Source organism: Ostrea edulis, chromosome 8 (genome assembly GCF_947568905.1).
Source record: "Ostrea edulis chromosome 8, xbOstEdul1.1, whole genome shotgun sequence".
In the NCBI taxonomy this organism is placed as follows: Eukaryota; Metazoa; Mollusca; class Bivalvia; order Ostreida; family Ostreidae; genus Ostrea; species Ostrea edulis.
In genome coordinates this window covers 464,632-608,810 of record NC_079171.1, presented here as the reverse complement: position 1 = coordinate 608,810, position 144,179 = coordinate 464,632, and the positions used below count along the sequence as shown (strand labels likewise).

Genomic DNA, 144,179 nt, shown 5'->3' with positions numbered 1-144,179 from the left:
GTGATATGTGTACTGTGATATGTGTACTGTGACATGTGTACTGTGACATGTGTACTGTGATATGTGTACTGTGATATGTGTACTGTGATATGTGTACTGTGATATGTGATGTGTACTGTGATATGTGTACTGTGATATGTGATATGTGTACTGTGATATGTGTACTGTGTACTGTGATATGTGTACTGTGATATGTGATGTGTACTGTGATATGTGTACTGTGATATGTGATATGTGTACTGTGATATGTGTACTGTGATATGTGTACTGTGATATGTGTACTGTGTACTGTGATATGTGTACTGTGATATGTGTACTGTGTACTGTGATATGTGTACTGTGATATGTATACTGTGATAAGTGTACTGTGTACTGTGATATGTGTACTGTGACATGTGTACTGTGTACTGTGATATGTGTACTGTGATATGTGTACTGTGTACTGTGATATGTGTACTGTGATATGTGTACTGTGTACTGTGATATGTGTACCGTGATAAGTGTATTGTGATATGTGTACTGTGTACTGTGATATGTGTACTGTGATATGTGTACTGTGATAAGTGTACTGTGATATGTGTACTGTGATATGTGTACTGTGTACTGTGATATGTGTACTGTGATATGTGTACTGTGTACTGTGACATGTGTACTGTGTACTGTGATATGTGTACTGTGATATGTGTACTGTGATAAGTGTACTGTGATATGTGTACTGATATGTGTACTGTGATAAGTGTACTGTGATATGTGTACCGATATGTGTACTGTGATATGTGATGTGTACTGTGACATGTGTACTATGTACTGTGATATGTGTACTGATATGTGTACTGTGATATGTGATATGTGTACTGTGATATGTGTACTGTGACATGTGTACTATGTACTGTGATATGTGTACTGTGTACTGTGACATGTGTACTATGTACTGTGATATGTGTACTGTGATATGTGATGTGTACTGTGACATGTGTACTATGTACTGTGATATGTGTACTGTGATATGTGTACTGTGATATGTGTACTGTGATATGTGTACTGTGATGTGTGTACTGTGACATGTGTACTGTGATATGTGTACTGTGATGTGTGTACTGTGACATGTGTACTGTGATATGTGTACTGTGATATGTGATGTGTACTGTGACATGTGTACTATGTACTGTGATATGTGTACTGTGATATGTGTAATATGACATGTGTACTGTGTACTGTGATATGTGTACTGTGATATGTGTATTGTGTACTGTGATATGTGTACTGTGTACTGTGATATGTGTACTGTGATATGTGTACTGTGTACTGTGATATGTGTACTGTGATATGTGTACTGTGTACTGTGATATGTGTACTGTGTACTGTGATATGTGTACTGTGATATGTGTACTGTGTACTGTGATATGTGTACTGTGATATGTGTACTGTGATATGTGATATGTGTACTGTGACAAGTGTACTGTGTACTGTGATCTGTGTACTGTGATATGTGTACTGTGTACTGTGATATGTGTACTGTGACATGTGTACTGTGTACTGTGATATGTGTACTGTGATATGTGTACTGTGTACTGTGATATGTGTACTGTGATATGTGTACTGTGTACTGTGATAAGTGTACTGTGATATGTGTACTGTGTACTGTGATATGTGTACTGTGATATGTGTACTGTGTACTGTGACATGTGTACTGTGTACTGTGATATGTGTACTGTGATATGTGTACTGTGATAAGTGTACTGTGATATGTGTACTGATATGTGTACTGTGATAAGTGTACTGTGATATGTGTACCGATATGTGTACTGTGATATGTGATGTGTACTGTGACATGTGTACTATGTACTGTGATATGTGTACTGATATGTGTACTGTGATATGTGATATGTGTACTGTGATATGTGTACTGTGACATGTGTACTATGTACTGTGATATGTGTACTGTGTACTGTGACATGTGTACTATGTACTGTGATATGTGTACTGTGATATGTGATGTGTACTGTGACATGTGTACTATGTACTGTGATATGTGTACTGTGATATGTGTACTGTGATATGTGTACTGTGATATGTGTACTGTGTACTGTGATGTGTACTGTGATATGTGTACTGTGATATGTGTACTGTGTACTGTGATGTGTGTACTGTGACATGTGTACTGTGATATGTGTACTGTGTACTGTGACATGTGTACTGTGTACTGTGATGTGTGTACTGTGACATGTGTACTGTGATATGTGTACTGTGTACTGTGATGTGTGTACTGTGACATGTGTACTGTGATATGTGTACTGTGATATGTGATGTGTACTGTGACATGTGTACTATGTACTGTGATATGTGTACTGTGATATGTGTACTGTGATATGTGTACTGTGATATGTGTACTGTGTACTGTGATGTGTACTGTGATATGTGTACTGTGATATGTGTACTGTGATATGTGTACTGTGATATGTGTACTGTGATATGTGTACTGTGTACTGTGATATGTGTACTGTGATATGTGTACTGTGATATGTGTACTGTGATATGTGTACTGTGATATGTGTACTGTGTACTGTGATATGTGTACTGTGATATGTGTACTGTGTACTGTGATATGTGTACTGTGATATGTGTACTGTGATATGTGTACTGTGACATGTGTACTGTGTACTGTGATATGTGTACTGTGATATGTGTACTGTGTACTGTGATATGTGTACTGTGATATGTGTACTGTGTACTGTGATATGTGTACTGTGATATGTGTACTGTGACATGTGTACTGTGTACTGTGATATGTGTACTGTGATATGTGTATTGTGATATGTGTACTGTGTACTGTGATATGTGTACTGTGATATGTGTACTGTGATATGTGTACTGTGATATGTGTACTGTGATATGTGTACTGTGTACTGTGATATGTGTACTGATATGTGTACTGATATGTGTACTGTGTACTGTGATATGTGTACTGATATGTGTACTGATATGTGTACTGTGTACTGTGATATGTGTACTGTGACATGTGATATGTGTACTGTGTACTGTGATATGTGTTCTGTGATATGTGTACTGTGATATGTGATATGTGTACTGTGATATGTGTACTGTGTACTGTGATATGTGTACTGTGATATGTGTACTGTGATATGTGTACTGTGTACTGTGATATGTGTACTGATATGTGTACTGTGATATGTGATATGTGTACTGTGATATGTGTACTGTGTACTGTGATGTGTACTGTGATATGTGTACTGTGTACTGTGATGTGTACTGTGTACTGTGACATGTGTACTGTGTACTGTGATATGTGTACTGATATGTGTACTGTGTACTGTGATATGTGTACTGTGACATGTGTACTGTGTACTGTGATATGTGTTCTGTGATATGTGTACTGTGATATGTGATATGTGTACTGTGTACTGTGATATGTGTACTGTGATATGTGTACTGATATGTGTACTGTGATGTGTGATATGTGTACTGTGATATGTGTACTGTGATATGTGTACTGTGATATGTGTACTGTGATATGTGTACTGTGATATGTGTACTGTGTACTGTGATATGTGTACTGTGATATGTGTACTGTGATATGTGTACTGTGACATGTGTACTATGTACTGTGATATGTGTATTGTGTACTGTGATATGTGTGCTGTGACATGTGTACTGTGATATGTGTACTGTGATATGTGTACTGTGTACTGTGATATGTGTAATGTGACATGTGTATTGTGTACTGTGATATGTGCACTGTGATATGGAGTAGTACAAAACATTTCCTGGGCGGTACATATTTGACAGCAATATTAAATTACACCTCCAAAGGCCATAATAGGGCACACTTCAGCAAAAGACCTGGACAAAGCATTGTATCAAGTGCGATAACTCTAACGGCTGAATAAAAACAAAATCAGCATCAAGTGAGATAACTCTAACAGCTGAATAACAACAAAATCAGCATCAAGTGTGATAACTCTAACAGCTGAATAACAACAAAATCAGCATCAAGTGTGATAACTCTAACAGCTGAATAACAACAAAATCAGCATCAAGTGTGATAACTCTAACAGCTGAATAAAAACAAAATCAGCATCAAGTGCGATAACTCTAACAGCTGAATAACAACAAAATCAGCATCTTCTGTTTATTCATACATTGAGGTATATTTTACATTTGATGACGATCGAAGTTGACGGCTGACACTTACCCTAAATGGTAATGAAATAAACTATCATGTAATGGTTATTATTTTGTATTGATATTTTGGTGAAATAACACGCAGTTGGTAGTCTGTACCAAAACACTGTTTCCATTAAGTTTTGCAAACCAAAAATCTATCACACTGGTGTATCAATGTGTACAATCGCATGTCACACCATCACACTTTGGCATGTCACACCATCACACTTTGGCATGTCACACCATCACACTTTGGCATGTCACACCATCACACTTTGGCATGTCACACCATCACACCTTGGCATGTCACACCATCACACCTTGGCATGTCACACCATCACACTTTGGCATGTCACACCATCGGAGTTTGGTGCAGATCATTGCACTTTGGTGTGGCCATCACACTTCAGAGTCCTACATATGTACACATCATTTCTGTTTCCCTCAGTAACAAATCTGACCCAGTTAAGCCTACATGCCAGCCAGCAAAATCTAACCAAGATAAGCATACCTGTCAGCCAGCAATATCTAACCGAGATTAATAGAATCCTTCATTAGTACGAGTGTGGGATAGGGAAATTCCACCGAGGGGACAAGATTCGCAGTCTAGGACGAGGCTTTGCCGAGTCCAAGACAGCGAATCTTGTTCCAGAGGTGGAATTTCCCTATCCCACACGAGTAAATAATGAAGGATTATTTTTCTCACATTTTACCTACAGTTTAGTGCATAAATTTAGGAGCTTTGAGAAAATTCTAAATTATCAAAATCCTCATTTGAACTTCGATGCAAAAACTAATTAGATAGGCAAAAAGAGCATACCCGAAAATGGTTTACACTAAGTGTAAACTAAAAAATCCAAGGTTGTCCAACGGAAAGCTATATACATTAAAATTTAAAGATAACAATACAAAATATTTTTGCTTCACCGTGTAACGTAAATCTTCACCGTGTAACGTAAATCATAGAAAATATATGACGTCACAATCAAATGACGTCGCAGCAGTGTGAGACAGAAAAATCTCACATGGCTGTCTCACATGGGTAAAGTCTATCTCACACTGGTGATAATGTGAGAAAAGCGTACCTGTTCCGCCAGCTCCGTTGATACAACTACTACTTTCTTCATTAACTGGTTCTCATTAATGTCCAACGGAATGTCTAGGGAGTCCTACAAATAGAGAAAACTTCACTTTAACATCAAACGCTGTCACCAGCGAGAGCACGGGTACTATACAAATATAATATCTCTCTCTCTTTTCTCTCTCCTCCCCCTCAACCCTCCCTCTATCTCTCTCTCTCTCTCTCTCTCTCTCTCTCTCTCTCCTTTCTCTCTCTCTTACAGAGAATATCTCAATATTTTCCTCTTCCTGCAGGTCCTCTCCCTCAGGAAGTGGAATACTCTGGGCCAGCTGTAGAATTTCCTGTAACCTCCGGTCAGACAGACTGAGGCTCAGCAAGGGGAGATCCCCCGATATCTTCAACCTGCATAAAAATAGCATAATTATCATCAAGAGGGAATCCCCCCCCCCACCCCAATTTAAATTTGGGCCAACAGTACACCCACACATTGGTTAATAATCTGGGTGCAGCTACAGGTTTTTCCGTTCAGACTTACTTCGCCAGTCGCCTATCATTGTCAAACATGCTCTTCTGTACAAGGAGGTTGATAGAGATTGGGTGAAGAACGTGTTGGAGAGAATTTCCCACAGACCTCGCTGAATTCCAGTCTTCTCCTGAAAATATTCAACAATGGATTCTGAAAAAAACCTACATGGATATAATCCCTAGAATAATACCTAGAAAGAGATGAGATAAACGAAAGAATCAGTGCGATATTTAGCTGATGAACTGAGCAGATTTAGTGTTTAGGGATGAGATGTACAGATTGAGAATTAGTGTGATATTTAGCTGGTGAACTGAGCAGATTTAGTGTTTAGGACCACATGATGAGATGTACAGATTGAGAATTAGTGTGATATTTAGCTCATGAACTAAGCAGATTTAGTGTTTAGGGATGAGATGTACAGATTGAGAATTAGTGTGATATTTAGGTGATGAACTGAGCAGATTTAGTGTTTAGGACCACATGATGAGATGTACAGATTGAGAATTAGTGTGATATTTAGCTGATGAACTGAGCAGATTTAGTGTTTAGGGATGAGATGTACAGATTGAGAATTAGTGTGATATTTAGCTGATGAACTGAGCAGATTTAGTGTTTAGGGATGAGATGTACAGATTGAGAATTAGTGTGATATTTAGCTGATGAACTGAGCAGATTTAGTGTTTAGGGATGAGATGTATAGATTGAGAATTAGCGTGATATTTAGCTGATGAACTGAGCAGATTTAGTGTTTAGGGATGAGATGTACAGATTGAGAATTAGTGTGATATTTAGCTGATGAACTGAGCAGATTAGTGTTTAGGGATGAGATGTACAGATTGAGAATTAGTGTGATATTTAGCTGATGAACTGAGCAGATTTAGTGTTTAGGGATGAGATGTACAGATTGAGAATTAGTGTGATATTTAGCTGATGAACTGAGCAGATTTAGTGTTTAGGACCACATGTGATGTACAGATTGAGAATTAGTGTGATATTCAGCTGATGAACTGAGCAGATTTAGTGTTTAGGACCACATGTGATGTACAGATTGAGAATTAGTGTGATATTCAGCTGGTTCTCTCTATTTACCTGGTTTAGCTGGTTCTCTCTATTTACCTGGTTTAGCTGGTTCTCTCTATTTACCTGGTTTAACTGGTTCTCTCTATTTACCTGGTTTTGCATAGAGAAGCTGTACTCTGTCTAGTTTGATTTTAAAGTTGTCATACGCTCTGGACATCATATCTTCCACTGCTATTGCCTAAAATATAAAGCCCATAATGCCTAAAACACAAAACCTATATAAATACAGAATTAGAACTGTGTATTGTCTAAAATATACACCCTAAAACCTATATAAATACAGATTCAGAATAGAATTGTTTCTAACACACAGAGCCCAAAATATACACCCTAAAACCTGTATAAACACAGATTCAGAATTGTATTCTTTCTAACACACAGAGCCCAAAATATACACCCTAAAACCTGTATAAATACAGATTCAGAATTGTATTGTTTCTAACACACAGAGAGCCTAAAATATACACCCTAAAACCTGTATAAATACAGATTCAGAATTGTATTGTTTCTAACACAGAGAGAGCCTAAAATATATAGCCTAAAACCTATATAAATACAGATTCAGAATTGTATTGTTTCTAACACACAGAGTCTAAAATATACACCCTAAAACCTGTATAAATAGAGATTCAGAATTGTATTGTTTCTAACACACAGAGAGCCTAAAATATACACCCTAAAACCTGTATAAATAGAGATTCAGAATTGTTTTGTTTCTAACACACAGAGCCTAAAATATACACCCTAAAACCTATATAAATACAGATTCAGAATTGTATTGTTTCTAACACAGAGAGAGCCTAAAATATATAGCCTAAAACCTATATAAACACAGATTCAGAATTGTATTGTTTCTAACACACAGAGCCTAAAATATATAGCCTAAAACACAAAACCTATAGAAGTGTTACGGCATTGTTTCTAAATCAGAGAGCCTTAAATAGAGTGCCTAAAAATATTAAACATTCATCCCTTGCATCTAATGTTAGACCAACGCAGCAGTTATTCCCAATATAAGGACAGTGTTATACTACCATGGCAGTTATTCCCAATATAAGCACGGTGTTATACCATCGTGGCAGTTATTCCCAATATAAGGATGGTGTTAGACCACCGCGGCAGTTATTCCCAATATAAGGACGGTGTTATACTACCGTGGCAGTTATTCCCAATATAAGGACGGTGTTATACTACAGTGGCAGTTATTCCCAGCATAAGGATGGTGTTATACTATCGTGGCAGTTATTCCCAGTATAAGGACGGTGTTAGACCACCGCGGCAGTTATTCCCAATATAAGGACATAAATACAGTTCTTGCAATATATCTAAAATCAGCATTAATAATTTATGTATAAATCATAAACTTTTAAATACCTACCACCAAAAGAAAAAAATTTAATAAAAGAACACCACCTCTTTGTAAAAGTACAGAAACATGAAGTTAAGAATCCTTGAAAAAACAAAAATACCTCTTAAAAAAGACAGTCATGTATTAAAACCACCTACCAAAGAGAGAGAGAGAGAGAGAGAGAGAGAGAGAGAGAGAGAGAGAGAGAGAGAGAGAGAGAGAATGAGAGAGGGGGGACTATTTGATGTTATAAGAGTGTGATGAGAACACCTATACCCATACCATGTACATTGAAGACACCCAAAGGAGTGAATGAGAGAAAAAATAATTAAACAGGTTAACACTGGGCTCCATATGTACCTCCATCTGTATCACAACAAGATTACAATCTATAACTCAGTGTACCTACATCTGTATCATAACAAGATTACAATCTATAACTGATCAGTATACCTACATCTGTATCATAACAAGATTACAATCTATAACTCAGTGTACCTACATCTGTATCATAACAAGATTACAATCTATAACTCAGTATACCTACATCTGTATCATAACAAGATTACAATCTATAACTCAGTATACCTACATCTGTATCATAACAAGATTACAATCTATAACTCAGACAGTATACCTACATCTGTATCATAACAAGATTACAATCTATAACTCAGTATACCTACATCTGTATCATAACAAGATTACAATCTATAACTCAGTATACCTACATCTGTATCATAACAAGATTACAATCTATAACTCAGTGTATCTACATCTGTATCATAACAAGATTACAATCTATAACTCAGTATACCTACATCTGTATCATAACAAGATTACAATCTATAACTCAGTGTATCTACATCTGTATCATAACAAGATTACAATCTATAACTCAGTGTACCTACATCTGTATCACAACAAGATTACAATCTATAACTCAGACAGTATACCGACATCTGTATCATAACAAGATTACAATCTATAACTCAGTGTATCTACATCTGTATCATAACAAGATTACAATCTATAACTCAGTATACCTACATCTGTATCATAACAAGATTACAATCTATAACTCAGTATATCTACATCTCTATCATAACAAGATTACAATCTATAACTCAGACAGTATACCTACATCTGTATCACAACAAGATTACAATCTATAACTCAGTATACCTACATCTGTATCATAACAAGATTACAATCTATAACTCAGTATACCTACATCTGTATCATAACAAGATTACAATCTATAACTCAGTATACCTACATCTGTATCATAACAAGATTACAATCTATAACTCAGACAGTATACCTACATCTGTATCACAACAAGATTACAATCTATAACTCAGTATACCTACATCTGTATCATAACAAGATTACAATCTATAACTCAGACAGTATACCTACATCTGTATCATAACAAGATTACAATCTATAACTCAGTATACCTACATCTGTATCATAACAAGATTACAATCTATAACTCAGTATACCTACATCTGTATCATAACAAGATTACAATCTATAACTCAGTATACCTACATCTGTATCATAACAAGATTACAATCTATAACTCAGACAGTATACCTACATCTGTATCACAACAAGATTACAATCTATAACTCAGTATACCTACATCTGTATCATAACAAGATTACAATCTATAACTCAGTATATCTACATCTGTATCATAACAAGATTACAATCTATAACTCAGTATATCTACATCTGTATCATAACAAGATTACAATCTATAACTCAGACAGTGTACCTACATCTGTATCACAACAAGATTACAATCTATAACTCAGTGTACCTACATCTGTATCATAACAAGATTACAATCTATAACTCAGACAGTGTATCTACATCTGTATCATAACAAGATTACAATCTATAACTCAGACAGTGTACCTACATCTGTATCATAACAAGATTACAATCTATAACTCAGTGTACCTACATCTGTATCACAACAAGATTACAATCTATAACTCAGTATACCTCCATCTGTATCACAACAAGATTACAATCTATAACTCAGACAGTGTATCTACATCTGTATCATAACAAGATTACAATCTATAACTCAGTGTATCTACATCTGTATCATAACAAGATTACAATCTATAACTCAGTATACCTACATCTGTATCACAACAAGATTACAATCTATAACTCAGTGTACCTACATCTGTATCATAACAAGATTACAATCTATAACTCAGTATACCTACATCTGTATCACAACAAGATTACAATCTATAACTCAGACAGTGTATCTACATCTGTATCATAACAAGATTACAATCTATAACTCAGTGTATCTACATCTGTATCATAACAAGATTACAATCTATAACTCAGACAGTGTATCTACATCTGTATCATAACAAGATTACAATCTATAACTCAGTGTATCTACATCTGTATCACAACAAGATTACAATCTATAACTCAGTGTACCTACATCTGTATCATAACAAGATTACAATCTATAACTCAGTGTACCTACATCTGTATCATAACAAGATTACAATCTATAACTCAGACAGTATACCTACATCTGTATCACAACAAGATTACAATCTATAACTCAGTATACCTACATCTGTATCACAACAAGATTACAATCTATAACTCAGTATACCTACATCTGTATCATAACAAGATTACAATCTATAACTCAGACAGTATACCTACATCTGTATCACAACAAGATTACAATCTATAACTCAGTATACCTACATCTGTATCATAACAAGATTACAATCTATAACTCAGACAGTATACCTACATCTGTATCACAACAAGATTACAATCTATAACTCAGTATACCTACATCTGTATCATAACAAGATTACAATCTATAACTCAGTGTACCTACATCTGTATCATAACAAGATTACAATCTATAACTCAGACAGTGTACCTACATCTGTATCACAACAAGATTACAATCTATAACTCAGTGTACCTACATCTGTATCATAACAAGATTACAATCTATAACTCAGTATACCTACATCTGTATCATAACAAGATTACAATCTATAACTCAGACAGTATACCTACATCTGTATCACAACAAGATTACAATCTATAACTCAGTGTACCTACATCTGTATCATAACAAGATTACAATCTATAACTCAGACAGTGTATCTACATCTGTATCATAACAAGATTACAATCTATAACTCAGTGTACCTACATCTGTATCATAACAAGATTACAATCTATAACTCAGACAGTATACCTACATCTGTATCACAACAAGATTACAATCTATAACTCAGTGTACCTACATCTGTATCATAACAAGATTACAATCTATAACTCAGACAGTGTACCTACATCTGTATCATAACAAGATTACAATCTATAACTCAGTGTACCTACATCTGTATCATAACAAGATTACAATCTATAACTCAGACAGTGTATCTACATCTGTATCATAACAAGATTACAATCTATAACTCAGTGTACCTACATCTGTATCATAACAAGATTACAATCTATAACTCAGACAGTGTACCTACATCTGTATCACAACAAGATTACAATCTATAACTCAGTATACCTACATCTGTATCATAACAAGATTACAATCTATAACTCAGACAGTGTATCTACATCTGTATCATAACAAGATTACAATCTATAACTCAGTGTACCTACATCTGTATCATAACAAGATTACAATCTATAACTCAGTATACCTACATCTGTATCACAACAAGATTACAATCTATAACTCAGTGTACCTACATCTGTATCATAACAAGATTACAATCTATAACTCAGACAGTATACCTACATCTGTATCACAACAAGATTACAATCTATAACTCAGTGTACCTACATCTGTATCATAACAAGATTACAATCTATAACTCAGACAGTGTACCTACATCTGTATCATAACAAGATTACAATCTATAACTCAGTGTATCTACATCTGTATCATAACAAGATTACAATCTATAACTCAGTATATCTACATCTGTATCATAACAAGATTACAATCTATAACTCAGTGTACCTACATCTGTATCATAACAAGATTACAATCTATAACTCAGACAGTGTACCTACATCTGTATCACAACAAGATTACTATCTATAACTCAGTATACCTACATCTGTATCATAACAAGATTACAATCTATAACTCAGTATACCTACATCTGTATCATAACAAGATTACAATCTATAACTCAGACAGTGTATCTACATTTGTATCATAACAAGATTACAATCTATAACTCAGTATACCTACATCTGTATCATAACAAGATTACAATCTATAACTCAGACAGTATACCTACATCTGTATCATAACAAGATTACAATCTATAACTCAGACATTATACCTACATCTGTATCACAACAAGATTACAATCTATAACTCAGTATACCTACATCTGTATCATAACAAGATTACAATCTATAACTCAGTATACCTACATCTGTATCATAACAAGATTACAATCTATAACTCAGTATACCTACATCTGTATCATAACAAGATTACAATCTATAACTCAGTATACCTACATCTGTATCATAACAAGATTACAATCTATAACTCAGTGTATCTACATCTGTATCATAACAAGATTACAATCTATAACTCAGTATACCTACATCTGTATCATAACAAGATTACAATCTATAACTCAGTATACCTACATCTGTATCATAACAAGATTACAATCTATAACTCAGTATACCTACATCTGTATCATAACAAGATTACAATCTATAACTCAGTGTATCTACATCTGTATCATAACAAGATTACAATCTATAACTCAGTATACCTACATCTGTATCATAACAAGATTACAATCTATAACTCAGACAGTATACCTACATCTGTATCACAACAAGATTACAATATATAACTCAGTGTACCTACATCTGTATCATAACAAGATTACAATCTATAACTCAGACAGTGTATCTACATCTGTATCATAACAAGATTACAATCTATAACTCAGACAGTGTATCTACATCTGTATCACAACAAGATTACAATCTATAACTCAGTATACCTACATCTGTATCATAACAAGATTACAATCTATAACTCAGTATACCTACATCTGTATCACAACAAGATTACAATCTATAACTCAGACAGTGTACCTACATCTGTATCATAACAAGATTACAATCTATAATTCAGTATACCTACATCTGTATCATAACAAGATTACAATCTATAACTCAGACAGTATACCTACATCTGTATCACAACAAGATTACAATCTATAACTCAGTATACCTACATCTGTATCATAACAAGATTACAATCTATAACTCAGTGTACCTACATCTGTATCATAACAAGATTACAATCTATAACTCAGTATACCTACATCTGTATCATAACAAGATTACAATCTATAACTCAGACAGTATACCTACATCTGTATCATAACAAGATTACAATCTATAACTCAGTGTACCTACATCTGTATCATAACAAGATTACAATCTATAACTCAGTATACCTACATCTGTATCATACCAAGATTACAATCTATAACTCAGACAGTGTACCTACATCTGTATCACAACAAGATTACAATCTATAACTCAGTATACCTACATCTGTATCATAACAAGATTACAATCTATAACTCAGACAGTATACCTACATCTGTATCACAACAAGATTACAATCTATAACTCAGTGTACCTACATCTGTATCATAACAAGATTACAATCTATAACTCAGACAGTGTACCTACATCTGACAGTGTCTTAATAGAGATCTACCTGCTGAATAGAGATCTACCTGATGAATACAAAATCTATCTGCTGGATAAAGATCACCTGCTGGATATAGATCTACATGTACCTGCTTTGGATAAAGATCTAAATTGTCAATGTGGTGTTAAGACATTTCAACTTTTCTGTCCAAATACCCTGGAACTTTGGCTAATTAATTGGATAAACAATATAATAAAATATCATTTGATACAGGTCATCAGTCAATATAAGAATTTGATACAGATGATCAGTCAATATAAGAATTTGATACAGATTAACAGTCAATATAAGAATTGATACAGATGATCAGTCAATATAAGAATTTGATACAGATGATCAGTCAATATAAGAATTGATATAAGAATTTGATACAGATGATCAGTCAATATAAGAATTTGATACAGATGATCAGTCGATATAAGAATTTGATACAGATGATCAGTCTACATGGAAGCCCAATGTTTCAACCTCTGACAGTAACTACCAGCTTCTGACTGAGGACTTTATGTGCCACACTCCTAAGTTTCTGCTTGGTGGATATTGAAATACAGTTTATTAAAAGAGAAGATAACTAATGTCCATAGCTAATGTAGCTCACATATTCATTCTATATAATGGTTGATGGAAATCGAAATACAGTTGATTAACAGAAGATAACTAATATCCACATGTATTACACCTCAGATATTCATTCTATATAATGGTTGTATTACACCTCAGATATTCATTCTATATAATGGTTGTATTACACCTCAGATATTCAATCTGTCTAATGGTTGGTTGGTTGTGTGTTATTCAACGTCCCGCTCAAGAATTTTTCACTTGTATGGACACGTCACCATCGCCAGTGAAGGGCTGCAAAATTTAGGCCTATGCTTGGTGCTTACAGCCTTAAAGCAGGGAGGGATCTTTATCATGCCACACCTGCTTTGACACAGAGCCTCTGTTTTTCTGATCTCATCTGAAGGATCACCCCATTTAGTTGCCCTCTTACAACAAGCAAGGGGTACTGAGGACCTATTCCAACTCGCATCCCCGCGGAAGTATATACCGTACATTAAGCAAACTTTCTGGTGAGGTTTCAATTTTGGTATTATCAACGAAAGTTATGAGATTGCTAAAAATGAATATCACTGACAATTTATTCATATTAAAGGTAACAGTTACCTTTCCTGGAAGTATAAAGTCACTAAAATTAGCTCTCACTAAACCCATCATTATAAATAGATTAAAATTGCTATAAATAGATTAACATTGCTATAAATAGATTAAAATTGCTATAAATAGATTAACATTGCTATAAATAGATTAACATTGCTATAAATACATTACCTTATTATCCCCAGCTGTGTTTTTTTCACTATTGACCTTCAGATTTCCAAGGTCTAGGACAAGCATATTAACTGCCCCCCTGAAACAAAAAAAGAATATTTTTTTTAGTGTCTTCTGTAATTGCAGGCCTGAAAAACATCAAAATTTTTAGTTTATCAATCAGTTTCAACTACAAATCGTGAATTTCAATCATTTAAACAATATTAATTGTCTCAGCATTAAATTCTGTGAGAATCTATCTACTGAACACTCGATTTCTATCATGTAAACAACATTAATTGTCCCCGCATTAAAGGGGCATAGACATGATTTGAGCTGAAGATTTTCAAATTTTATTTTTTCATTTTTAATTTTTATAATGTTTAACTAAGGTGTGTCTAATGGTCAGCAAAAATTTGAATGTCAGTTGTCCCACTGATACAGGTATTTCAGACCTTTAATCCCGCTGATATTTCAGACTTCAGACGTATTTAATCCCGCTGATATTTCAGACATATTCAATCCCGCTGATATTTCAGGCGTATTTAATCCCACTGATATTTCAGACATATTTAATTCCGATGATATTTCAGACGTATTCAATCCCGCTGATATTTCAGACGTATTTAATTCCGCTGATATTTCAGACATATTTAATTCCGCTGATATTTCAGACGTATTTAATTCCACTGATATTTCAGACGTATTTAATTCCACTCATATTTCAGACGTATTTAATTCCACTGATATTTCAGATGTATTTAATTCCGCTGATATTTCAGACATATTTAATTCCGCTGATATTTTAGACGTATTTAATTCTGCTGATATTTCAAATGTATTTAATCCCGCTGATATTTCAGACGTATTTAGTTCCGCTGATATTTCAGACGCATTTAATCCCGCTGATATTTCAGATGTATCTAATTCTGCTGATATTTCAGACGTATTTAATTCTGCTGATATTTCAGACATATTTAATTCTGCCGATATTTCAGACGTACTTAATCCCGCTGATATTTCTGACGTATTCAATTCCGCTGATATTTCAGACGTATTAAATCCTGCTGATATTTCATACATATTTAATCCCGCTGATATTTTAGACTTTTATAATCCCGCTGATATTTCAGACATATTTAATCCTGCTGATATTTCAGACATATTTAATCCTGCTGATATTTCAGACATATTTAATCCCGCTGATATTTCAGACGTATTTAATTCTGCTGATATTTCAAACATATTTAATTCCGCTGATATTTCAGACGTATTTAAATCCACTGACATTTAATTACATTGGTATTTCAGACGTATTTAATTCAACTGATATTTCAGATGTATTTAATACCGCTGATATCTAATTCAACGGATTTTAATTCCACTGATATTTCAGACATATTTAATTCCACTGATATTTAATTTCACTGACATTTAAGACGTAATTAATTCCGCCGATTTTTCGGACATATTTCAGACATATCTAATTCTGCTGATATTCATAGTTGGTTTGGTCCGGGGTACGAAATTCCCCCGAATTTCACTAAGCTTACATGAAAATAGCTTACATACTTTCGGTCCTCTGGTAGGAAATTACGCTGTTTATTTGATCGCAGACGTGAAATAAGTACCACGCGTAAAAATGCACATTTACAATACGTCATCGTGAAAAATAAAATCAGGTTCAGTCCTGGTTCTATTCAAATTCATCACCCATTCGGTAAGCCCTGTGATTTTATAAAGAATTCAACCCAAAAGATAAAAGTCTTTTGTCACGACGATGACCATCAATGTGCTCTTTCTCCTTAAAATGTCCATCAATGTGCTATTTCTCCTTAAGATGTCCATCAATGTGCTCTTTCTCCTTAAGATGTCTATCGATGTGCTATTCCTACTTAAGATGTCCATCAATGTGCTATTCCTACTTAAGATGTCCATCAGTGTGCTATTTCTCCTTAAGATGACAGACTTACTTTTTGTAGTATCCCCCGTGTGGAATGATGACGTACGACGGCTTCAGGTCGACGCGGATGTCGGTGTACTTGTGTTGCTCTATTGCGTGTTTCAGCCCCGTCGCCGACTGTTCTTTAATGTCTTCGAACTTCGCCATGGCAGCTCGCGACAACCTGTGAAAATAATCCAAGGAAATATAAAATGTCCTCTGTGGTTTAATCTTACACTTGTGCAATCAAATTAAAATTTGAAAATGTCGATTATTCAAACACTTGCACAATCAGATTAAAGTTTGAAAATGTCGATTATTCAAACACTTATACAATCAGATTAAAGTTTGAAAATGTCGATTATTCAAACACTTGTACAATCAGATTAAAGTTTGAGATGTTTATTTGTCCAATGAAATTACAACTCACTGCTTTAGATACACTTCTTTCGGTGGTTTGAAGAAATCGGCCAAGTTGTTCACAGATATCTACAAGAAAAATGACATCTAACTTAGTTTTCAATTCTTCAATGTATTCATTTTTGTATTATCTCTCCTTCAAAGTGACCCTTAAATTGAATAAAAATGGGGTGTAACTGTTAGATTGAATAAATAGGGGTGTGACTTATAAGTTGAATGGAAAAAGGATGTGACCTTTAAATTGAATGAAAAGGGCTGCAACCCATAAGTTGAATGAAAAGGGGGTGAGACCCTTTAATCAATACCAAACTCTGTACAAACAAATATCTCAGAAACAGACAGACAGCATAGGCAGAACATCGCATGCGTTTTGATGTCATAACTGAGTGAATGGTGTTATCTTTGACTACTTATAACAAACACATTTATAACAAATTCACACTTATTCAAAATCGATACTTATTCTCCTATTTAGAGGAAAATAACAAAAAATGTAGGGATAGAACGAATTTTGGTTATGTAACCCAAATCCTGTAAATTCACAAGAAAGCAAAAGTGAGCAAGCTCACATACCCCACGGTCCAACATTGCTTCGCAATGCCTCACATAATGACTGCTAATGTTATGCATTACTGCAAGAACAGGACTGATGGGCTTGAAATTCTACATTCAAAAGGGGCATAACTCCCAGAAAAATTGTTGAATCGGAATTTCCTCAGAAAATGCACATCTTCACAGCATGTCCTTATTGACAACAGTTTCATGAAATTCTGTTGAGCAGTCTCAGAGGAGTTGCGCTGACAAGAACAGGACAAGTGGGCTCAAAATTCCAAGTTCAAACAGAAAAATTATTGAATCAGAATTTCCTGGGAATATGCACATCTACACAGTGTGTACTTGTCAACTACAAAGTTTCACGAAATTCTGTTGAGTGGTCTCAGAAGAGTTGCACTGACAAGATCAGGACAGGCGGGCTCGAAATTTAAATTCAAAGGGGGAATAACTCCCAGAAAAATTAATGAATCAGAATTTCCTGGGAATATGCACATCTACATAGCGTGTCCTTATTAACTACAAAGTTTCACAAAATTTTGCTGTGCGGTCTCAGAGGAGTTACACTGACAAGAAAGGGACTGACGGACGGATCAAAAACATTACACCCTCCGCCACTTCATTATGTGGAGTATAATAACCATGTTTTACTGCACATCTCTGTACATAAGATGAAAGAACCACTTAAAAGATTGTCATATCAATAATCATTCTTTAAATGTTAACTGATTTATAATTTCCTATTTCTAAATTCCACATTGTAAGCTCACTAGTGTGTATATTAAAACAATACAAGACCCAGTCTGATAAAAACATCACTAAGATTTCCAAATAAAATCCTTTCAAATGTGTGAAAAATGCAAACAGGCAGAAGCATAGTAGAAGTCATACCATTTCTAAAAACCCTTTCTGCCTTAACCTTTGACCTTCAATGCCTTACCGCATCATACACAATCTGTAGAGGCCGCGCCTCCAGGACGACTCCAGTGTCACGTTTACTTACCGCATCATACACAATCTGCAGAGGCCGCGCCTCCAGGACGACTCCAGTGTCACGTTTACTTACCGCATCATACACAATCTGTAGAAGCCGCGCCTCCAGGACGACTCCAGTGTCACGTTTACTTACCGCATCATACACAATCTGTAGAGGCCGCGCCTCCAGGACGACTCCAGTGTCACGTTTACTTACCGCATCATACACAATCTGTAGAGGCCGCGCCTCCAGGACGACTCCAGTGTCACGTTTACTTACCGCATCATACACAATCTGTAGAGGCCGCGCCTCCAGGACGACTCCAGTGTCACGTTTACTTACCGCATCATACACAATCTGTAGAGGCCGCGCCTCCAGGACGACTCCAGTGTCACGTTTACTTACCGCATCATACACAATCTGTAGAGGCCGCGCCTCCAGGACGACTCCAGTGTCACGTTTACTTACCGCATCATACACAATCTGTAGAGGCCGCGCCTCCAGGACGACTCGAGTGTCACATTTCCGGTCCAGTGGATTCGTCTCTAGGAGGAAGTTCAGCAAGGAATACACGACCTTCTGTTCCTCGTTCTGCGACACCACCATTCTGGGCAGGGTGCCACCTTGTGGTGACCCCACCACGGTGAACTTGTCAATCTTGCCATCCACTCTGAAAGGTCAGGGCAAATATTTTAAATCATTACAATTTCTCTATTAATAACATGCTTCTCAGACTTCTGGATTTTTTATTTTCACTGAACTGATCTGAAAATTCCCTGGCCTCGGTCTTCTGACCAACCGTACTCTACCAGCAATCATAGCTACTAACTTTTAGTGCTTACTGTACATGACCAGCATACATTGGTAATAACTTTTGAGACTTACTGTACATGACCAGCATACAAGGGTATTCACTTTCGAGACTAACTGTACATGAGCAGCATACAAGGGTATTCACTTTCGAGACTTACTGTACATGACCAGCATACATCGGTAATAACTTTCGAGACTTACTGTACATGAGCAGCATACAAGGGTATTAACTTTTGAGACTTACTGTACATGAGCAGCATACAAGGGTATTAACTTTTGAGACTTACTGTACATGAGCAGCATACATTGGTAATAACTTTTGAGACTTACTGTACATGACCAGCTTACATTGGTAATAACTTTTGAGACTTACTGTACATGAGCAGCATACAAGGGTAATAACTTTTGAGACTTACTGTACATGAGCAGCATACAAGGGTATTAACTTTCGAGACTTACTGTACATGAGCAGCATACAAGGGTATTAACTTTCGAGACTTACTGTACATGAGCAGCATACAAGGGTATTAACTTTCGAGACTTACTGTACATGAGCAGCATACAAGGGTATTAACTTTTGGATACTCACTGTACGGCACTGTCCGCTGGTCTTTGACCAACATTTGCATATACATCTCTCAGCTGCAACTTCACAATCTGAGGTTCCCTGAAATTTTTAGTTCATTAGAAATGAGGTAGAGCATCAAAGGCCTGAATGACACACACAGTGATCTAATACATGAATGTTGAGACAGAATAATCACATTCTTAAAATATCAGGTAACCACAAGTAGTTTTAAGAGACCATTTTTAACGTAAATTAATCAGATGGTGTTGGAACCAATGAAACAGAAAAGCTAGACAAATAAGAGGCCTGTGATCCACATTGCTAACCTGAGGGAAACATTGCTCATCCAATAGCACTTCTTTCACATAAGAACCACATTGCTAGGCTAAGCAATGCATTCAATCACCTCATTTATAGCATACAAATAGTATATCTACATCAAATCCTTAGCTCTTCAGTAGAATTCATTCTAATGGTCAGTTAATGTCAAGCTTTTAACTTTAGGGTGTCTCCTAATTCAGTTAATTCAGTTAGAAGTTTCCCACTAATCATCCCAAAGGATGTCACTGTTTTTCTCCAGATATCAGGTAACGGTTGCAGTAACTCAGTGGTAGGTGATTTTTTCTAGACATTGGGTTTGAACAAAAGCATACCCTGACTTTAATTTATGAATTCACACATGAAATTTATTTAATCTATTCTTAATGCTCTAAAAACCTCTTAGTGATCTAGAAACCTCTTAATGCTCTAGAAACTTCTTGATCACCTAGAAACCTTTTGATGCTCTAGAAACTTCTTGATGCTCTAGAAACTTCCTGATGCTCTAGAAACCTCTTAACTACTTTACATTGACTTTTGACATATTGTGTGAGATGTATTTCTTACTTTTTGGTTTCGTCGTTTAGAGTCAGTGACAAACTACTCAGCTTGGTGACCAGTCTTACTGCGACAAACTGAAAATAATCAAAAGTAAAACTAGACCCACATATACAAAAGTATTTAACAGTTCATACTGTAAACTAGATCCACATATACAAAAGTATTTAACAGTTCATACTGTAAACTAGATCCACATATACAAAAGTATTTAACAGTTCATACTGTAAACTAGACCCACATACACAAAAGTATTTAACACTTCATACTGTAAACTAGACCCACATATACAAAAGTATTTAACAGTTCATACTGTAAACTAGACCCACACATACAAAAGTATTTAACACTTCATACTGTAAACTAGACCCACATATACAAAAGTATTTAACAGTTCATACTGTAAACTAGACCCACACATACAAAAGTATTTAACAGTTCATACTGTAAACTAGACCCACATATACAAAAGTATTTAACAGTTCATACTGTAAACTAGACCCACATATACAAAAGTATTTAACAGTTCATACTGTAAACTAGACCCACATATACAAAAGTATTTAACAGTTCATACTGTAAACTAGACCCACATATACAAAAGTATTTAACAGTTCATACTGTAAACTAGATCCACATATACAAAAGTATTTAACAGTTCATACTGTAAACTAGTTCCACATATACAAAAGTATTTACAGTTCATACTGTAAACTAGATCCACATGTACAAAAGTACTTAACAGTTCATACTGTAAACTAGATCCACATATACAAAAATATTTAACAGTTCATACTGTAAACTAGTTCCACATATACAAAAGTATTTACAGTTCATACTGTAAACTAGTTCCACATATACAAAAGTATTTACAGTTCATACTGTAAACTATATCCACATATACAAAAGTATTTAACAGTTCATACTGTAAACTAGACCCACATATACAAAAGTATTTGCAGTTCATACTGTAAACTAGACCCACATATACAAAAGTACTTAACAGTTCATACTGTAAACTAGATTCACATATACAAAAGTATTTAACAGTTCATACTGTAAACTAGATTCACATATACAAAAGTACTTAACAGTTCATACTGTAAACTAGATCCACATATACAAAAGTATTTAACAGTTCATACTGTAAACTAGACCCACATATACAAAAGTATTTAACAGTTCATACTGTAAACTAGATCCACATATACAAAAGTATTTACAGTTCATACTGTAAACTAGACCCACATATACAAAAGTATTTAACACTTCATACTGTAAACTAGACCCACATATACAAAAGTACTTAACAGTTCATACTGTAAACTAGATTCACATATACAAAAGTACTTAACAGTTCATACTGTAAACTAGATCCACATATACAAAAGTACTTAACAGTTCATACTGTAAACTAGATTCACACATACAAAAGTATTTAACAGTTCATACTGTAAACTAGACCCACATATACAAAAGTACTTAACACTTCATACTGTAAACTAGACCCACATATACAAAAGTATTTAACAGTTCATACTGTAAACTAGACCCACATATACAAAAGTATTTAACAGTTCATACTGTAAACTAGACCCACATATACAAAAGTATTTAACAGTTCATACTGTAAACTAGACCCACATATACAAAAGTATTTAACAGTTCATACTGTAAACTAGACCCACATATACAAAAGTATTTAACAGTTCATACTGTAAACTAGATCCACATGTACAAAAGTACTTAACAGTTCATACTGTAAACTAGATCCACATATACAAAAGTACTTAACAGTTCATACTGTAAACTAGACCCACATATACAAAAGTACTTAACACTTCATACTGTAAACTAGATTCACATATACAAAAGTATTTAACAGTTCATACTGTAAACTAGACCCACATATACAAAAGTATTTAACAGTTCATACTGTAAACTAGACCCACATATACAAAAGTATTTGCAGTTCATACTGTAAACTAGATTCACATATACAAAAGTATTTAACAGTTCATACTGTAAACTAGACCCACATATACAAAAGTATTTAACAGTTCATACTGTAAACTAGTTCCACATATACAAAAGTATTTACAGTTCATACTGTAAACTAATTCCACATATACAAAAGTATTTACAGTTCATACTGTAAACTAGATCCACATATACAAAAGTATTTAACAGTTCATACTGTAAACTAGTTCCACATATACAAAAGTATTTACAGTTCATACTGTAAACTAGTTCCACATATACAAAAGTATTTACAGTTCATACTGTAAACTAGTTCCACATATACAAAAGTATTTACAGTTCATACTGTAAACTAGATCCACATATACAAAAGTATTTAACAGTTCATACTGTAAACTAGTTCCACATATACAAAAGTATTTACAGTTCATACTGTAAACTAGATCCACATATACAAAAGTATTTAACAGTTCATACTGTAAACTAGATTCACATATACAAAAGTATTTAACAGTTCATACTGTAAACTAGATCCACATATACAAAAGTATTTAACAGTTCATACTGTAAACTAGTTCCACATATACAAAAGTATTTACAGTTCATACTGTAAACTAGATCCACATATACAAAAGTATTTAACAGTTCATACTGTAAACTAGATTCACATATACAAAAGTATTTAACAGTTCATACTGTAAACTAGATTCACATATACAAAAGTATTTAACAGTTCATACTGTAAACTAGACCCACATATACAAAAGTATTTAACAGTTCATACTGTTAACTAGACCCACATATACAAAAGTATTTAACAGTTCATACTGTAAACTAGATCCACATATACAAAAGTATTTAACAGTTCATACTGTAAACTAGTTCCACATCTACAAAAGTATTTAAAGATTCCTAAATATATGCGAGGAATTCATTATCCTGTAATTTAGCGGGAAGCACCACACACAAAATAAAAAATTTCACTTTTATTTCTATATTGCTGAAATACATGTAAAAATTCTCAATTTAGGCCAATTCAACTTAATTGATAGATTATCATCCCCACCCACCCTTAAAAAATCGGCCCGCCCGGAATTTTTTTATTTTGCGAAACTTGCGATTTCCAGAAAAGTTTCCCGTTTCGGTATTTACATTTCTTGTGTACATTTCCAGTATTTCCATTTCGGTATTTACATTTCTTGTGTACATTTCCAGTATGGCAACGTGAAAACCTACGTGAAGAAAATAGATATGTGCATATGGTTTTCTTAATTTCTTACGGGTGTAAATGAAAGGAAGGGATAAATGTTCTTCATATCTTGATGAAGTTTGGTATCTTTCTGTGTTTGAAATTAAAGCTTAACCTGGAATCCGTCGGTGAAATAAGCATAGATTGATATCCATCTGGTTTTAAATGATGCACTTATGTTGACAAAAACTCATTTGTCATAATTATGTATCTCAGAAAATAAAAATTAAAAAATAAAACCCTCCCACCCGCCCTATACTTTTTGGTGACCCTGGATGATAATCTACTAATTAAGTTGAATTGGCCTAACAGTCCTCGCATGAATACATGGTCTCCCAGTTCACGAGTCATTTCACAATATCAAATACTCGCGTAAAATAGAAAATCTACGGTACTATGTATTTCACTTGTTAATTCTGTCATTGTCTGGTACTATGTATTTCACTTGTTAATTCTGTCATTGTCTGGTACTATGTATTTCACTTGTTAATTCTGTCAGGGTTAGGGTTAGGGCCAGGGTCAGGGTCAGGGTCAGGGTTAATTCTGTCATTGTCTGGTACTATGTATTTCACTTGTTAATTCTGTCAGGGTTAGGGTCAGGGTCAGGCTCAGGGTTAGGGTCAGGGTTAGTTAATTCTGTCATTGTCTGGTGTGGTTAATTTAACACTCACTAGGCAGTCTTGGATGTGCCTTGTTTCCATGGTTACAGCCTTACCTCTTTCGGAAGTGTAGGATCAGTCTCATTTTCTTGGTAACCGATAGCTTCATACAGCTTAGCTTTCTCTTTCTCACTGAATTCATCTTCAAATTGTTCCTCTAAGAATAGAATTATTTCTATGTTACCAGAATTATATAATCATAGTTGAAATTTTTAACAACGTATCAATTACGTACTTGTTCTATCCACAATAATTGATAACGGCAATTGATCATTAATTTTCTGTCTCCATAATGTATCATATCACTTTTCTACTACAAATTCTACAACACACACAATAACACTGAACTATTTATAGTAACATTGAATTATTTATAGTGACACTGAACTATTTATAGTAACACTATCTATAGTAATACTGAACTATTTATAGTACAATGAACTATTTATAGTAACACTGACCTATTTATAGTAACACTGAACTATCTATAGTAACACTTACTTATGTCCTTTTCCTCTTTGCCTTCCTGTTTTTTCTTCTTGCCCCCAAACAAGCCTCCAAACCAACCCCCAGATTTTTCCTCTGCCTTCTTTGCTCCAAGTTTGGCAGCCTGCCAACAGAAAATCACAATTTTTCACTGCAAATATCACTTTCTGAACATTTCAAAAAAATTATTTTCTTGTTGATCGTTCTCCGATAAAACTCCCTTTACCTCCACCTCAGCCTGCGACCTCATCAGAGTGATACAGAAAACGTCCAGAATCTTTTCATAGTCCTGAAATACACAACACTTTAGTACCATAGTCCTGACATACACAACATATTAGTACCATAGTCCTGAAATACACAACACTTTAGTACCATAGTCCTGACATACACCACACATTAGTACCATAGTCCTGACATATACTACACATTAGTACCATAGTCCTGACATACACAACATATTAGTACCATAGTCCTGAAATACACAACACTTTAGTACCATAGTCCTGACATACACTACATATTAGTACCATAGTTCTGACATACACAACACATTAGTATCATAGTCCTGACATACACTACACATTAGTATCATAGTCCTGACATACACCACACATTAGTATCATAGTCCTGACATACACAACAAATTAGTATCATACACAACACATAGTCTTTAAATATACTGCACATTAGTAACAACATGATATTGTATTCACTTGTTTAAAGTCCTAAATAATTAATATGATGATTATACAGATTTAATTACTTCATAAAGTTTTTCCTATAGATTTTATAAAAAGTATGCAGGCCCTTATTGAACCATGAGAGCCCATCTGGTAAATACCCGGGCACCACATTAACTCAATGTACCCAGGCCCTTATTGATCCATGAGAGCCCGTCTAGTAAATGCCCGGGCACCACGTTAACTCAATTGTGACCTCATATCATTCTGCTTATATATCTCAATGATTCTTTACAAATAATGAACAATGGTTGTGATATTACTTTCAATCTGTACATAAGTGGACTTGCTCTCTCTCTCTCTCTCTCTCTCTCTCTCTCTCTCTCTCCTCTCTCTCTGTATACCTCAATTTCTTTCTGTACATCCTTTGGCACTTTCTTCGGGTTGGATAATTTTTTCACGTAGGCATCTCGATACTTCTTCATGGTGACGCGGTGCTCAATTATGTGGCTCCATGAAAACATCCGTCGTCTCCTCCGCACTGTTTCTTCCAATACACTGTCTCGTGCGAAATGCCACCTATAAATAGAAACATCACCAATACACTGTCCCGTGCGAAATGCCACCTATAAATAGAAATGTCATCAATACACTGTCCCGTGCGAAATGCCACCTATAAATAGAAACGTCACCAATACACTGTCTCGTGCGAAATGCCACCTATAAATAAATGATTGTTTAATCCACGAATGTCAAAGTCGTGAAATGCCATCTATCAATAGATAATTGTTTAATCCACACATGTCAAGTCGTGAAATGTCATCTATCACTAGATAATTGTTTAATCCACACATGTCAAGTCAAGTTGTACCTGTAACTCCACATAATAAAGACACCTCTTGGCAATTGTGAAAAGATTTAATTAAGACTTGCAGAGATCAATCGCGGTGGTTCCAAGGATTGCCTCTAACAAACAGAACCACGCTTGTTATACATCCTGGGTATCAGACCCGCGATGACTACTACGTTTTTTTGAGACCCGCGATGACTACTACGTTTTTCTGAGACCCGCGATGACTACTACGTTTTTCTGAGACCCACGATGACTACTACGTTTTTCTGAGACCCGCGATGACTACTACGTTTTTCTGAGACCCACGATGACAACTACATTTTTCTGAGACCCGCGATGACTACTACGTTTTTCTGGCTGAAAGTGGCTACAAGGTTGTTATAGCTCCGATCTGCATCAGACTAAGATGTCTTTATCACTAATTCCTACGTTCCAAAACCAAGATGTCACATACATACACACATACCCGATATCTACCACTTCTTACATCGCAAGACAAATACATATGTTTTTGAGGAACAAATACATACCATGTTTTGACGTTTTTGTGGAATGGAACAAATACATATGTTTTGGCGTTTTTGTGGAATGGAACAAATACATACCATGTTTTGGCGTTTTTGTGGAGAGGAACGTCAGGACGGTATTTCCTGTAGACACTCATTAGATACATCCTCTCAAATGATTCCAACATCTCTAGAACGTCATTATACTGAAATTACAACAAACAGAATAACACTGTCAATATCATACAGAATAACACTGTCAATATCATACAACACAGAATAACACTGTCAATATCATACAACACAGAATAACACTGTCAATATCATACAGAACAACACTGTCAATATCATACAGAACAACACTGTCAATATCATACAACACAGAATAACACTGTCAATATCATACAACACAGAATAACACTGTCAATATCATACAACACAGAATAACACTTTTAATATCATACAACACAGAATAACACTGTCAATATCATACAGAATAACACTGTCAATATCATACAACACAGAATAACACTGTCAATATCATACAACACAGAATAACACTGTCAATATCATACAGAATAACACTGTCAATATCATACAACACAGAATAACACTGTCAATATCATACAACACAGAATAACACTGTCAATATCATACAGAATAACACTGTCAATATCATACAATACAGAATAACACTGTCAATATCATACAACACAGAATAACACTGTCAATATCATACAGAATAACACTGTCAATATCATACAATACAGAATAACACTGTCAATATCATACAACACAGAATAACACTGTCAATATCATACAACACAGAATAACACTGTCAATATCATACAGAATAACACTGTCAATATCATACAAAATAACACTGTCAATATCATACAACACAGAATAACACTGTCAATATCATACAACACAGAATAACACTGTCAATATCATACAACACAGAATAACACTGTCAATATCATACAGAATAACACTGTCAATATCATACAACACAGAATAACACTGTCAATATCATACAGAATAACACTGTCAATATCATACAGAATAACACTGTCAATATCATACAATACAGAATAACACTGTCAATATCATACAGAATAACACTGTCAATATCATACAACACAGAATAACACTGTCAATATCATACAGAATAACACTGTCAATATCATACAACACAGAATAACACTGTCAATATCATACAACACAGAATAACACTGTCAATATCATACAGAATAACACTGTCAATATCATACAAAATAACACTGTCAATATCATACAACACAGAATAACACTGTCAATATCATACAACACAGAATAACACTGTCAATATCATACAACACAGAATAACACTGTCAATATCATACAAAATAACACTGTCAATATCATACAACACAGAATAACACTGTCAATATCATAATGAATAACACTGTCAATATCATACAACACAGAATAACACTGTCAATATCATAATGAATAACACTGTCAATATCATACAACACAGAATAACACTGTCAATATCATACAGAACAACACTGTCAATATCATACAACAAAGAATAACACTGTCAATATCATACAGAACAACACTGTCAATATCATACAACACAGAATAACACTGTCAATATCATACAGAACAACACTGTCAATATCATACAACACAGAATAACACTGTCAATATCATACAACACAGAATAACACTGTCAATATCATACAGAATAACACTGTCAATATCATACAGCAGGGGTTTCATTAATTTTAAAGGCTGAGGGTACCTCCTGATTCTCAGGAGGTACCCCCAGCCTGAGGGCGAGGGGTCTGGGGGCCGCCTAAGGCCTAAGGCCCCCAGTGGGTCCAGGGCAATGCCCTGGTGGGGGGTCTAGGGGGGCAAAGGCCCCCAGAAGCTCCTGGGTTTTCAGCATTTGATACTGCTATTTTTTTAACTGAATTTTGTGTTAAAAGGGCTTTTTTATCTGTAAAATTGAGGGTTAATATTGATTGAAACATGATGTTAAACTGTTGTGACATGTTTATTACTTAATAAAAATGCAAATATTTTAAATAAATGATGTTGTAAATATGAAAGTTTTTGTTTTCTTTATTCAAAGTTGAATGGAGTGCAGTCTCTTTGATTGATTCATTTTCATATTGTTTTGGTTTTCTGTGGCTACAAGTATTTGCACATGACATCATTTTGCTTAGTATTATGATTTTTGTTCTAGCAACTGAACATGAAATAATTTTCATTTGGTTAATTCAGATCTTTGATTGATTAAAATTTTGCAAATGATTATGATACAAAGTACTGTTTCTTAAGATTCATCATTTTTCAGAAAAGAATTTCATTATTAAATTTTACAATGGACAGTCTATACAAAAAACACTTTCTGTTTTCATACATGTAACTATTTGTAAATTTTGAAATGTGTGCTGATTCAAAAATTTTAGTGCAAGTATGTTTGTTCCTAAAACATATTTAATAAACTATGTATTCAGTGCTATTGAATCATTTAATCTTAATTTTCTATTTAGAATTCTCAGTTTCCATTTTTTCAAAGTCAACAAGTCAAAATTCAAAGTCACTGTTGGCATCACTTTCATCACTTTCATAGCCATCCTCATCATACTCATCCTCTTGCAACATTTGTTTACATGCAGCCTTGACTTCCTCTCTTAACATTTGTCTGATGTTGTCCCCCGTGATGTCTGTCTGGCATTCTGAATCAACTGTTTCGACAGTTTCATTTTGTGCACCTTCTGTTATCAAATTTGTTGTATCGAAACGCTGTATTACGTTAGTGCAACCTCCATTTTTATGGAACTATTTTGTCTTGTCAAATGTATGATTTCACTTTCACTTCGTAACTATGGATTCTACATTAAAAAAAACTAGCGAGATTATAATGATGAAAATCTGACATTGCACAAAGAACAGAAACGTGCCTTTCTGTTGGAGTCAAAGACGTCATTTTGTCCGAGCGATATCATGTGTTTAGCCGAACTATTTATCAGACGATAACAGAGGTGAAAGTGAAGCTTGCGTAGCGCGCCCTCTGGTGAGAGAATGCGGAAAAAGCTGTCGAAATGACGCTGACCTCGAAGAGAGCACCAAAACAAACTCGATCAACCGAACGCAACGAATAGAAAGTTTTCAAGCCAATTTTAAGGCTTTTATGAAGAAACTTACGATTAAAAATATTTTACAATTTTTTTTTTTTTTGCAAAAGATTTTTTCTGCCGGTACTTAATGCAATTGTAGGCGGGTAAAAGTACTGGGTACCGGCTCTTAATGAAAGCACTGATACAGAATAACACTGTCAATATCATACAACACAGAATAACACTGTCAATATCATACAATACAGAATAACACTGTCAATATCATACAGAATAACACTGTCAATATCATACAACACAGAATAACACTGTCAATATCATACAACACAGAATAACACTGTCAATATCATACAATACAGAATAACACTGTCAATATCATACAACACAGAATAACACTGTCAATATCATACAGAATAACACTGTCAATATCATACAGAATAACACTGTCACTATCATACAACACAGAATAACACTGTCAACATACAACACAGAATAACACTGTCAATATCATACAACACAGAATAACACTGTCAATATCATACAACATACAGAATAACACTGTCAATATCATACAGAACAACACTGTCAATATCATACAGAACAACACTGTCAATATCATACAACACAGAATAACACTGTCAATATCATACAACACAGAATAACACTTTCAATATCATACAACATACAGAATAATACTGTCAATATCATACAACACAGAATAACACTGTCAATATCATACAGAATAACACTGTCACTATCATACAACACAGAATAACACTGTCAATATCATACAACACAGAATAACACTGTCAATATCATACAACACAGAATAATACTGTCAATATCATACAACCCGAGTCATTTCCACAAGTTTGCAAGTATTTATAAGATGTCCGGGCCAAACTGAATTGATAAGTTTATGTTTGAAATCGGAAAATAATCATTAATTTTCACAATGGAATAGAGCTGAATTATGAGTATAAATCAATTAGAAAGAATCTTTATTCAAAACAACTTGCTAACGCTAACCCTTGATAATCAAAAGCCTGGGATCCACCACTCAGAAAGGAAAACCCTTGGATCCAATATAAAATATGATAAAATTAGGACTGCAGACTAACTCACCTGGAGTTTCGACAATCCAACAGCGATCTCATCGAACACTACCGTGAGGAAGGCCTTAGGAAGACTGAAGTTGTTCAACTCCGGCTTCATGTTCAGTTTGAGGTGGGCCACCGAGGAGATTGGCTTGATTACTGAAAAATAATCAAAGTACTGAAAGGATCAATCAAAAAACTTAAAGGATTAATCAAAGTACTGAAAGGTTGATTGATTGTTATATTTTCCGTCACACTCAACAATTTTTCAGTTATCTGGTGGCGCCCAGTTTTTATTGGTGGAAGAGAGAACCCAGATACAATGTACCTGGGAAGAGACCACCGACCTTCTGAAAGTAAACTGGAAAACTTTCTCACTTACCGACGCGAGCAGGATTCAAACCCGCGCCGACAGAGGTGAGAGGCCATGTGATTTTGAGCACGATGCTCTAACCACTCGGCCACGGAGGCCCAGGACATAAAGGGTTGATAAAAGTACTGAAAGGATTAATCATAGTACTGAAAGGACTAGATGGCAAGGCAAAATAATTAAAACACTCAAGAGGATGAAATTATTACAAAATATCAAAAATGAACTTCATCAGCCCAATCAAATTTAGTCTGGAAAGCTAGACAGTAAATTCTAAATACTTATCTAAAGTTTAGAATGAATAAAACATCAAAGGTCCACAATGTACAAAATCAATTTCATCTGTTTGACTACACAAGTATCCATTAGTCAAAGAACCAAAACTCTCTTTACTGGATAAAGATTTCATAACAATTACAATTTTGTCATTCATATGTTCACACTAGCTCTCTCATTTCGAAGTCATGTGACTTGCATATTCAATAAGTGAAAATACTTTCTTTACATGTTAAGACCAGTCAAAGCCAGATTTCTAGACCTAGAATGATGGCAGTCTTTATGATGTGTTTCATCAGTAGATATTTAGATTTCCAATGTTTTTGCCATTGATATCTTTACAAATTGTAATGATAGCCATTTTCTCATGAACGTGTATGATTCTTTATAAATATAGTACGGCTGGGAATTCCGACAGAAAGATTGATTGATTGTATCTGGCAACTGTTTAACAATCCTTTCGAAAATTTTCCACTCATGTCATGATATGGAGATGTCACCAAATGTCGAACAGAAAAGAAAGCAGAATGTAAATATAAAAAAAATAATTTCATTTTGAAAATACACAGGGAAATGAACTGCTTCACTCACTTTTGATGAAGAATTAACATTTCATGACAGATGTAGTTAGTATCCGCCTGCATTTTCAAACATAAAATTCATTTCATAGAAGTCTTACAGAACTGGTGTGTCGTTGAGTGGTCTTTTCCTGCTATTTCTTTTCCTAATTTCTCCTGTAAAAACACAAGAAATTAAAATTCAACAAATTGCCCTCTACAAGAAAATTTAATTAACCCAATATTTATTCTGATACTCGCTAGTCTAATAATGATTTATCAGTAGTCTACTAATAATATTTGTAGTATTTTATCAACAGGAGTCTAATACTGATTTATCAGTAGTCTACTAATAATATTTGTAGTATTTTATCAACAGGAGGCAGGAGTCTAATGATGACTAAGGCGTAAAAATAATAATTGTGTTGTCCCTGTTTAAAGACCTACCCTAACCTAATCTCTTCAAGCTTGACATCAGGATTTAATTATCGTTATTAAAATATCTCTCCTTGATGTTGATGACATTAGGAAATTTAAGATGATCTTATCATCGTAATTAATTATCTGTAAATAAATACATTAAGAAATTTTAAGACGATCTTATCATCGTAATTATCTGTAAATAAATACATTAGGAAATTTAAGACGATCTTATCATCGTGATTAATTATCTGTAAATAAATACATTAGGAAATTTAAGACGATCTTATCATCGTAATTAATTATCTGTAAATAAATACATTAGGAAATTTAAGACGATCTTATCATCATAATTATCTGTCCATGATGACACTAGGAAATTTAAGACGATCTAATCATCGTAATTAATTATCTGTCCATAATGACACTAGGAATATTAAGACGATCTTATCATCATAATTAATTATCTGTCCATGATGACACTTGGAAATTTAAGATGATCTTATCATCGTAATTAATTATCTGTCCATGATGACACTAAGAAATTTAAGACGTCAAAAAATTCAGATGGTATCTTGATTTGAAGTGACACAACGCTTCAGAATCATATTAGTATCAGTATCATATTAGTATCATATTAGTATCAGTATCATATTAGTATCAGTATCATATTAGTATCAGAATCATATTAGTATCAGTATCATATTAGTATCAGTATCATATTAGTATCATATTAGTATCAGTATCATATTAGTATCAGTATCATATTAGTATTAGTATCATATTAGTATCAGTATCATATTAGTATCAGTATCATATTAGTATCAGTATCATAGTGTCAAAATCATATTAGTATCAGTATCATATAAGTATCATATTAGTATCAGTATCATATTAGTATCAGTATCATATTAGTATTAGTATCATATTAGTATCAGTATCATATTACAATCAGTATCATAGTATCAGTATCATATTAGTATCAGTATCATATTAGAATCAGTATCATAGTATCAGAATCATATTAGTATCAGTATCACATTAGAATCAGTATCATATTAGTATCAGTATCATATTAGAATCATATTAGTATCAGTATCATATTAGTATCAGTATCAGAATCATATTAGTATCAGCATCATATTAGTATCAGTATCATATTAGTATCAGTATCAGAATCATATTAGTATCAGTATCATATTAGTATCAGTATCATATTAGTATCAGAATCATATTAGTATTAGTATCATATTAGTATCAGTATCATAGTGTCAGAATCATATTAGTATCAGTATCATATTAATATCAGTATCATATATATTAGTATCAGTATCATATTAGTATCAGCATCATATTAGAATCAGTATCATATTAGTATTAGTATCATATTAGTATCAGTATCATAGTGTCAGAATCATATTAGTATCAGTATCATATTAGTATCAGAATCATAGTATCATGCATATTTTTCATTTCTCAGAAGGAGATTGATTGATTGTATTTTGTTTAATGTCCCTCTCGAGAATTTTTCACTGATATGGAGACATCACCATTGCTGCTGAAGGGCTGAGACCTATGCTCGGTGCTTACAGTCTTTTGTGCAAGGAGGGTTTTTATCGTGCTACACCTGCCATGACACGGGGCCTCCGTTTTTGCAGTTTTATCTGAAGGACCACCCCTTTTAGTCACCTCTTACATGTACAACAAGCATGGGGTACTGAGGAACTATTGTAACCCGGATCCCCACAGGACTTATAGCTTGGAACAGAAGTACTAGAGTTCAGGTAAGTTAATACCAGATTACCAGGACTAATCATAGGTCTGAATTTGTGGTAAGCTGGTGATGTCTCAATAATTGATTATATATCAAGAAATCTACGGTATTCAATAGATTGATTGATTTTTTTATGCCGTTTTGGCAATATTTCAGCCATTTTACTGTTATTCAATAGACTATAGACTAACTTTATTTACTTATTCAGAAATCTACGTTATTCAATAGACTAACTTTAATCTACAGAATTAAATAGATTAACTTTATTTACTTACAAGGAGTCGAACATTCTCTAGTGAGGAATACAACTCGGCACTACTGTCCCAGTACACCGCTAGAGAATCCAACTTCACTAACTGTAAAACGAAAACAGCGTAAACATCGTAAATTCAAATCTAATACAAAACGAGAACAGTGTAAACATCGTAAATTCACATCTAATACAAAACGAGAACAGCGTAAACATCGTAAATTCACATCTAATACAAAACGAGAACAGCGTAAACATCATAAATTCACATCTAATACAAAACGAGAACAGCGTAAACATCGTAAATTCACATCTAATACAAAACGAGAACAGCGTAAACATCGTAAACTCGTATCTAATACAAAACGAGAACAGCGTAAACATCGTAAATTCACATCTAATACAAAACGAGAACAGCGTAAACATCGTAAACTCGTATCTAATACAAAACGAGAACAGCGTAATCATTGTAAATTCACATCTAATACAAAACGAGAACAGCGTAAACATCGTAAACTCGTATCTAATACAAAACAAGAACAGCGTAAACATCGTAAATTCATATCTAATACAAAACGAGAACAGCGTAAACATCATAAATTCACATCGTATACAAAACAAGAACAGCGTAAACATCGTAAATTCACATCTAATACAAAACAAGAACAGCGTAAACATCGTAAATTCACCAACTGTAAAACGAGAACAGCGTAAACATCGTAAATTCACATCGAATACAAAACAAGAACAGCGTAAACATCGTAAATTCACATCTAATACAAAACAAGAACAGCGTAAACATCATAAATTCACCAACTGTAAAACGAGAACAGCATAAACATCGTAAATTCACATCTAATACAAAACGAGAACAGCGTAAACATCGTAAATTCACATCTAAAACAAAACAAGAACAGCGTAAACATTGTAAATTCGTATCTAATACAAAACAAGAACAGCGTAAACATCGTAAATTCACATCTAATACAAAACAAGAACAGCGTAAACATCGTAAATTCACCAACTGTAAAACGAAAACAGCGTAAACATCGTAAATTCACATCTAATACAAAACAAGAACAGTGTAAACATCGTAAACTCGTATCTAATACAAAACAAGAACAGCGTAAACATCGTCAATTCACCAACTGTAAATCGAAAACAGCGTAAACATCGTAAATTCACATCTAATACAAAACGAAAACAGCGTAAACATCGTCAATTCACATCTAATACAAAACGAAAACAGCGTAAACATCGTCAATTCACCAAGTTGAACTCATACATGCCAACTTTCCCGATTTGTGCGGGATTTTCCCAATTTGAAGCAGTTGAAAAGGCAAATCCCGATATCCCGATCGGGATTGCAACAAGAGGCCCAAGGGCCTAGAATCGCTCTTCTGATAAATTGTACAACCCCACCATTTCTATTCTTAGCCTCTTAGTATTCTAAATCTTTAGTTAAATCCTAAGAATTCAAAAAAGTAGGTCAATGTGACCTACTTTTTGGTTTACACATTTTGAGAACCCAAGAAATATCAACTGACAAAGTTTGATGATTTTAAGCCAATTAGTATCTGAATATTGAAATATAGCTGTCAAATTCCAATCGTAGGTCATGGTGACCTACTTTCTGGTCAGCGAACTCCGAACATGCAAGACCCCTCAACTGACAAAGTTTGATGACTGTAGGTCAAATAGTATCTGAAATATATAAATATAGCCGTCCAATTCCAAAAGTAGGTCACAGTGACCTACTTTTTGGTTGATACACTCCGAAGACTCAAGATGCATCAACTGACAAAGTTTGATGACTGTAGGTCAAATAGTATCTGAAATGTATAAATATAGGTGTCCAATTCCAAAAGTAGGTCAAGTTGACCTACTTTTTGGTCGAAACCCTTCGAACATGCAAGACCCATCAACTGACAAAGTTTGATGACTGTAGGTCAAATAGTATTTGAAATATATAAATATAGCCGTCAAATTCCAAAAGTAGGTCAAGGTGACCTACTTTTTGGTCGACACACTCCATTGACTCAAGATGCATCAACTGTCAAAGTTTGATGATTGTAGGTCAATTAGTGACTGAAATATATAAATATAACTGTCAAATGCCAAAAGTAGGTCACAGTGACCTACTTTTTGGTTGATACACTCCGAAGACTCAAGATGCATCAACTGACAAAGTTTGATGATTGTAGGTCAAATAGTGTCTGAAATATAGTAATTTAGCTGTCAAATACCAAAAGTAGGTCACGGTGACCTACTTTTTGGTCGACACGAACCGAAGACTGAAGACGCATCAACTGACAAAGTTTGATGATCCTAGGTTTTACAGTGCCCAAAATATGCATCTAAAATTGAAAATGTGAAATTTGAATATCTGCAAAATTCAAAAAGTAGGTCACTGTGACCTACTTTTTTTATAAATATGTTTCAAGGCCTCAAGATGCATCAACTTACAAGATTTGATGATTCTAAACCTCTCGGTATTTGAAATAACAACTTAAAATATATCTATAAATGATAAGCCATCAAATTCAGAAAGTAGGTCACGGTGATCTATTTTTTAGTTGACGCATTTCAAGGTCCCATGATCCACCAACTGACAAGTTTTGATGATCATAGGCTTCAAAGTGTCCAAGATATGCATCAAAATTAATTTTAAAATAAATATCTGCAAAATTCAAAAAGTAGGTCACCGTGACCTACTTTTGAGACATCTTGACACAAGGTCCTAAGATGCATCAACTGTCAAAATTTGATGATCCTAGTCCTTATAATGACTAAAATATCTAAGATTTAAGGAATTTAAAAAAAATTTAAATTTAGGTCAACTTTGAAGTGACCTTGAGACCATGCCCTTTGCCCCAGGGTAATGCCTAGAACAACTTTTAATCTACAACATATCCTCATCCTTATGTGTAAGTTTGGTGATAATCTGCCCTGTGGTTCTTGAGAAGAAGATTTTTTAGCAATCACTACTTTTGTTTGTATTTTCCTGATTATCTCCCCTTGTTAAAGGGTCACATCCCTTTATTTATTATGTATGAAAGCCCTTGGGCCAATGATACCCTGTAACAAATTTGAAAGAAATTGGCCAAGGGGTTCTTGAGTTATAGCCCTTTTTCTAAAAAGTTTACGCACACCGCACACCACACAAATGGCCATAGCATTAGCTCTTTGAGCCTTTGGCTCAGAAGAGCTAAAAATACCCTGAAATCCTGATTTCTAAAAATATCTCCCATTTTACGACAACAAACCCCCATTTCCAACCAGAATTTGAAATCCTGCGTCATTTCTGAACTGGCCAATCAGAAATCGGGACAATAGTCAGCCATTGCTTTTTACCTCTGTCGCATGGTATCGGGGTGGTGTAATTTACCTGGTCTGCCAGTGTCAGGGTGCTTATTGGACAGTGCGAAGCATGTTTTGATAGTAATTAATCAGGAAGACTTCAAATTGACATATCCTTTACACAAACGTGAATGACAACGATGATAGTGTCACCACCAAACAATCGGACATTCCTGATTTTTGCCTCTCGCTGACAGCATCCAAAATATGCAATAAGGTACGTCAAATGTATTTTTTTCCAACTATAATAATATAGGCTATCCGAATATATCTCTCTATAGCGATATATTGTATAGTCTATATAGTGTAGTATTCAATAGACTTTGTGATGCGTAATTCGCACAAATCTGTACTGAATTTTATATTAGCAAGTAGCCTTAATTTACAAGTAAATCGTATATTTTGATGTGTTTTTTCCTGGTAATTATTTCAGATGTCATGGGTGCAAAGGTTTTGTTTGCAAACTTCATAACAGGGCAAATCACTTCTTTCCTGGTTGCAATGCAGATTGTTCCACCAGACTCTGCAGGCCCATGTTTACAGACAAGCAAGATCGCCTTTGTAGTCGTACCTAAATGCATGTGCTTTAATTCAAATTTTGATATATATATATAGACCAGCCATTGTTTATATGGTGTAAAAGGATGCAACTTTAAGTATTATTTGATAATATGTATGTGACTTGTTGGAGAGGATTTTTTGCTGAATGGATGATTTTAATAAAGTATTTATGTATACCTTTCAAAGTGTTGTTTTTTTTTATAGTTTTGTTAAAGTTAATGGTCAAACACACTTGATGTTGTGTTAATGTATGATACATGTGCAATGATTAGATTGATATTTTATTTGAAAAGACAAATATTTATTTTCATGATACAATGTCGTGAATTTTGAGCTATGAAAAAAGGTCGTCGCACGCAAAATCCCCCATGGGGATTTTTAAAAGTTGGCATGTATGCCAACTGTAAAATGCAAACAGCGTAAACATCGTAAATTCACCAACTGAAAAACGAGAACAGCGTAAACATCGTAAATTCACATCTAATACAAAACAAGAACAGCGTAAACATCGTAAATTCACATCAAATACAAAATGGGAACAGCGTAAACATTGTAAATTCACATCTAATACATATATACTATTACTACAGTAACTCGATCAGATCAAGTCGAGTTGACAGGTGCGGATCATCACACGAGACGAGAAGCATCTGATGATCGGCACCTGTCAACAAGACATGATCAAACTCTTCAGATCAAGTTATTGTAGTAATGATAAATCTATTATATACCCTTATGTATATCTAAATTCACATTTATAAGATAATAAATGTAATCCAAATTATCAAAAACACAGACATACAGTGAAATTGTATTTTATGTACGCAGTTTTGTTTGTGACGAAGTCAATATTTTCCACAAAAAACTTTGCGCTGATGCATTGTGACATCATCAGTTTCAGAGGATACTGATATGGAATCAGAAAACACCTGTGTAGTGATCCGGAAATTCGGATCACACTCTGTGAAATCCACTATATCAAATAACAAAACATTGATGGGTATATAATAACAAGAGGCCCAAGGGCCAAATCGCTCACCTGATTTACCTTGGCCGATATTTAAAGATTTTCCTTATATATTCGCATGTGAAACTTTGATCCCTGTTGTGGCACCAACCTACTTCCTAGGGCCATGATTTTTACAAACTTGAATCTGCATTATGTCAGGAAGCTTTCATGTAAATGTAAAATTCTTTGGCAGCTATCTAAGTTGATATCCATGATCCACCCCTTCATTACTAGTCAGGTGCTCTAACCACTGATCTAAGCTGATATCCACGATCCATCCCTTCATTACTAGACAGGTGCTCTAACCACTGATCTAAGCTGATATCCACGATCCACCCCTTCATTACTAGACAGGTGCTCTAACCACTGATCTAAGCTGATATCCACGATCCACCCCTTCATTACTAGTCAGGTGCTCTAACCACTGATCTAAGCTGATATCCACGATCCACCCCTTCATTACTAGACAGGTGCTCTAACCACTGATCTAAGCCGATATCTACGATCCACCCCTTCATTACTAGACAGGTGCTCTAACCACTGATCTAAGCTGATATCCACGATCCACCCCTTCATTACTAGTCAGGTGCTCTAACCACTGATCTAAGCTGATATCCACGATCCACCCCTTCATTACTAGACAGGTGCTCTAACCACTGATCAAAGCTGATATTTACTTATTAAGATATCTACGTTATTCATGATCCACCCCTTCATTACTAGACAGGTGCTCAGCATGTAAGATACTAATAAGAAGCCCAAAGGCTTAATTGGTCACCTGGGTATTAGTTATAACAATGGAGATACCATATTTTCTATGTTTGTCAGCTGATAATTTGGGATATTTTCAATCAAAATTTGGGAAAACGCAGTCAATTTTCAACTTTGAATGGGTCCTCATACCAGACCCGCATGCATGGACATCATGGCCCTGGAACCAAACCCTTACCCCCTGGGATCATGAAATTTACAATTTTGGTAAAGATCTACCTTCTCCTTCTAAATATCTATTTCATTTCAATTTAGTATCAGACTGGGGTTTTTACAGATATACACTATATATATTAAGGTTGGCCCCACCCTGGAGTCAGAACCTCTTCCACGGGAATCGTGAAATTTACAATTTTGGTAGAGGTCTTCCTGTTTGACACAATTACGCATTTAGTTTTTCTTAAAGATATCTGGTTGCAAAGAAGATTTTTTAAAAATTAGTAAATTTTTGCCTGTTTTTACCCTACCCCTAGGGCCCCTGGGGTGCAGGAATCCTGAAATTTACAATTTTTGTCCACTTTGTCCCACAGATGCTTCATACCAAATTTGAAAAGAATTGGAACAGTGGTTAAAAATTTAAATGATCAATTGCTAATGCACGATGGACGACTCACGACAATGGACGCAGACTAAATGCAATTGGTCACCTAAAAAGAAACTGTTACCTTGAAAACTTGGTTCACGACTTCTTTTAGAACGCATGGTTTCCAGTTTTCATCTGTAGTCTACAGCGAAAGACAAAGCATGAGAAAAATTTCATGAAAATGAAAGTAAAAAGTGATGAAAGTAAAAAGTGATGAAAGTGAAAAGTGATGAAAATCAATGTAAAAAGTGAAGAAATTGAAATTTAAAAAAGTGATAAAAACAAAAAATAAAAAGTGATGGAAACAGAGCCATTACAGCACTTCTTAATCTCCTTCACTTGGGTTAGGGTTAGGGTTGGGGTTAGGGTTAGGGTTTAGGGTTTAGGGTTAGGGTTAGGGTTGGGGTTTAGGGTTTAGGGTTAGGGTTAGGGATGGGGTTAGGGTTAGGGTTAGGCTTGGGAAAATCATCATTGTTCTTTGATAAATTGAGGAAATTGAGTTTACAGTCTTTTCCGTCCAAGTAAAGCTTACAATACATGAATAACAAAACAACCATTTTAACATTTCTCAACTCTATCGATTTTCACTCGCAAGTTCACATTATACAACATATTTTCGATTTCTGAAGACATTTTGGAAATTTTGCTCATAAAATTGGGTAAATGGGTGACTTTTTGTTGTTGAGAATGGGTGACTTTATTGTTGAGAATGGGTGAGTTTTTGTTGTTGAGAATGGGTGAGTTTTTGCTATTGTTGAGAATGGGTGGCTTTTTGTTGTTGAGAATGGGTGACTTTTTGTTGTTGAGAGTGGGTGACTTTTTGTTGTTGAGAGTGGGTGACTTTTTGTTGTTGAGAATGGATGACTTTATTGTTGAGAATGGGTGAATTTTTTGTTGTTGTTGAGAATGGGTGACTGTTGTTGAGAATGGGTGAATTTTTGATGTTGAGAATGGGTGACTTTTTGTTGTTGAGAATGGGTGACTTTTTGTTGTTGAGAATGGGTGACTTTGTTGTTGAAAATGGGTGACTTTTTGTAAATAAACAAGAGATGTTTGTAAAACACATATGCCCCCCAAGGTGCAAAATTGAAAAGGGTTATACACACACATCATTTAATTGATAGTAGTATCATCAATTCAAAATAATGAGCAGACAATATCTTCCTATGTCAAGAGTGAATTGACCATGTGACCTAAAAATCAATAGGGGTCATCTACTCCTTATGCTGTACCAGTGTACCAAGTTTGGTGTCAATCAAGCAAATAATTCTTAAAATATAGGAGACAATATATTACTATGTCCAGTTCAACAATTGACCTTTGACCTCAAAATCAATATGGGTCATCTTCTCCTGAAGATGTACCAGTGTACCAAGTTTGATGTCTGTCAAGCAAAGGGTTCTCAAGATATTGAATGGACAGTATATTCCTACGTCCAGTTTGACCCTTGACCTTTGACCATGTGACCTCAAAATCAATAGGGGTCATCTTCTCCTAAAGTTGTACCAGTGTACCAAGTTTGATGTCTGTCAAGCAAAGGGTTCTCAAGATACTGAACGGACAGTATATTCCTATGTCCAGTTTGACCCTTGACCTTTGACCATGTGACCTCAAAATCAATAGGGGTCATTTTCTTCTGAAGATGTACTGGTGTACCAAGTTTGATGTCTGTCAAGCAAAGGATTCTCTATACATTGAATGGTCACTATATTCCTATGCCCAGTTTGACCCTTGACCTTTGACCTCAAAATCAATAGGGGTCATCTACTCCTTAGGATGTACCAGTGTGCTAAGGTTGATGTTTTTCAAGCAAAGGATTCTCAAGATATTGAGCGGACATTATATTCCTATGTCCAGGGTAGATTGACCCTTGACCTTTGACCTTTTGACCTGAATATCAATAGGGGTCCTCTTCTACTCATAACCAACCCACATATGAAATATCATTACGATCAAGTGAATGGTTCTCAAGATATTGAGCGGACAACACATGGTCTACAGACCGACCGACCGACAGACAGTTGCAAAACAATATGCCCCCTCTTTTTCAAAGGGGGGCATAAAAATAATAACCCTTCATCCCAACTGAGCTACTCAGCTAAGCAATCAAATTAAAAAGGACTCAACAAATATTGCTAATATTTATATTTTTTGTTCATGTTTTAAAAGGAAGTCAGGCATTATGACGATGTAGTGTACCGCCTTAAAACATTCCACTGACTCAGAGTCTAATATCATCTTTATATTACCTGGAAGAGAAGTTCTGCCAGGCTGACTCCAATAGCGAAGGGGTGGGCGGGATTGGTGTACGCGTCTTCGTATCGGATGTGGATATTCTGAACCTGCACCTGAAGGTTCTTGATGATCTGGGCAGCCATTTTCTCTGCAAACGAATCTCTCTTCTGCTCCGTTTCTTTACCTGCGGCGGAGGAAATGGTTGATATGCAACACACTGATCTTCATGGATGTAGTGAATTATTTTTTATTCACAAAAATGCATGAAAACAAGAGCAATGCTCATGCTGCAAAATATATTAGGACACACAGACAGATGGACACGCACACACAGACAGACCGATGTACAGAGAGATGACACACAGACAGATTGACAGACACACAGATGGACAGACACACAGACAGATGGACAGATGGACATGCACACACACAGATGGACAGACACACAGACAGATGGACACATACACACACAGATGGACAGACACACAGACAGATGGACAGACACACAGACAGATGGACGGACACACAGACAGATGGACAGACATACACACAGATGGACAGACAGACAGACAAATGGAAGACACACAGACAGATGGAAAGACACACAGACAGATGGACAGACACACAGACAGACAGACACAGGCAGATGGACAGACACACAGACAGACGGACAGACAGCTCACCTTTCTCAGCAGCAGCTTTCTTAGCCTCCTCCATCTGTTGTAATTTTTTCTGCTTCGATTCTTGTTTTGCCTTTTCTTCCTTCTCAGCATTATATTTGATAGCTAAAAAAAATCATCAAAGTACTGTAAGGATAAAAGTAACATTACATATGTATAAAATGCTCCACTGACAATCACTATCAAACACACTGACAATCACTATCAAACACACTGACAATCACTATCACACACACTGACAATCACTATCAAACACACTGACAATCACTAACAAACACACTGACAATCACTATCAAACACACTGACAAACACACTGACAATCACTATCAAACACACTGACAATCACTATCAAACACAAACATTCAAGTAAGTGTGACACTTGTAGTTATAAATATCACCTATCGTCATGGAGAATATAAGCATTCAAGATATTCGAGGGTTCAAGACATTGAGGCTAATACACATGAAGAAAATGTATTTAGAACTTCTAACTAGTGATGGGCAATCGGACCTAAAACCACAATCGATTATCTGCAATAATCGGACACATGTACTCGATTAATAATCGATTATAATCGGAATTGGCATTTAAGTGTTTTCCCCTCAAATTAGATGTAACAGAATCATTAAATGTATGGAAACAACATTTGAATTCTTTGTTTAATTTATTCACTGATATATAAATCAGAATTCCAATATATCAAGTAATGGAATTTATCTATAATCTCAATGTATCAAAGATATCAGAGATAGACTCCTTTATTTTGACCGTTGAATGTCATTGTTGTTACCGTCCTTCATATCTCCCGCCATTTTCTTTGCTTATATTTGATCGGGTTTGACATACAGAAAATAAAATTTGAACAAAGTTGAAGTGATTTGCGGATTGTATTTGGTCAACGATGTCGGCGACTTTTATTTTGTAATCGATTAGTAGCATCGTGGGTCTCTGAACGACCGACAATCGATCATCGGCGACAATCGTTTCATCACTACTTCTAACTCACTTCAACATATCCATGGTATTTGAAATATTTGATGCTTGAGATAGGGAAGTTCATCTGTATTTACAATTTGATGCTTGAGATAGGGAAGTTCATCTGTATTTACAATTTGATGTTTGAGATAGGGAAGTTCATCTGTATTTACAATTTGATGCTTGAGATAGGGAAGTTCATCTGTATTTACAATTTGATGCTTGAGATAGGGAAGTTCATCTGTATTTACAATTTGATGCTTGAGATAGCGAAGTTCATCTGTATTTACAATTTGATGTTTGAGATAGGGAAGTTCATCTGTATTTATAATTTGATGCTTGAGATAGGGAAGTTCATCTGTATTTACAATTTGATGTTTGAGATAGGAAAGTTCAGGGTTAGAGGAAGTTCATCTGTATTTACAATTTTTCTGTTGCTAGGGGGGTACATTCCTGTCTTTGATTCATAAAAAAACTCAAGCAAACAAAGACTAATGAACTTACAACATTGTCTGTCACTGTACGAGTTTAACACTAATCAGTCATGATTAAAACAGACTGTTTTACAGTACTGCTATTACCATACCTGCATTCGGAACAGCGAGGGCATACAGTCCATCAATGGACGCAATCACCGCCTCTTTGTACAAGTTCTTCCATGGAATCTTTAATGTCAACTTTCCTGTAACCATAGCAACACACATTTTTCATTCATTTAAATACAGACTTTCTTATTTCATTTCTAAGCACAGTAATTATTTCCTCATATAAGTGGTATCAATAAACGGTACTATTCTTAATGCCAAATATTATCGATTTTCCCAATTTTGAAGCTAAAAAAATGCCCAGAAACAAACAGCTAAGTCTTCATAATTCGAGGCTCGTAATTCCCTTTGTAGGAAATGTTGTACTAGTTAACTGTCTTTAAAATAGAAAGCAGATGTCAATAAAATGGCACTAATGTCTTGTAAAATTGCAAACAATGAATACTTCTTTATTCTTTAATATAATTCTTTATTCTGCATTAACTCTAAAACATGACATTTTTAGACGTGCAAGAAAACTCCTAATTTGTTTGTTGTTTTATCGTTACCATTCCTAATCAGTAGGGAAAACACTGAAACAATATACAGTCTACCTAATCAGTAGGAAAAACACTGAAACAATATATGGTCTACCTAATCAGTAGGAAAAACACTGAAACAATATACAGTCTACCTAATCAGTAGGAAAAACACTGAAACAATATACAGTCTACCTAATCAGTAGGAAAAACACTGAAACAATATAGTCTTCTTTAATTCCATCATAAATTCATGGTCAGAACTTTCGGGGGTGGGTGGGTGTCAGTTGTATATTGTTTAACCATCCACTCAAGAATCTTTTGTTTATATGGAGACGTCACAATTGCTGGTGAAGGGCTGAAAATTTTAGGCCTATGCTTGGCGCATACGGCCTTTGAGCAGGATGGGATCTTTATCATGTCACACCTGCTGTGACACGGTGCCACGGTTTTTGTGGTCTCATCCAAAGGATTGCCCCATTTAGTCTCCTTTAATGACAACAAAAAGTCACCCATTGTCAACTGAGGACTTACATGCATTCTAACCCGGATCCCCATAGGAAAAGTTCGGGGGGGGGGGGGGGGGGGGATGTGGTCTCATCCGAAGGGAGGGGAGGGAGGGAATGTGGTCTCATCCAAAGGGAGGGAGAGGGAAGGGATGTGGTCTCATCCAAAGGGAGGGGGAGGGAATGTAGTCTCATTCAAAGGGAGGGGATGTGGTCGTATCAGAAGGGAGGGGGGAGTGAATGTAATCTCATCCTAAGTGAGGGGTAGGGGATGTGGTCTCATCCGAAGGGAGGGGGGTGTGGTCTCATCAGAAGGGAGGGAGAGGGAGGGGATGTGGTCTCATCCGAAGGGAGGGGGAGGGAGGGAGGGGATGTGGTCTCATCCAAAAGGAGGGGGGTGTGGTCTCATCAGAAGGGAGGGGAGGGAGGGGATGTGGTATCATACGAAGGGAGGGGGAGGGGAGGTGGTCTCATCCGAAGGAAGGGGGGAGAGTGAATGTAGTCTCATCTGAAGGAAGGGTGGAGAATGAAAACATAAAATTATCAGCCCTCTACAAGGAAGGGGTAATGGAGGATAGATAACACAATTTTGTTTTGCTTTGGACTAGAGTGACACTCTGTCATTGGATAAAAGTGACTGTAGTGTAAATTTCTGTATATGACAAGTAACAACATTTATACAGCATTATCATGGTGTCCAGAATGTCTTTTAGACTGAATTCCTTTCTTGTACATAATTACAAATGAGATAAATTGGTCCTCAACAAAACAAAACACTTATCAGGTTTGTAACCGTCTACAGAAATGTTTTGAAATATTAACGTCCGTAAATGGCTCTGCCTCGCCTTCAACCCAAAACATTGCTGTTGACAGTCAGTAACAAAGCTAATATTAAGTAATAGTGAACAGACAATAGAATGGGTGTAATAAATAATACAGACCCTGACAAGTTATTACTGGAACTTTGTTGACCCTTGTTAACCCTAACCCTTGACAAGTGAACATAGATGTCACTAATATCAGAACAAACACACACACCCCAAAAAAAAAACTCAAAGAAGTAATCGATTTTCTTTACATCCTAAAGTAATGATAACTTTGTTGTTTGTAATTTTTATACAATTTGAGTATTGATTATTGACAAGTGTGTTATATTAAAATTTACCAGAACCTTTTCTAAAGAAAACGCTGGACACAACTGCTGGACATTACTTAATCTATAGAAAATGCTGGACACAACTGCTGGACATTACTTAATCTATAGAAAACGCTGGACACAACTGCTGGACTTTACTTAATCTATAGAAAACGCTGGACACAACTGCTGGACATTACTTAATCTATAGAAAACGCTGGACACAACTGCTGGACATTACTTAATCTATAGAAAACGCTGGACACAACTGCTGGACATTACTTAATCTATAGAAAACGCTGGACACAACTGCTGGACATTACTTAATCTATAGAAAACATTGGACACAACCACTGGACATTACTTGATATATAGAAAACACTGGACACTACTTGATCTACAGAAAACGCTGGACACTACTTAATCTACAGAAAACGCTGTACACTACTTAATCTGATCATTGTAATTGTGTTCAGCTCTCTATACAAATAATTCTGTAAAACTGTCACATGAGAACGACCACCTAGTACTGTATACAACTGTGTCCTGTCAATCAGGTCATTAAGTCGTCATGTCCTAATGAGTGTGACCTCGTTAATAACTAGTCTACTGTGATTATTAATTACTATACTCCGTTTAATTCTGATGTCTTTATGTCTGGTGCCAATGATAAAATTTCCCCGACATTTAGCTCCGAGCTGAAGGACACTGTGTGTAAAATATATTCTTCTCCTTATTTTGTGACATCATCACATTGTGAATTTGTACGTACAGGTAAATATACACATACACACATGCAAATACACACACATATTTTCTCGCCAAATGATAAAATTTACTTTATGAACATTAGATAAGTTTTTTTACCAACAGAATATCAGTTATTAGGAACAGAATTATTAAGAATACCTTGGTTGTTGTATGGGGGAGGGGGGGGGGGGGTAGGGGGCTGAGACACTGTCTAATAATATAAATATGTTATCTTTCTTTACTACACATAATTACTAGACCCGAGTATCTCACACTGTCTCACGATTACTACAGACACCAGTATCTCACACTGTCTCACAATTACTAGACCTGAGTATCTCACAGTCTCACGATTACTATAGACACCAGTATCTCACACTGTCTCACAATTACTAGACCTGAGTATCTCACAGTCTCACGATTACTAGACACCAGTATCTCACAGTCTCACGATTACTAGACCCGAGTATCTCACACTGTGTCACGATTACTAAACACCAGTATCTCACACTGTCTCACGATTACTAGACACCAGTATCTCACACTGTCTCACGATTACTACACCCGAGTATCTCACACTGTCTCACGATTACTAGATACGAGTATCACACACTGTCTCACGATTACTAGACCCGAGTATCTCACACTGTCTCACGATTACTATAGACACCAGTATCTCACACTGTCTCACAATTACTAGACCTGAGTATCTCACAGTCTCACGATTACTAGACGCCAGTATCTCACAGTCTCACGATTACTAGACCCGAGTATCTCACACTGTGTCACGATTACTAAACACCAGTATCTCACACTGTCTCATGATTACTAGACACCAGTATCTCACACTGTCTCATGATTACTACACCCGAGTATCTCACACTGTCTCACGATTACTAGACACGAGTATCACACACTGTCTCAAGATTACTAGACCCGAGTATCTCACACTGTTTCACGATTACTAGACACAAGTATCTCACACTGTCTCACGATTACTAGACCCGAGTATCTCACACTGTTTCACGATTACTAGACCCGAGTATCTCACACTGTCTCACGATTACTAGACACCAGTATCTCACACTGTCTCACGATTATTAGACACCAGTATCTCACACTGTCTCACGATTACTAGACACCAGTATCTCACACTGTCTCACGATTACTAGACCCGAGTATCTCACACTGTCTCACGATTACTAGACACCAGTATCTCACACTGTCTCACGATTACTAGACACCAGTATCTCACACTGTCTCACGATTACTAGACACCAGTATCTCACACTGTCTCACGATTACTAGACACCAGTATCTCACACTGTCTCACGATTACTAGACACCAGTATCTCACACTGTCTCACGATTACTAGACACCAGTATCACACACTGTCTCACGATTACTAGACACCAGTATCACACACTGTCTCACGATTACTAGACACCAGTATCTCACACTGTCTCACGATTACTAGACACCAGTATCTCACATTGTCTCACGATTACTAGACACCAGAATCTCACATTGTCTCACGATTACTAGACACCAGTATCACACACTGTCTCACGATTACTAGACACTAGTATCACACACTGTCTCACGATTACTAGACACCAGTATCTCACACTGTCTCACGATTACTAGACACCAGTATCTCACACTGTCTCACGATTACTAGACACGAATATCTCACACTGTCTCACGATTACTAGACACGAGTATCTCACACTGTCTCACGATTACTAGACACCAGTATCTCACACTGTCTCATGATTATTAAAATGACTATTAAGTAAAGATCACTTTGTTATCTAATGACTAAATCAATGACTTATTTGATACAATATAACAACACAAATATAAATTTCTCTTTGATTTCTGTACACTCTCCACTCTACGTTGATAAACCCACGAGATAAGCGAGGATTTTCCAGTCGTTCAGAATCGGTGTCTGTCTTTTTGTCATTATGTCACATACATTAATATAACGCGATCAGTGATTCAGAAGTGGTGTCTGAATCTTTTGTGAGCTATTACTTACCAATATGTCCAGCTTTAATCTTCACTGGAAGATCCAAATCATCCTAAAAGATAATAAAAATATCTCTAAATCATCCTAAAAGACAACAAAAGTATCTCTAAATCATCCTAAAATAAAAGACAACAAAAGTATCTCTAAATCATCCTAAAAGACAACAAGAGTATCCCTAAAATTTATGGATGTCCCCCAAACTGCATCTAACCAATTGGAACTACTTCATATGACAAATGACTCGCACAATGATCAATAAAATAACGGTAGAAATAAAGTTTTGTTTTTCAAATATGAGATATATATTCTGAGTGACCTAATGACCTTTCCAAAATGACCTAGAGAATCCCTGTCCGACGGAATATTTGTGATGAATTCTGATCAATTTCTGATGAAAGGTTTAAGAAATTTTAGGTCAGACGAACGGACGGACGGACATGACAGCGACTATATGCTCCCCCGAAAAAAAGGAGCATAAAAAAGGAGTAGTTGTCAAGTCTGTAGAAAACGATAACGGGGATTAGTGTATCTTGTAAATTTAATGGCAAGGAGTCTAACCTTTCACCCACAACACTGCAATAAACGTAATCTTTTTCACGTAACTTGCTACACTGCAATAAACGTAATCTTTTTAACATAACTTGCTACAATGAAATAAACGTAATCTTTTTAACATAACTTGCTACAATGAAATAAACGTAATCTTTTTCACGTAACTTGCTGTCTATAAACAATTGTATCACATACCAGTGCGCTCTCTTTCAGGTCCAAGTTCTGAAGAACAACATCTCCTGATAACAAAAGAAAACAAATGGTAAGTGGCATCTAAATAACAATCACCAAATGGTAAGCAGAATGTTTGAGGAATCTAAATAATATAATCATCAAACTGCTGAGATTTGTAGAGTCTTAGAAATGACAATTCGTTTTCATCTTCAATACTAAATCCGGCACAAGCAGACATGAGATTTCATTTGTCAAACTGGCGTATGCTGAATGTGCCAGTTGACCTTTGATAACCCTGTATGACACTTCATTGCCCTTCTGACCTGCCGTTGGACACCGGTTTCGGAAGACGGACAAATTCCTTGCCGCTTTATGAAAAATGGTGGTTCACACAAGATTCATATATCCTTACCATGCACAACCATGCACATCTTCAATAATGTCAAATGATTACAATTCACAAAATAGTACGAATGATCCGATTTCAATTTTTTTTTTTACAGAATCCAAGTTTAATTTGTATACATGTTTCTATTCCATTCATTCTTTCATGGAATTTTCATGAGTTATCCCACATCGAAAAAAGTTATAACTAAGTTATAACTTATGTAACTAAGAAAAGTTAGGAAAAAGATATAACTAAGTTATCGGAGTTTGGAACCACTTCTTCAAATAAAGTTATACTTTACTTATGACTAAGTTACAAAAAAGGGATGTCTAGTTTTTGGACGATTTTATTTTATTATAAACGTGACAAAATGTGTTTGGGCTGGTTGTTTCATTTGTCAGTGTGTTGCTTTATATGACTGGCGCAATTCAGCACGTGCCGATCTCAGACAAATGAAATCAGCCCACAGAGACAGTAACCAGGAGGTCATGAGTTCGAGTATCGCTCATGCCATGACCACATCAAACCCAAGATGTAAACATAGATATATGAAGTGATTGCTCCTTAGTGGTGTTCCAATCATCGATTATCATCGTGTTCCAATCATCGATTATCATCGTGTTCCAATCATCGATTATCATCGAAAGTCAGTCGATTGTTAGCATATTCTAAGCGCTCGATTATGAAAATTTTATTCCAATTAATTTGATTTTAGATTTTGATTTCTCGATGACTGTAGTTCTTAAAGAATATTCCTTCCATTACGTATATATATAATAACTTAATAAGTTTTGTTTATCGTACTGGCGGCGCACAATTGAAAGACATTGGTCTATATCCATACACGAGGAATAAAACATATTTGCGTCGGAGAAACGTACTTTGGATTCAAACATATAAGCCATCAAAGAGAATCTTGATACTAACAAAGCCATGAATGAATTATGTAGATAAAACTGCTTTCAAAGGCCAGTGTTACTATGCACACATGCATATCGTATTTTCAATTGGTGACAATGGATTTATTTTAAAAATTTATTATTTATTTTTTGTATTTTTAATTGGTGATAATAGATTTGTTTTTATCATTTTATATTTTTTGTTGTTGATCAAATAAATTCCTCTCCTTATTTTTCTTTGCTGAATTTTAATTATGCCAGATCATCGAAAGTTAATGATATGTAATTTTAATATACGGCCCGCATATAACTTGAAGTAAATGACATCCGTTTTTGGCACGTAGCCAGACCCTTCCAAAAATTGCATTTGTTTATAAATATGCAAATATAGTACAGGAAACACAACTACGCACAGAAAATGTTTATTTTCACTATTTTGTTTATTTTCACTATTTTGTTTATTTTCACTATTTTAGCAATAGAAACAACAAATACAAACATAGAAAATATCTATTTACACTTTTTCAGGGTTAGGGTTAGGGTTAGAGTCAAATGACTTTATTACAGAATTTCTAGAAATCTGATTATAATAGATAATTATTAATTAGTTACAGTAAACCAATCATCGATTATGAAATTATTAATTAGTTACAGTAAACCAATCATCGATTATGAAATTATCAATTAGTTACAGTAAACCAATCATCGATTATGAAATTATTAATTAGTTACAGTAAACCAATCATCGATTATGAAATTCCAACCAATTCCTATCACACAGTGACACAGTACCAGTCTACAGTGACTCAAGACACACACAGTGACTCAGTACCAGTCTACAGTGACTCAAGACACACACAGTGACTCAGTACCTGGAGTCTACAGTGACTTAAGACACACACAGTGACTCAGTACCAGTCTACAGTGACTCAAGACCAATGTACAGTGACTCAGGTCCAGTGACTCAGGTCCAATACTACATAGTCAAAATAACTTAATATGAATTTGAAGCAAGTTCCAATGTCACTTAGGTGCAAATTAATTGTTAGAACTGAGGCCAAGTTTAAAAAATTCTTTGTTTGCAGTTGCCGAACCACCTTTTTTTGGGAGTGGTAAGGTAGGTAGAATTTTTTTTTTTTAAATAAATAACATTTACCGTTAGTTTCAGTTTAAATATGTAACTGCACACTACATTTAATTAAAGCGTTTAATTGACAATATAAACTCTAACAGAAAAACAGAGTTAAGATATCCAGAAAACTGAAAACATCGAAAGAGAGGGGGGAAAAATCAGTAATTTATAGTTGGAAAAAAAATTAAGTCGGATACATTTTAAGTGGGTCGGTCAGCAACTGCAAACAAACAATATTTTATTTTAGGCCTGACTGAAGCTGAATGCAACTTTCCAGACACGAATCATGAAGGACTGCTTTGAGATTCGGTGAAGACATATGCAAATATCCAGCCCAGCCGAAATCGAGATGAACTCTTCTTCTATCTCACATTTTCTGTACTTTCACTTTCATTTTCTCCAACAAAATTCTTTTCTGAGGCTTAGAGTAAAACCACTACATTTTTCTTTTCACTCTTGAATCTTGATAGTGGTTAGTAAACTGTTTTGTGAAAAGTGAAAGTAAAATCCTAAAATGCAAGGGACATGATGAAATGTTTTAAGAGAAACTTTGATTGACACATGTTGACCATGTTTTTAGCATTTGCTTGGGACACACACGTGTGCGGGCGGCTGGACGGGAAAGGGGGGGCGGGGGCTAACACGTGAATCTGTTTTGAACCTTGTGGCAGTCATTGGTGACAGTCATAAATTATAGAAATTGAAAAATATTCACATTGGGTGACAAAATATCACTTTCAAATCTAGGGTTTTCTGAATTAAACTCAGATTCAAACCGAACAGAACGTCAACAAACACACACACCCCTTTGATCCGCGCCATATCTATATTCCTTCCGAGTAATAAACAACACGACAGCCAACCCGCATTTTCAGTTTCGCGACACACGACTCTCATCCATCTACGCGGGCATGCATGACGATCGATTGAGCGTGACGCAAGATGTGCTGTCACATCACTCAACCGTGACGGGATGCTGCAAAACAACGAGAGTAGCTTACCTCCCCAAATTCCGATCTTCAGTTGCGATCTGTCCAGATTTTCTACGAAATCTCCTAGATATTTGTTGATAAGGTCAGCTACTAAGGATTCGAAAACCATGATGTTTTTGTACCGAGTTTTCGTGTCTAGCCTTTACATCTTAATTTAGCAACAGATTCTCGTGACACTGAATGACTGACTGCTTGCGTGAAGCTAATAAAACTGGTTCTCTCACCGGCGTGGGAGGGCACCAGGTATTCGTGATACGATATAGAAATGAAGGATTCTCGTGTTCCGGATAAAATTGTATAACTGTATGGAACGCCATAAATCTATTTACTACATATTTTATTGGCACTAAAGCACATGTAAGTGTTGTAAGCCATGTAATGTAAAATACATATTAACATATTAAACTTAAGTCATATTCATCACTTTAAGAGTCAATGTTATAAACTTATAGAATTCATAACAAATTTAAACAACAAAAATTGATGCCATATTTTGTTATTCAGAATCTGGACAAGAGTTTATTCTATCACACTATGCTTGCGGTTGCGGATTTAAGGTGACCCCCCCCCCCCTAAAATTTCTAATTTAAAGTAAATCGTGGTCTCTTGTTTAGAAAATGTAAACGATAAAAGAAGTAATACCCTAACCCTAACCCTGATCGTACCGTGTTACAAGGCCAGTCCCTAACCCTAACCCTGACCCTGATCGTACCGTGTCACAAGGCCAGTCCCTAACCCTAACCCTGACCCTGATCGTACCGTGTTACAAGGCCAGTCCCTAACCCTAACCCTGATCGTACCGTGTCACAAGGCCAGTCCCTAACCCTAACCCTGACCCTGATCGTACCGTGTTACAAGGCCAGTCCTTGGTTTCTCAGGTATACAGTGTCTCTGATATTTAAACATATATCACTAAAAATAATAAAAAATTATATAGTTTAACAAATGATGAAAAAATTCTGTAATGTCCAATGAGAATGATGTGTTGCTAATCAATATTTTTAGAACAAGAAATAGCTGTATCAACTGTGAGACTCATTAATCCACTTCATTAATACCTGACTAAACAAGAAATAGCTGTATCAACTGTGAGACTCATTAATCCACTTCATTAATACCTGACTAAACAAGAAATAGCTGTATCAACTGTGAGACTCATTAATCCACTTCATTAATACCTGACTAAACAAGAAATAGCTGTATCAACTGTGAGACTCATTAATCCACTTCATTAATACCGGACTAAACAAGAAATAGCTGTATCAACTGTAAGACTCCTTAATCCAGTTCATTAATACCTGACTTATATTTAACTGGATGACCCACACACACTCGGGGTCAACCTGAAATATGGATAGTGTTATGTGTACATACCCACCCCACCCCCCACCCCCACCCCACCCCACCCCACCCCCCACTGAACAAATCATGTACTCTCTTTGCATTATTTTCTCAAAACGGACTAAGTTCAACAACCTGTAATTTTCTCAAAAATTGAAGAAAATCAAAATTCTTGCCACATGCACATCTTCAATATCCATACAGACAAGATGGTCCTCTCTTCAAAATTGTGGGAGGAGTTAACCGGACAAATTATGTACCCTCCACATGACAATAATTTTTTAAATAAAGTGGAAACACTCCTGCAGAAGAGGTCGATTTGGATCAAAATTGCAACAATATCTAGAGTGATCCATAAAGAAGCTTAATATGTGACAGAGAAATGAAATTAGAACCAGAAAACCCCGAACGGACGGACGGACAGACATCGCTATACCATAATACGGGTCTAAAGACAGGCGTATGAACGTACTAACGTACCCTATCTTTTATCTTGTGATTACTTCTCGTAATTTCGAAATAATTATCTCTTTATCTTAAGATGATATATGTACATAAAGCTATCAGCACTTCAGGTGGCTGTGGGGATACCCCTTCTCACTAAACTGTGATCAATCTTATTGTGTAACTGGCGAGTTTTAAAGATTCCGTTGATAGCGTTATGTGTACATACAAATGTCCCTACTTTCCGTAGGGAGGAGTCACTAGTGAGAAAGAGTGAAAAAAAAAATAATAATAGAACAAAATGTAGGTCGTTATCTCGTAATTTTGATAAAATCAAAGTACTTGTAATCTCGTGAATGTAAAACTTATACGGTACCAATTTTGATGCACCAGATGCGCATTTCGACATAATTATAATGTCTCTTCAGTGATGCTCAACCGAAATGTTTGAAATCCGAAATAACAATAAACTTGCTAGAACTATTATAGGGAAAAACAAAGTGTTAAATCAAAGTACTTAAAGTACTCGTGGGAGTTGAACATTGCGGAAATTCAGTTAGAAAAGATAGTACTGGAAGGGTAGGGGGATAAATGACTGAATATTATTATGATTTTAGATACAAATCAACTGTTGTTGTTTTTCAAAGCGTTACAACAGCAAGCATGGATAATGGAAGGCCCATGGGCCACAACGCTCCTCGAGTAACTGAAGTCGTGTTGTTGTTTTCTAGAATTTCACCCCTTTATATTCTCATGAAAAATGTGACCACATATTATGGCCCAAACATTCAAATCAATATGGTTATCAATGCCTTGCAGTTATGAAGAAGTTTTTCCCCTGTATATATACATTCAAGTTTAATCCTAGTTATAGCTAATTCTAAGGATTCATTACTTGAAAAGGTAGTCCAATATGCTAAACTGTCACCTGAGTATACTACAGTCCTGTAGAGGATCAATGGAATGGTAAATAATTTTATAATAACTCAAAATAAATGAAATGCAAAAAAATTAAAAATTGTCGGGCATCGGAAATGCACAAGCCGAGTTGCGCAAGGAATGGGCATAGAGGGAACCGGCAGAAAAGTTTTCAAGAATTATCAAGCAGGGAGCAAAATTTTGCGTACATAAATTTCAGCCGACTTAAATCCTTTGTGACCTTGACCTTTAACCCTTGACCAAAATCAATAGGCTTCTTTGTCTCATCAAGGGCGATAATCCATCTAAGTTTAATTGAGATCCTATAATTTGTTAAAAAATTATAGTGCAGAAAACAAAATTTTCTCCAAATTTCAGTCTATTTATAGCCACTGTGACTTTGACCTTGTGACCCCGGAATCGATAGGCTTCTTGTCTTATTTAATCGATCTAAGTTTGATTGAGATCCTATAATTCGTTCAAGAGCTATGGTGCGGAAAACAAAATTTTCTCCAAATTTCAGTCTATTTATAGCCAGTGACCTTGACCTTTGACCTAGTGACCCCAGAATTGATAGGCTTTCTCATCTTACTGAGGGTGACAATCCATCTAAGTTTGAATGAGATCCTATAATTTGCTCAAGAGCTATGGTGCGGAAATGAAATGTTGATGCGTGCCCGCCCAAAGGCACTTCATCAGATCATAAGCCGAGTTCGACTTATCGCAACTCCGCTAAAAATGAAACACTAGTCAAATAATGTTATTTATTGCCAAGGTATTTGGGATATTATACTGTGGCTCAAACAGGGGGTGAATGAACCTGACAGTATGGAAAGCATATAGTGGAATCAGACTTGTGATGCTGGAAATCTATAGTGATTAATAAACTATACATGTACAAGATCCATAACTATTTTTTTTTCAGTTTGTGAGGGAGAATCCTCATGTCTCTTTCATCTGTAGACAAATAAACAATGTGTTTTGACCAGAACAATTTCCAATCCTTTTTGCAGCATAAATTCAACATTGTGGCAACTGGGTTAAACTTTGATAGTGAAGTCATACATGGCAGCACCTTATCCCATGCTCTTAAAATTTCTGTTTGACACACACTCATGACATCCACTCAAACATTACAAAGTGCAGCAAAATCTCATTGTAATAAGGGATTCAAAATGGATAACTGGTACAAAATATGGTACATACTATTAAAAAAGGATAATGAATTTGACATATTGATGTCTTGGAAAAGGAAATTCTGACATCGGGGCTCTAAGCGTTTTCAAACATTGTCATTTGATAAAAGTGTTCTACATTTTTAAAAATAGAGATTAATATGTCTTTACATACATAGGTGAGAAAGTTTCCATTATTGCTAGCCGAGACATACCATGTATGCGCGAAAAATTCATAAACAAATATCACACTACTCACGTAGAAAATGTGGACCTTACCGTCATCAAGCGCAGCGAAACACGCCATTTCGAGATTATAGTCGACGAAAGCTCGGTAACAGTAATGAATAAGGTACACTCATTTTGTATCTATTTTGTGACTTTCTTTATTAAAAGGAACAGTTCTCTAATGTGTAACGTGCAATTACTACGTAATTCAATAACTTGAAGCATGAAGCAGTTTCACTTTGCCACCGGATATAAGAAATTTTATTTCGTATTCCGATCCCAATCGAAAATTGTTGACTGGGAATGACGTGTTTTAATGCAATCTACATGTAACATCAAGCATTTTTATATCACATTAAAAAAACAACAACAAATATATACACATACACAATGTTGTAGAGTTATTTCTTGTAAATTTTCTGAGGTTTCGCACCATATTCGATATTTCGCGCCACGGTGTCAATAGGGCTTGTGTGCAGTTGTCGTTCGTTTCCCTATCAATGTTTATAGGTGACGCTGCGCTACAAACGACAATTTTCAACCTTATCTTTTATTTTTCTATGTCTATCAGTATCAATTTGATCGAAATCTTGTATTCAAATTGATTTGAATACAATATCATTGCATTTATTTACATGTCAATTATCAAAATTAGATTAATTCAGAAAAGTTACATGGATTATTTAATGGCGGATGTTTATAAAAGTTTATGTTGATTTACCTAGGAGTAAATCAGCTGACACAGAACCCCCGCTGACGACCACTATACAAATCAATACAAATTACTGCGCAGAAAAGTGCGTGATGACCCAGGGAGATTGAACATAGTTCAACTCCCAAAAAGTGGAGTCAAATTCGTTTAAGGATAAGAGCTATGCATGAGGGAGATAATCCTTAATTTGGAAATGTGAATATTTCTCTTAATTTCGAAATAATTATCTCTTTATCTTAATATCTGTACATAATGCTATCAGCAGTCCAGATGGATGTGGTGTTACCCCCCCCCCCCCTTTCCCCTTCTTACTAAATATTCATGACAACATTGTATAGTGGTAAAAACAATGTGAATATATTTCTTGTCAATTTTTTCATATCAAAATGTAGATTTTACATTTATAGAAGAAGGCATATTTTTTGCAAAGTGAAAAGAAAATTTATATTGAAAGGGTTCGTCTGTTGTCATTACAGAAGTCCAGTGGCGGATCCAGAGGGGGGGGGGTCCTGGGTTATCGCAGAAGTCCAGTGGCGGATCCAGAGGGGGGGGTCCAGGGTTATCGCAGAAGTCCAGTGGCGGATCCAGAGGGGGGTGTCCAGGGTTATCGCAGAAGTTCAGTGGCGGATCCAGAGGATGGGGGGTCCTGGGTTATCGCAGAAGTCCAGTGGCGGATCCAGAGGGGTGGTTGGGTTCCAGGGTTATCGCAGAAGTCCAGTGGCGGATCCAGAGGGTGGGGGGTCCTGGATTATCGCAGAAGTCCAGTGGCGGATCCAGAGGGTGGGGGGTCCTGGATTATCGCAGAAGTCCAGTGGCGGATCCAGAGGGGGGTTGGGTTCCAGGGTTATCGCAGAAGTCCAGTGGCGGATCCAGAGAGGGGGGGTCCTGGGTTATCGCAGAAGTCCAGTGGCGGATCCAGAGGGGGATCCTGGGTTATCGCAGAAGTCCAGTGGCGGATCCAGAGGGGGGTTCCTGGGTTATCGCAGAAGTCCAGAGGGGGGAGGGTTCCTGGGTTATCGCAGAAGTCCAGTGGCGGATCCAGGGGGTGGGGGTTCCAGGGTTATCGCAGAAGTTCAGTGGCGGATCCAGATGGGGAGGGGGGATCCTGGGTTATCGCAGAAGTCTGAAGTCTTATTTGATTAAATTGAAATAAATTCAGGGAAAACATATATCCACCTTTTATTTCAATTTCGTCTTCAGATGCTCATGGACCACAATAAAAACTTATGCTCTAAGGGAAATAATGCATATGAAGATGTAGTTGACTCTGAAGTACAAAACCTTAATCCCCTTGATTATCCTTTTACGTACAGTGGAGTTAAACTTGGTATTAAAAATCTAAAATGTGGCAAATCACCATGCAGGACAAGACTTGATACTCAATGAATTTATTAAAAGTCAAACATACTTCTATCTGTAATAACAAAGCTTTTTAAATAAAGTCCTTCTATCTGGGAAATACCTTGATACTGGAGTCTAGTATATAGATACCTTCCATTTATAAACCTGGTACCCATGTAACCCAACAAATTATAGAGAATGAAGTGTTGTTAGCTGTATAGGTAAACTCTTCATTGGTCTTCTACAGAACCGCGCCTAAACTCATACTTACAATGTAGAAACAAATAACTACCAATTTGGATTCAGGAGGAATCATCGCACTACAGATAACATATTTATTCTAGAAACTCTTATTAACAAATATAAAAACAAAACATAACAAAGAAAACATATATATGCATGTTTTGTTAATTTCACCGAAGATTGGCAGAACTTTCATGTTATCTATATAGAAATATTTAAGGCAGAGGTGGAAAATTTTACAATCTCACAAAGCACATGAATTCAAAAACTAAATGTTGTTGCAAAGATGAATATAGACATAATGAACCATTTGTGGCTACGAGTGGGGTTAAGCAAGGCGACAACCCTTACCCCTACTTTCTTTGATATATTTAATAATGATTTCTACTCACAACTTATGAATTTTAACACAAACCCATCTAGACTTCAAAATGTTGAAGTTGGTCATTTATTCTTTGCAGATGACTTAATTCTCCTCTCAACTACAAAAGAAGGCCTTCAAACTTCGATAGACTGTCAGAATATTGCATGAAGGAAAAATTAACTGTTAACCTTAATAAAGCTAATGCAATGATTTTCTCAAATAAAAAAAAATTGACACAGCTCAACACTGTTTTTATTATAATCACTCAATAATTAATCTTACTGCTCCGTTTGCCTGATCGGGATATGGGGCTCACGGCGGGTGTGACCGGTCAACAGGGGATGTTTACTCCTCCTAGGCACCTGATCCCACCTCTGGTGTGTCCAGGGGTCCGTGTTTGCCCAACTATCTATTTTGTATTGCTTGTAGGAGTTATGAGATTGATCACTGTTCGCTATCTTCACCTTACACATGAATATAAATATTTGGAAATTATTTTCAGTTGTAACGGTAAACTTAAATATGCAGCTGAACAGCTAGCTGACCGTGAAAGCTTTTGTGCATGCAGATAAAATTCCTTACCCTTTTATGATAAATCATCTGTAAAAACTCTTTTAAAATTTTCTTTTGCTCTTATTGGAGCTATCATTTTATACCTATCATTTTATTTGGTTCTGAAATTTGGATTTCAGACTTTACTATTAACACTAACACCTTTAAAAAAACACAGCACTTGATATTTATAGACCATTTTGGGTGTACTGAAAAAAGCTTCAAATTTAGCTATTAAATATCAAAGTTCTTGGAACATTCCCCATCTGCTTTAAAGCTCTCCCATCTATGTTCAAATTTTACAAAAGACTAACAAGTCATGATGATGAAAATCGTATTAAAAATCCAATACTTATGGCCGTTAACTGGAAGATGATAACCTTTATAATACTGGCATACAGGAAAATTGACAGGGACAAATGATAAAGTGAGAAATAATTAAGCTAAAACTTTCATCATTAGAGATTGATAAAAACACATTCTTCATTTTTACAGTAAAACTAGAAACAATTATGAATTACAAGACTATCTGAAATTTCCAATTGCGAAAGTAGTACCAGGGAGCTATATATATACTAACGTTACCAGGGAGCTATATATACTAACGTTACCAGGGAGCTATATATACTAACGTTACCAGGGAGCTATATATACTAACATTAGTATATAGGTCCCTGGTAGTACGCTCGAAATCAACAAAGCTAAGGATATCTGCCCACCCTCTAGAAATTGAAACTGATCATTTTCTTTAATATCGGGGTTTTTACTCATAATATCTACAAGACAAAATTTGTTTGATACTTATCGGCTTTCGTATCTAGACATCTTTTTAAAAAACCAATATACTTTTTATCTAAAGTTCACAGAATTCATAACGAAAGTCGCAGTAGTTTACAACGTCATTTTTAGAAACCAAGGTAGAAAAACTCTAAATTTTTAAATGGCAAACCAAAACGAAAGAAGATATTTTATCGACAGAATTTTCCATTTTATATAAGTATATCATGAAGGCTGATGCATCTCAACACAAATATTTCGCATGCTATAGAGCGACAAACGACAAGGGCGGATCCAGGAAATTTCAAAGAGAGGTGTGACCTAAGCTGGTACCTTTTTCCGCCCCCCGAAAAGGGGGATTAAAGACCCCTAAGTTGCAAAAAAATATCAAATATTCAACCAAGAAGGGGTGGGGGGTACAACCCTATACAACCATGCCTTTCTAGATATGACACTGAACCATATCAACAATCAAAGTACTGAAATAACTGACACGTGATGGAGATTTAATGCTGAATTGTAGCCTGGTTTCCGAGGCCTTCCGATTGTGCAAGCACTGCACAATCGGAAGGCCTTGGAAAGCAGGCTAACTGAATATCATGTGCCTAAAGGAAAAATTCCATGGGTAACCGTGTATCTTCTGCTAAGCTGGACAGGGGATGCCTACTCCTCCTAGGTACCTGATCCCACATCTGGTATATCCAGGGGTCCGTGTTTGCTCAACTCTCTATTTTGTATTGCTTATAGGAGTTATGAGATTGATCACTGTTCGTTATTTTACCTTTTACCTATATAATGGTGAAAACTTTAACCGGGTCATTTAATCGAAAATCCTAATCGGGAAGGGCAATGGCCTCCCGTGTTAAATATCGTTTAAGCCACGCTAAAATATTGTTACTGGGTAGTGACCTTGTTGCACTAAAGTAAACGTGATTAACCTCATCCGGGAAATGTTAATGAAAACATTTTAACAATGTCTAAACTCAAATTACAATGTGGATGTCTGTATATTATCATATCCAATTTCGTGGCATCCAAACATACAACAAGCATAGCATATATCATGACAGTTCTAGCTTTACACAATTGATTGAGGCTGGCTAGCAAGAAGTAGCGAGGACGAGGTGGAAGATTTACAAGCATGGAAAGGTAGTGAGGAGGAAGTGGATTTACCTGGGAGCAACAGAAATAACCTCAGGAGGAGGATTACAAGCTTGTATAGGTAATGAGGACAAGGTGGGAGATTTACCTGGGAGCAACAGAAACATCAGGGGGTGAAAGACAGAAATAACATACTCACCTGATCCTACCTCTGGTGTGTCCTGTGGGATGGATGAGTACGCACCTGATCCTACCCCTGGTGTGTACTGGGGTTCATGTTTGCCCGCAACTCTTCATTTTGTACTCCTTGTAGGAGTTATGAGATTGATTACTATTCGTTATCTTCACCTTTCATGAGTTCTTTACAAAAACCCTTACAAAGATACACTGCTGGACCCACGAACTGTTCTACCAAGCCCATATCTTTGCTCCTCACGAAAATATTAACAGTTGTGAAGGAGCAACTTCAAACCTACTTTATAGAACTTTTAGTAGGTTTGAAATCACAAAACTGCTCAACCGTGAGGCCTCGGGAATCAGGTTAACTGAAATATCACGTGTGTAAAAAAATGTCATGGGTAAACGATAAGCTGGACAGGGAATGCTTAATCCTCATAGGCACCTGATCCCACTTCTGGTATATCCAGGGGTCCGTGTTTGCCCAACTATCTATTTTGTATTGCTTATAGGAGTTGTGAGATTGATCACTGTTCGTTGTCTTCACCTTGCATGAGGTAAATGATAAGCTGGACATGGAATGCTTAATCCTCATAGGCACCTGATCTCACTTCTGGTAAATCCAGGGGTCCGTGTTTGCCCGCAAATGTTTATTTTGTATTCCTTATGAAAGGTGAAGATAACGAACAGTAATCAATCTCATAACTCCTATAGTGGGCCTCCGTGGCCGAGTGGTTAGAGCATCGCGCTCAATATCACACGGACTCTCACTCTGGTTGCCGCGTGTTCGAATCGATCCCGCTCGCACCGGTAAGTGAGAAAGTTTCCCAGTTTACTTTCGGAAGGTCGGTGGTCTCTTCCAAGGTACATTGTATCTGGGTTCTCTCTTCCACCAATAAAAACTGGCAGTCTGGGCGCCACTATATATCTGAAATATTGTTGAGTGTGGCGGAAAACATCCAATCAATCAATCATAACTCCTATAAGCAAAACAAAATAGAGAGTTAAGCAAACACGGACCCCTGGACATACCAGAAGTGGGATCAGGTGACTGGGAGTAGTAATCATCCCTTATTGACCGGTCACACCGTGAGCCTTCACTCGTCGCTTATTGAGCAGTGAGGGTTTCTTTAGCGTGCCACATCTACTGCGACATCCATTTTTTAAGTCATTTCCGAGGACCCGTGACACTCACACCTGATTTCAAGCGTTTGGCGATGGAACTGTCACAACCTCTTTTAACGACTTAGGTCTGTCGCGGCCAGGATTCGAACCCCAGCCTTCTGCATGCGGAGCAAACGCTCTAACCACTAGGCCATTTGGATTATGCGTCACAACGTTTAAAAGTAACAATTTCAAAATGTCCCATAATATCGGTTTTATTGGTTATATTAAAGTTTATCTACAACTTCCTAACATGATTTCAATTGTTAAGGTTTATCTGCAACTTCTGATCTCAATCGTTATTAAGGGTTTTTTTTGGGTTTTTTTTTTATATAACTTCTTAACATTACGAACTCAATCGTTATTAAGGGTTTTTTTTTAATATAACTTCTTAACATCACGATCTCAATCGTTATTAAGGTTTTTTTATATTTTTTATTTATAACTTCTTAACATCACGATCTCAATCGTTATTAAGGGTTTTTTTTAATATAATTTCTTAACATCACGATCTCAATCGTTATTAAGGTTTTTTTGTTTTTTTTTATAACTTCTTAACATCACGATCTCAATCGTTATTAAAGGTTATCAATATTACATTAGATAAAAAACCTTTTATTTTTGGAATCACTAGTTCTAAAGAAATAAGCATTAATCTGTTAATTATCAAATCATATATATACAGGAAAAGATGTCAGCAACATTTGATGAACTTATAAATCAGTGGAATACATGGTTTTTTTTCTTCTCTTGGACATAATCTGATAGGCAAATACACTTATCATTATCTAAATACACTTATCATTATCTATATACATTTATCATTATCTAAATACACTTATCATTACAGTAAAATATTTGTATCTCGAATATGGTTTGTCTCGAATACCCCGCTTGAGTCGAAGTCGGCCGCCGGTCCCGGCCGTTTTCCCTATATAAATGATTTTAAAAACTTCTGATATCTTGAACACGGTAATCTCGAATACCCCGCTTATGTCGAAGTATTTTCAAGGTCCCATGCCCTAAATTCACCTCTCGAAGTGCAGTCAATTTTCCGGTCTGCTTACCATACCTGGCGTCGTTAAAACACACGCTACATCAATTATAATTAATGACCGCTAATCCACGCTCGCCTTTTCCGAGTAGTCACGGGTGGCTATAATTGTTTCAACAGCTCAGGTGATTAGTGAAGCCTTCCAACATTACGGATTAAGTCCACCGCCAATTATGAACCGACACGCCCGATTCCAGGGATGGTGTTTGGATTGATACACGCTGTATCATTAACATGTGGGTTAGATAAACGCACAAAATTGTCGAAGTGAGCTTGAAGTTAATGCTCATAATAACGATAATGCATTTAATAATACACGCCTCATCATTAAAACTAGAACATAGAAAACACGAAAATCTTCAAAGTGAACAGAAATTAAACACTGTAACGTGTTAGGGTTCGAAGATTTGGATGAGTCCCTATACTTATTGATATTGATCTTAAACAAATGATTAGGAAATATACGAGTCAATATATACAGATATGTGCAAGATTTCCTATCTTTATAAAAACAAATGTACGAGTCAATATATACAGATATGTGCAAGATTTCCTATCTTTATCATAAAGAGACTATAGATCTGGATGTGACAGATCCGGGAGTACGGGAGATGTGTCCTTATACCGGACAGATCCCTTTTGTCGAAGGACTGATCAAACAAAATAAAATAAACACCAGGTGAACGTCCCCACCTTTAAAAGCTTCCCTACTAGTATACTAGACACCGTATACTGTTAGTTTCTTTATTCACCGTACCTTCGATAACTCCTTGCCAGCGTCTACTTCAGAATGACCCTGTCTCTCGCAAAACAGCCGTATTTATACTACCCGGCATTCGTTATGCCTTGGGTCATATCGTATTGTCCTACGATAAAGTCCGGATCACATCAGCTCTATTTATAGATAATAATACATCCCGTGCCCGATCCCAATTCGTCACATTACCCACGCCTCTATTTCCCATGCGTCCGCGCATGAAACGAAAACTTGGGTATCATCAACAAAAACATTTAATGAGAAGAAAACATGAAAATGTAGACCAATGATGAGTAATGTAAAAATGAACATGATGTGAAATAGATATGCCTTATCCATAATCCTATATTCTTAACAATAGTACAAAACAGTACATATGTGTAACTCTTTGTTACTGTGTTCTTGGACTAAAGTCATATACAATTTATATGTCAAAACACACTTCACTCTCGGTGATTTTCTTTATGCTTCGTCCATTTTCAAGATACTTTGTGATAGTAACCTCCTTCATCCTTTTCTTGGTACCTTCAGTCTGGGTGTACTGATGTATCATCATACGACCTTCTGTCTGAGTTCCGATGGACAACCCTGTTGAAACAGATCGAACTTCTATTCTGTTCATCACCTTTCTTGATGTGTGCACAGGGCTAGGTGCCGTTCGTTTCCTCACCATACGCCCAACAACCAGGTCACTAGTGCTGGGAAGAGATTCGATGCTCCGTTCTGCGGGATCATCTCCCAACTGGATTTCTGGATCTTCATCCCATTCACTATCATAATCTGTGGAATCTTTTCGCATTGTACTGATACTAGGTGCGTCTTTATCTGTTTCTTCAGATGGACCCACATCAGGATGCTTCATCTTCATGTGTTTCAGGAAATATTCCTTCTTCTTGAAAGACACATGGCATTTCTCACACACCAACAAGTTCCGTGTACACTTCATAACATGTTCGATCCAGATTTCCTTCCCGTCGACTTCATGAAAACATACAGGACATATTTCTTTAGACTTTCGAGCTGTAACCTTGGTATTTGCCATAGCTAAGCTACAAAATAAAAATAAAGAAATTCATTGAACTTAATCTAATGTCTATAAGGCTAAGTATCTATTTAAACCGCTTGTCCTCTTGCATATGTACATTGTGATCATCTAGGAAATATAGAAAGAATTGTTTGATCTACAAAACTAATGTGTCATATGCACTAGTCTTGAATATAATCTTTCAACCATATTGGAGGACGTCTATCTCGTCTTTCTCTGCCACCTCCAACCAGTTCAACCGTAACTTCGACATTTTTGTAACTTGACTCGAGGTCATCATGAACTTGATCAACATCAGTCCTTTCATCCATCTTTTCAGAGGAGTAATTGGGTTCTAGAACTTCTCCTCTCAATACCTGAGGTTTGCTGACTTTCATTCGATCACAATGAACTACTTGTTCTTTCCCATTGCGACCGCAGTTTACTTTATACAGAACTTCTGAGACTATGGACAAGACCAGGAATGGACCTCGCCAAAATGAGGTTAGTTTTGATGAGCATCCAGCCTTTCTTTGGGGAAAATATACATAGACTTCATCGCCTTTCTTGAATCGTTCATACGACATTTTCATGTCATGATAATGTTTCTGACGAAGAATTGCCCCTTCTGAATGTTGTCTCACTAATGCATGTGCACGCTCCATTCGATCGAGAAGCACCCAGACCCATTCATTTCTTGGAACTTCTTTCCAGGACGAAGGCATATCATATGCTATGTCCAATGGTGTGGCTGCTTCTCTGCCCATCATAAGCATATTTGGGGTATACCCTGTGGACTCGTGCTGAGATGCTCTATATGCCATCATAACGTACGGTATGCATTCATCCCAGTCCTTTTGATTTTCATTCACAAAACTACTAAGCATAGTCGCCAACGTCTTATTAAATCGTTCCACCATACCATCAGATTGAGGATGGTACGGTGTGGTTCTTGTCTTTCTGATCTGTAAGTATTTACACACTTCACTGAACAAGAGACTCTCGTACTGGCGACCTTGATCAGAGTGAATGCAGCCAGGAGTTCCAAATCTGCAGATGACCTCTTCTGTAATAAGCTTTGCAACTGTCTGGGCTTCCATATTAGGCATAGGAAAGGCTTCCGTCCATTTGGTGAAGTAATCGGCTACAACCAAAATATAGCGATTGCCTTTTTCTGTCACCGGAAATTCCCCTAATATATCAGAAGCTATTCTCTCCATCGGATAACCAACTTGAAGTGGCTGCATCGGCGCCCTTTTTGTTTTAGTTGGGACTTTTCTCCTTGCGCATATGTCACAACCCCCAACATAGCTTCTCACATCGCTTTGTAGTCCAGGCCAGTAATAACTTTGTCTTATCTTGTTCAGTGTTTTTGTCACGCCCAGATGTCCACCGGTCTTCGCATCATGGGCCTGTTCTAAGATAAATCTTCTCTGGGACAGGGGCATAATCACCTGATATGTCACGAGGTTGCTATCCTCTAATTCCCACATGCGGCACAATACATTATCCTTCAATGTTAACTTACTCCATTGTGCCCACAAGGATTTAACCATGTAACTCTTAGCAGTAATCTCACTATACTCTGGTCTCTTGTCCTTCTCTTTCCAAGACTTTACAAGTCGTATGTCAGAACATCCATTCTGGACCTTTACCAGGTCTGTAGAACTGTCATTGACCTCGTTTATCTCGTTCCCCTGCAATACCATGGCATGCTCTTTATCTCCATCTTGGCTCTCGAGCTCCCAATTGTCAAAGTATCCACATTGACCACATGGCAGTCGGCTTAGCCCATCAGCATTCCCATGTAGTCTTCCAGCCCGATGCTCAATTTCCATATCATAAGCTGCTATGACCTCTAGCCATCGAGCCAACTGGCCTTCCGGATCTTTGAACCTAAGTAGCCAGCGAAGGGAACTATGATCTGTTCTGACCAGAAATTTATGTCCATACAAGAAAGGCCTAAAGTGTTTGATGAAGGTCACTACTGCTAGTAGCTCCTTTCTGGTCACGCAGTACTTTCGTTCAGATTTGCTTAGAACTTTACTGGCATATGCAATCACTTTCTCCTGTCCATCTTGTATCTGAGACAAGGCGGCTCCGATAGCATTCTGGCTTGCATCTGTATCCAGAATGAATGGTTTGCTAAAATCTGGATGAGTAAGAATCGGTGCAGATGTTAACTTTACTTTCAAAAGGTCGAATGCTGTTTGACATTCCTCTGTCCAGGAAAATGGAGTTGCTGCTTCGGTAAGCTTATGTAACGGTCGTGCAATATTGGCAAAATGAGCTATAAATTTTCTACAGTAGCTGCAAAAGCCTATGAAGGATCTAACTTGAGTTTTACTTATTGGCTCTGGCCATCGTTTTACAACTTCAACCTTTTCAGGATCAGTCTGGATGCCATTTTCTGAGATCACATGACCTAAATATCTGACCTCTTTACCAAACAACACACATTTCCTAGCTTTCAGCTTCAATCCAGCTGCGTAGAGCTTTTCAAAGACTAATTCCAGGTTACATAACATTTCGTCGAACGTTGTCCCATATACAATCACATCATCCTAATAAACAAGGCAAACTTGCCACTGTAGACCGGACAAGACTGTTTCCATTAGCCGTTCAAATGTGGCCGGGGCATTGCACAGCCCGAACGGCATGACATTGAATTCATACAACCCTTCACGTGTCACGAAAGCTGTCTTGTTCTTATCATCTGGATCCAACTCCACTTGCCAGTATCCCGCATTAAGATCAAGAGTACTAAACCATCGGGATCCTCTAAGCTGGTTAAGTGACTCATCAATTCGAGGGAGGGGATAGGCGTCTTTAGTCGTGACACTATTCAACTGCCTATAGTCCACACAAAATCTCGTGGACCCATCCTTCTTCTTAACAAGCACTATTGCCGAGGACCATGGACTCCGAGAAGGTGTAATAATTCCTCTTTGAAGCATGTCTGATACATGCTCTTTCACTTCATCCTGCATTCGAAATGGGAGTCGTCTAGGTGGCTGTTTAACGGGTGTATGACTACCCGTGTTGATCTTGTGTTTTACCAAAGAGGTACGACCTACATCCTTATCAGATACAGAAAACAAATCCGAATACTTGACAAGCAAACGTCTTGCCTTGGCAATTTGTTCTGGTTCTAGATGCTCAGTGCTTCTATCAAAAAGCTCTTTTACATGATTTGACAATGGCTCAGACCCATCCGCTTCTTGACTGTGGTTTGATACAGATACCACCTCGTCTATAGGAGACAATTTCCCGACAACAGTTCCTGACTGAATGGCTTTACTGGTGTCAGATATGTTCATGATACGGAGCGGTATCGTGTCCTGTCTTCTAACCAGGGTTTTGGCCAACATTCCAAAATCGGATTTCAGAAATTTATTAGAAGGCTCTATGAGACCAACCTTAACTGGGTATCCTCCATCTGGTCCTGGGCAAATGGTACCTTCGGTCATGACCTCGGATCTAGGCGGAATAATTATTCTACGCACCAACGCCACTTTGTATTCCTGCGCCATACCCTCCAATTGTATAGGGTGTTCTATCCCCGAGACTTCAACCTTGCGTGTACGAAGGTTAATGATGGCCTCGTGCTTGATAAGGAAATCTAAGCCAAGAATACCATCTACAGAAACATCAGCAACGATCATTTCATGATGCAGAGATATTCCATTCAATACAAAGTTGATGGATACCTTACCATATATCTGAAGGATGGAACCATTTGCTGACAAAACATCTTTGTCTACACTCTTTAACTCGTAATTCCCATTTCCTTGTATGTTTTCATAGCATACCTTTGAGAGTAAAGATACCGTGGCACCGGTGTCAACGAGTAAGTATGTGTCAATCCCATGGATTTTAGCAGTAACATAAGCACCTGGCTCGTTAACAGCAGATACAATTCTTGAGTGCAATTCTTCCTTCCGTTCGTTGTTATGAGACCTATCATCTTTCCATTTCCTGCTGGTATCCTTACCCGTTTCATCCTTGCCATAAGACGGATTCATGCCTAACGGACACTCCCTTTTTAGGTGCTTGTCTGATCCACATTTGAAACACTTTCTAATACTGCTGGCGTCCCTTTCTGACTTATGTTGTTCTACCTTTGTATGTCGAGGATCTTGCCCTTTCTTCTGCATATGGAATTTCCACTGCTTTATATCTCTAATTTCCCGTTGAAGGGATTGCATGTTTTTCTCCATGGTGTCTATAAACCTATCTATTTTTGATGCCTGAGCTGAACCTTGTTGCTCCATGCTTCTGATATTCTCTGTGCGGCGGCTCTCAGCTTTATAATAAGCCTCTAATTCAACTGCTCTCTGTATAGCTTCATTAAGACTGCTTGGTCTAGTCTGCTTAACCTTAAGCCGCATCTCCGAATTGTAAAGCCCATCTAAAAACTGTTCCATAGCTAAGATTTCCCGGACGTCGTCCGGTGCAGTTGGATAGGCTAGGTTTACAAGCCTTCGTATGTCTTGCCCCATCTCTGGTAGACTCTCTGAAGCTCTTTGCTTTCTTTCTCTGAGCTGAGTCCGATACAGCTCTGTCTGGTTCAGTGGTGAAAATCTATCCTGCAAAGCTTTAACCAACTTTGCATAGTTCTGTCTTTCTCCCTTGGGCTGATTACCAAGTACACCTTGTGCTAGGCCTCTAAGAGAGGAAGCTAAATATAGACCCTTCTCTGTCTCGGTCCACTCATTAAGTAAACTAACTGATTCAAAATGAGACAGATAGTCATTCCACTGGCTAGATCCGTCATATGTTGCAGGCTTAACAAAGTTTCTATGCTTTGACCCAGCCTGAACATGGTTTCCATCCGTTTCCGGATGCATACCTCGGTTGTTTTTAGGATGCAATCTTATTGGCGGGGAATCGTTAGATATATTCCTATCAGCATTCCCGCACATATCCCTACTAATTGCATCCCCAGCATTATGTCTTGTATCCGGGGTACTTGTCACATGTCTCGATCTAGAGACACCGGATACATCCCCAAGCTGTTGACGGAGACCTAAGGACCTAAGAGATTCATCTATCTCCCTAGATAGGCAAACAATTTGATGATCTATGTAAGACAGATCGGCACGTAACCCAGACATTTTATCATACAAAAATTAACTAATCAGATGAATAAAAAAAAAAATCACGAATAGGACCCAAACCAAATCCCTCTGAGCTGCCACCAATTTTGTAACGTGTTAGGGTTCGAAGATTTGGATGAGTCCTTATACTTATTGATATTGATCTTAAACAAATGATTAGGAAATATACGAGTCAATATATACAGATATGTGCAAGATTTCCTATCTTTATAAAAACAAATGTACGAGTCAATATATACAGATATGTGCAAGATTTCCTATCTTTATCATAAAGAGACTATAGATCTGGATGTGACAGATCCGGGAGTACGGGAGATGTGTCCTTATACCGGACAGATCCCTTTTGTCGAAGGACTGATCAAACAAAATAAAATAAACACCAGGTGAACGTCCCCACCTTTAAAAGCTTCCCTACTAGTATACTAGACACCGTATACTGTTAGTTTCTTTATTCACCGTACCTTCGATAACTCCTTGCCAGCGTCTACTTCAGAATGACCCTGTCTCTCGCAAAACAGCCGTATTTATACTACCCGGCATTCGTTATGCCTTGGGTCATATCGTATTGTCCTACGATAAAGTCCGGATCACATCAGCTCTATTTATAGATAATAATACATCCCGTGCCCGATCCCAATTCGTCACAACACTTTGGATCACAACAACATATAAATAGAGACCCGTGAAATGTTCATCATTCGACAACATGTCTCAAGACAGTAAAGACAAGCTGCTAATCCCTGGCATTAAAAGAAAGTTAAAATCGCATACCATAGAAACTAAGATTCAAGCTATTGCAGATGTAAAGAAAGGAATTGACAGTAAGGCGGCCATCGCTAAAAAATACGAAATCCCTCCAAACACATTATCAACATGGATAAAAAATGCTGAATAAAATAGCATGCGTATTAGCTGTACTTAATAAGATATTGTATTTAATAAACATAAAAAGTTCTTTTTAAAAATCCGTCTTTTTTGTTTCTTACGTGATAGGTTCTTTCACTACAACGCAATAGCTAAATCCTAGTCGGGCCTAGACATCAGTAAAGTAAGCATACAAATTGTACGATCATCTTAATTTTGAAACACATTGTGAATGTGATGTTTATAGATATGGAGAAAAAAAACCACCGAAATATTTGCCTTTGAAATTCCACAATAATATGTTTTACGGTGTGACCGTGTTTGAGGGCGAAGCAAGAAAGTTTTGGCATTAGTATCTATATCCAAAACAGGACAAAAACAACCCGAAGTTAGCACGCGGACGGAGCTGTATCAAAGCATCCTAATTTTGGACATTTGATCCACCTATATATTGAACGCGGGAAATATAACGCAAATTGATGTAAACAGAACATTGTGACGTCATATTCAGCGTCGTTATTTAGCAAATTTACAAACATAGCGTTTGAACCACAACAAAAAACATGGCGTTAATCGTGGAGTGATTATATATGATTAAGAAAATAAGATTCACATGCTTTTACGGATTTTATGTGTAACATCTCAGAACGACGTGAACTAGAGTAGACGAGATTCAAAATGGAGGAATACATGTCCACGCGCTAATATTCGAATCGACGCCATTGGTACCAAACTTTTCAAGTTCCATAGGTATGGTTTAATTTTTCATTATTTTCCTATATTTTCCTTTTAAACATGTATGTACGTGTTACCTATAGGGAGAGCTCCGCTCTCACGGCCCTTCGGGCCGTGAGAGGGCTTCACCCTCTATCAATCAACTTGCATTATAAGAAACGGCAACGGGATTTATAATGCAAATCCCATACTATGCATCATATATCCCCCTTCAAAAAAAAAAAAAAATTCAAGATCGATTTTGGATATCTCGAACCCCCGGATATCTCGAAGTTTTTTCGAAGTCCCTTGAACTTCGAGATAGAGATATTTTACTGTATCTATATTTTACTTTATGTTTTGATCTTGCTTCTTTTTTTTTTTTTTTTTTTTTTTTTTTTTTTTTTTTTTATATCAAAACAACCTAGTTATGATTGATTTGCCCTACTTGTATCAAATTATATCATAATATGTATTACGGCGTGACCGTGTTTGAGGGCGAAGCAAAAAAGTTTTGACATTACTATCTATATCCAAAACAGGACAAAAACAACCCGAAGTTAGCACGCGGACGAGGCTGTATCAAAGCATCCTAATTTTTGGACATTTGATCCACCTCTATATTGAACGCGGGAAATATAACGCAATTGATGTAAACAGTACATTGTGACGTCATATTCAGCGTCGTTATTTAGCAAATTTACAAACAAAGCGTTTGAACCACAACAAAAAACATGGCGTTAATCGTGGAGTGAAAATAAGATTTACATGCTTTTACGGATTTTATGTGTAACATCTCAGAACGACGTGAACTAGGGTAGACGAGATTCAAAATGGAGGAATACATGTCCACGCGCTAATATTCGAATCGACGCCATTGGTCAGGGCTTTCAACAAATTTAAAAGTAGGAGGCTGAAATGAAAAAGTAGAAGGCGATCCAATGCGAATGGCGCAGCCGTATCGCACGCTGAGCTATGCTCGGCGCCCTTACGGCCGGGGGTAAGCTCTGGGGTAAATGACGCAAAATCCTGCATTCTGGCGGTTTCCTGGCACTTAACTGCAGCTTTGAAATTGTCATTCTTTTGCCTGAAATTTTTACTTTTGCCATGAATTTATTGTTTCATATGTGAAATTTTCTGTTCATGCAAAAACTTTAAAAAATTCAACATTGCAAAGTACTAATTTTGATGCAAAATGAAAAATAAAGTGCATCAAGATAACTACATGTAATTATTTTTTGCAATGCTGTATCAATCAATTTTTAAGTGTCTTTGCTTGAATCTCTGCCACCCAAGAGTATAAGCAGATTAAAGTAAAATGTAAGAAGAATATAGATCACAACCAACACCAGTTTTATATAATAAAGCATCAATATATATTATATTTATAGTTGTTTTAATTACCTGTATTGTCAGCTTTCGTTTCCTTATTTAACGGATACATTGTATGTTATAAAAAAAAGTTTACATGTATTTAATCATTATTTTTTATTGAATTGCAAATAAGAGTTGCACTCCCAATATTTTAAGAATATTCTTCACCAATTAACACAACTCTATATTTCTATTTTCATTTGGTCCCTTAAAGTCTGTTAACTTACACTGGGAGTAATATTTTTCTCCAAGACTGACATGAAACCCATTGGGACCTTTTGCTTTTGCTCACCCCAATATTTTTTAAATAAAACCCAAACAATCTTTATTACAAATTAATAAGTAACATTTAAATGACCTATAATTTTATTTTTCCACAAATTCAAGTTAACAGCTACAGATTTGTTGGTAACAGCGAATTTGTGCTGAAAAATTCTACTTTCGTTTTTATTTAATACCACATGGGCATTTGCAAATTAAAAAGAATAGCAAGTCTGAAATTTTTCCTGATTAAATTCTGTTTTCACTTTAAAATTGTTGATTGATATTATACTTGTGTCACTTTCACTTCTGGCCTTTTTAAAGCCGAAACTGAACAGGGTATTTGTTCTCTTCATTCCGTCATCATCATTGATTTTTACGTTCAGGACTTGTTGTTATCTTTCGGAACTTCTCGTCCGTGTTGTCACGAATTGGGTAAATCCGAGTATTGCAATTGACGTATTATTTTCTACACCAACAGACGACCAATCAGGTGCCGGTATTTACCTGAACTAAATTTAGCGCAAGTAAACACGTTTTTACATCCTAACGGCCGCGAAAAGTTTGGAAGATGTTTAAAGTTTTATAAAAGTTTTTTTCATTGGACATACATTTTTGTCACTAAAGTAGCCGGCACCTAATGTTACTATAGGCGGCGGAAATCCGCCGGCTACCGGCTACTTTTGAAAGCCCTGATTGGTACCAAACTTTTCAAGTTCCATAGGTATGGTTTAATTTTTCATTATTTTCCTTTTTAACATGTATATGCGTGTTACCTATAGGGAGAGCTCCGCTCTCACGGCCCTCCGGGCCGTGAGAGGGCTTCGCCCTCTATTACTTTGTCTCTCTCTCTTTCACCACCGCTCTCTGTGTATCTCCACCAGTCTTTCTCTCTCTCCATGCACTCTATCCTCTTTTTTCTCTCTCTCTCTTGCTTTTGCACACTTATTTGTGACATAGATCTCAATAAATTTGTCATCTTTCAAAAAAAAAAGAAAGTTTATCTACAATTTCTTAACAACATGATTTCAATCGTTAAGCTTTATTTATAACTTCTTAGCAACATGATTTCAATCGTTAAGCTTTATTTATAACTTCTTAATAACATGATTTCAATCGTTAAGCTTTATTTATAACTTCTTAACATGATTCCAATCGTTAAGCTTTATTTATAACTTCTTATTAACATGATTCCAATCGTTATTAAGGTGTATCTACAACTTCTTAACATCATGATTTCAATTGTCCTACAAAATTTTATGTTTGCGTCGTAACATTTTGGTAAGGCGTGTGAGACATTCTCGCTACCTGTCTACATGCAAAATTTACCTAACCGCAATTCCTGGATCCGCCCCTATTACCTCTTTATGTACATGCAAAATTTACGTAAATATTAGAATATATATTCAAGGTCATGCATTCAATAATTCGCATTTTAAAATGAAAAGTATTCATATCGAAATAGATAGGATGTCAAATTACCGTCAGAATGATGTTTAACTGCCGTCATAGTAAAGTATAGTGCGCATGCTCCCGTTATTACACATGTATATGTAATCCCTCTTAAATCCTACACTGCTATATACAGCGTAAAACCATCTCAATTTCTAAATACATGCATTTTATGTCACGAATTTTCTTACTGATATTGAGTATTACTCTATGAACCACTAACAATACCTGACAAGCATCAGAAGTACATCAGTAAATGTACAGGCATTATAATGTTCTCCGAATAAACCAAAAATAATTTTTCTTGTGGTATGTAATGGAGATTTTGAATTTAATTTTTTTTTCTCATAGAAATTATTAAAATACAATTTTGAGAATCGCAAAATCGTACATGCAGGAAATTGACTTTTAGATTTCATAAGGGATCACAACATCTTACAGAATGTCATTGTGATCAGGATTTAAAACATTTCAATTTTTCCTATAAGGTAAGCATTTTGATAAACTTCTAAAGAATTTTCCGTTTTAAAGGGACTTGTCCACTTTGGTTTGGTAAAAAAATAAATTTTGATAAACATGCCAAGAAATTCCTAGCAAAATCTCCGGTATAGAAAAACCGTTATAAGTCGGTGACCGCAATTAAAAGATAAGCGGCGGCAACTATTAATCGGCATGTAATATGGTCCTATTGAAGCCAACGAACTCAGACCGGACGGGATTTCTTGGCATATAACTCATTTAATGTTGACAATCAAAAGCTGGACCTTCTGAATTTAAGGACATGAGCAGAATTTTAACCCCCCCCCCTTTTTAAAAAAAATTATTTTAACCCTTTTTTATTATTTTAACCTATTTTAACCTCAACTCGGGTCTTTTTATGTTCACAAAAAATCAGTGAAACGTTAATTTTGTAATTTAAAGCATCTTAATTTTGCACAGTCATAAATTTAACATCTAAATGACACATTTTACCCAAAGAATACTTGAAATGTAATAGATATAATAAATTTGGATTGATATCCATGTATTTTGAAAACTTCGTAAACAATAACACGCCTCAATCTTTGTTTTCAAAACAAATAATAAACTATCTACAATGAGCTTCTATCATAATACAGTGGCGGATTTAGAGGGGGCGCAAGCGGCGCCCCCCCCCCCCCCCCCGTAAAATTTTCAAAATTAAGGTAAATCTTGTTTCGGAAAATGTACTAAACGATAAAAGAAACAATAATTTCTTCCACTCCAGGAAAAATAAATGACAAAATCTTTTGATTTCTTGAATTACTTTATTGGGAGAAATTAATTCCTCCCCCCCCCCCCCCCCCCAAATCCCTTAACATTTGGGTCATTTTATTAATTCCACCTTATTATAATGATAGAAAATAGTACAAATGACTAAATAGGAGACATGTTTCAAGCCCCATAAAAGCTGTAAAATCCAGGAGCTTCCTGGGGCTTCGCCCCCTGGACCTCCACCAGGGCTTCGCCCGGGACCCACTGCCTCATAAAGTGGGGGCCCCCGTAACCGCAATTCCTGGATTCGCCCCTGTAATATATAGATTAACCGTAATATTTTTGGGAGTTGAACTATGTTCAATCTCCCTGGGTCATCACGCACTTTTCTGCGCAGTAATTTGTATTGATTTGTATAGTGGTCGTCAGCAGGGGTTCTGTGTCAGCTGATTTACTCCTACGTAAATCAACATAAACTTTTATAAACATCCGCCATTAAATAATCCATGTAACTTTTCTGAATTAATCTAATTTTGATAATTGACATGTAAGTAAATGCAATGATATTGTATTCAAATCAATTTAAATACAGGATTTTGATCAAATTGATACTGATATACATAGAAAAATAAAAGATAAGGTTGAAAATTGTCGTTTGTAGCGCAGCGTCACCTATAAACATTGATAGGGAAACGAACGACAACTGCACACAAGACCTATTGACACCGTCGCGCGAAATATCGAATATGGTGCGAAACCTCAGAAAATTTACAAGAAATAACTCTACAACATTGCGTATGTGTATATATTTGTTTTTTTTAATGTGATATAAAAAATGCTTGATGTTACATGTATATTGAATTAAAATACGTCATTCCCAGTCAACAACTTTCGATTGGGATCGGAATACGAAATAAAATTTCTTATATCCGATTGCAAAGTGAAACTGCTTCATGCTTCAAATTATTGAATTACGTAGTAATTGCACGTTACATATTAGAAAACTGTGTCTTTTAATAAAGAAAGTCACAAAATAGATACAAAATGAGTGTACCTTATTCATTACTGTTACCGAGCTTTCGTCGACGAAAATCTCGAAATGGCGTGTTTCGCTGCGCTTGATGACGGTAAGGTCCACATTTTCTACGTGAGTAGTGTGATATTTGTTTATGAATTTTTTGTGCATACATGGTATGTCTCGGCTAGGAATAATGGAAACTTTCTCACCTATGTATGTAAAGACATATTAATCTCTATTTTTAAAAATGTAGAACACTTTTATCAAATGACAATGTTTGAAAACGCTTAGAGCCCCGATGTCAGAATTTCCTTTTCCAAGACATCAATATGTCAAATTCATTATCCTTTTTTAATAGTATGTACCATATTTTGTACCAGTTATCCATTTTGAATCCCTTATTACAATGAGATTTTGCTGCACTTTGTAATGTTTGAGTGGATGTCATGAGTGTGTGTCAAACAGAAATTTTAAGAGCATGGGATAAGGTGCTGCCATGTATGACTTCACTATCAAAGTTTAACCCAGTTGCCACAATGTTGAATTTATGCTGCAAAAAGAATTGGAAATTGCTCTGGTCAAAACACATTGTTTATTTGTCTACAGATGAAAGAGACATGAGGATTCTCCCTCACAAACTGAAGAAAAAAAATAGTTATGGATCTTGTACATGTATAGTTTATTAATCACTATAGATTTCCAACATCACGAGTCTGATTCCGATATATTCTTCCCATTCTGTCAGGTTCATTCACCCCCTGTTTGAGCCACAGTATAATATCGCAAATACCTTGGCAATAAATAACATTATTTGACTAGTGTTTCATTTTTAGCGGAGTTGCGATGAAGTCGAACTCGGCTTATGATCTGATGAAGTGCCTTTGGGCGGGCAGGCGGGCACGCATCAACATTTCATTTCCGCACCATAGCTCTTGAGCAAATTATAGGATCTCATTCAAACTTAGATGGATTGTCACCCTCAGTAAGATGAGAAAGCCTATCGATTCTGGGGTCACTAGGTCAAAGGTCAAGGTCACAATGGCTATAAATAGACTGAAATTTCGAGAAAATTTTGTTTTCCGCACCATAGCTCTTGAACGAATCATACTATCTCAATCAAACTTAGATGGATTGTCACCCTCAGTAAGATCAGAAAGCCTATCGATTCTGGGGTCACTAGGTCAAAGGTCAAAGTCACAGTGGCTATAAATAGACTGAAATTTGGAGAAAATTTTGTTTTCTGCACTATGATTTTTTAACAAATTATAGGATCTCAATTAAACTTAGATGGATTATCGCCCTTGATGAGACAAAGAAGCCTATTGATTTTGGTCAAGGGTTAAAGGTCAAGGTCACGAAGGATTTAAGTCGGCTGAAATTTATGTACGCAAAATTTTGCTCCCTGCTTGATAATTCTTGCAAACTTTTCTGCCGGTTCCCTCTATGCCCATTCCTTGCGCAACTCAGCTTGTGCATTTCCGATGCCGGACAATTTTTAATTTTTTTGCATTTCATTTATTTTGAGTTATTATACAATTATTTACCATTCCATTGATCCTCTACAGGACTGTAGTATACTCAGGTGACAGTTTAGCATATTGGACTACCTTTTCAAATAATGAATCCTTAGAATTAGCTACAACTAGGATTAAACTTGAATGTATATATACAGGGGAAAAACTTCTTCATAACTGCAAGGCATTGAAAACCATATTGATTTGAATGTTTGGGCCATAATATGTGGTCACATTTTTCATGAGAATATAAAGGGGTGAAATTATAGAAAACAACAACACGACTTCAGTTACTCGAGGAGCGTTGTGGCCCATGGGCCTTCCATTATCCATGTTTGCTGTTGTAACGCTTTGAAAAACAACAACAATTGATTTGTATTTAAAATCATGATAATATTCAGTCATTTATCCCCCTACCCTTCCAGTGCTATCTGTTCTAACTAATTTCCACAATGTTCAACTCCCACGAGTACTTTAAGTACTTTGATTTTTAACATTAGACAGTGTATTTTGAATGATCGTTAAAAGTGAAAGATAAAATTTGGTGGGAAATCGTGAATCAGTCCCTTTAAAAGACCCTATAATTTTTCACCTTGGGATTTTTTTTATCATCATTTCTTTATCATCTTCTTCCACTACAGAGTCGAACTCTTGCTATCGGGTTTGAGTTCAACAAGGGAAGACAACTCCTGCTAGTACCATCAACCGTAGGTTTATTTACGTAGTTAGTATTCCTGATAAAGCGCCTCCTATCGATTATGCAAATTGAGGTCATTCCTTATATGGACAGTGTGACCCCAGCTTTTGTGTTGTGAAAAAAAAATGGCGACGGGTTAGGGAGCACAGCGAATATTAGCAATATGTCTGAATTACTACAGTTTTATGGCAATTCACCTCTCTACATTCTGTTAAGGATTACTTCTGAAGGATTTTACACAATGTGATGGAGAAGAAGCAGGTGTTTTAACGGGGGATTTCTGAAATCGAAGAAAAATGAGATTCCGAAGAGAAGAAAGTTACGTGTTTTTCTTGACTTTATCGGCATTATTTATTTTTGAGGATGTACATGGTAAGTTACCGCGATTTAAATCGTGACTAGCTTAATCTCACCAGCCTCCCTGTAATCAGCGCACCTGTAACGCAATGTCCCTTACCGATCTATCACTAAGAGAATGACAAGGGGGGGGGGGGGGGGGGGGGGGGTATGGAGACTTCATGTCTCGACATTCACATGTCGGGGTTGACTAGTGCATTCACTTGTTGTTGATGGGATTGTTGGTGTTTTATTCAGGGCTAGAAATAATCAGTTTTAATTACTGGTCACTAGGGCTTTCACCTTAAATTTTATTTGTCAAATGATAACTTTGCTGTCCCTTCGGATGACTGGGCCCAAATTCCATACTCAATATATATGAATAAAAAAAATCATGATTAGGCCTAATGTCTTGTTTATTCATACTAGCATCAACAGCAAGGTTATAAACATCGCATTCTTACTATCCCTATCCATGTTTAACTTCTTTAACATTTTAAACTTAGAAAAATAGTCGGGGTCATCTTGATTTTTTTGTTGTTTGTGGAGGTGTAGAGTCACAGGATTATAAAAATGCCACAGATTGGACAGAGCATTCTGGACGGGTCATTCCGGACAGGTCATTTTAAGAAACTTACAGCTGAAGACGCCATTCTAAGATACACGCACTCGAAACTCCTCCTGTGGCTTGTTTGTGTGAAGTGTAAGGATTGTTGACTGTACCTCACTTAAGAAGCTCGTTCTTTGGAAGATTCATGAATTTATTTACATTGTCTTATTTTATGGTGTAAATTAACAAAAATGAAATCAAGAAATTGTTTTGTGATAAAAACCTGGATGCACCACACACATCTAATATAAATTTTTACTAGACCGGTTCATTGAGGAATTTTGATATTAAGTTGATAAGTATCTAAACAAACTAGCCCTCAGGGCATACCCTCTTTTCAAAGAACTAGTTAGCCCAAATCCATAATTTACTGGCCCCAGACCATCGAGCCGTCACTTATTTCAAGCCCTCTCTCATTATATGAAGTTCTCAATGCCCATTCTTAACCTGGCCTGCTGGTGGACTCTTCATTTCTTCCTGTGGCCAAATAGCTCAGTTGGTAGAGCACTTGACTAGAGATTCAGGAGGCCCGAGTTCGAATCCCGGTCTGGTCCTTTGCATTTCCTCCCTCCCTGTTACATTCCTATTATATAATAGACTAAGTAGTGATGAAACAATTGTTGTCGATGATCGATTGTCGGCCGTTTAGATCTCTATGATGTTACTAATCGATTACAAAATAAAAGTCGCCGACATTGTCGACCAAAACAAGAATTCTGATTATTTTTTTTTCATTTTTGTATTTCAAACCCGATCAAAAAACAAGTAATCAAAATGGCAGGAGAATTATCAGTAATAACAATAACATTTAATGTTCAGATAAAGGAGCCCGACTCTTACAACTTTTAGATAAATTTGGACTTGATATGTTGAAATTCTGATTTATTTACCTGTGAACGAAAGGAACAAAGAAGAATTCAAATGTTGTTTCCATATGTTTATTGATTCTGTTATCTATTTTGAGAAAAACTCCACTTAAATGACAATTCCGATTAAAATCGATTACATGTGCAGTGATTTTTTAAGACCTATTTTGGGTCCGAATTTCGGCCCTTTCCCCTCCTAAAAATTGCCAATTTTTTCCCAATTTAGCTTGTATTTTTTCCAATAATAAAATTATGAAAGGAAAACGTATTTGAAAAAAATGGAACATTCGATGTGAATTATATTCATAAGATTTAACAATTGAAAGATTATGGGAATTATGATTTGGATAGAATAGTTAAATTTTTTAGAAGGTTAAAGAAAATTATATGTGTAAAATAAAGATAATATGTTTTGATATGATTTTAAAACTTATGTACAATAAAATTGATTTTTCCCAAATTGACTGAAATGTTGACAATTTTTCCCAATTCAAAAGCCACAGGACCCTTTTAAAAAATGTAGAAAAATCACTGATGTGTCTGATTATTGCCGATAATTAATTATGGATTTTGGTCCGATTGCCCATCAATAAGACTAAGAGATTGCTGGATGACATAAACGGTAAAACATGTGTTTTTGGCTGTCGAATCAACAGATAACAAGTCACATATAGAAGATAGTTTTTCCCATTCTAACAGGTAACAACAGTCACATATGAGAAGATAGTTTTTCCCATTCTAACAGATAACAAGTCACATATGAGAAGATAACTTTTCCCATTCTAACAGATAACAACAGTCACATATATTGAAGATAGTTTTTGTAATGCATTTTCTCAGTTTATTTGATATGTACATCCTATTTCGTTGAATTTTGCTTTTTCGTTTTATGTTTACGCTTGATGGCATGTTTTTGTGTCTACTATGACATCACCACCGAAAGTTTGCTCATTTCTATGCCACATTAGTGGTTTGCTTTGTTGGATATACATGTATCTAATAAATGTAGGGCCAGTGATTGTGTTTGCCCTAAAATACTGCCGATATCCAGAGTATTCCCCTCTACAACATTAGCAATATTTTTCCAAATCTGCTCTTCATTTTTCCCAATTTGAAATCAAAAAAATTGTATGAAGGAGTTGCCAAAATGTTAACAGAAAGTGAAACTTATAAAACTTAGTCACTGTAAATTAGTTCTGGGAAAAATAACGTGATTGTGAGATTACAAGTGTTTTTTGTCTCCAATTCAAAATGCCACACAGTGCAAAATATCATGTCAAGAAGCTCAAATAGGAAGATACTGACTGGGCTGTCTAAAATCAGGAAAAATCTCATCAGCTGTAGACCATTGAATCAAAAGTAGTACTTAGCGAATTCAACTTGCACCATAAGTCCTTCGAAGATTTCTCGTTTTTGGAGTGACAGTCTGAAGGTTTTGACTGTGTGCCAAGTATATGATTTGTTCAACACAACAATTTAAAACAAAGAGGTGTGACACCAAGTATAATTGACTCAGCAACTTCAACAAGCAGGATTGACACTAAGTACAATTTCATTTCCACAGTAACTTTCGTAATCAGGGCTACACTAAGTACGATTTCATTTCCACAGTAACTTTCGTAATCAGAGCTACACTAAGTACGATTTCATTTCCACAGTAACTTTCGTAATCAGGGCTACACTAAGTATGATTTCATTTCCACAGTAACTTTCGTAATCAGGGCTACACTAAGTACGATTTCATTTCCACAGTAACTTTCGTAATCAGGGCTACACTAAGTATGATTTCATTTCCACAGTAACTTTCGTAATCAGGGCTACACTAAGTATGATTTCATTTCCACAGTAACTTTCGTAATCAGAGCTACACTAAGTATGATTTCATTTCCTCAGTAACTTTCGTAATCAGAGCTACACTAAGTACGATTTCATTTCCTCAGTAACTTTCGTAATCAGGGCTACACTAAGTATGATTTCATTTCCACAGTAACTTTCGTAATCAGGGCTACACTAAGTACGATTTCATTAACACAGTAACTTTCGTAATCAGGGCTACACTAAGTATGATTTAATTTCCACAGTAACTTTCGTAATCAGGGCTACATTTGGCTAAGTACGATTTCATTAACACAGTAACTTTCGTAATCAGGGCTACATTTGGCTAAGTACGATTTCATCAACACAGTATTAATCAGTTACTATATAGCTATAGCAAGTTAATATCGCGGTCGAAAAAAAAAATCACGATTTTTTTCATTTAGCAACAAAAACAAATCATGATATTTTGAACTCGATTTCGTATCAATATGAAAAATAAATTTACTGAATTAAATTTGTGGAAATTTTGTTTCAGTGAATATAGCAAAGATTAACTCTGGAAGTTAATATCTTGCTGTATACTGTATACCCTATTGATTATATTTAATAATCGATTATGAAAATTTCCGATTTTCCATCACTATAGGCCTACTTCACACTCGGCATAATATAATTCCCACGAGCATCACTGGTTTGATGAGATTTAAGCTCATCAAGTCTACAAAATTCGCATCCACTTAAAATGGACACGATTTGAGCCGATATTTTTCAAATTTTATTTTTAATGTTTAGAATGCTTAATTAAGGTATTACTAATGATCAGTAAAAATTTGAATGTCAGTAGTCAAGGTACATGGAGAGATCTATACAGAGGTCAGAAGTCCTTGTTATGTAAACAAGGCTCGTGCCATGTTTTTACATATGGATCTCTACCAACTGAGCTATCTGGCCACCAGCGATCAAAACCCGGCTGACTGCTACAACATAAAGGGAGATAACTCGTATGATTGTGATGATTTACTTTTGATTTAAGTCTGATTGTACAATAGCAAATTATGTTACTACCCCCCCCCCCCCCCCCCTCATTTTCTAATGAGCCCATTGTTTACATCATCCTCAACAAAAATGTGTTAGGACACCAGGGTCAGAGCCACCTAAATGTTGTAATTAGCCTGTTACTATGGTTACAGGGATCGAAATTAACTTTTTTCACTACTAGCAAATTTTAGCTAGTGGATTATTTTCCAACTAGCAAAATTGAGCTTTTACTAGCATTTTTCAATTGATTGCTGTTTTACATGAATTTAAGAAAACAAGCATGTCTCTTTATCAAAATATAGGGAAAATCTTTAAAAATCTCTTTTAAAGTGCAATAATAAAAATAAGATTGCGAATTATTTCATTTAAAATCGAATGAATTATCATACAACATACATGGTGCATGGTGAGGGTCATAGGGTACACTTGTGCGGCGTACTCGCTGTCCAGAGATCTACCACCTATTTACAACATCATGTGGATTGAAATCTTGAAGACTGTTTGTGCCAATTCAAACTATATGTTCAAAACTTTTGGAAATTTCATCAAAAAAATTCTAGTTGAAAAGAAAACCCCGCAAACTCGCAAGTCTTTGACTATAGAATACAGAAGGACACCACGTGAAGCGGTGACACACTGTCATGTGTTGTTTCATGTAGACACGGACGAGATCAACATGCTTGCTATTTAAATCAGATGTCACTGAGACGCCCGAAGTGTGCTTGAAGTAGGCCATCTTCGACATCACTGACTGAGATGACCTTGGTCTTAATTATTTATTCGATCCACGTTTACTTTTTCAATACTTGTATATTGATTCTGTAAAGCGTTTCTATGCACAAGACAAAGTTATTGTAAACTTCAAAGTACAACCAATAAACCGAGGAAATCCGGGAAAAGATCGTTTTTTATTCACTCGCAAAAAGTTGCGTTCACTTGTGATTTTTTACTCGCAATTTCAATTTTTAACTCGCATTTAGCAAGTATTTCCCCTTAATTTCGTTGCCTGTGGTTACAACACTAATCAGTCTGTTACTATGGTTACAACGCTAAATCAATCTATTTCTATGGTAAAACTAATCAGCCTATTTCTATGGTTACAGCAATAATCAGTCTATTTCTATAGTTACAGCACTATAATCAGTTTATTTCTATGGTTACAGCACTAATCAGTCTGTTACTATGGTTACAGCACTATAATCATTCTATTTCTATGGTTACAGCACTATCAGGTTTGACTGACTTTACATTCCTGTTGGAGCCCAGCAGTCTGGTGGTTTCCCGGGGCGACTCTGCTGTATTTCACTGTTCCATCCAATCAGATTCGTCGTCTCCCAGCGTCACGTGGACCAAAGACGGGCAGACTCTCAAACTAGACGACAGGAAGTAAGTCCAGAACTACAGATGTGGGAGGCATTTTCTCTGTGGCTCTGTTTGCCATTTTAATCTATCGGTTGTGGAAAATGTCGTATATCGAGAACTTTATTTTTGATGTGGATAGATTTTTGGTAGTTTTAAGACCATCATTAAATTTTTGTTAGTTTGATGTACTCCGACCCACATTTTTCAAGTCGGGTAGATAGGTCGGTATTTTTTTTTTTTTTTTTTTTTTTTAATCAGATTTACAATTTTTCTTATGTTTTCATTAAACACATAATGCTGCCAGACAGAATAGAGTTTAGAACAATCATTTTGTACACATTGTATATAATACACGTAAATCTTCCAATGTCTCCTGAAATTTACCCAGGACGTTTTGCATTCGTCACGGATGAGGACCTCTACAGTTGTTAATAAATAAATTAACACCCCTTTTTATTACCACCAGTCGATTCCAACATTCAAAATAGAAATCACTTAAACAGTTTAATGTCATCCATGAATATCCAAGTGAATTGCATGATGACAGCAATTTACAATAAGTTTTAATATTACCCAATATAATTTTAATGCCGACTTCCCCGCATCGTTCAAATTGTTGTGACGATCGTGTTCCATTCGTGTGTCTCAGTTTAAGAGCAAAGTAAAAGTGCCGTTCACCTATCAAATCATCATAACATTTAGATAATCCCAAATCAAAATAATATGCGTACCTTTTCAGAAATATAGACCATCAACTTAAACACCGACTCGTGGTCCGCCATAATTTTGGTTCGCTATCCCACGTGATTTTTTATTTAAATAACATGGCTTTCAAACTTTTGTACATAAATACGATCAGGCCTCGACAGGGGAGTTTGTAGCTCCTTGCTCTACATGTATCTTGGTGGTAGATAATGTGGTGATTTGGAGCTGTGATGCAGTATATTTGATCCTTCACATAGAAAAGTGTTTGAAAAGTTGCCGGATTAACAAATGGTCATTATCAAAGTGAAAGTAGAACCAAAAGACGCCCTAAGGACATTTTGATAACAAGAATTCTGTAAAACAACTAGTCCAAATAAAAAAAATGGCATCAAGTTTAATACTAATTCGAAGAATGTCTATTTTCCAGGGAGCAAATAAAAAAAATAAATTGAAATTTCCAAAGTGCGGAAAAAAGTGATCGGGTCGGGGCAAATTTCACGGGTCGGTCGGAGTACATCGAACAAATCAATTTTTATTTTAAGCCTAAGGAAAAAAAATAGATTTTCTTATGATGTCCTTTACCGACAAAAGTAATTTGTAAAATTTTGAAATTTATAGTGCACAATTTGACTCATGTCGCAAAAGAAATTTCCAGATTTATTGTGTTCGATTGGTATTCCATTAGTTGTATTCAGTGAGGCCTGTTCATTGTATTCAGTGAGGCCTGTCCATTAGTTGTATTCAGTGAGGCCTGTCCATTAGTTGTATTCAGTGAGGCCTGTCCATTAGTTGTATTCAGTGAGGCCTGTTCAAACTTGCTGTGTTTCTACTAATCCAACCAGCGCTGCCACCTATCTTAGACATTTTTGTCTTCAGGAGATCATGGAATCAACTTTGTTTTGTATTGATATTTTTAGTTACTTCATCGCTAATTTATATAGAAACATTCAAAATGTGAAAAACGAACCATTCAGGAACCCATGGTTTGTGGTTTGATATGATTCTGATTTCAATGAGTTATGTGTTTTCTATCCACAAGCCTTGGTGAATGAGGCAGATGAGAGAATGAATAAGAGAGAATGAGACAAATAATGCAGGGTTTGAAGCTAACTTTTTATGCAGCGATTTTTTCTACTCACTGGTACTGGTACCGGTACCCATTCAATTGGGAAAAATAACGTCAATATTGAACAAATTGGGAATTTTATACCAATGTATCGGCAAATGATTTCAACTAAAAGAAAAAAAAAAAAAAAGAACAAAACAAGAAGTAGTCATCCCTTTAAAAACTTTTTTATGCTAATATTTGCTGTTGTGATACATAAGGAATCGTCGTAGCCTCGTTTTAGAATCATTTGTAGCTCTACAACACATGCACTGCCATGATGTGTACTTTCGATTTAATACTGGAAATTAACATTTTAGTTAACTTGTACAACGTTTCAGACTAAGTAAATTACGATGTCAGCGGTCTATTTTTCGGCAAGTAAATTAGGAATTTTTAGTCTCAAAATTGGGAAATATCAATGGTTTTTGCCATTGGGAATGGTGCCGTTTATCGGTACCAGTTATATAAGGAAAAAAATCACTGTTATGTCACCAGTCCAGTCGCACTGATGGGGTATGATTTCAGCCAGTCCGCAGAAAAATTTACTAGTCCAACAGAGTTTTCCAGAAATAATTAAACATATATTTCGTTAATGTTATTAAAATGAAATTTAACTCAATATGCCTCAGACAATATTGTAACACTTAAATGTGGGATTTATATAATTTACGTATCAGATTCGTCTGATAGATTTACAGATCGAAGCATGCCAAGTGTGTATAAAATTTCATAAGTATGTTTTCCAAAATGATGCTTTAGAAAATTAACAAGTCGCATTGGACTGACTAAAACAAATATCAGTCAGTCCGCCAGACTTTTAACTAGTCACAGACTGATGGGCATATGTTAATTTCAAGCCCTGCATTTAATGAGAGAGAGAATGAATGAAAGATTGAAACATAATGAGAGAGAAAAGAAATGAGACAGATTTTGAGAGAAAGAGAATGAGAGCTATCGATATTTTGATGAAATTAATGTGGAGATCTTGAATGGTAACTAAGTGCTGCCACAAAGAGAGAGAGAGAGAGAGAGAGAGAGAGAGAGAGAGAATGATTAACAGGGGTCACATCTGAATGAGATGATAACATCATAGGGTGGAAATTTTATTTATTTCTCTCCCCCCATAATTCTTTGAATTTAGATTTTTATCCGACATGAATCCTCTGATCTTGCCCCTTAGATATTCATGTTTTAAATCAGTTCACATATACAGTTTTTTGAAGATTAAGCATGACCATCTGAAATTAAAAAAAATTATGAAAAGATAGACAGAGCATTTGTAAGATGTATCAACCCCCCTCACAGGAAAGCTTGTTTTAATTAGATCATAGAGACCCTTAAGAAGTCCTTCACAGTTTATATGCCAGTGTTGTTGACCTGCGGAAGACTTGACTGGATATCTGTATCTGAAGATCAGTGGAGATGTGCTTAAGATAAGACATAAAGGAATCTGCTGTGGAAAAAAAAACCCACCACAACTCTTTATGCTTGTTAAAGAAACTTCTTGTCAAGGTCATGATAATGCTTGTCAGAGTCATAATGATGTTTGCATTTATTGCTTGTCAGAAAGACTCCAGTCATGAGACATTGATCTATAAATAGTAAACATGAAAGTCAATTCTGCAAACTTCATTTGCTCTCATATCCCAGTGTAATTATTTAATCAGGAAAAGATGATACAGACAGACATTGTATGAAGAGGTTGATTCGGGTCGAGAGGAGGGAGAGTGATAATTTGATATTCAATGTGATAGCAGTCTGTTAGGGCTTTGTTTGCTTTAACTGGTGCTGTTAGAAACCCCACACCCAATGTGACCCCCCCCCCCCCCACACCCAATGTGACCCCCCCCCCCGCCCCCCTTTGTTTGTTTTAACTGGTGCTGTTAGAAACCCCACACCCAATGTGCCCCCCCCCCCCCCCCCCGTTCCCCTTTGTTTGCTTTAACTGGTGCTGTTAGAAACCCCACATCCAATGTGCCCCCCCCCCCCTCCCCTTCATTTCCAAAAAAGTTGAAAGATGATTTTTATCCAATTGCAAATTTATCTGTGTCAAGGTTTAACTGAAAATGCTCTTTCTGATCAGATGAAAAAGTAAATATATGATTATAACAGTGATCAATCTCATAAATCCCATAAAGAATACAAACGCATTTGGGCGTTAAGGGTCAAAATTCAAGAAAATGTCAAATGCGATACATTGGTGATTTCAAAATTGGGCATGTCCCTAGCAATATGCATAGATCTGAATCGAAAGTTTGTAGAAATGAAACTAAAATAAAATTCTTTAAAAAGAATTTATGAGTTAATGTTGCAAAGTACATGTATTAAGAATGAAGAAAATGAAATCTTTGAAATCTGAAATACTTCTTATTTATTGTAAACTATATTAATAAAGTTGAAAAATGTTAAGTTCATGTGGAAAACAAATGATATATGATTATTTTAGATCTTTATTTTTAAGCGCTCCCTTTTTAAAATCACACTTAATTCAATTAAAATAATTTATATTTTTGTAATCGCTCGCCTCATAAATTTGATCTCCAAAATAAAAAATAATATTTGTAAAATAATTTCGCCCTCTCGCTTCACTTTTTTTGGTGTGAAAATCCGAAGAACTATCATACAAATTTGTCAGGCACATGCATCAAGGTCGTTTATGTGCTTGTTGCAAGAAGTCGAAAATATTTTACGAAGATATTTTTGGACACGCGGGCGGTTATTATTTTTTGATAATATTATAATTTGGATTTATTACAAATAGAAGCGGCAAATCCGATGAACTAGATTACAAATTGGCATGGCCTTATGATCAGATGAAGAATTAAATATATGATTATATGAAGATAAGGAACAGTGATCGATCTCATAAATCCAATAAAGAATACCAAATTAAAAGTAGGGCAAACATGGACACCTGGACACACCGGGGATGGGATCAGGTCCTTAAGAGAAGTAAGCATCCCCTGTTGAACAGTCACATCTGCCGTAAGATTTCTTCTTTTTGAATTAACTTCACATAGATGAATTAATCATCTTTCATTATTTCAAATGATTGATATAAATTCCCAATCTTAAACCAAATGTTCCCAATCCAACAGCCATCAGGGCCCCAGTCTTAAACAAAACTATTGCCTGAGATTTTCCCAATCCAACAGCCCTGTGTATAACAAAACTATTGCCTGAGATTTTCCCAATTCAATAACCCTGGGCCCCAGTCTTAAACAAAACTATTGCCCGAGATTTTCCCAATCCAACAGCCATCAGGGCCCCAGTCTTAAAACTATTGCCTGAGATTTTCCCAATTCAGTAGCCCTGCGTATAACAAAACTATTGCCGGAGATTTTCCCAATTCAGTAGTCTTTATAAACAAAACTATTGCTTGAGATTTTCCCAATTCAACAGCTCTGAGCCCAGTCTTATACAAAACTATTGCCTGAGATTTTCCCAATTTAACAGCCCTGAGCCCAGTCTTATACAAAACTATTGCCTGAGATTTTCCCAATTTAACAGCCCTGAGCCCAGTCTTATACAAAACTATTGCCTGAGATTTTCCCAATTTAACAGCCCTGAGCCCAGTCTTATACAAAACTATTGCCTGAGATTTTCCCAATTTAACAGCCCTGAGCCCCAGTCTTATACAAAACTATTTCCTGAGATTTTCCTAATTTAACAGCTCTGAGCCCAGTGTTATACAAAACTATTGCCTGAGATTTTCCTAATTTAACAGCTCTGAGCCCAGTGTTATACAAAACTATTGCCTGAGATTTTCCTAATTTAACAGCTCTGAGCCCAGTGTTATACAAAACTATTGCCTGAGATTTCTGCAAGATGTCTGGGTGAAAGAAGTTTGTTTTTAACTTGTTTTTGTCAAATTGAGGTAATTTATCCAGACCAGACTTTCTACCCCGTACTAATTTCCCAAATTTGTTTTATTTGCTATCAGTTTCATGTTTTCGTTTTAATTTGATGTGAGCGGAGTTGTTAAGTTGACGAAACTTTCTTTCAGCTGCCCTCACAGAAGACAGCAGATGTCTTCATCTTGTGAAGGGAGCACTTAGTTATTGTCTTCAACCTATAATTTCATCTTAGATAGATCATAAATTCTGTTCATATTCAACCTAAAATCTCATCTTGGATACATCATGAATCCCATTCATTTTCAAGGATTTCATTTCAGCATAGTTTCATGGGATTACTGATTCACAAATTCTTTCTCTGAATATTTTCTGTTCGCTGAAAGTCAAGGACTGTTTCAGAACATTTCACTACTAACAATAATAAAGATTTTGTAAATGCTTCTTTTCTTTTTCTTATTATGTAAACTTTATTTGGATGGAAAAAACAGTAAACTCAATTTTTCCAATTTATCAAAGAACGACAATGATTTTCCCAATCAAAGGGGACCTGGTCCCTCTAAGAAAAAGTGACGTCTCGGCCCTGATGAAAATATAATGAAAGTATAAAGTGTTGTGATTGACCCTGATGAATGTATAAAGTGTTGTAATGGCTCTAAAGAAAGTATAAAGTGTTGTGATGACCCTGATGACTGTATAAAGTGTTGTGACGGCCCTGATGAATGTATAAAGTGTTGTGACGGCCCTGACGAATGTATAAAGTGTTGTGACGACCCTGATGACAATATAAGATGAATGTATAAAGTGTTGTGACAACCCTGATGACAATATAAGATGAATGTATAAAGTGTTGTGACAACCCTGATGACAGTATAAAGTGTAGTGATGGCCTTGATGACAGATATAAAGTGTTGTGATGACCCTGATGACAATGTAAAGTGTTGTGACGACCCTGATGACAGAGAACATGTCTGATTTTCTTCATGTTATTTCCTTTCTCTTGTAGGCTTATGTGGCCAAATGGGTCACTACACATCACTGATGTCCAGAGTTCGGACAGGGGCCAGTACCAGTGTCAGTCAAGTCTTCCCAATGTGGGGACGATCATTAGTCGAACGGCCAGTTTACAGACAGCTTGTAAGTATATGCTTGCTTATGAATACTTGTGATCAAGTTTTGGAAACAGAATCAGTGAGATTGTGTTTATAGAATCAGTGAGATTGTGTTTATAGAATCCGTGAGATTGTGTTTACAGAATCCGTGAGATTGTGTTTATAGAATCCGTGAGATTGTGTTTACAGAATCCGTGAGATTGTGGTTATAGAATCAGTGAGATTGTGTTTATAGAATCAGTGAGATTGTGGTCAGTCAGGGTTAGGGTTAATCCTTTGGGCCTCCCAGTATGATAATTTTCCAAGCCCGAACAATATTTTACAGGCCCAACATGTTTTTTCTAATTTGACCACTTGTCAATTGCAAAGTGTTACATGCTGATTCTGATACATGTACATGTTCTACTGTAGGAAAATACAGGTCAAGGTGATCATAGTTAGAGAACAACTGACATTAAAAGGATTATCTTATTTTATTTTTCAACATAATATGTTTACAGTGTGACCATGTACAGATCTGTGTATCAGTGTTGGTCAGTAAAGTGATTTCTTTTACTTTTTCCATAAGGGGCCTGGACCTTTATGATTTGGAAAAATCATCATAATTTCATCAAATTGAGAAAAATCAAAAGCATTGTACTTGACCTTAATTGATAAGATACAATGTATAAGTAGTTTTAACCTTAATTGATAAGATACAATGTATAAGTAGTTTTAACATTAATTGATAAGATACAATGTATAAGTAGTTTTAACATTAATGGATAAGATACAATGTATAAGTAGTTTTAACATTAATTGATAAGATACAATGTATAAGTAGTTTTAACATTTATTTGATTCACTATGAGAAAAACACCATTGTTGTCATTTAATTTCTCTAGATTTTCTTATGGTAGACCATGTCTTTATTTAAGTGACAAATGCACATTAAAGAAACAGTATATTTTTTTCAGTCAGCACGTTTCTTTTCTTTGTCACAATGTTAGACATGTGAAAAATATCCTCTTTCTACATTGTACTCGCATTTTGCAAGTATTTCTCGCTAATTTCCAGCCCTGGTATCTGTCTAGTAGTAAACAGGATTTTGTTTTTACAGATCTTTCTAGAAATTTCCTCATCCAACCGGAGGATCTAAATATATACATCCAGGACCTCGCCATGTTTCAGTGTCGTGGCGATGGGCTGCCGATGCCAAATGTCACATGGTACAAAGACAGCAATCTGTTGAAGGACGTGGAGTCGAACGTGCGGATTTATCCCGACGGAGTGTTGGAAATTAATCCTGTGAAATTCGCTGATTTTGGAACGTATTATTGTCAAGTGGAAAACATGGAGAGAGTTCGGAGTAGCCGCATTGCAAAGCTCGTTCAGAACGGAAATACAGGTATCTCTTAAGCTCATTCAGAACAGAAATACAGGTATCAAGCTCGTTCAGAACAAAAATACAGGTATCAAGCTCGTTCAGAACAGAAATACAGGTATCGAGCTCGTTCAGAACAGAAATACAGGTATCAAGCTCGTTCAGAACAGAAATACAGGTATCAAGCTTGTTCAGAACAGAAATACAGGCAACTCTCTTTGTAGTGCTTCATGCTACCAATAATTTTAATAGCTAAATTTGCTCCCAAATGTGTCTACAATCACACAACGTATTTCTGCAAGAAAGATAACTCCGTACAGAAGTTGCTTTTAATGTCAGTGGTCCACATTAGCACTCTTCAGCTTAGGAGATAAATAAATTACAGAGTTTTTTTTTTTACATTACTTGTTACTGATGACATTAAAACGTTTTATAGATCATGTAGATAAGTTATTAACACTACTTTTTGTTTTTTACTCCGTGTCCACCAACATATTTTTTGCTAAAATCAAATTTATATCTTTAAGCCAGAAATCGTCAAATTTTACACCCGCAGAAAACACCTGCTATAAATTTTACACCCGCAGAAAACACCTGCTATAAATTTTACACCCGCAGAAAACACCTGCTATATGGTCTATGACAAGCAGCAGTGTTTTTTCAACATTTTTCAAAAGGGTCCTGTTGCTTTCGAATTGGGAAAAATTGTCAACATTTTGATCAAATTGGGAATACCAAGTCTAGTGTTAAATCTAGGATCTAGAGAGGGCACACATATCATATGTTCATAAGGACACTTTTTGTCATGGCAAGGCAATTTTGGGGCACTTTCATTGTATCATACTATGATAGTAATAGAATAATCATTTAGCCTCTTTAAAAGTTAATACCTGCTGCCTTGATTTTAAACTTTTGAATCAACCTTGTGAAATAAAGAACAATTGTTTATGTTCACAAATATTTTTATAAAATTTATAGAGAAAAAAGGCATGGTGCAATTAAAAAGGGCATGGCGCCATGCTAGTTTGCTTTAGATTTAACACTACTAGTCATTATTGTGAATATGCTAAATCTATCATATCAAACGAGATCAAACACAAATTGATGTCATTTATCTTTTATTTTACATATTTAACTTTCTTTTCTTTAAGATCTTTAATTTTTCTACTATTCTTTCTAAATCATCTAGAATTGATGCGGCTTTGTCATGTTGTACATAAACTATTCACATAACAAAGAAGTTTTTCGCCAGTTTTTATTATTGTGAAAAGTGCAAGTTAAATGGGGAAAAAATTGTTAATTTTTGGGAGGGGAAAGGGCGGATATTTGGACCTAAAATGGGTCTCAAAAAATCACTGAGCAGTATATAATAATAAGCAGTATGCGATTTTAAGTATTGATTGATTGATTGTTTTGGGTTTAATGATAGCGCTAAAATAAATCTAAAGTTATCACTCAACAGGAAAAAACTGGTATATGACTTATTCTATGTCATTTAAGCCTTGTCAGAAGCTATAACTAAAATATTCCTAAAAATGATGTCCATTTTGTTTTCTTTAAGATTCATTAGAGGAGGGTATGGTGCCATCATTTGTCATCACTCCCAGGGACACTAAAATCCCAGAGGGGTCGTCCACCATCCTGTTCTGCGGCGCCAATGGTCGAGATCAGCAGGGGAAACAGCCAGTCATCACGTGGATCAAAGACGGCACCACCATCGATTTCATGTAAATAGCACAACCTCTGTTTGCACTCACCATCGATTTCATGTAAATAACACAACCTCTGTCTGCACTCACCATCGATTTCATGTAAATAGCACAACCTCTATCTGCACACACCATCGATTTCATGTAAATAGCACAACCTTTTCTGCACACACATGTGTTGGAGGTTTTTATTAAAATTATTTTTTAATCAAATAAAAATCGCTCGTAAACACATCAAAATCCTACTTCATTTGATGCATCGAAAATCTTGAGTATCTTATGACGTTAAGGGTTGATAGAATTGAAAGTAGATGTATTGTAATAAATGGAACATTGTGTATTTCATTAATGGAACATTGTTTATTTAATTGACGGAACATTGTCTATTTCATTAATTAATGGAACATTGTTTTAGGCTGACACAAGGGAGACTGCAGGTGACCGGTGCGGGAAATCTTCAGATCTTTAACGTCCAGAAGTCAGACGCTGGCACATACTCATGTCGACCGAGCAACATGGAGGATTCGATCGACTCGGAGGCCAGTCTTAGCGTGTTAGGTACGGAATACTGTGTATGATTAATTGATTATATATTGTTTAACGTCCCTTTCAACACAGCGGGGTTAAAGTGTCCCGAGTAAAATAACAATTAATAACAGTATATTCATATAAAAGTAAAATTCTTTCAAGCGTTGCATATTTTTAGTAATAATCCGTTTGTCAATACATAAACAAACATCGTATCACGTGGGGAATCCTTTGCTTAACTATTACGTCGTCATACAAGTGACGTAGAGCTATTTTTATCCGCTATACTTTTAGTTGTTTATCACCTCGGTACAGGTGAAAGATGCACTCAAATCATTTGCAGTTTGGGCGTGATATGTCGACATTGATATGGTAAATTTAAAGAGTGATATGGATCGGTACAATATCCTCTCAAATATATAGCAATTTCCATAATCTCAACTCAAATGTTGGGCATTTTCCACATTCACATCCAAATCGTATCTAAACGAGGCAAAATATTGTGCCTTCTGTATCAAAATCCTAAACTTCAACTAGTTACCTTTCTGAATATGCCTTGATCGAAATAAAATATCGTCATCTTTCACCTGTACCGAATCGATATGTACATGCGTTGGTTTTCTTTATTCCAAATGACTATACACAGCGGGGGCGATATCAATGTCACAAAGTGATGTAAAGATTACTTTACAGTCTTTCGTGCACATACTGTATATAAAAATATGAGACTTGTATATTATCGAAGAAAACTTGGGAAAAATCATCTGACAAACAGATTTAAACACGTACAGCTTGAACACTAGATAACGGCAATAAATAGCGAGAAAATATGACATTTTCCCCGCGATACAACTATAGACCTGTACGTCATGACGTACTTTTATATTGTGACGTCAAATAGTATGAAGTGCACCAAGGTACATTTTATGATGTTTGTTTTAACTTTACTTGGGACACCTTAACCCTGCTGCGAAGAATATTTCACTCAAGTGGAGACGTTACCATTGCTTGAAGGCTACAAAATTTAGGCCTATGCTCTTCACTCGCGGCCTTTGAGCAGAGAGGGATCTTTATCGTGCCGCACCTGCTGTGACACAGTACCTCGATTTTTGCGATCTCATCCAAAGGACCACCCCATTTAGTTGCCTTTTACGACAAGCAAGGGGTACTGAGAAACTATTCTAACCCGGATTCCCACGGGATTACTGAACTGAATGATACACACTGCCCGTACAAGCCATGGAATTTTTCTAGGTACGGTCCAGTTGGGGTTAATCATTGAATTTTTCTATGTATGGTCCAGGTGGGGTTAATCATTGAATTTTTATATGTATGGTGGAGTTAATCATTGAATTTTTCTATGTATGGTGGAGTTAATCATTGAATTTTTCTTGAGATTAAAAGTATTTTTGTTTACTTATATTAAAAGGAAATCAGGAAGGATATTTTGCTTCAAGAGATTAAGAACTTCATGATTGAATTAGAGTGGTCTCGCTTGTATAGGAATAATCATTTACGTTTGTCCAATTGTGCAGTACTGTTTCAAAATATTGACCGACAAGAAGATGCATTTTATTTGTCCGATCAGACAAGCAGGTTGTATGAATTGGAACAGTACTGAAGCTCAGTGAAACAAAGGGAAGGTACTTCTTTCAAAAAATTTCCTTGCCTTTATTTGCATTTTCTGAGTCCCAAGGTTAAGTTTTAATTACCTTAAATAAATGTTAAAATTTGTGTCCATCACAATTAAATCACAGTGTGTATGGATTTGCTGTTTAAGTCACCGTCTGTCGATTGTCTGCCTGTTGTCTGTCTGTCTGTCACCTGTAAACTTTTCATGTATTCAATGACTCCATTGCTCAGTAGTCGGAGCACCTGTAAACTTTTCATGTATTCAATGACTCCATGGCTCAGTAGTCGGAGCATTCATGTATTCAATGATTCCATGGCTCAGTAGTCGGAGCATTTGCTGGTGACCAGAAGGTTGTGAATTTGAACTGGTGCCTTGGACAGGGTTATGTTGTGAGTTTGAACTGGTGCCTTGGACAGGGTGAGGGTTAGGTTGTGAGTTTGAACTGGTGCCTTGGACAGGGTGAGGGTTAGGTTGTGAGTTTGAACTGGTGCCTTGGACAGGGTGAGGGTTAGGTTGTGAGTTTGAACTCGTGCCTTGGACAGGGTGAGGGTTAGGTTGTGAGTTTGAACTGGTGCCTTGGACAGGGTGAGGGTTATGTTGTGAGTTTGAACTCGTGCCTTGGACAGGGTGAGGGTTAGGTTGTGAGTTTGAACTCGTGCCTTGGACAGGGTGAGGGTTAGGTTGTGAGTTTGAACTCGTGCCTTGGACAGGGTGAGGGTTATGTTGTGAGTTTGAACTTGTGCCTTGGACAGGTCAAAACAAAGACATAAAATGCTCCTTTACCAAACTTACTTTTAGAAATGAGAGTTAGCTGCGGGTCGTTTGGTTACAACATTATATATAACTTATGTTTAGAAATGAGAGTTGCGGGTCGTTTGGTTACAACATTATATATGGAGGTCTCGTGTCATGGCAGGTTTTAGCAAGTTGATGAACCCTCGTTGTTATGACCCTGAGCGTCAAGGATGGGTTGAAATTTGTAACACTTTATTTGCATCAGGGGATGTCTTAGTATGAGTGAAAATTGTTCGAAGGAATGTAAAACAAAGAAACGAAAAACAGATTCAAGTTTTTGTATGCAACCACACAATTTCTTGTGACTTGAAAAAAAAAGGAAAATAATGCTGTTAAGTTTTGATGTTTTGAGTCCTGACCTGTATCTCTTGATTCTGAAACGGAAATAATCTATTACCATATTAAAGCAGAATATTTAGTGAGGAGTTAATATTGGCATTGTGAGAGTAACGAGATCACTAATCCTGAATATCACTAACAATGTATTCATTGTGAGAGTAACGAGATCACTAATCCTGAATATCACTAACAATGTATTCATTGTGAGAGTAAAAAGATCACTAATCCTGAATATCACTAACAATGTATTCATTGTGAGAGTAACGAGATCACTAATCCTGAATATTGCTAACAATGTATTCATTGTGAGAGTAAAAAGATCACTAATCCTGAATGTCGCTAACAATGTATTCATTGTGAGAGTAAAAAGATCACTAATCCTGAATATCACTAACAATGTATTCATTGTGAGAGTAACGAGATCACTAATCCTGAATGTCGCTAACAATGTATTCATTGTGAGAGTAAAATGATCACTAATCCTGAATATCACTAACAATGTATTCATTGTGAGAGTAACGAGATCACTAATCCTGAATATCGCAAACAATGTATTCATTGTGAGAGTAAAAAGATCACTAATCCTGAATGTCGCTAACAATGTATTCATTGTGAGAGTAACGAGATCACTAATCCTGAATATCACTAACAATGTATTCATTGTGAGAGTAAAAAGATCACTAATCCTGAATATCACTAACAATGTATTCATTGTGAGAGTAACGAGATCACTAATCCTGAATATTGCTAACAATGTATTCATTGTGAGAGTAAAAAGATCACTAATCCTGAATGTCGCTAACAATGTATTCATTGTGAGAGTAAAAAGATCACTAATCCTGAATATCACTAACAATGTATTCATTGTGAGAGTAACGAGATCACTAATCCTGAATGTCGCTAACAATGTATTCATTGTGAGAGTAAAAAGATCACTAATCCTGAATATCACTAACAATGTATTCATTGTGAGAGTAACGAGATCACTAATCCTGAATATTGCTAACAATGTATTCATTGTGAGAGTAAAAAGATCACTAATCCTGAATATCGCTAACAATGTATTCATTGTGAGAGTAAAAAGATCACTAATCCTGAATATCGCAAACAATGTATTCATTGTGAGAGTAAAATGATCACTAATCCTGAATATCACTAACAATGTATTCATTGTGAGAGTAACGAGATCACTAATCCTGAATATCGCAAACAATGTATTCATTGTGAGAGTAAAAAGATCACTAATCCTGAATGTTGCTAACAATGTATTCATTGTGAGAGTAACGAGATCACTAATCCTGAATATCACTAACAATGTATTCATTGTGAGAGTAAAAAGATCACTAATCCTGAATGTCGCTAACAATGTATTCCATATTGGAGGTAATAATGAAGCTACTAAAATTAAATATAGAGTCCCGTTTTTATGGGAAAATTGCTAAAATTTGTGTTTCGCTAAAAATGACACTTGTAATGATGTACAGATGACCAGCTTTGTTTTTCAGTTCCACCGAAATTCTTGGTAAAGCCACAGAGCCGAGCAGTGTATGAGAAGACGGATGTTGTGTTGCGTTGTGAAATTGACGGACTTCCTAAACCAAAAATCCACTGGACCAAAGATGGAAATCCTGTGTCAACCTCAAACTACGTCATAGAGGACGGAAATGAGCTGAGAATTCTGGGATTAGTCCGCGCAGATGCTGGGTTTTATCAATGTCACGGAAGAAATGAGCTCGGGAGTATCCAAACTATAGCTCAGCTGATGGTGTTAAACAATGGTAAGTCTTAGATTATGCATCTCAGCTAATAGTGTTAAACAATGGTGAGATTATACAGGTCAGCCGATAGTGTTAAACAATGGTGAGATTATACATCTCAGCTGACAGTGTTAAACAATGGTGAGATTATAGATCTCAGCTGATAGTGTTAAACAATGGTGAGATAATACATCTCAGCTGATAGTGTTAAACAATGGTGAGATTATACATCTCAGCTGATAGTGTTAAATAATGAGATTATACATCTCAGCTGATAGTGTTAAATAATGAGATTATACAGGTCAGCTGACAGTGTTAAACAATGGTGAGATTATATATCTCAGCTGACAGTGTTAAACAATGGTGAGATTATAGATCTCAGCTGATAGTGTTAAACAATGGTGAGATAATACATCTCAGCTGATAGTGTTAAACAATGGTGAGATTATACATCTCAGCTGATAGTGTTAAATAATGAGATTATACATCTCAGCTGATAGTGTTAAATAATGAGATTATACATTTCAGCTGATAGTGTTAAACAATGGTGAGATTATATATCTCAGCTGACAGTGTTAAACAATGGTGAGATTATATATCTCAGCTGATAGTGTTAAACAATAGTGACATTATACATTTCAGCTGATAGTGTTAAACAATGGTGAGATTATATATCTCATCTGACAGTGTTAAACAATGGTGAGATTATATATCTCAGCTGATAGTGTTAAACAATGGTGAGATTATACGTCTCAGCTGATAGTGTTAAATAATGAGATTATAGATTTCAGCTGATAGTGTTAAACAATGAGATTATATGTCTCAGCTGATTGTGTTAAACAATGGTGAGATAACTCAGCTGATAGTGTTAAACAATGAGATTATACATCTCAGCTGATAGTGTTAAACAATGAGATTATACATCTCAGCTGATAGTGTTAAACAATGGTGAGATTATACAGGTCAGTTGATAGTGTTAAATAATGGTGAGATTATATATCTCAGCTGATGGTGTTAAACAATGGTGAGATTATACATCTCAGCTGATAGTGTTAAGCAATGGTGAGATAGCTCAGCTGATAGTGTTAAATAATGGTGAGATTATACATCTCAGCTGATGGTGTTAAACAATGGTGAGATTATACATCTTAGCTGACAGTGTTAAACAATAGTGAGATTATATATCTCAGCTGATAGTGTTAAATAATGAGATTATACAGGTCAGCTGATAGTGTTAAACAATGGTGAGATTATATAGCTCAGTTGATAGTGTTAAACAATGGTGAGATAGCTCAGTTGATAGTGTTTAATAGTGTAGAAAGGGTTCTAATTTATGCTTGTGGTAAGATTTGAAGAATCTTTAATTATCTATTAACACAAAACAAGTGCAAATTCATGATTATGCCATAAAGGTGCAGATCTGGTTGCACAAATATAGATGTGGTAAGATAGAGATACATTAATTCTGTGTGAGATAATTCAGACAGTATTTGTGACTGATCTACAGGTCCTGGTTTCTCATTGGATGGCTACAAAATCTTGGACCCCTATTCGAGGAACCAGGCCAATCTACCAGCGGAACCATCCGGACTGTCGGCAGCCATTGTTTCCAAACGCTTTATCACGCTCCGCTGGAACCAGCCGAAAGATAGACGCATTACTGGGTACTCTGTCTTCTGGAAGGAAAGGAGTTCGCTACGGTAAGGTCAAAGGTCAGAGGTCGGAAATTAAAGAACAGAGAGGTCAAAAAGTTAAAGACCCAACTTTAAGTTAATGCCCCCAAATTTTACCTGTGTGGTGATCAATGATAAGCCGCTGGTCAATCAAACTTTTAACAATAGAGCTTAGGTTGATTGACGTTTGCAGAGACCATGGTCTACTGCTACCTGAGAAAGATGTTTAGATAACAATCATGGCTAATGATGACCAGCAGTCTTTAGATTTCAAGGAAAGCCCTGGTATACCTGAGTTTTGATAGCATTGACTCGCACCTAGAATATTTTAATGGCTAACGTCCCCTACACAATGCTATTTATCATCGTATTTTCTCTCTCCATTTATATACATGTATTATAGATTAAACAATCAGAAATCAAATAATAATAATAAAAAAAAACCCAAACAAACATAAGTTATTGGAATATTTTCTATTAATGATTTATTATGACTTTGTATTTATAAAAAAGGAACAATTCTTTATTGACGTAGCACATCAACATGTAATGGTTATATTGCCCATGCGTAAAACTGTTACAGTTGTAAAAAAAAAAATGCTTCTGTTTGGGATACCACATGGATTATAAATTACACAATCAGAAATCAAACAATAGTAAAATAGCATAAATAAGTTATTGAGATATTTCTATTCATAATTTATCATGGCTTTATATTGAGAGAGAGAGAGAGAGAGAGAGAGAGAGAGAGAGAGAGACGATTTTATATTTATAAAGAGAGAGAGAAATGTGTAAAACTAGCAATAATTTATCAGGCTTTATATTTATAGAGAGAGAGAGAGTTATTGAGATATTTCTATTTATAATTTATCCCAGTTTTCTATTTATAAAGATAAGAGAGAGAGAGAGAGAGAGAGAGAGAGAGAGAGAGAGAGTTATTGAGCTACAGTGAAACTTCTCTAAACCGGCCGGCTCTCGGACCGGAAAAAATGGCCGGTTTAGAGGGATGGCCGGTATACCGAGAATTTAGCAATTATAGACATTTTGTCTCAATATTCACAAAGTAGGTACTGTTCACTTTGATCTGGTGATCTATGATCAATTATCGGTGGAGATCAAATTAGTCCGCTTGTACCTAAAGATAATTATGAATTACAAGAAATATTCTCGCCGAAATCATCTAATTTTAAACTGAAAATCTATAACAGGATACATAAAGAAAACACAGAGGCCTATTATTGGAATCCCTCTTACCTATAAAAACTCTGTTTACATTCATCGCTTATGTCATTAACAATTTTGTTTAGACGTTTTTAAAAAGTACAGTAGTAAATATGAAATTGTAATTTGAATATTTCTTTGGAATTTTAAGTCTATGGAAACCAAGAAAATTAATCTATCTTTTAATAATTATCATTGACAGTCATGGGTTTGTTCTTTATTAACTACCGCTTATATCCATACGAAAGTATGGTGAAACAATATGGCGTTTGATAGGGTATTCATTCAATAATTTCCTAACTGTTTTTTACATTTTGTACAGAATTTGGTAGGGTCTCTTGGATTAGCTAAGTGTCAATTAACACGCTTGACAGCACAGGTAAACAATAGAAATTGAAGAGGCCATTAGTGTTTTTCACACCTCTGATGGATAATTTCATACCTGGCCAGTGGGTCAGTCAATTTGCACACCTGGACGATCTTAATTAACCTTTGGCCAAGATTTTCTTGTCTTCAAAAAGTGGCCTGTATGTTAAGGGTAAATTACACATGTTTGTTAACAAATGTACTTTAAAAAGTGGCCGATATCCGGTTTTCAGGGGTGGCCGGTTTTGTAAGACTTTCTTTGTAAGGAAATGTTAAGATTTCTGCCGGGACTTTGAAAATCGACCGATATTCAGGGAGAACCGGTATTCTGAGGGGCCGGTTTGGAGAAGTTTCACTGTATTTATAATTTATCACAGTTTTATATTTATAAAGAGAGAGAAAGAGAGAGAGAGAGAGATGTGTAAAACTGTAGCAATAATAAAGATAGATGAAATGATATGGCATGACAATAGTGTTGCATACGTATGACAATAATTACTAATTTAGTCAATGATTGAGAGGAAGGGGGGGGGGGGGGGGGGGGGGTAGACTAGCTATGTGTCAGCTTCTGTTTGGGATACCATCGTTACACAAATACTACGTCCACAGAAACCCTAAAGAGAGAGAGAGGAGGGGTGTAGACTTCGTGTCAACTACTGTTTGGGATGCCATCGTTACACAAATACTACGTCTACATAAACCCTTAAGAGAGGGGGGGGGGGGGGGGGGGACTTTGTGTCAGCTTCTGTTTGGGATACCACCATTACACAAACACTACAGCCACAGAAACCCTACAGACGGCCCATATTGAGGGGTATCTTGATCATTCTTCATTTGGTTGTACATATACACAGATCTACTTGGATTTATTCATTCTCTCGAAACATGGATATTTTACCTACTACACCCACGACACCGCAAACTCCCAGGACACCAGGAAGTGCCTGGAAACGCCGGGTAATATTATATTTAGGAAATTATTTATATACGATATATAACAGTTTAATTAGAAGTTTTAAAAAGCACAGGTTTAGAAATGGGCTAAACCTGTTATCTGTAATACATAAATATGACCAAGTTTGAAGGTTTACGGGAAATATAAATGCGGTATGCATGTAGGTAGAAATTTTAATTATTTTTTTGGCACAAATCAAGACACTAAGCATAATTTGTGATAACCTTAGAAGTTTACTGTGTATATCATAAAAATATACACAACAACTGATGTCTTGGCCAGGTAAATTCCAGGTAAATAACATTGACCATGGATAAGCTCCGCCCACATTCACTGATCCTTGGAGAAACCCTATGGTGGTTTTTTGGGGTCTTTAAGGACAGAGGTCAAAGAGTTGGATGAGGTTAAGGTCAGAGGTGAAAGGCCTGGGGAGGGAATTGTTTAGAGTTTATAAAGCTGGCAGGAAAAGACTCAGGTCAAGGGGTCAGCAGGGGTCAGACTGCATTCATGCCACCCTCTCTTATCAGTAAACCATAAATCCACTACATCTACAAATGTATGTGTACATCAATGAAATGTAAATGTGCATGTCCATCAATTTAACTATTCTTTTAGAAAACTTTGTAAAACTAATGATGAACACATATAAAACAAGTTCTCTCTCATTGTGAAGTGACATCTCTTCCCATTAAGAGGAAGATAGTGAAAACTTTATTGGATATAATGAAGTTTGGTTATAACGAACCGTTTAAACGCACTGGTTCTGTAGTTTTGCTATACTGGGTCTTACTGTATAATGAAGTTTGGTTATAATGAACTGTGTAGGTGGCCCTAGAGGTTCATTATAATCTTGTGTATAATGAAGTTTGTTATAACGAACTGTTTCGCTGTGCCAGGAGGTTTGCTATAACCGTGTTTTACTGTATAATGAAGTTTGGTTATAATGAACTGTTTTAGTTGGTCCTGAAGGTTCTCTATAACTGTGTTTTACTGTAGATAAACAGGTTATTAGAGGCTGTGTTTGTAGTTATGTAGATAGACAGACTATAAGAAGCTGTGTTTGTAGTTATGTAGATAGACAGACTATAAGAGGCTGTGTTTGTAGTTATGTAGATAGACAGACTATAAGAGGCTGTGTTTGTAGTTATGTAGATAGACAGACTATAAGAAGCTGTGTTTGTAGTTATGTAGATAGACAGACTATAAGAAGCTGTGTTTGTAGTTATGTAGATAGACAGACTATAAGAAGCTGTGTTTGTAGTTATGTAGATAGACAGACTATAAGAAGCTGTGTTTGTAGTTATGTAGATAGACAGACTATAAGAAGCTGTGTTTGAATTTCAGGGAGCGAATGCTGAACACTACTCACACTGAGGCCAACATACAGCGACTGAAACCGGACACCAGCTACGAATTCCGGGTCAGGGCGATCAACAGCTACGGATTCAGCCAGAATTTCGCGAGTATCATTGTTCGCACCGATAAAGATGGTAAGTCCTGTGTGAGATTTATATATTTAAATCTGTAGCTCACCGATAAAGATGTTAAATCCTGCGGGAGATATATAGAATTTAGATCTGTAGCTCACTGATAAAGATGTTAAATCCTGCGGGAGATATATAAAATTTAGATCTGTAGCTCACTGATAAAGATGTTAAATCCTGCGGGAGATATATAGAATTTAGATCTGTAGCTCACTGATAAAGATGTTAAATCCTGTGTGAGATTTATAAAATTTAGATCTGTAGCTGTCTGGGGGAAACATTAGGGTAGATTACACAACTACATGAGGTCCACCGATTGTAAGAGACTCTGTACAGCACAACTAGATTCAGTATAAAGCAGTGGTTATACATACACAACTTTAATCATTAACCAGTAGTCATATTATCATGATTCAGGTTGTATAAAGCAGTGGTTATATTATCATGATTCAGGTTGTATAAAGCAGTGGTTATATTATCATGATTCAGGTTGTATAAAGCAGTGGTCATATTATCATGATTCAGGTTGTATAAAGCAGTAGTCATATTATCATGATTCAGGTTGTATAAAGCAGTGGTTATATTATCATGATTCAGGTTGTATAAAGCAGTAGTCATATTATCATGATTCAGGTTGTATAAAGCAGGTTGTATAAAGCAGTAGTCATATTATCATGATTCAGGTTGTATAAAGCAGTAGTCATATTATCATGATTCAGGTTGTATAAAGCAGTGGTTATATTATCATGATTCAGGTTGTATAAAGCAGTAGTCATATTATCATGATTCAGGTTGTATAAAGCAGTGGTCATATTATCATGATTCAGGTTGTATAAAGCAGTAGTCATATTATCATGATTCAGGTTGTATAAAGCAGTGGTTATATTATCATGATTCAGGTTGTATAAAGCAGTGGTTATATTATCATGATTCAGGTTGTATAAAGCAGTAGTCATATTATCATGATTCAGGTTGTATAAAGCAGTGGTTATATTATCATGATTCAGGTTGTATAAAGCAGTGGTTATATTATCATGATTCAGGTTGTATAAAGCAATGGTTATACATTCAAAACTTTAATCATTATCATGATTCAGTTTGTATGGTCTATTATTTCTTTACTTCATACATATTGAGATGTTATTATCTTATATGTTGTAATCTCTCAGCTTATCATTATGTGGAGGAGAAGGCTTATATATAGGCTCTGCCTGCTGCCCAATCCTCTTGTGTTGTACATAATAAAATACTGTTTGAATTGAATTAGCTTAAAATTTAGAAAAAACTTACAAACATGCTTTCCCCGACATTGGTGTCAAGACATACTTTCAAACATTTATCCCCCCGTTACAGGGACTGGTTCACGATTTTTGATGAAAATATTTTTCATTTTTGATGGTAAACATTAAAAATATAACTCATTTAATGTTGACAGCCAAAATTTTGACCTTCTGAATACAAGTATGAAAGCAATATTTTAGCCTTAAATCTGTTATGTTAACAAAGACTCGAGTCTTTTTATGTAAACAAACAAACAAGTGAAACATTGATTTTGTAACTTTTAGATGACACATTTTACCCCCGAAATGCTTGAAATGTGAAAGATATAATAAAGTTAGATCAATATCCATTTCTTTTGAAAATTTCGTAAACAATAGCATACCGCAATCTTTGTTTATAAAACAAATAATAAACTCTCTAAAATGAGCTTCTGTGATGATGTATAACCTTAATTTTCATTTGAAATCTTTCAAACACATTAGACAGTAGATTTTGATCATTAAAAGTGAAAAACAAAATTTTGAGTAAAATCGTGAATCAGTCCCTTTAAACATGAAAACTTGAAAGCCGGATTACAAAGTCCTGTTAGAAATGGACCCCCCCCCCCCCCCCCCCCCCCCCAGTAAACACGAAAAATCGAAAACCGGATTACAAAGTCATGTTAGGAATGAACACGCCCCCAAAAGCCTGCTTACAAAGTCATGTTAAGAACGGACACCCCCCACCCCCAAAAGCCTGCTTACAAAGTCATGTTAAGAATGGACATGCCCACAAAAGCCTGCTTACAAAGTCATGTTAGGAATGGACACGCCCACAAAAGCCTGCTTACAAATTCATGTTAGGAATGGACAAGTCCCCATGAAATTTTCATTTACTGTTGATGTGTTTGTAGTTGCTGTCCCAAGTCCGGCGGTCAATGTCCGGGCAATGCCCCTGTCACCGCAGTCCATCATTGTGTCCTGGGACCCTCCACGTCAACCCAAGGGCCGAATCATCAAGTACCTCCTCCTCTTCTCTGAAGCAGACAGTCCACAATCCAGTCAGATCGAGGTCACCAGCACTCAAAAACTGCTGACAGGTAACGAGGACAGGGTTACCTCCCCTGCTGGATTCGGTAATCTTCAGCTTTTGTTAGATTGTTAGATGATTCATCGTTTCTCTCCTCTCCAGGGTTGATGGCGTTTCGGGAGTACACATTTCATGTTGTGGCTGTTAATGGGAATGGAGAGGGGATGAGCACCAGGGAGGTATCGGCCAAAACATTCTCCGACAAACCGTCAGAGGCACCGCAGAACGCCACGCTAGAGACAGCTAGCTCCACGGTATGTCCTATAGTGTCTCCTCATAAAGATACTGACAGTGCTGTATAAAGATACTGACAGTGTTGTATAAAGATACTGACAGTCCTGTATAAAGATATTGACAGTGCTGTATAAAGATACTGACAGTCCTGTATAAAGATACTGACAGTGTTGTATAAAGATACTGACAGTCCTGTATAAAGATACTGACAGTCCTGTATAAAGCACCGAGTTTGACTTGTGAACATTCAGTATCAGTCAGCCTCAGGAGTGTATAATAGTTCTTGTTTTATCAGTATCGACCTGCCTCAGGAGTGTATAATAGTTCTTTTTTTATCAGTATCGACCTGCCTCAGGAGTGTATAATAGTTCTTGTTTTATCAGTATTGACCTGCCTTGGGGTTGTATAATACTTCTTTCCGTGTGTTTTCAGTCCCTGATTGTGAGGTGGGATCCACCCCCATTAGATCACCAGAATGGAATTATAACGGGATACAAGATCCGCTACAAAATGCGGGGAGCATCTAGAAACGGAGCAACGGTGACTACAGATGGAAACCGCCGGCTGTACGCACTGACAAACCTGGAGAAGGACTCAGAATACCAGGTGCGGATCTCCGCACTGACCGTGAATGGTAGTGGACCGCTCACACCGAAACTCAAGGCCACCACGTATAAAGATGACCTGGACGGTTAGTATATTGATTATCCAATATAGAGGTCAAAGGTTAAGGAGGTTAAAGGTCATTTTCTCCAAATTTCAGACGTTGGCATGTTAAAGAACCCTCACTGCTGCGGCAGGCGTTGGCATGTTAAAGAACTCTCACTGCTGCGGCAGTAAGTACCATGAATAGGTCAAGATTTGTGGTACTTTCACGTGAAGCATACAAATGGGCAATATGATTTAATATTACAGGATTGTATTGCCCCTGTCTAAGTAGAAATAACTATTATGATTTAATAGTGTAATTTAGAGAAGATATTACAGGATTGTATGGCCCCTGTAGGAATAACACAATGAGAATATAACCTGGCCTGTCAGGTCAAGCTTTGTCTGCAGCTGGTATCCTGTAACCCAGTACTACCTGCCCCTGTAATCCAGTACTACCTGCCCCTGTAACCCAGTACTACCTGTCCCTGTAACCCAGTACTACCTGTCCCTGTAATCCAGTATTACCTGCCCCTGTAACCCAGTACTACCTGCCCCTGTAACCCAGTACTACCCGCCCCTGTAACCCAGTACTACCCGTCCCTGTAATCCAGTACTACCCGTCCCTGTAACCCAGTACTACCTGCTCCTGTAACCCAGTACTACCTGCTCCTGTAACCCAGTACTACCTGTCCCTGTAACCGAGTACTACCTGCCCCTGTAACCCAGAACTACCTGTCCCTGTAACCCAGTACTACCCGCCCCTGTAACTCAGTACTACCCGTCCCTGTAACCCAGTACTACTTGCCCCTGTAACCCAGTACTACCTGCCCCTGTAACCCAGTACTACCTGTCCCTGTAATGCAGTACTACCTGCCCCTGTAACCCAGTACTACCTGCCCCTGTAACCCAGTACTACCTGTCCCTGTAATCCAGTACTACCTGCCCCTGTAACCCAGTACTACCTGTCCCTGTAATCCAGTACTACCTGCCCCTGTAACCCAGTACTACCCACCCCTGTAACCCAGTACTACCTGCCCCTGTAACCCAGTACTACCTGTCCCTGTAACCCAGTACTACCTGTAACCCAGTACTACCTGCCCCTGTAACCCAGTACTACCTGCCCCTGTAACCCAGTACTACCTGCCCCAGGGTCGAATTGTCGGCAACTAAACTGGTATCCTGTAACCCAGTACTACCTGCCCCAGGGTCGAATTGTCAGCAAGTAAACTGGCATCCCCACCAAAAGGTATTGGTGTTGAGGGTGGCTAGACCCCCTGATAGATTGAAAAACAAGGTCTGTCAAAGGGCACCGGTTCAGGAGAGCCAATGGCAGCCATATAACAATGCTGCTGGCTTGTGGTCACCTATTTATAAGAAAGGCTTTAGGAGTAAAGCTCGAAGAAAAATCTGGAGCCGGAGTTCCTAAGGTGGTTTGCTGCTGAACTTCAGCACACATCCAGTACATGATAGTATAATCCTTAGTTAACAATGCGATCTATAGAGAACAAATTTTTTTTTAATTTACATTTTCAGATTATCTTGTTTTTATGAGATTGATCACTGTTTGTTACCTTCACTTTTCTCAGATTATCTTGTTTTTATGAGATTGATCACTGTTTGTTACCTTCACTTTTCTCAGATTATCTTGTTTTTATGAGATTGATCACTGTTACCTTCACTCTTTGGATTTATTTACAGAATCTCGAGTGCCAGATGCTCCACGTAAAGTTCGTGTGACGCCACATGCCACATCGATACGGGTGTCGTGGTCCACCCCACCCCCGGAGTCAAAGATCTTGGTCCGAGAGTACGTTCTTGGGTGGGGGAAAGGCGTACCTGACACTGAGAGTAAAATAGTTGGTCCGGATACTCAAGTTTTCACTATAGAGAATCTGTGTAAGTTACAGTTTATAGCAATGTTATTGATACACTCATTAGAATGTCTGGTGCATTGTGGGTAGACTGTAAACAATGCACTCATTAGAATATCTGGTGCATTGTGGGTAAACTGTAAACAATACAATCATTAGAATATCTGGTGCATTGTGGGTAGACTGTAAACAATGCACTCATTAGAATATCTGGTGCATTGTGGGTAAACTGTAAAGAATACAATCATTAGAATATCTGGTGCATTGTGGGTAGACTAATAAGAAGATATGATGACCTGTTTGTATGTAATGTTGATGTTATCCACTGAGTGATATACTGTTTATATATGTAGTGTTTAATAGTTTCATCTAAAAGTAAGTGAATTTCAATTGTAACCAGCAATTTGATTGTTTGATCAATCTAGGGGATGATATGACACCATATTGTGTTGCTGTAATGATATTGTGTTGCTGTAATGATATTGCTTTGCTTCACATTGTTTTACCAGTGTATTGAGTTTGTTTATTTATTTTTAGTGCCGTCATCGGAATATGTCATAACTGTAAAAGCAAAAAACAACAAAGGCGAAGGGCTGCCACGATACACCACTGCCACCACCACCAAGGAATCAGGTAATTATAGCAACCACGATACACCACCACCACCTAGGAATCAGGTAATTATAGCAACCATGATACACCACCCCCACCGCCACCTAGGAATCGGGTAACTAACTATAGCAACCACAATACACCACCACCACCAAGAATCAGGTAACTATAGCAACCACGATACATCACCGCCACCAGCACAATTTCTTTGGGTGACACCCCCCCCCCCCCCCCCAAACTCCAAGATCATTGTGTGTCTCCTAGTGGAATAATCCAAGGATTGCCGATGGGGAAAAAGTGACACAACAAGTTTTAATCAGTGATACAGAATTTGAAAGCATAGCCTCTGTTGTAATTTATAGCTATAGATTTGATTTGCTTCTAACATAGTGAACTGTAAGGTTTTTTGACTGTTATTATTTGTGAACACTATTGAAATATCATGATTGTGATTGGTCAATAAATGTGTAGTGCCATTTCCTAAATTTTCATGAAAATCGAAGGTTTTACTGATCATGCAGCCACGGTTTGAGGCAGGGTAGGTACTCTTGGACTCGGCTAGTGATGATGCAGTTTTGTGGAATTATAAATTATGTTTGTAAAATTTTGGACAATTTTATACACAAATACAGGACACTTATTCTGGAAAGTTTAGCTGTAAGTAAACCAATCTCAACTATCAATTTAATTGCAACTCAATCCTTTTTAATTGTAAACTTGTGTAGTAAAATGAAGCATTAGAAAATAAAACAGAATTGTTTTGTTTGCAGTGGATGAGTCCTTCACGCCCATGATGCCTCCCGTCGGTTTAAAGACGCACGTTTTGTCGTCGTCCACGATTGTCCTGACGTGGACGGACACTTCGCTGGGAGTGAATCAGATGATACAAGACAACCGCTACTACACCGTCAGGTACCGAGTCGCCTCTAACATGGAAAGTGAAAACAGCAGGTATGTAAATACGCATAGTGAAAGTAACAGGTGGAAAGTGAAAGTAACGTTAACTGTGGACAGTGAAAATAGTATGTGGGGGCGACTTTGGTTTGTACTCGGGGCTACCAAGTTGCAGTTGAACGGAGAGAGTTTCAGCTCTGATGACGTATTGTGACATTTGATTTCTCCGATGACGTATTGACATTTGAACTTTATCCATCACTAACCATGTCTTTTCTGAGAGGTAGTATGTTTACAATATGGCGGTCTTGTAATACTCTAATGCGCAAGTGTCATTTTCTAAACGATGGATGTGTTTGGCTGTAGTTAAATACATGGGAGTAAGAAAAAGCATTGGAATATTTACTGAGTCAATCTGTATTTGGGTATGAACCGAAATCGCCTTAATGTTGATTGATCCTCGTGTGATATCATAGGTTTTTGCAAATATCTTGATAAATTAAACTTTGCGCATGATAGACATATATTTATTCACTGGATAAAGTAAACTATTGATACTGAAAAAGTTAATATTTTCCATAGATAATAAATCATTTATGATTTAAATATATTTTATTTTATGGCAAATTCTGGTATTTGAATTTATTTTATTTCATAAGAAGTTGTGGTATTTTATTTAATTTTATGACAGGTTCTGGTATTTGAATTTATTTTATTTCATAAGAAGTTGTGGTGTTTTATTTAATTTTATGACAGGTTCTGGTATTTGAATTTATTTTATTTCATAAGAAGTTGTGGTATTTTATTTAATTTTATGACAGGTTCTGGTATTTGAATTTATTTTATTTCATAAGAAGTTGTGGTGTTTTATTTAATATTATGACAGGTTCTGGTATTTGAACTCTACGGATCTGAACGCACACATCGACAGCCTTAGGCCAAATACGAGGTATGAATTCGATGTCAAGGTCATTAAAGGTCGACGCCAAAGCCCCTGGAGCATGAAAGAAATCAACACCACACAAGAAGCGGGTAAGTTATCTTTTATTTTTAATTAATCACACAAGAAGCGGGTAAGTTATCTTTCATCTTTAATTAATCAAAACGTTCTTCATTTGCCACCTGTGTAGCAATCGCAGAAGTCTGGGCAGTTTTTGGCCAGTAATGCATAGTAGTTCTAATGTAGCATTACTTTCACTTTTACAATATTGTGAACTTTGACCTTTGTAGCTCCAGGGTCATCCCCTCTAGATCTGACACCTGTACCAAAAGAAAATGACCCCCGAGCTGTGATAATGAACTGGCAGCCTCCCGCCAAACCCAACGGACAGATTACAGGTATGTGTGATTATGACAGATGAGGGAGGAAGACTTTTTTTTTTCATTTTCATTAGCAATAAAATAGATGAGGGAGGTATTTCATTTTGATCCCAAACTTGTCAGAAAAGAAACTTTAAATGCAAAAGTTCTATAACTGAAACATAAACACAGAAGAATATTTGTCCACACATTTTGTTCTTTGTGAGTTCTTCACATTTTGTTCTCTGTTAGCTGTTCACATTTTGTTCTCTGTGAGCTCTTCACATTTTGTTCTCTGTTAGCTCTTCACATTTTGTTCTCTGTGAGCTCTTCACGTTAACTCTTCACATTTTGTTCTCTGTTAGCTCTTCACATTTTGTTCTCTGTGAGCTCTTCACGTTAGCTCTTCACATTTTGTTCTCTGTGAGCTCTTCACATTTTGTTCTCTGTTAACTCTTCACATTTTGTTCTCTGCTAGTTCTTCACATTTTGTTCTCTGTGAGCTCTTCACATTTTGTTCTCTGTGGGCTCTTCACATTTTGTTCTCTGTTAGCTCTTCACATTTTGTTCTCTGTTAGCTCTTCACATTTTGTTCTGTTAGTTCTTCACATTTTGTTCTCTGTTAGCTCTTCACATTTTGTTCTTCACATTTTGTTCTCTGTTAACTCTTCACATTTTGTTCTCTGTGAGCTCTTCACATTTTGTTCTGTTAGTTCTTCACATTTTGTTCTCTGTTAACTCTTCACATTTTGTTCTCTGTTAGCTCTTCACATTTTGTTCTGTTAGTTCTTCACATTTTGTTCTCTGTTAACTCTTCACATTTTGTTCTTCACATTTTGTTCTCTGTGAGCTCTTCACATTTTGTTCTCTGTTAACTCTTCACATTTTGTTCTCTGTGAGTTCTTCACATTTTGTTCTTTGTGAGCTCTTCACATTTTGTTCTGTTAGTTCTTCACATTTTGTTCTCTGTTAGCTCTTCACATTTTTCCTTCCCTGATGTAATGGCTTATCACAGGGACTGTTGCCACAACTTTATTTGTAATAATCGTGGGGTCGCAATCATTTTAGGTCTTGTCAATCGCAACAGAAATTATCTACACAGTAAATATATTTAATTTATCTGGACAGTTAGTAAATACATGTATGTATACAAGTGTAATTTATCCAGAGTTATTAAGTGTATATGAATTATTTACAATGTAAGTCAGATATAAAACTTACCTAGACATTAAGCAAATGGTATTATTTATTTACACAGCTGGTCTCAGATATTTCTACATAGTAAATCCTAAGAATCTGAGAAAGGAAGTCTCATCTTATGTCTTGTTAAATGGTAAACAATGTTTGTTGCTAGGTTACTTAGTATTCTACACCACAGACGCCAAACAAAATTTACGTGAATGGGTAGTAGACGGTGTTTTGGAAGGTGACGAATTGTCAGCGACCATAAAACGACTGACACCATCAACGACATATTATTTCAAAGTCCAGGCAAGAAACAGTAAAGGGTACGGACCTCTGTCAGAGACTGTCATCTACAAAACTCCGAAAGGTGAGTGAAAACCTACGTACATCTACAAAAATCTGAAAGGTGAGTGAAAATCAATGTACAATTACAAAACTCTGACAGTGAGTAAAGTCAATGTTCAATTACAAAACTCCGAAAGGTGAGGGAAAACCTACGTACATCTACAAAAATCTGAAAGGTGAGTGAAAATCTACGTACATCTACAAAACTCCGAAAGGTGAGTGAAAATCGACATACAATTGCAAAAGTCCAAAAAGGTGAGTGACAGCCAAGGCTACTGACAAACAAGTTGATGCTCCAGGGGTTTCAACAGTCTTGTTTAAAGTAAGAACTATTTCCTTGTCTAATTGGAGAGATAAATATTTCCCTTGTCTAATGAAAAAGAGAAATCTTTCCCTTGTCTAGTGGAAGAGAAAACATTTCCTTTGTCTAGTGGAAGAGAAAAACATTTCCTTTGTCTAGTGGAAGAGAAAAACATTTCCTTTGTATAGTGAGAGAGAGAGAAATATTTCTTTTATATAGTGAGAGAGAGAAAAACATTTCCCTTGTCTAGTGAGAGAGAGAAATATTTCCTCTGTATAGTGAGAGAGAAACATTTCCTTTGTCTTGTGAGAGAGAGAAACATTTCCTTTGTCTAGTTAGTGAGAGAGAAACATTTCCTCTGTACAGTGAGAGATGGGAACATATTTCCTCTGTATAGTGAGAGAGGGGAACATATTTCCTCTGTATAGTGAGAGATGGGAACATACATGTATTTCCTCTGTATAGTGAGAGAGGGGAACATATTTCCCCTGTATAGTGAGAGATGGGAACATATTTCCCCTGCCAAGTGGATGAGGAGCATTGGGTGGATTTTACATTGAGTGGATTTTACATTGGGTGGGTTTTATGTGTAGCAAGTATTCTGAAACGCTTCATTGTCTGAAGGTAAAGGTAGCTTTTGTCTTTTGTCATGAAGGCTAAGCAGTCTTACATTGTTTTATATAAGTTGTTTGTACACGATCTGGTAGCACGCATGTCTTGTGTTTGGGTAAGGGGAGTCATGTGAATAAGAAAGTTTGTTTACAGACAGACCAAAAAACATGACTAGTGTGTATCCTGACTTTATTGACCATGAACAGGTTTAATCTGAACAGTTAATATTGTGAGATATTGACCATGAACAGGTTCAATCTGAACAGTTAATATTGTGAGACATTGACTATGGACTGGTTTAATCTGAACAGTTTATATTGTGAGACATTGACTATGGACTGGTTTAATCTGAACAGTTTATATTGTGAGACATTGACCATGAACAGGTTTAATCTGAACAGTTAATATTGTGAGACATTGACTATGGACTGGTTTAATCTGAACAGTTTATATTGTGAGACATTGACTATGGACTGGTTTAATCTGAACAGTTAATATTGTGAGACATTGACTATGGACAGGTTTGATCTGAACAGTTAATATTGTGAGACATTGACCGTGGACTGGTTTAATCTGAACAGTTAATATTGTGAGACATTGACCATGAAGAGGTTTAATCTGAACAGTTAATATTGTGAGACATTGACTATGGACTGGTTTAATCTGAAGTTAATATTGTGAGACATTGACTATGGACTGGTTTAATCTGAACAGTTAATATTGTGAGACATTGACCATGAACAGGTTTAATCTGAACAGTTAATATTGTGAGACATTGACAATGAACAGTTAATATTGTGAGACATTGACCGTGGACTGGTTTAATTTACTGTGTACATTGAATACACTCTTATAGTCAGAAGTAGAACTGTCAATGTTTAGCCTGAACAGTTAATATTGTGAGACATTGACCATGAAGAGGTTTAATCTGAACAGTTAATATTGTGAGACATTGACTATGGACTGGTTTAATCTGAAGTTAATATTGTGCGACATTGACTATGGACTGGTTTAATCTGAACAGTTAATATTGTGAGACATTGACCATGAACAGGTTTAATCTGAACAGTTAATATTGTGAGACATTGACAATGAACAGTTAATATTGTGAGACATTGACCGTGGACTGGTTTAATTTACTGTGTACATTGAATACACTCTTATAGTCAGAAGTAGAACTGTCAATGTTTAGCCTGAACAGTTAATATTGTGAGACATTGACCATGAAGAGGTTTAATCTGAACAGTTAATATTGTGAGACATTGACTATGGACTGGTTTAATCTGAAGTTAATATTGTGCGACATTGACTATGGACTGGTTTAATCTGAACAGTTAATATTGTGAGACATTGACCATGAACAGGTTTAATCTGAACAGTTAATATTGTGAGACATTGACAATGAACAGTTAATATTGTGAGACATTGACCGTGGACTGGTTTAATTTACTGTGTACATTGAATACACTCTTATAGTCAGAAGTAGAACTGTCAATGTTTAGCCTGAACAGTTAATATTGTGAGACATTGACCGTGGACTGGTTTAATTTACTGTGTACATTGAACACACTCTTATAGTCAGAAGTAGAACTGTCAATGTTTAGCTTGGTGAAGGTTTTTATCACCTTTCTCACAAAAGTTTTCAAAAAGGCCATGGGAAATTTGTTCAGCAATTATCTGAGTATGAAAGATGTTGAAACACAGATGTAGCCATTTCATTAACGTCGTGAGACACAGATGTAGCCATTTCATTAACGTCGTGAGACACAGATAAAGTCATTACTGACCACATTAACATCGTGATCCTGTGTCTCTGACTTATTTTATCATTGTTTTCTTTGTAGATGTATTGATTTGATATCTGCCAACTTTTTGTTGAAGTATCTTGAAGAACTCCTCAACTGAATAAAGAAACAAATAGTTAATTTCTCCATGTTAAAACTCAACAATTTTTATTCATGCAATTTTTGAATGTTAAATTTGCAACACCACACGATTAAAATTTAGGCTAATTAATGCTTAAAATTTAAGCTATAATGATGCATTGCCACTACACAATTAAATTGTTAAAAATCCTGCTTTTACGGTAGTTAATTTCCCAACGTTGAAAGCTCAGCGATTTTTTACTCATTTTACACTACAGGATGATAGTGTTAAATCTAGGATCTAGAGAGGGCACACATATCATGTCATGTGTTCAAAAGGGCACTTTTCGTCGCGGCGAGACAATTTCAGGGCACTTTTATTCTATCATACTATGATAGTAATAGAATGATCATTTAGCCTCTTTAAAAGTTAATACCTGCTGCTTTTATTTTAAACTTTTCAATCAACCTTGTGAAATAAAGAACAATTGTTTATATTAACAGATATTTTAAAAAAAATTATAGAGAAAAAAGGGCATGATGCGTTGTCATATCGAAGACCAGTGATTGGTACCCATCCAATCGCTCAATGTTAAATTTGCAATTAAGATTTAAATTGAATTTCAAAATTATAGATTAAATTGAAATTTAGGTTGTCTAGAAAACTTTTGTGAAATTGGTGTGCACTGATTTTTGTATCAGAACAGGGGTGTACTAAAGTTTGTACCAGTATAGGTTTGTACTAAAGTTAATTACTAACAGTATTGCTGTTTGTGGCATGTTTGTAGCGGATGGCAGTGGTGGCGGGCAGATTGACCCAGACTATCCCCCTGTCGGTGTCGGAGATGACAAAATTCCACCCCACGATATTATACCACAGTCGCCCAAACCAGAAGGTAACCATAGTAACTGTAGTAAAGAAGGAGAAGTCACTCTAAAATTTATAGGTGTATCCTATTTTCCTGATGTCGGCATCAATGTCACGGATGTAGTAAAATTCATGAATTTTGGAAGCTTAAACAATTTCAAGTTTTCTTTTAGAGAGCGAGTTTCTGAACTTTATTTTGTGTTTTGTCCCAGTGTTACGTTATTTTAGAGATGGGGAGATAATTCAGTACTAGATAGAGATCTGTAAAACTCTGTGTTATAGTAGGGAGGATAGAGATGGGGAGATAACTCTAGATAGAGATATGTAAAACTCTGAGTTATAGGAGGGAGGATAGAGATGGGGAGATAACTCTAGATAGAGATATGTAAAACTCTGAGTTATAATAGGGAGGATAGAGATGGGGAGATAACTCTAGATAGAGATCTGTAAAACTCTGTGTTGTAGTAGGGAGGATGGAGATGGGGAGATAACTCTAGATAGACATGTGTAAAACTCTGAGTTATAGTAGGGAGGATAGAGACCTCCATCTAAACTTTAAATTTACAGTCCATCATTTTCTGTGCATGTTGGAGTTATCTTTCCATATTTATCATATTGCTATCAATTAATTCTTCACTCAGGAGTAGTGCAGGAAATATATCCAAATTATTTTCATATTGAATTATTATGATTGTATACAGTCATGTCTACCGATTCACGAATGGTTCCATACTATCTCAATATACGAACTTCAGAATCTCAAACATAGATGTCTCAATACCCTAGATATGTCAGAGTGAGCTCAAATCTCAAACATAGATGTCTCAATACCCTAGATATGTCAGAGTGAGCTCAAATCTCCAACATAGATGTCTCAATACCCTAGATATGTTAAGGTGAGCTCGAATCTCAAACATAGATGTCTCAATACCCTAGATACAAAGTGAGCTGTAATCTCAAATATAGATGTCTCAATACTCTAGACATGTCAAAGTGAGCTTGCATCTCATAGATGTCTCAGATACCCTAGACATGTCAAAGTGAGCTCGAATCTCAAATATAGATGTCTCAGATATCCTAGACATGTCAAAGTGAGCTGGAATCTCAAATATAGATGTCTCAATACCCTAGAAATATAGATGTCTCAATACCCTAGATATGTCAGAGTGAGCTCGAATCTCAAATATAGATGTCTCAATACCCTAGATATGTCAAAGTGAGCTTACATCTCATAGATGTCTCAGATACCCTAGACATGTCAAAGTGAGCTCGAATCTCAAATATAGATGTCTCAATACCCTAGATATGTCAAAGTGAGCTTGCATCTCATAGATGTCTCAATACCCTAGATATGTCAGAGTGAGCTCGAATCTCAAACATAGATGTCTCAATACCCTAGATATGTCAGAGTGAGCTCGAATCTCAAATATAGATGTCTCAATACCCTAGATATGTCAGAGTGAGCTCGAATCTCAAACATAGATGTCTCAATACCCTAGATATGTCAAAGTGAGCTCGAATCTCAAATATAGATGTCTCAATACCCTAGATATGTCAAAGTGAGCTTGCATCTCATAGATGTCTCAGATACCCTAGATATGTCAGAGTGAGCTCGAATCTCAAATATAGATGTCTCAATACCCTAAGTATGTCAAAGTGAGCTGACATCTCATAGATGTCTCAGATATTCTAGATACAAAGTGAGCTGGAAGTTCTTATTACATTAATTCTCTTTTATTTATTCTAACATGAATATCTTGAACCTTCTGATGTCTTGAAGTTTTTTCTCAGCCAGGGTTAGTTTGAGATAATGAGGTCTGACTACCTGGATATATGACATTTAGTGTCTACTTGTACAGATGTTTGAGATATCAAGGTTTGACTGTACCAGGATATATGACATTTAATGTCTACTTGTACAGTTATTTGAGATAATGAGGTTGGACTGTACCAGGATATATGACATTTAGTGTCTACTTGTACAGATGTTTGAGATAATGAGGTTTGACTGTACCTGAATATATGACATGTAGTGTCTACTTGTACAGATGTTTGAGATATCAAGGTTTGGCTGTACCTGAATATATGACATGTAGTGTCTACTTGTACAGATGTTTGAGATATCAAGGTTTGACTGTACCTGAATATATGACATGTAGTGTCTACTTGTACAGATGTTTGAGATATCAAGGTTTGACTGTACCTGAATATATGACATGTAGTGTAGTGTCTACTTGTACAGATGTTTGAGATATCAAGGTTTGACTGTACCTGGGTATGTGACATGTATTGTTTATTCTTGTACAGATGATCGGAACAGTGACGGACGGAGGGGAGGTAACTCTGAGGGTGGACTGCCTACAGGAATCATGAATATCATCATCGCCTCTGTCGTTGGGGCGACGTTTTGTATCGTAATTATTGTAGTAGCCGTCGTGTGCTGCCGGAGGCGGGAAAGCGAGCAACGACTAAAACGACAGTATGTATCTATTGACTGTAGTGTATAATTGAATGTTACAATAAGCCCATGTGTAGAGAGGAGATTAAATGCCATTTCTTAGCTAACAACAGGCTCCGGGATCATGAAACTGTCTTAAAGTTAAGTCAAAATTTTGACTTTAAATTAAGATTTGAACTTAGCTAAGATTGCTGACTTAAATGGATCACAAAACGAACTTAAGCAAATCTTAACTAAGATTGTCTTAACTTAAGTCTAAGTCTAGAATCTTAAATTGCTATAGCAACAAGGAACTCTTTTGCGTAGAGGTAACAAAAAAATAAAAAAAAATAAATGACTTAAAGTTAAACAACATAGTCAGTGTCTAAAACGTCTAGTTTATGATCACTAATGCTGACGCAGGCAAACACCCCCCCCCCCCCCCCCCCCTTTATTAAAAAGAAACTTATTTTCGTTATTACATACATGTGCATACAAATTTTGATGTATTGACCCCGTCGCCTCCCTGTTTCTAAAAGTAGTAATTAATGAAAGTAGAAATGTAAGAGTGACTGAAGCGATAATTTTATTAAATTCAATGCCTTTATTTATTTTGTCGACTGTGTGCGTACATGTAGCAAAGAAGGATAACTCTAATTAATTTCAAATTCGGGCTCGGACTGCACATTATTCGTGTACAAATGCAGACTGCAAGTAATGATTGTTTTCTTCTTCCACATATTGTCAACAAACTCAGTCAGGTAAATACATGTACTTTTGTAGTCGTAACTTTTTAGTGAAACGGTCGTATGTGTTCGTGCTACTTTCACATTTACATCTACTTTACGAACTACGATCAAGCAGTGAAACGGACAATCGGGCGATCAATCCTGCGATATTTTGATCACATAAGAAGTCATATTTATGCCTATATATTTGAAAACGCCCGCTCTCAATTTTTCTAGGCTAGCGGTGTTACTTTTCGATTACATGGATTTGACTTTTTTTCCTGTAAACAAACTTTATGTCAATACTCTGCTTATAGATTTCATTATATGATTTTCAACGTCAAGATCCTGTTTTCGATCTACCGACAGTCTATTGTTTCTTAAATAAATGATTTGTCCACTTCATGGTAGGGACAGACATCTTCAACGACGGACATCACGTTAATTTTCTCTTACTCGCCTCAAAAATGCAATCAGCACGGCCATTTTGAACGAACTTAGCGATAGTCTTAGAAATTTAAGACAGCTCCAAGGCAGTCTTAAAATTTAAGACAAAATACCAATCTTAAGCCTAAGTGATTTTTTTGTGATCCACTTTAAGACCAGTCTTAAGATTTAAGTGCAACTTTATTGATTTAAGACAATCTTAAAGTTTAAGACAGTTTCATGATCCCGGAGCTAGATGTTTTAATGTACTTGTAGGTATATTTTTGTATAGATGTACAGTCTACTTGGGATATATTGATATTCAGGGGGACTTAAATTGTTCATTATGTTCAAAGTTCAATATAACCAATGTTGAATTCTATAGGTAATGTTACTGGGGATATATTTTTACTTCAATGTAACATATGCCAGTCTTGGTAGCTCAGTGGAAGAGCGTTCACTGTGTAAATAGGGGATCAATCTGCATGGCAGCATCAATTCTAGGTTGCTTCTTTGCGAAGCGCTCTGTATTTAGAAGTGAGAATCACAGGTCTTTCAGATATGACCTTCAAATCTGGGGTCTCATATCGCGGCAGGCACTGGTATGTTAAAGAACCCTCGCTGCTACTGTCATGATGAGAGTTAAGCATAGGTTGAAATTTGTGTTACTTCCCCTACAGCTGGTGATGTTTCAATGTCTGTGTGAGACGTAAATCAAGCTATAACGATTAGTTCAATATTAGTGACTTTAATATAAGTGGAATAAACTGTACAGGTATAGATGTCAGAGGTATGGTGTAGCAGAACAATTGGTTCAGTATTAGTGACTTCAATATAAGTGGAATAAACTGTTCAGGTATAGATGTCGGAGGTATGGTGTAGCAGAACGATTAGTTCAATATTAGTGACTTTAATATAAGTGGAATAAACTGTTCAGGTATAGATGTCGGAGGTATGGTGTAGCAGAACGATTAGTTCAATATTAGTGACTTTAATATAAGTGGAATAAACTGTACAGGTATAGATGTCAGAGGTATAGTGTAGCAGAAAATAAACCTGTTAATATTTCTTGTAGAGCACAACAAAATCAGCAGTCTCCTTTGAAGGGAAAAGGTCAAGGTCGTGACCTGAAGCCTCCTGACCTCTGGATCCATGACAACATGGAGATGAAAAACATAGACAAAGGACAGAGGAGTGAGTCGACCCTGACGATGAGTACGACTCGAAGAAGTTCCAACGATTACCGGTCAATGGACGACCTTCCGCCTTACCACGACGAGAGAAGTAAGATTACATTCCCCTGTTATCTCGTGATTATTATTGATCACGAGAAGATTACATTCCCCCATTATCTCGTAATTATTATTGATCACGAGAAGATTACATTATATTCCCCCGTTATACTGTTGTAATTATTATTGATCACGAGAGGATTACATTATATTCCCCCGTTGTCTTGTAATTATTATTCATCACGAGAGGATTACATTATATTCCCCCGTTGTCTTGTAATTATTATTCATCACGAGAAGATTACATTATATTCCCCGTTATCTTGTTATTATTATTGATCACGAGAGGATTACATTATATTCCCCCGTTGTCTTGTAATTATTATTCATCACGAGAAGATTACATTATATTCCCCCGTTGTCTTGTAATTATTATTCATCACGAGAAGATTACATTATATTCCCCCGTTGTCTTGTAATTATTATTCATCACGAGAAGATTACATTATATTCCCCCGTTATCTTGTAATTATTATTGATCACAAGAAGATTACATTATATTGCCCCGTGATACTGTTGTAATTATTATTGATCACGAGAAGATTACATTATATTCCCCCGTTATCTTGTAATTATTATTGATCATGACAATATTACATTATATTCCCCCGTTATACTGTTGTAATTATTATTGATCACGAGAAGATTACATTATATTCCCCCGTTATACTGTAATTATTATTGATCACGAGAAGTTTACATTATATTCCCCCGTTATACTGTAATTATTATTGATCAGGAGAAGATTACATTATATTCCTCCGTTATACTGTTGTAATTTTTATTTATCACGAGAAGATTACATTATATTCCCCCATTATCTTGTAATTATTATTGATCATGACAAGATTACATTATATTCCCCCGTTATACTGTTGTAATTATTATTGATCACGAGAAAATTACATTATATTCCCCCGTTATACTGTTGTAATTATTATTGATCACGAGAAGATTACATTATATTCCCCCGTTGTACTGTAATTATTATTGATCAGGAGAAGATTACCTTATATTCCCCTGTTATCTTGTAATTATTATTGATCACGAGAAGATTACATTATATTCCCCTGTTATCTTGTAATTATTATTGATCACGAGAAGATTACATTATATTCCCCGTTATCTTGTAATTATTATTGATCACGAGAAGTTTACATAATATTCCCCTGTTATCTTGTAATTATTATTGATCCTGTTGTTAGAATTATTATTGATGATGAGAAATAATATTACATTATGCACTTGAAATCTCATATTTGGTCAACTTGTTTTCGGTTTTGACATTATTTGTCTTCCAATTTCTTTAGTATGCAATGTTGAATTTACAATTGATGAAAAAGCTGTTTATCAAGGTCAAGGTCAAATATGCCATCGTACTTGAGAAAATCATGTTGCTTGTAGCAGACATGATTTCTCTCCTCTTTAAAGTGGAATGGAAAAATCTGTTCTCTATTTAACAATCCTGCTTCCGGAAATTTCTAGTAAGTTGTTCAATAAATTTCACCGTTTATGAATCTAATTGTTATGGAATATCTGGTTTTGACTTTGAATTTTACATAGCAGTCAGTATTTCCTCATTGATTGGTTGAATCATTATGATATCACCCAATCAACAGAATGTACAGATTGTAAACAAAAATGTTCGCAAAAGTAGTACAAAGAGAGGACAGTAATGTTTAAGTCCACTGACAAGGTCCAGCTTTTGAAGAACCTTTTAGTCAAGTGTTGGTGGATTGCATAGGACTAGGTTAGGGAACCAATACTTACTATTATTGGCATTTTTGTAAAGCTTAAAACCTCAAAATTGGTTCACAGAATAAATTTTCCGAAAGAAGATAATTTAATTTTTCTGAAGTAGTATTCCTCCTTAAGGAGACAGGTTTTATTGGCTTGGCCTGCAGCCTATTCCATTTGACATTTTACATAATAACATACTGTTATTTTGGCTTGGCCTGCAGCCTATTCCATTTGACATTTTACATAATAACACACTGTTTATTGGCTTGGCCTGCAGCCTATTCCATTTGACATTTTACATAATAACACTCTGTTTATTGACTTGGCCTGCAGCCTATTCCATTTGACATTTTGCATAATAGCACTCTGTTTATTGGCTTGGCCTGCAGCCTATTCCATTTGACATTTTACATAATAACATACTGTTTATTGGTTTCACCTGCAGCCTATTCCATTTGACATTTTACATAATAACACACTGTTTTTTGCTTGGCCTGCAGCCTATTCCATTTGATGTTTTACATAATAACATACTGTTTTTGGCTTGGACTGCAGCCTATTCCATTTGACATTTTACATAATAACATACTGTTTTTTTTGCTTGGCCTGCAGCCTATTCCATTTGACATTTTACATAATAACATACTGTTTTTTGGCTTGGCCTGCAGCCTATTCCATTTGACATTTTACATAATAACATACTGTTTATTGGTTTCACCTGCAGCCTATTCCATTTGACATTTTACATAATAACACACTGTTTTTTGCTTGGCCTGCAGCCTATTCCATTTGATGTTTTACATAATAACATACTGTTTTTGGCTTGGACTGCAGCCTATTCCATTTGACATTTTACATAATAACATACTGTTTTTTTTACTTGGCCTGCAGCCTATTCCATTTGACATTTTACATAATAACATACTGTTTTTTGGCTTGGCCTGCAGCCTATTCCATTTGACATTTTACATAATAACATACTGTTTTTTGGCTTGGCCTGCAGCCTATTCCATTTGACATTTTACATAATAACAAACAGGTTTTATTGACTTGGCCTTCAGCCTATTCCATTTGACATTTTACATAATAACACTGTTTTTTGGCTTGGCCTTCAGCCTATTCCATTTGACATTTTACATAATAACATACTGTTTTTTGGCTTGGCTTGCAGCCTATTCCATTTGATGTTTTACATAATAACATACTGTTTTTTGGCTTGGCCTGCAGCCTATTCCATTTGACATTTTGCATAATAACACACTGTTTATTGACTTGGCCTGCAGCCTATTCCATTTGACATTTTACATAATAACATACTGTTTTTTGGTTTGGCTTGCAGAAAACACAGAAGTAGTGTATTGTATTTTTGAAACTCATCGTTTGTTCCACAGATGAAATGTATTATCATCCACCATCAGACCATGAAGAGCGAGAGAGGTTCCTGCCTCCCAGGCAACCGGGTCCTGGGATAATTCGTCCCAAGGCCACAAAACCGCTGATGATACCTGTGGATGCACAGCCCCCACCTCGAGAACGTGAGTAAAAAAATATCTCCATAGAATTGGAGAGCATAAGTAAAGAAAAAATATCTCCAAAGAAAATAGAGAATGTATGTAACGAAAAAATATCTCCATAGAAAATATGGCACAGGTTCATAACCTTTTAAAGGAAATCTGTATGAGAATTAGCATTTTTAAGTTATTGGATGATATTGTAGGTGTGGGTTTGAGTTATCGGATGATATTGTAGGTGTGGGTTTGAGTTATCAGATGATATTGTAGGTGTGGTTTTAAGTTATCGGATATTATAGATGTGGGTTTGAGTTATTAGATGATATTGTAGATGTAAGTTATCAGATGATATGTAGGTGTGGGTTTGAGTTAACAGATGATATTGTAGGTGTGGGTTTAAGTTATCAGATGATATTGTAGGTGTGGGTTTGAGTTAACGGATGATATTGTAGGTGTGGGTTTAAGTTATCAGATGATATTGTAGGTGTGGGTTTAAGTTATCAGATGATATTGTAGGTGTGGGTTTGAGTTAACGGATGATATTGTAGGTGTGGGTTTAAGTTATCAGATGATATTGTAGGTGTGGGTTTAAGTTATCAGATGATATTGTAGGTGTGGGTTTAAGTTATCAGATGATATTGTAGCTGTGAGTTATCGGATGATATTGTAGGTGTGGGTTTAAGTTATCAGATGATATTGTAGGTGTGGGTTTGAGTTAACGGATGATATTGTAGATGTGGGTTTAAGTTATCAGATGATATTGTAGGTGTGGGTTTAAGTTATCGGATGATATTGTAGGTGTGGGTTTAAGTTATCGGATGATATTGTAGGTGTGGGTTTAAGTTATCAGATGATATGTAGGTATGGGTTTAAGTTATCAGATGATATTGTAGGTGTGGGTTTGAGGTATTAGATGATATTGTAGGTGTGGGTTTAAGTTATCAGATGATATTGTAGGTGTGGGTTTGAGTTATTAGATGATATTATAGATGTGGGTTTAAGTTAACGGATGATATTGTAGGTGTGGGTTTGAGTTAACGAATGATATTGTAGGTGTGGGTTTAAGTTATTAGATGATATTGTAGGTGTGGGTGTGAGTTATCAGATGATATTGTAGGTGTGGGTTTAAGTTATCGGATGATATTGTAGGTGTGGGTTTGGGGATGGGGTTGTTACTTCCCATCTGTAACTTATAAAAATTTTAATTGTTTCTTCTCAAAAACTACAAGGCAAATGTTAATTATAACAATTTAAGGCCTTGACTAGCTTGTTTTGTTTGACCATTAAAACTATAGAAAGTACAACTTAAAGGGACTGGTTCACGATTTTTGATAAAAATAATTTTCATTTTTGATGGTAAGCATTAAAAAATATAACTCATTTAATGTTGACAGCCAAAATTTTGACCTTCTGAATGCAAGAATAAAATCAAAATTTTCGCCTTAAATCTGTGTTATGTAAACAAAGACTCGAATCTTTTTATGTATACAAACAAGTGAAATATTGATTTTGTAATATAAAGCATCTTAATTTTGAATAGTCACAAATTTTAACTTTTAGATTACACATTTTACCCCAAAAATGCTTGAAATGTGAAAGATATGATAAACTTAGACCGATATCCATTTCTTTTAAAAATTTCGTAAACAATAACATACCGCAATCTTTGTATAGAAAACAATAATAAACTCTCTAAACTGAGCTTCTGTGATAATGTATAACCTTAATTTTTATGTGAACTCTTTTAAACACATTAGACAGTAGATTTTGATCATTAAAAGTGAAAAAGAAAATTTTGGGGGAAATCGTGAATCAGTCCCTTTAAGTCAGTAGTATAATTTGTAATAATTCACTTCTATGGGATTTAGTTTAAGGTAACTATATAATCAGCTAAACACAATTATCAAATTTCATATTGAATTTCTTTTTCAGCCATCGCCATGGTTACAGCTCTGCCTAATGGAGCTTTGGACCGTGGAGAACCAGGAATTTTATCTCGGCCGGGATTCCCCCGGACTCAGTACAACATGCAGTACCAAAGTGGAGGTCCCAGGGTCAATGCAGGGGATCTACCACAGCCCCCACCCAGTAAGTACCACAGCCCCCACCAAGTAAGTGTGAAAACCCTAACCCAGCCCCGGGGTCAATGCAGGGGATCTACCACAGCCCCCACCCAGTAGTTGTGAAAACCCTAACCCAACCCCAGGGTCAATACAGGGGATCTACCACAGCCCCCACCTAGTAAGTACCACAGCCCCCACTCAGTGTGAAAACCCTAACATAGCCCCGGGGTCAATGCAGGGGATCTACCACAGCCCCCACCCAGTAAGTGTGAAAACCCTAACCCAGCCCCAGGGTCAATGCAGGGAATCTACTAGTAAACGTATAAAGCCCACCCAAGTGTATCAACCCATGCAGTAAGTGTATAAAACCCAACCAGTAAATGTATAAACCCACCCAGTAAGTGTATAAACACACCCAGTAAATGTATAAACACCCAGTAAATGTAAAAACCCACCCAGTAAATGTATAAACACACCCAGTAAATGTATAAACACACCCAGTAAATGTATGAATCACCCAGTAAATGTATAAACACACCCAGTAAATGTATAAACACACCCAGTAAATGTATAAACACCCAGTAAATGTATAAACCCACCCAGTAAGTGTATAAACATCCAGTAAATGTATAAACCCCATCCAGTAGTGTATAAACCCCACCCAGTAAGTGTATAAAACACACCCAGTAAATGTATAAACACACCCAGTAAGTGTATAAAACACACCCAGTAAATGTATAAAAACACCCAGTAAATGTATAAACACCCAGTAAATGTATAAACCCACCCAGTAAATGTATAAACCCACCCAGTAAATGTATAAACACACCCAGTAAGTGTATAAACCCCACCCAGTAAGTGTATAAACACACCCAGTAAATGTATAAACACACCCAGTAAATGTTTAAACCCCATGCAGTAATGTATAAACCCCACCCAGTAAATGTATAAACCCACCCAGTAAGTGTATAAACACACCCAGTAAATGTATAAACCCACCCAGTAAGTGTATAAACCCCACCCAGTAAATGTTTAAACCCTATGTAATAATGTATAAACCCCACCCAGTAAGTGTATAAAGCCCGCCCATGAACCCATGCAGTAGTGTATAAACACACCCAGTAAGTGTATAAACACACCCAGTAAATGTAAAAACCCACCCAGTAAATGTATAAACACCCAGTAAATGTATAAACACACCCAGTAAGTATATAAACACACCCACTAAATGTATAAACACACCCAGTAAGTATATAAAAACCCACCCTTAAAATGTGTAACTGTTAGACTTGTGAATTTACTAAATGTGAAATGAATAGTATTCTTCCACTGATTCCGCACTGACAGACATGACAAGAAATGAATGCATGTTTCTGTATAGCTGCATGAATGACAGTTGTTTCTTTCCTTTTTTGTAGTTCAAGCATTTCCTGTAGAGTATGCATGTAAGTGTTTTTGTAATGACTTTTGTTTTTGCATTTTAAGCCGACTAGAGTTTTCTAGTACTTAACCTGTCTTTATTATCTGTCTGTTCACCTGAGAAATTCTCTCTTCATCAAAACATGTTGCACGTGGAAGATTATATGAAAGGAAGGTCTTCCGTAATATGCATTGTTTCAGATATAAAACAAACTGGCAACCTTGACCTTGGACGTTATCAACCAGAATTAAAGCAAACGTTAAATGTAAAACAAAGTAATGACACCTTTTCTGTTATAAATGGTTTCACAATAGTAGCACTGAAACGGTTCACCGTGGTATCGATTTATCAGAGTGGAACGGTTCACTGTGGTATCGATTTATCAGAGTGGAACGGTTCACCGTGGTATCGATTTATCAGAGTGGAACGGTTCACCGTGGTATCGATTTATCAAAGTGGAATGGTTCACCGTGGTATCGATTTATCAGAGTGGAATGGTTCACCGTGGTATCGATTTATCACTGTGTCAGTTCTATAATCAACACACGCTACGAAACTTCTGTTTTAATTCAGTGCTTCTTTTTATCTGAACCGGTAATCGAGTTACTGTCACATATTTGTGAAATAAAACAGTGCTTCTTTTGATCTATGAGAGTGTGTTAGAATGAGTGTGTATTAGGATGAGCGTGTGTTAGGATGAGTGTGTGTATTAGGATGAGTGTGTGTTAGGATGAGTGTATATTAGGTTGAGCGTGTATTAGGATGAGTGTGTGTTAGGATGAGTGTGTGTTAGGATGAGTGTGTGTTAGGTTGAGTGTGTATTAGGATGAGTGTGTGTTAGGTTGAGCGTGTGTTAGGTTGAGTGTGTGTTAGGTTGAGTGTGTGTTAGGATGAGTGTGTATTAGGATGAGCGTGTGTTAGGTTGAGTGTGTATTAGGATGAGTGTGTGTTAGGATGAGTGTGTTATGATGAGTGTGTATTAGGTTGAGTGTATGTTATGATGAGTGTTTTAGGATGAGCGTGTGTTAGGTTGAGTGTGTATTAGGATGAGTGTGTATTAGGTTGAGTGTATGTTATGATGAGTGTATTAGGATGAGTGTGTGTTAGGTTAAGTGTGTATTAGGATGAATACATTTTCATGGAATTGCATCCCTATGTGATATCAGTGTAGTGTTTTATTTACTTTTTTTCTCGCTTTTCTCCCTGTATGTTGTGTTTGTGAATGTGCAGTAGTATTCCATTATTGTTTAATCTGTTACCGTGGTGACAAGTAATTTTTTGCTTCGCAGACAAACGCCCCGCTTTTGAAGACGAGGATAGCTCCAGCATCCACAGTTGTCATGACGACCATTCCTTTTCCAGTAGATCCATTGGTTATGGCATGTATCCCCTTCAAATGTCCCTGTCTGTCTGTCTGTAAATGTCCGTGTCTGTCTGTCTGTCTGTAAATGTCCGTGTCTGTCTGTCTGTCTGTAAATGTCCGTGTCTGTCTGTCTGTAAATGTGTCCGTGTTTGTCCGTCAGTCTGCCTGTCTTTGTCATTAGACCCATTAGTTATAGCACGCATCTCCTTGATTTCTCATAATTTTTAATAGTTGCTCATTAAGTTTTTAGAACCAACATAGTGTTACTGGTTACAGAATAATGAAATACCCTGTTTCTATAGTTACAGAATAATGTGATAATGAAACACACTGTTTCTATAGTTACAGAATAATGTGATAATGAAATACCCTGTTTTTATAGTTACAGAATAATGTGATAATGAAATACCCTGTTTCTATAGTTACAGAATAATGTGATAATGAAACACACTGTTTCTATAGTTACAGAATAATGTGATAATGAAATACCCTGTTTTTATAGTTACAGAATAATGTGATAATGAAATACCCTGTTTCTATAGTTACAGAATAATGTGATAATGAAACACACTGTTTCGATAGTTACAGAATAATGTGATAATGAAATACCCTGTTTTTATAGTTACAGAATAATGTGATAATGAAATACCCTGTTTCTATAGTTACAGAATAATGTGATAATGAAACACACTGTTTCTATAGTTACAGAATAATGTGATAATGAAATACCCTGTTTTTATAGTTACAGAATAATGTGATAATGAAATACCCTGTTTCTATAGTTACAGAATGTGATAATGAAATACCCTGTTTCTATAGTTACAGAATAATGTGATAATGAAATACCCTGTTTTTATAGTTACAGAATAATGTGATAATGAAATATCCCATTAGTACTTTTAGTTTTGATATTGAAACCAGATTACAAATGTAGAATATCGTCATATAATCATCCTAACACTGAGAATAAGAGATCATGAAATGGATAAACTGATCCTTGATGTGATGTAAACTGATCCCGGTGTGATGTGAACTGATCCTGGTGTGATGTGAACTGATCCCTGATTTGATGTGAACTGATCCCTAATTTGATGTGAACTGATCCCTGATTTGATGTGAACTGATCCCGATGGGATGTGAACTGATCCCAATGTGATGAAAATCTTCCTTGCTTGATGTAGAATCACTTGTTGCTTGCTGTTTGTAATCACCTCTTGTCATCTTACTGGAACGTCTGTCATTTTCTTATCAATACTCACTATCATTATATATTTCAGAACGTCTGTCATTTTCTTATCAATACTCACTATCATTATATATTTCAGAACGTCTGTCATTTTCTTATCAATACTCACTATCATTATATATTTCAGAAAGTTTTTTCCCTGGTTTTGATATTTTTAATTTTTATTATATTAAACCACCGTTGTTGTGCATTTCATTTTTCATGATTATATTATTTCATCTTGCTTTGAACTTAGTTTTTGCTACTTTTAGTTTTTGACCTTTTGACCCCTCCCTCCCTTTGCAGGCCAGAAGTCCCCAGACTGTCATTCCCTATGTCAAGGTCAGCCTATGGCCGTCATTGCACCAGGACAACACGAGTTTGAAGGTCATCGAAGTCTACCCAGAGGAAATCGACCAATCAGAAGCTTTACATCCCCAAATCCCCTTAACCACCCAAAACCACTATCTGGGGTTCATCACCATAGTAACCCCAAACATCAAATAGGTAAGACGGGAGTCCCTGCAAAGTGACGTGAGCGGCCATTTCTAAGAGCTGAGTGCAGTTATGTGTAACAGTCAAATTTCAGTCGATTCACAGGTATAGCCGGTCCAATATCATCTAATGCTGACTGTGTTAGGAAGTGAATTGTCCTCATAGATAGAGGAACATTACCTTTATAAGGAGGGACAAATCTTAGCTATGTTTAATGAACGAACATTATCTCCCCTCTCCCTTTTCGACACGTTTGCACATTTAAAACTGCTAATAAAATTTTGCTAGTACTGCACCTCGATTGTTGGTAGAGGAAAGCCATATTCTAATTGTCGATAAACTAAGTCCTGTCAATCAAATTTAACAAACTCAGCAAATAAGTTGATGTTACAGGGGGTTTTAACAGTCTTGTTTAAAGTAAGAATTTTGCAATTTTTATGGTATTAATGATGATCTTATTTGCAAATACAACCTGTCACTAGCTTGAATGCTGTTGTGTTTCATACCAAGTGTTAGGCTTTTCTGTACCAGTGGCATAGCCTGAGTTACTTAATGTGTACGCCTATTGTTAGGCTTTTCTGTACATATTAACTTTGTCTACGGATTACTCCATTTACCTGATCAAGATAGAGGGCTCAGGATGGGTGTGACCAGTTAACAGTGGATGCTTATTTCATCTAGGTATCCATTCCCACATCTGGTGTGTCCAGGGGTCCGTGTTTTCCTGTTCTCGATTTCTTTATAAGATTCACGAGGCTGATCACTCACTGTACGTTATCTTCACATTATCATGAATGACCGACAATAACTTACACCTGTGCATGCGGAACAAACTTTTCTTTGTGTATTTCATTAAATTGTAAATGTATGCCATGTGGACACAATTTTCGATAAACAGTAACAGATTTAATGTAATTTGATTATGAAGCTGGCCATTTATGTTAGATTAACCTTTAACAACTAAAATCCTGTGGATAGATGGACAAATAATGGGAAAGCAGGTTTATTTCTTTGAACACATATTCAAGAAATGGAGTGACTAAATGGTTGGTTAATTGTTTAATGTCCCGCTTGAGAATTTGTCACTCACATGGAGACGTCACCATTGCCGGTGAAAGGCTGCAAATGATAGGCCTATGCTCAGTGCTAAGCCTTTGAGCAAGGAGAGATCTTTATCGTGCCACACCTGCTGTGAAATGGGGCCTCGGGCTATGTGATTTCATACTAAGGACTGCCCCATTTAGTCGCCTCTTATGACAAGCAAGGAGTACTGAGGACCCATTTTAACCCGGATCCCCACGGGAAGAGACTGGATGAGTTGTAGTTAACCTGCTCCGTCTTCTTTGACCCCCTCCCTTAGAAAGCATGGCTATGTCCTCTAGTGCATGATCGTTCATTGTCTTGTTGTGATTCAGCTTGCCATCCATAAAATTCACTGCAACTGCTACAAGTCTAACTTTGGATTTAAACAGGAAACGCCAGTTAACTGAGAGGGTTAATCTACAAGTAGTTCTGATTCATTGTGTAAAAGTTTCGGCTTAATTGATTGTGTAATTTTCTTTCTGTAAATGTTTTTTGTAGTCAGTTATGGATGGCAGTGCTTTGAATATTATTCCTCAGCTGCATTGCATGTCAGCTTCATATATAGTAGCTTAACTACCAACAGTCAAATTATCATTTGCTTTTTCATTGAGTTTAAACTATCACTTGACTAAAAGTTAACTGAGAGAGCAGAACACTGTTTCTGTATGTGTATGTTGTGGACGTTATAGTCACCGGCGTAAGGCAGGGTGTCCCATTTTCTCTTACTCCTTTACTTTATTATGTACATGCTTTAGTCATTTGATGTTAGGCAGGGTTTATACTTTGTCTATCCCTATCGTATTGTATATGTATTGTCATGGTTAACAATGATTCTTATTCTAGGTACAAGTTGTGCCCCTCTGTAATAAGATTATCTGATTACCAGTTTATTTTCCCATGCAGTTAAACCACAGCAATCCCCTTACAAGAAGGCGGGACCTCCTCTTTCAGCTGTTCCTGTGAAACCTCGTGCCATACCTGTAATCAAACCAAAGGCTCCAGATGTTGTACTTAAGGCGGGTGCAGACCCAGATATCCAGGTGAGATATACAGATCCAGAGTTCTTCTATGATTTCCGAAATAGTCTTAACTTATATACTGTAGTAACATTGTAATGCAAAGATTTCTCTCTCCTTTTGCTACAGTAATGTCCATTTATACACCTTTCTGTAATACATAAGAGCTGAATTTACATTTTTACTTGCAACAACCAGATATCATATGATATTTATAGCACATGATGTTAAATATATATGATGGTGTTTCTATCACATCACATGATGCTTACATGAATATTTATATCACATGATGTTTTTATATGATGGTGTTTATATCACATCACATGATGCTTACATGAATATTTATATCACATGATGTTATTATATGATGGTGTTTATATCACATCACATGATGCCTACATGAATATTTATATCACATGATGTTTTTATATGTGGTGTTTATATCACATCACATGATGCCTACGTGACTATTTATATCACATGATGTTTAATATATATGGTGGTGTTTATATCACATCACATGATGCCTACATGAATATTTATATCACATGATGTTTTTATATGATGGTGTTTATATCACATCACATGATTCCTACATGAATATTTATATCACATGATGTTTAATATATATGATGGTGTTTATATCACATCACATGATGCTTACATTTATATTTGTATCACATGATGTTTTTATATGATGGTGTTTATATCACATGATGCTTACATTTATATCACATAATGATTAATTGGTATGTCTTTTTTTCTCACAGAAATCTGAGAGTACTGAGGAACTTTCTGCTGAGATGGCCAATTTGGATTGTCTGATGAAAGACTTAAACGCCATCACACAACAGAACTTTGAGGTTTAGTGTTTGAAATGGAGAGAAGAATGAAAACTTTGGAGAACGCTGTAGGGAGAACCTTTATAATAAGTTGTCCTTTACTGCAACATGGCAGCATCAGTTTTGTGGAAAATACTGTGTTGAATTTTTCTCACACCATTGTAGTGAACAATCGACTGTGAGATGAGTTCATGTGTTTATTGAGTGGATAAGAATGACGGTGAATACACACTCTTTTTATTGTGGGATTTATCGATGCTGCAAGATAAATTTGTATTGAAGGACTAGAACAAACTGTATCTAGAATGAAGGGATTAAAAACAAACATTCAGAGACATCGTGTGTATAAATCAGGATCTAACGGACGTGGATTAGAAACTGCAGATTTGGAATAGCATCATTACATGGAATGTGTTGGAAGGGGAGATCTTCAAACATTTTATATGTGTATTTTTTATATACTGATGGAGATTCTTAGGATAGGATGCATTAGAGTTCCTTTATTGATTGAAATACTTGTTCCAAATGATGAAAGTTTGAGTGAAATATCATATTTTTTATCAATTCTGTCGAAAGATGTGATAACTTTATAACAGAACAATTAATTTAATTCTAAAAGCGAGCCTCATCCTCATGATAAATCAACCCCTCTTTGATATGGACAACTCCATGTCTGAAATAGGGGTGAACAGAATATTTCATTTTTACTGGTGCCTACATAATGATTAAGATATTCATTTCCTTGTATTTTGTACAATTTGAAAATTTACTCACTTGAAATGTTGCCATACTAAGCCAAAATTTTTCATCATAAGATAAGTTTAACATACATCGATCATCGTAAACCGTAGCATTTCCATTGGCTGTTTTATCACCTGTCTGACATTGTTCATGAAGAGATCAATTGACATCGAACATGATTGTCAACAAGGAGTGCACAAAATTTGGGAATATCATACAGTTGTATATTGTTTAACATAATATAGTTGAACACCAATATCTGGAATACCATGGGTATGACGAAGCGAGTTGGAAGTCCCAACTACATTTTCTTTATGTATTTCAACCTCAATATCTCAAAACCTCAGACATTTTGAAGTTTATTCTGAACCCCATCGAGTACGAGATAGAAAGGTTTGACTGATATCCACTAGGTGTATACTTTTAAGATTTGGGTGTCAATTGATGAGTGTCAAAATGTAACTGGCGTGACGTGTGCACTTTACACCGGTGTAGTAATGAAATGTCGCATCATTGAGAAGGAACTTTGTAAAATGACATATTTGTTACTGGAAGTAAATTCTAAAACAGATTAATAACCGGATAAAACTGAATCGGTGACCATTCACAGAACCGGATAAAACTGAATCGGTGATTATTTGCTTAACAGCGAAGTACGATTTTGGCAATCATGGTGTTGAAAAGCTATTGAATCTTGATTTCATATAGGTATCTGGTTCCCGATAATGCAAGTACTGTAAGTATGGTGTTTGTAGAACAATTTCATCATAATCCCTTCATGTCTGTATTATGACTGTGGTGCTAATTTCTGTAATATCAAAATTCCTGATTTAATCATGTAAGCTTGTGTGTATTAGTGTAGTCAAGGTCAGTTTTATTTATAAGTGTAGCATCTTTAAGTTAAGAGGGGAAGCCTATGTATGAGGAAGTTTACATGATTGGAAGGTGAACTTATAGCTCCCTTATACAGATCTTTACTGCTGACTTTTTAAATCTCATTTGTACAAGTCGTGTTTATGTTGAATTTCGTAATGTCACAGGATGCCCAAGATTTTGGATGCATCAAATGAAGTAGGATTTTGCTGTGTTTACGAGCGATGTTCTATTTGATCAAACAACAATGTGAATTGGTCATTAATACATGAAATGTATAATACATGAAATATACCCATAACAAGAGGTTTTGGATTGATTTTAAATGTTCAGTTATGCTTTTCCATTGAATTTTCAAGTAAAGATTTATGAATAATTAAAAAATAAAGCTGGTTTCATTGCGAAAATATGTGCTAAGTATTGTTTTTTTAGCAATATGAAAACATTTACAACAAGTTCTGAAGAAAAAAAATCCTACAGCATTTTTTGGGAGTGGGTATCCTATGTCCTTAATAGGTTAGGAGGAAGCTGGTAGCTTTCATATTGTGCTACATGAAGCAGTGATATTGAACAAATGAAGTCAATTCTTAGTTTTTATACATGCAAATTTTTTTATTAGTTTGATTGGGAAATGTTTATTTAGGCACGTACTTATTGTCTTAATTTGGTTTTTACAACACACCTCGTTGAACTAAATATATATATAGATATATATGTCACAATAAACATGAAGTGTAAGACTTCTTCCTAATTTCCTATGCTGCCTAGGAATTTTTCACTTTATGAAAACCATGTGCTGGCGATGGTCTAATCAACACACCACGACACGTGACTGTCATTGGTTAACACACCACGACACTTGACTGCCAATGGCTAATACAACACTTGACTGTCATTGGTTAACACCACGACACATAACTGTCATTGGTTAACACATCACGACACTTCACTGTCATGGGCTGATACAACACTTGACTGTCATTGGTTAACACATCACAACACTTGACTGTCATTGGTTAACACACCACGACACTTCACTGTCATTGGCTGATAGAACAATTGACTGTCATTGGTTAACACACCACGTCACTTGACTGACATTGGTTAACATACCACGACACTTGACTGTCATTCGTTAACACATCACAACACTTGACTGTCATTGGTTAACACACCACAACATTTGACTGTCATTGGTTAACACATCACAACACTTGACTGTCATTGGTTAACACATCACAACACTTGACTGTCATTGGTTAACACATCACAACACTTGACTGTCATTGGTTAACACATCACAACACTTGACTGTCATTGGTTAACACATCACAACACTTGACTGTCATTGGTTAGCATTGATCTGTGCACATTAATGTTTTCCCTGTACTTCTATGTATAGAGTTTTTTTATAGTTGGCTTTTTTTCGACGGTTGTGTACTCATTATTTATAAAGATACATTGTGTTTTACGTATTTTTGTTTTTATAGTAGTATTCACATTTAGCATTTACCCTCGTGGTCACGTGACGTCACTATTGACGATTTCTGCTTATGGTTGTGTTTGTATCATGTAAACATTTGACCTCGAACAAAATCTTCAATGAAATAAAATTTCGTAAGTACATTCTTAGTTGTTGTTTTTGGTTACACGAGGAGTATGGTGCTGCTTCCAGATCACAAAGCTTTCATTTGTAAAAATAACGAAGAGTGATTTTTGTTTGTTTGTTTTGATGTTTTCCACCACACTCAACAATTTTTCAGTTATATGGTGGCGCCCAGTTTTTATTGGTGGAAGAGAGAACCCAGATACAATGTACCTGGGAAGAGACCACCGACCTTCCGAAAGTAAACTGGGAAACTTTCTCACTTACTGGTGCGAGCGGGATTCGAACCCGCGTCGACAGAGGTGAGAGGCCGTGTGATTTTCAAGGAGGAGTGATTAGTCTCATACTCCTACAAAGCTTTCATTTGTAAAGACAACGGAGAGTGATTAGTCTCATAC

At 36.2% G+C, this 144,179-nt stretch overlaps 3 protein-coding genes across 17 annotated transcripts in view; 1 reads left to right on the top strand and 2 right to left on the bottom strand.

The window, feature by feature from the left end:
- Positions 1-55,847, bottom strand: part of LOC125662074 (intermembrane lipid transfer protein VPS13A-like) — a 194,987-nt gene extending 139,140 nt beyond the window's left edge. For 6 of the 8 annotated variants that reach the window (XM_056147826.1, XM_056147822.1, XM_056147823.1 and 3 more), the window contains exons 1-25: positions 55,590-55,807; positions 52,191-52,234; positions 51,453-51,495; positions 46,540-46,635; positions 44,981-45,082; positions 44,312-44,481; positions 42,145-42,204; positions 35,804-35,884; positions 33,457-33,511; positions 32,160-32,290; positions 28,000-28,106; positions 26,946-27,120; positions 26,085-26,147; positions 25,874-25,982; positions 25,429-25,529; positions 21,494-21,561; positions 20,630-20,707; positions 19,696-19,897; positions 17,710-17,768; positions 17,311-17,463; positions 15,359-15,437; positions 6,963-7,050; positions 5,802-5,919; positions 5,527-5,668; positions 5,271-5,354 (exon numbers count right to left, since the gene is read on the bottom strand). In XM_056147826.1, the coding sequence (XP_056003801.1) occupies positions 5,271-5,354; positions 5,527-5,668; positions 5,802-5,919; positions 6,963-7,050; positions 15,359-15,437; positions 17,311-17,463; positions 17,710-17,768; positions 19,696-19,897; positions 20,630-20,707; positions 21,494-21,561; positions 25,429-25,529; positions 25,874-25,982; positions 26,085-26,147; positions 26,946-27,120; positions 28,000-28,106; positions 32,160-32,290; positions 33,457-33,511; positions 35,804-35,884; positions 42,145-42,204; positions 44,312-44,481; positions 44,981-45,082; positions 46,540-46,635; positions 51,453-51,495; positions 52,191-52,234; positions 55,590-55,689 (2,508 nt within the window). In that variant the 5' untranslated portion in view covers positions 55,690-55,807. Of the gene's footprint in view, positions 1-5,270; positions 5,355-5,526; positions 5,669-5,801; positions 5,920-6,962; positions 7,051-15,358; positions 15,438-17,310; positions 17,464-17,709; positions 17,769-19,191; positions 19,243-19,695; positions 19,898-20,629; positions 20,708-21,493; positions 21,562-25,428; positions 25,530-25,873; positions 25,983-26,084; positions 26,148-26,945; positions 27,121-27,999; positions 28,107-32,159; positions 32,291-33,456; positions 33,512-35,803; positions 35,885-42,144; positions 42,205-44,311; positions 44,482-44,980; positions 45,083-46,539; positions 46,636-51,452; positions 51,496-52,190; positions 52,235-55,589 lie in introns of those variants that run through there. The other 2 variants (XM_056147820.1, XM_056147827.1) reach the window with 2 other exon arrangements.
- Positions 55,848-68,352: 12,505 nt separating this feature from the next.
- Positions 68,353-68,970, bottom strand: LOC125647257 (uncharacterized). Its single transcript, XM_048873947.2, has one exon. It carries the CDS (start codon positions 68,968-68,970, stop codon positions 68,353-68,355), a length of 618 nt encoding a protein of 205 aa, XP_048729904.2.
- A 14,323-nt stretch (positions 68,971-83,293) lies between these two features.
- LOC125662076 (neogenin-like) lies at positions 83,294-143,801 on the top strand. Of its 8 annotated transcripts, XM_056147812.1 has the most exons (28): positions 83,294-83,571; positions 89,091-89,253; positions 95,903-96,033; positions 97,108-97,395; positions 98,933-99,098; positions 99,496-99,638; positions 103,881-104,153; positions 105,640-105,832; positions 109,692-109,837; positions 112,005-112,190; positions 112,283-112,434; positions 112,847-113,105; positions 114,764-114,961; positions 115,474-115,569; positions 116,319-116,499; positions 117,329-117,474; positions 117,673-117,780; positions 119,096-119,293; positions 122,838-122,945; positions 125,225-125,396; positions 127,584-127,792; positions 130,932-131,075; positions 132,984-133,139; positions 134,533-134,559; positions 135,824-135,913; positions 137,429-137,629; positions 139,604-139,740; positions 140,490-143,801. In XM_056147812.1, exons 1-28 carry the CDS (start codon positions 83,496-83,498, stop codon positions 140,586-140,588), a joined length of 4,446 nt encoding a protein of 1,481 aa, XP_056003787.1. In that variant the 5' UTR covers positions 83,294-83,495; the 3' UTR covers positions 140,589-143,801. The 8 variants fall into 8 exon arrangements, with proteins under 8 accessions (XP_056003787.1, XP_056003788.1, XP_056003789.1 ...); XM_056147813.1 differs by lacking the exon at positions 134,533-134,559 and having other exon boundaries at positions 83,307-83,571; XM_056147814.1 differs by lacking the exon at positions 135,824-135,913 and having other exon boundaries at positions 83,307-83,571.
- The last annotated feature ends 378 nt before the right edge of the window (positions 143,802-144,179 follow it).

Bases quoted from the DNA above. Each gene is read 5' to 3' on its own strand.
- LOC125647257 (XM_048873947.2), bottom strand. From the start codon at position 68,970: ATGGCAAATACCAAGGTTACAGCTCGAAAGTCTAAAGAAATATGTCCT.
- LOC125662076 (XM_056147812.1), top strand. From the start codon at position 83,496: ATGAGATTCCGAAGAGAAGAAAGTTACGTGTTTTTCTTGACTTTATCG. The intron at 83,572-89,090 runs GTAAGTTACCGC...CTATGGTTACAG, and splicing joins TATTTTTGAGGATGTACATG to CACTATCAGGTTTGACTGAC. The intron at 135,914-137,428 runs GCATGTATCCCC...CTCCCTTTGCAG, and splicing joins CAGTAGATCCATTGGTTATG to GCCAGAAGTCCCCAGACTGT.